Source organism: Psittacula echo (assembly GCF_963264785.1).
Source record: "Psittacula echo genome assembly, chromosome: 7".
Classification (NCBI taxonomy): Eukaryota; Metazoa; Chordata; class Aves; order Psittaciformes; family Psittacidae; genus Psittacula; species Psittacula echo.
This window is the reverse complement of record NC_137740.1, coordinates 22,761,212-22,903,453: the sequence shown is the minus strand read 5'-3', so window position 1 is coordinate 22,903,453 and position 142,242 is coordinate 22,761,212. Positions and strand designations below refer to the sequence as shown.

Sequence of the window (142,242 nt, the reverse complement as noted above, 5' to 3'; positions counted from 1 at the left end):
CTTTTCCGTAAAATTTTTGCAAGAAAAGGTCTGGTTTCAGAACCCCGTTGGCATTTCTTCTGTCCCATCCCTTACCTGGAGGGAGGCAGGGCTGGGAGGAGGTGGCGGGAAGCCCCGGGGAGGTGGTGAAGGGAAAGCAAGGGCAGGCGTGTGGCAGGGCATGGGGTGTTTGGTTTTGGTGACTGAGCGCAAATCATGGCAGCATCGGTGGCAGGACAGTGTTATCTTTGCGAGCTGGCTGTCCCTGTGACACCCAGGACAGGGTGTTTGCTGTGGTTTCCCTTGCAAAACTGATGGGCTTGAGGCACCAAAGGGGCCACAGCACAAAAATGACTCAGGTAGGAAACAGGTCACATAAAATACCCCTTCTGCCGGGAAAACCCTTTCTTGGTGTTCTCTGCAGCAGGTGGATATCCGTTTTCCCAAGTGCTGCTGTGATTTCTGTCTGCAGACTGGTCCAACTTCAATTATAACTTGGGCAGAAACCTCCCTGAAGCTCAGTGCTGGCCCAGGAGGTGTTATTGCTGCAGGAGGGAACAGGGCTGCTCCAATCACCCAGTGTCACTGTTGATTTTCATGCCTCAAAGATGCTTTTTCTTCATTATATTTATTAACAGCACATCAAAAGTCAGAACGAGCTGGCCCCATCTCCCCCTTTCCCCCTGAAAACAATGGGGCTTAAGCAAGCTTATGTGCAAGGGTAAATCAAAGCAGCAGATTGTAATGCTTCCCAACATCAGTGTTCTCAGGGCCTGGGGTGGACAGCAGTTCCTTGGTGGTTCGTAATTTAAAGTTTAAAGGCTTCAAAGTGACCCAGTGGTTTGGGACCTGGGCAAGAAGCCCCAGCTGTGACTGCTGGGGCTGGAGGGGAGATGCTGGGGGGCTGTTGTCTGAGTGCAGCCCCCCACATCCTCTTGCCATTGCTCTTTGGGTGAAATTTCACTTGGGCTTGGCTCAGTTTGGGAGGGGGATCTCATTAATTCTGCTTCCCAGGGCTCATCTTGTCCCCTTATACCTTGCAGCACAAAGCACCTGACATGGAATGAGTTTGCCGGGACTCAACCCACCCTGTGCACCCATCATCCCCATGTTGTCCCACCTCACCAAGGTTTGCAGCCGTGGGTTAATCCACCCAAATCCCACCGCACTGAGCCCGTGCCCTGTTGTTTGCTGCCATAATCTGTTTTGAAAAGGCAGCCCCTGATGCTGTTTTTTCCAATTAGGCCCTGGGAGATGATTCTGGTAAGGCAGCGGCTGAGCTAATTCACCAGGCAGACATTTCATTGAATTAGCCCATGAGCTGCAGAGCAAAACCAGGAGAGCAGAGCCCAAGCTGGGGCCAGACTCACCAGCAAGGTTCAGCATGGTGCTCATGGCAGATAGCTGTGCTCTGCCCCAGCCCAGGACCTGCTCCCCAGCTCTTGTGGTAGCGCTTGACCCTTGTTGGATGGCAGGGGCGAGCTAGGACACACAGAGTGAGGAAGGACGGGAGATTCTCAGCTGGGCTGAGAGTGCTGGTGGCTGGCAAAAACCTCACCATTGACTTGCAAACTCTGCAAATCTCCTGTGGACGTCATTGAAGGGGAATAAATATAGAAGCCTGAGATGCTACTCGTTCCCAGAGTCACTTTTCAGGCAGTAACTTTGCGGTGTGAGGCAACATCAATTAAAGAAAATGTATCTCTGCAGCAAGCGGTTCTGCACGCCGGCCCAGGGTTGTACAATATGGCCAGGCTCCCTCCCTGTGCCTGCTCCTGTCCCTATCGGGACACCACTGCATAGCATCTCAAATCGCTTCCCAAAAGCCAGTGAGGGGAAGGGAAAGTAGCACAGCCGGGCTTATATAAATCCTGATTTTATTCAGCAGTGGTTTGTGCACCATAGGTTCTTCATGCTTGCCCTTTGGTCATAGCCCCCTCTCCTGAGCTGCCCAGGAAGCTCAAGTGAGCAGAGAGCGCCAACGCATCTGCTCAGCGTGGGGTATTTAAATATATAAACAACTTCCAATTCCCTTTTTAAACCACAGGAGAAATGGGACCGTGCCCCAGGGAGTTGGGCTTCTGTGTCCTCTTGCAATTTTATAGACACAGAATAGAAATTAACTGCTGGGCTGCTGGTGAGCAGGATTTTGGGGGTGGGGGGAGAGTAGAAACTTCCTCCTCTCTGAAAGCATCACCTCCAAAGAGATGAGGAAAGGCAATGCTTCTCTTCTTGTTCGTTTCAATTTCTGCTTATGTTTCTTTATAACAGTCCCTATTTCAATAAGGAAGAGCCTTGCTCCTGAGCAGGGCCAGTGAAACCCTGACCTTGGCAGCCCCAGAAATGGAAATACCAGATATGGGGCACATGGAAGCCTGGCCCTCCTTGAGTGCTGATCAGACATGTGGCTCTCAGAGGTGACCAAAGAGTCCCCAGGGCCAGTCTCTCCCTGCCCAGGGTTGTTCTCCAAGGCTGCCTGCTTGCTCCAAACCTTGGCCTAATTGGATGCTGCTCTCTGAGCTCTAAATCAAATCACAGCTCCCATGAAATGAAGTTTTCTGGATGTGAATGGCTGCTTGCATCATCCATCACTGCCCAGCTCACAGCGGGTCCCTCTTGGGGGTCACTGAAGGTCAATGTCTGCCTTTTCCAGCTGCCCACCATCAGCTTTTCCCTGTTAAGGATGGCACCTGGGGAGGTGATAACTCCACTGAAGGCTCCCTGGTGTGTCCCCCTGCGTCTCCATTGCCCCTTGCTCTTGGCAGTGTTTCAGGGTGCTTTTTGGTAACAGGGTGTAGGAGCTGAGTGTGTTGGTCTCTATTATTAGCTCTGCTGGGTATGGACCTATTGATTTCTCAGGGCTTTTTTTTTCCCCCTTTGTTTTGTGTGTGAGAGCAGCTTGAGGAAGAAATCCAATGCATGCCCGCCTTCTGGCTTCTCACAGGAACTTTCCAAGAGCTGAAAATCAATTTGTGGCACACAGGATCCTGCAAATCACCACAGCAGAGTGAGGAGGGGGGTGATTTGGGGAGGACGGCGTGTCCCCATGGTGCCCAACAGCACATGCAAGTGCAAGGGGCCGGGACACAGTTGGGCAGGTCGTATTTGGAAGCTGCCACCTCTCTCCCAATTAAGGCTGTGTGGTGAGCGGGTAATTAGATCTCTTCTGCTGCAACCGGCTGGAACTTGGGCCCTATCAATTAGCCTTGCTCTGGATGAGGCACAGAGGGACGCAGGGCCAGTAATGAAATGTGGTTGTGCCAGGCATCGCCTGAGGGTGGGGGTGGCAGGGGCAATGGGTGCATCCACTTCTGGGGTGCAGGTCTCTCACTGAAATTGCAGGGTTTTGGTGTGGGATTGTCCTTTCATGGTGGTTTGGGTTTATCCAGCTTTGCAGCACCACCACCTTTCCTGCTGGTCTCCCTAAAACAAGCAATTTATTCAGCTCCGCTGCAGGAACAGAGGTGGCACCAGTGGAGATGGGGACATTGGGCAGCCCCCTCGAGCTGACAGTGGGTTTTTCTCCTTGTCCTCTCTCCCAGGTCTGCCAGCATCTCCCTGTGGCCATGCACCGCTGCCTGTCCCAGCTGGCTGTTCCGGGGCCAGTGTGTCCGTGACGCCCTGCCTGTCATTTTCCCAGGTAGGTGCCTGCGGGGTGGCAGGGGTGTGCTGGGGAGAGCCCCTTTCCCAGCGGCACCTAAAACATCGGCTGCTTGCACGGTGATGCATCTGCCTCCCCCATAATTAATTTTAAAGAGAAAAAGGCAAAATGCTGACTAAGCCAGGCCTTTGGCCTGTGAAGCTGCGTGATTCATGAGCTGCTGATGGCACAGCCTTGTCCTGTGGAGTATTTCTCTGAGGTCAGGAAATGCCTCCTTTCCTTGCTCCAAATTAAAGAAAACAATCACAATAATTACCATCATTATCATCTGCAGGACTCAAAAATATTTTTGCACCATGCAGGGTCCCAGGGGCACATGCTGAGCCCCATCCCCATGGGACACAGGGTGAAGCAGTGCTTCCTTCCCGCAGGTCCCAAATCAAGACAAATTCTCAGGAAGCAGGGAAACATGGGCAGGTGAAGGGGAACTGTCAGGCCACCACTAACCTCTCCCTCCACTTCTTACAGGTCTAACACCTCTGTTCCTGAACGTAAGTAGCCTCCAGGTGCCATGGCACAGGGATGGTGGTGGCCCATGTTAGACTCATTGGTGCCTGGCAGGCAACCAGGGTGTGTTTTTTCAGCTCAGACTGCCACGGTTGTAGAGTTCAAAGCCTCCCCTCTGGCTTTTCCTGGTGGAAACCCAGGTTTGTTTCTGCATTTTAAAGCAGAAGCTGTATTTTCTGCTGACAGGGTGGAAATCAGTCCTTTCAGCTCAGCAAGGGAGGAGGCTCTGTGGGTGGACCACGGGTGTTTCCCAAAGACCCCAGGCCAGAGGCAGTGATAACAGTGAGGGGCCGTGATGCTGCATCTCAGGTGTCCTCTTGCTAAGAGGAGGAGAATGATGTTAGGTGATTGATAGTTTTTTGGTTGGGGTGGGAGGAACAAGAATGTGATATTTTGGGATGTCTCATGAGTGTCATGTCTGTTATATGATGATGAAGCCATGGTAGATGACTTTCATCTTCTGGGGTGACGCATGTCCCTGTGGCCCTGCCTTGCAGAGTTTGATGGAGAATCGGTCGGATGACAGCAGGAACTGTTGTTATCACTGGGGGAATCCTAGCGACAGTGATCCTACTGTGCATCATTGCCGTGCTCTGCTACTGTAGGCTACAGGTGAGTGCCGCGGCTGTCCCCATCTCGCCACAAACCCCAGCAGTGGCACTGCTCCTGAGGCTGAACTGATGCTGCAGAAGGGGTCTCAAAGGGCATTTACTGCCTGTGATGGACAGGAAGTTGAAATACCATTTCCCCCAGGTACTGCAGAGTTATGTCCATTCCTGATCCCAATGTCGGGAGACTCCCCTAAGGCTTTTGAGGCTCTGCAGTGCTTGCTAATTTAGGTGTAGGCTTGGCTGGAGTTGCAATACCAGACTGAGATTTTTTGCGTTGGGTTTTTTTTTTCCCACTGTAAATGAAATGAGGAGGCTTTCAACAACAGCTAGCTACAACCTCCTGCTCTTTGAAAGTTAATGTAAAGTCTGTGCCATGCAGCAGTGTGATGAAAAGCACAGCAGTTACTTGGAGGAGTTTTCAACTGGCATGGTAAAATACCTTCCTCTTGCAAACCTCACTGGGAGGGGAGAGGACGAGTTCTCAGCAGATGCCTGCTGCAGAATGCTCAGGTCTGGGTTTGTCCACCTTCTGCTTTGCAGGACCAGGTACCGATGGAGCAGATCAGCAAGAGGCCAGCAGAGGGTTTCTCTGCTAGGGGGATGAGGGGAGCGGGGATGTGGCAGGGCAGGCTGTTAAGACAAATCCAGCTGCTCTGCTTCCCCTAATGCAACCCCTTCCCTTTCATGCAGTACTATTGCTGCAAGAAAGATGACTCTGATGAGGAAGAGGAGGAGGAGGAGGATGAAGAGGAAGAGCCAGACCTTCCCACACACTCGCACCTCGGCATGTGCAATGCCTGCAGCTCCCACATGGATGGCCAGGGAAGCCCTGCGCCTCCCGTCAGCGAGCTCAACCAGCACGTGGCTCACAACTACTGCCCGATCTGCTCCCCCTACAGCTCCCCCTTTTACATCCGGACTGCCGACATGGTGCACAATGGGGGCGAAAGGGTCACCTACACCCCTGCATGCTACAAGGAGATGGGGCCGCCCATCAACATGGGCACCCTGCAGAGCTACCTGGTGAGCCGCCACAGCCTCCTCCACGAGAGCTTCCCGAACCCACGGGCTATCAGCACGGAGGTGTAGTCACCATTGCCACTAGCACAGGGTGTTCCCAGCCAGCACCTGCTCGAGGGAATGGGCTTTTCACTTGTCTTTGGAGGGGGGTCCTACAGAGAAGACCCCGTAAGTCCAGCCCGAGACCAGCATGGTCCTCCTGCTGAACTGCCCAGAGCAGCTGAGTTTTTTAGGCAAGAAGACAAGAGAGACCTCAAATGACGACATTGAATCTGTCACCTCTGAACCCATCACAAGTGTCATTATTATTCTACTCTATCTCCTGAGGGGACTTGTCTAATGAGGGCTATGTACAGTACAACCTAATTTAATTACCCCAGGCTCCCCAACTCCCCAAGCCTAGAGCGAGGCATTGGGTGTCCCCACGCAGCCGCCTGAAGTGATGCCCACCACCTCTAGCACACAGCGATATGTGACCACCCACCGGCTGCTGCTCCTGGCAAATCTCACTGCTGAGCTGGGAATGGCAGCACTCCTGACCGACAGGAAAGCAAAGAAGGGAAGATCCAGATCATCCTGCTCCCCTCGTACTGCGTTAGTTGCCACTAGCAGTTAGCTTTCATGTTAGAGTGTAAGATAGGACACCTTCTACCACCCACTTCGGTCTTTGCAGATTCAGAAGAAGTTCAAGACATCAGTTTATATCACTGCTGAGGGAGGCAAAGTTGCTCACAAAACCATTCACTCACACAAGTGGTCACAGGATGATCTTTCTGCAGCCAAAGTCCCCCCCTCTTTCACTCTTCACAAGCTTTTTTAGGAGTGATTTTAACTTGGACCCATAAAAATAGTAAGATTTTACTTATGGGAAGAATTGCATCCCTAAATAACTGCAGTTTTGGTCATCTTCAGCTTTCAAAGACCTAGCCAGGCCACCCTGACAGCTCCGGACAGCCACAGGAAGGTTGGCTTTAGGATGGCTTTTGCTTTCGACATCAACAGCAGAGACCACCAGGTCACATCTCCTCCTCTGCAATGGGAAAGATGCGATGTTCTATTGGTCAGGATCCCCTCTTCTGCTTTTGGAAGAAGAGGGTGCAAGACCCAAACTCGGGTTCACCGGCTCTGTGGCTGGTAATGACAGCCAGTGACTCTGCCTTTCTGCAAAAAATGAATGTGGGAAAGTTCCTTCTTCCTCCATAAATCAGATTAGGTGAAAAATTACTAAAAGGACATCTCCATCATTCACAGGCACTTCCGTAGCAACTGGTGCAGTACTGCTCAGCTGAGCACTTCACAGTCAATGTGGGAGGAAGGACCAGGACAGCAACAATTCCTGCAGCCCTGCGGATACTGTTGGAGGCAGTGGCAGGAAATGCTTGCCATGCCTTTGCAATATAGGGTACTACTGCTCAGAAATTTGAGTAGTGGGTTGGTGTTTTTCACCACTGCAATTTAGAAATCATCCTGCTGCTCACAGAAGGATTTGGACTTAACCTCCCTGTTCATGCACAGAAAAAGTAAGTCTTGGCATAGAGGCATGCACTACATGAGTCTTGAATGTCTACGTTACCAGGCAAAAGGCTAATTTACACTTCGGGCCTGCCCACACCTTGGCACCTCTGCACCAACTACCCAAAGAAAGGAGACAGACGAATGCCAAATGTGGTGACAGTTGTAGTAACCAAACACCTTGCCCCAGCGTGCATTTTACGCAGCCTTTTGTGCAAACTTTATGCACCATCTTCCCCACCTCCAGCCCAGAAAGTCATTGTATTTTCATTATTCTGAGACTCAGCCTAACTGCATTGCTTTTAGAGTCTCCTTCTGTTCTCCAAATAGTGATACCAGGTTTTAAATGTCCTCTCACATTAAGGGCAGGCAGGCAGGAAGACCAAAGTTATCAGCAGCAAAGCTATCTGGATCTCACTGGGCAACAGTCCATGCTTCCCATCCAGCCAATACTCCTCCCTGAAAACAAAGTCTGTAACTGGAAAAAATATCTTGACTAAGTCGGTAAATCCCATCCTTTTCCACTAGAGCATCTGCTCAACTAGGTCTCATCCTGCTGGAAGCCACGAAAAGTTAGTATGTCCCAGTGTGATCTGCGGGCTGCCACCTGCACAGCTCCACCAGACGGCCCTGTGATGCCGTCGCCTCGAAGGGCACAGAGCCAGCTCACAGGCACAGCGGCTCCCAGCATCCAACTCTACCTCTTGGCATACAGCAAGGCTTCCCACCACAACGACAGCACGTGCCGGGCCGTGACCTCCGGAGGGTGGGAATAACACAGGGGCTTTTGCTTCTGTGGGTCACCCTTCTGGTGAAGACAACCGCATCATCCTCACATGCACATTAAGCATGACCCGTCACTGGCTAACGAGGTGCCAAGGCTGGCAGGGCAGTTCCAGAATAGCTGGATAGCCAAGAAGAGGGTTAGCCTCACAGGCAACACAACACCCTGGGTCTGGCACAGCTACAGGGAAACGGGTGAGTCTGAAAGGGCTGGAAACACAGGAAATGCAGCTGTGGGTTCGAAGGTTTTGGGGATGGTGGAGGAACGGGATGGGGTAGAGGTAGGGATCCCAGATTTTTTCAACTTCAGATTCTTCCTGGTATTATTCTGTGTCTTTGCTGCTCAGCTATGGGTCCAAATTCAATGTCAGAAATAAATGAGGACTTTGAAATACAAACAGGAGCAGCTTCTGTTCTTCGGCAAGCAACACAAAATGGGGTTACCTGGTGTTGCCTGGAAGCTACACTGATGCAAGAATATTTCCTCCCCACCCTTCCTCCTCCTGCTTTTGCTCCTTGTGGCCCCTCTCCTCCCTTGCCTCTGGCCTAGGTGCATGCATCCCAAAACCACAGTTCTATAGTTTAGCTCTTTATTGTGACACAGAATTTTTCGTTGTGTTTTGGAAATTGTCCTTCTAGTATAAAAATCTCCAGGACAGACCAGAGAGATGGCTGCTGTTGTCTGTGCCCTGCTTCAGGCTGGCCTCTGCCCCCCACTGCCTCCAGCTAGAGCTCTTCAGAGATGATGACAGCAGGGACAGGCTTTGACAACTCACTTCTCAGTAGCTTTTGAGGAACTGATGGTTTGTCTTGCATAAAATCCTCTTGGTGGAGAGGGAACAGTGATGACTAACTCCTAGGAATTCTTCCTCGGTGAGCAGGCTGGTCTACAGGGACTGGCTTCACAGCCAAGCCAAGTGGTGTGGCTTCAAGTGGTAAAGTCTGACTCGAGAGAGCTCTTGCCCCTTAACATGGAAGGGAAGTATGACCTGGCAGCAGTCAGGGTGACCTGAGCCGACATGACCAGCAGCAAGCCTTCCTGTAGTACCAGTGAGAGCACAGCTTCACTTTCAGCACCAGCACACAGTTGGCTGTCGCTTTATCTTCACAGTCCTCTTCTGGGGAACAGAAGCATCCACAGAAGGCATTAAAAAGGAGATGTGCGTCCCCAGCAAACAGCTGGACAGAGAAAAGGGCTCCCAAGGGCTCCACTCCCTCTCTACCCTCCCACACTTACCTGGTGCCCCTGTGGGGCACGGCTGGAGCTCGCATGTCTGCCTGGCTTCTGGTTTGGAAGTAGGGTCACAGCCCTGAGCCAGTGCTTCCCCCTGGTAACACTTTACCTCACGCAGTCGCACACCAGCGCCACATGTCTTGCTGCACTGTCAGAATCAAGAGGATAAAGGAATCATGAGAGGCATTCTTGTATTTTTCTGTAGTTTCCAAGTTTGTTCTTCCAGTGAGGCCTCCCAGCCCCTGCTTTGGATACTGTTCTTGAGGAGGTCTGGGTAAATTTCACACTGATCACAAACTTATGCTCCCTTTTTGTTGCTGGAGCAGAGCCTCCCTGAGCTGGGGTCAGGGCAGAGCAAGGAAGGTGTTTGCTTTCACCTCCTTAGTGCAACTTGGAATGTTTTTTCTTGGACTGTCATGCAGTAGAAGAAAAACGGCTGCTGTGAGCCAAGCCCAGCTTCCCCTGTCCTCCATTCCATAAAGGCTCATCAGTTAAATCAAGGGAAAGCCAAAACACTGGATTGTGGCTGTATCCTGTATGCCTGCAGTACAGCGCATGCTCTTGCTTGAGGCAATAATCCACATGCTAGGTTCTCCCCAGCTTGCATGTGCCAGTCCCTTTACCTGCTGCCTGGTCTGCAGAAGAGCAGAACTTATGGTCCCATCCAGACCTGACAGAGCCATTAGCAGAACAGGCTGCTAGAAAACCTCAGTGCAGGTTGTGCTCCACCAACCAGGATTATGAGGCCTCCTCTCCCCCTTCCCCACCACCCTGAGCCCTACCTGAGACCATGAGGTAGTGAACCACGTTGCACATGGCCTCCTGAAACAGGTAGCTTGTTCCTCAGGTTTCTGAGAAGATTCACAGCGCTTCTCAGGGTACTCCCTGTACACTCCATTCTCCAGGCCCGCACACAAGACAACCCGGGTCTTCACCCCTCGCCCACAGCTGGCATCACACTGGGAAAGAGAACATAAAAGCCAAGTAACAAATGATGCTTGTCAACTGTAGAGCTTCAAGTAGTATGGCATCCTGCTCAGAAGCAAGGTGCATAATGTCTGTGCTAATACCAGTCTAATGGAGCTAGTGCTGCCCAGGTCACAGCAGCAATGGGTGTCTGCAAAACAGCTGAGTTTCTTAGGGAGTGGGGACTCCCTAATTAGTGGTAATTAGTGTTTAGCCAGTGCTGGGGATGCTGAATTCACCCCTGCTAGCCTTGAGAGCAGCTACAAGGGATCTGGAGTAGCCAAGGTAAGACTACAAGATGCTGTTTCTGTCTTATTTTATGTGTGTCTATGTTCTCAAAAAACATGTAGCGTATTCATGTAGCAACCTATATTTTGGAGTACTGACAAGCTTTGTGTGGGCCCCAGGGGACTAAACTGGTACAGTGCAGGTAACTTGCATGGACAAGTACTACTGAGACAAAAGCTACATGTGCCTAGCTGGGAGGACTCACCCTCTTGGGACACCACCAAGAGAAGCAGCTCATTCTAGCTTAGCTCTGCTTCCTGATGTCCATGGAGGCAACTGCCAGGTTCAGATTTCACTGCTTTGTCCCTTCTTCACCACAGCAGGGCCAGCATAACTAGCTTGTGTCTGCCCTTAGTCATCCTGTGAACTCAGAGCTTATCAGCTGAGAGAGAGAACACAGCAAAGGCAAAGAAGCTGGCACATACAAAGGTGGGGAATTCAGATGCAAGCAAGTTTAATAACCTGGATACAGCTGAAAAACTGCACTGCAGTATTGTCTGTGACACACACTATAGGCCAGAGCTGAAGAGGGTTACAGAACTGCCACGGGTCCCCAGGTTTAACTAGTCTGTGATCGTTACCAGTGCTGGAGGGAGACTCAGCTGAATGTAGTCAACAGCTATAAAGGACAGCAAAATGAGAACACAGACAAGACTTGATTGCTTCTCTGGTTCCCTAGAAACCTTTTTTCTTACTACTCTGTGAATCTGTGTTTTGCTCAGGACTTTAAAGACAAATCCCAAAATGGACTCAATGTGCTAGGTATGCTGGGACTTGGATCAGCTTGTATCAGGAAGCCTAAAGCCTCAAGGCCTTAAGCAACAGAAGGGAAGTATGAAGATCGACAGAGACCAATTGATTGATTGTTAGAACAGGGCCCCTGGACCATTTTTAGTAGACTCTTAAATTCTGAGGCAAGTACACAATCAATGGCCTGGACATGACTTCCAGGACAGAGATGTGGGCTATAGTTCAGGTTTATCTTCATATATTATTTATCAGAGAGGAAGCTGTGTTTGTTGAGGCTTTCTCTTTAGCATGTAGGACCATACTCTTGAGACGAGTGAGTGTAGGTTCTGGACAAAGAGCTCTGCTGAGGTGTCTGCAATAACCCAGCTATGAGCCAGAAGTGGAAGAGTGTAGTTTCTGTAGGTCATTGCTGCCCTCCAATGGAGGTCCCTGGGAAGACAGCAAATGCCACAGACTCTGTGTCAAGACTATAAGGTATTGGAGGTGGGGGGCAAGCTGGGGTATTCATTACTCCTTCCTCCTTTCTAAAAGGAACTAGGAGAAGGGTACAGCCCCAAGGCTAGAGGTCACACCATACAACCTTATTCCAAGGCAGCCAGGCTCCTACCGTCTCCTATGGGATATAGGGTGGAAAGGAGGGCTGAGGACACAGGGCTGTGCTTGGCTTTACCTGGTCCCACTCCTGCTCCACCCAATGTGCAGGGCAGTTCTTGTCTCCACACGGATGGACAGCCAGGGGCTTCGTGACTGGGTCACACTGCGAGTTGGAGATCACCTTGCCCTCCAGGTTGCGACATGCAATGAAGCGGCTCATGCGTCCCTCACCACATGAACCTGAGCACTTGGAGGAATAAAAGGCATTTAGACACATCAGAAAGAAGGTGGAGGGGTCAGGGTTGGTGGGGCCAGGAGACCCGAGTCCAGAGCCTGGCCCTGCCACTGGGACTGTGGCACTGGATCCCAAGGGTCTTTAGAGGTACCTCTGGTCAGGGGCTTCCAGTAGCATGATGGCCTGCCTGCTGCCTCCTGCCAGCCCTGCATCCCCAGCAGAAGCAGACCCTCGGCACTCACCGGGCCCCAATCCGATGCAGTCCAGTGGCGGTCGCAGGGTGGGCCTGTGCAAGCCTTCTCGCTGCTGGGCTTCTGGGACTCATCACAGAGGGGTGCTTCCACCGAGCAGCGCACCTCCCGCTTCATCATCCCCTGAGTGCCACACCGGGCTGAACACTGCAATGGCCATACACAGTCAGCCCCGGGGCTGAGACCAAGAAGGATGAGCAAAGGTGAGGGATGCAGCTATGCCTCCTCCCATTTCCTTCTGCTGCACTAGGTGAGAGGTGAAGAGCACCAGCAGGGACAGGAAAAGGTGGGTCCCTCTCTATCTCTGCTGCTTATTTAATTTGGGTCCTAGAGTTCCAACGCTCCAAGATGCTGATACCTGGAGTGCTGTTCAAAGTCACTAGTTCACTGGCCCAGTACCCAGCAGACTGTGGAGAGTTAATCAAAAGAATTTTGATTGAATTTTAGCTTCTCTGTGTCTCCATGCTACTGTTTCCCTATTTGCTCTTAGAATCATAGAATTGTTTAGATCCTCTGGAAGAGGGAGGTAAAGCCTCTTGCTTGCAGGGCTTTAATTTGGTCCACATTCTGCTTGAGAAGTGACCTTAGAAAAAACGTTTTGCAATGGATTTTGCCTGCTGAGCAGTGCCAGAACAGGGTAGCCATGCATAAAGGCAGTCCTTGCTTCCCTAGGATGCAGTTAGCCAAGGGCTTCTTTAGCACCCAACATCTACCAGCCACCTTCCTCCAGGCCCCAGCCCAGCCCTGGCTTCTTACCTCTGGAACCAAAGCTCTCCTGCTGCTTACCTACCTCAGACCACTCGGAGAGCTCCCACTGGGGCCCACATGCCTTGTTCTTGCAGGCTTTCCTCTCCATGGGCCTGGCCAGCCCAGCTGACTCACAGAGGTCATCATAAACAGTGCTGTCGAAGCCTGGAGCCAACATCTTCCAGCAGCGCACAGTGCGGTACTGATAGCCCTCACCGCAGGTTCTGGAGCACTCACTCCACCAGCTGGTCTCCCACCTCCACAGGCAGTCCCAAGGAGAGAAGGCACAAAGGAAAACCCAGGTAAGGGAGACAAGGGGTATGGGGTGGCTGGGGAATGCCTGCACACCTGAAACTCCCTCACCCAGTAGCTGCTGCTATGAATCTGCTCATCCCATATATGTCTGTGTTAAGGCAATGCTGGTCTAACTGCAGGCAATTTAGACAGCAAATTTCTTCCCTCTTTTTGCTTAAAGAGGATACTTCCAAGTTTAAGCATATCTTCCAGCCCAGAAATGGCTGCATACATCGAGCAAAAAATGATCCTTAGGAAGACATCTTGTCCCTGTGGACAGATGATGTCATTTCCACTCACCTAGGCTGGCAATCTCTCCCTGTGCAAAATTCGTGAGTAGGTTCTGGTCGGGTTAGGGCATCACAGTATGTTTCATCCACTTCCACTCCATCATACCGGACACATATCGCGTAAGAGGCACTAATCCCTGCTGGGCAATCAAGACACTCCCTTGGTCACACTTCATTGGATTAAAAGCCTCCACTTACCATGATTAAATTACTGGAGTGCTCACTGCATCTGAAATGCTACCTGCCATTTTAAAAAATACCAGTATTCACTCCATCAACAGCCAAAAAGGACTTCACATGATCAGTCACTTGAAGCCAAACCTACCTGAAGTGCATGTGGAGCTGCAGGGGGCATAAGCTGAGACTTTCCACCGATACATGTCAGCCAAACTTATGTCATCATGGCTCACATCAAACTCATTGCTGTGGAAAAAGGAGGCAATATGAGCTAAAAATGAAGAATTGCCACAAACATAATATATTGAAATTCCTCCTCCGTCTCTGAAGATGGGAAAAAACCTCGTGTTTCTGTTCTCCACCTCCACCACCTTGGGCAAGATGGATCACTGATGAATAGAATGTAAAGCCTTGATCCACCTCCTGAATTCAACTAGCAAGGCAGTGTGTCAACATCACTGTTGAGAGGAGGCAACACTCATTATGAGTCTTGTGTATATTATGGTCTTTAGATCTCGTGGGTGCCCTCAGCCTCAGTTCACACTATCACCTTGAGAGGTATACTAGGTTGGAAAGGGGAGCTCAAGCACAGTCCTTCTTAGTATATAATTTGGTGGGGAGAATTCACATGTGGCTTGCCAGAAATGTTTAAAAGTTGGCCCTGATTCTCCTGCCAAATATTTACTGATGTTACAGAAGCTTGAAGAAGCTTATGTGCTCAGAGGAATGGAACAGAAGGGGCATGATGTAGTGGGGTAAACATGTGACATGCTATAGACTCCTTCTTTACAACCACGTCAGTGTTGGCTTCACAGGTCCTTCAGCATGTGTTTAAATGGATCCCCTAGATCCAGGGGACCTGAAATACGTTCTGGGAGCTCTGTGTCAGGCCAATTATGACAATCAGTCTTTGGAGGACATACCATTGGTCAAGCATCTACATTAGCTGCCATGGGCAGACACTGGTGAATGGGGACATCAAGGACAGCAGTGGGACTACCAGAGGATTAGCTTGGCCTTCCCTCCCTAGCTAACCACACATTTGTTTTGTCCAGGAAATCAAGTGCCACCTTTCAGTGCCAGGAGCTTGCAAAGGCTCTGCTTGGCTGATGTCCATGGTTGTGCTGGCACCTAGCAGAGGGCTCTCCACAGGTGCCATCATGCTGTAGTTGGCTGCTTCCCCCTGACTCCCAGCAAATGTATCCACCTTCAAGTCTTCCAGTGAGTTCTTACGAGCCGGCACTTTGTGGAGACCCTGTGGCCACTGAGCAGCTGTCTCGGTCCATGGTCCTGCTGTGGAGTTCCTTGAGGCCAGCCTGGCGGCCAGGTGCTGCAACTCCCTACAGAAGGCAGTGTTGTGTGGGTCTCGGTGACACAGGCGCCTGAAGAGATGAAGCCTGGAAGATGCTATGTGGCTGTTCTCTGGGAGCTCAGATCTCCTCATACTGTAGGGTATAGCTGTGCTGATGGAAATCTGATTGAACCTAAGAGCTGCAAAAAAATACAGGCATGCTTGAACTATATTGAATGGCTTATACTTCAGCAGGTGGTATTTAACAAGACAAAAAAACTTATTTGGCCTGAAAATCACTTTTTTTTTTTTTTTTTTGCCACCAGTGTGCACCAACAGGCCTTAACTGCCCTGAGCAGCTTCATACACACTCTGCCCATGGCTCAGCAGCTCCAATTAAGCGCAGGCCTGGGCCTTCATTTCTGGTGTTCTTTCTTCATAAACTGTTGTTTGGCTTCCCCAGACTGACCTCAGATTGGACGCTTCCCCTTGTTTTTACCTGATGATCTCTGGACTGTTGATAGGACCTGCTCCTGTCCCTGCCCTGCCTGCCAAGCTCGGGTGCTGTGGGACTGCTCTGCCTAAGAGGGCATTGACTGATCTCTGCTGCAGTCACTTTCTCCCAGCTCCCCTTCCCTAACAGAGTTACTAGCCCTTGCTGCTCCCTGACAGTCTCCACCCCACTACCAAGTGTCATTCCCTCCTGTCCACGCTGATGGTAAAGCCACCTTAGATTTCAAGAAGACCAGTGTGGGATGTCCACTTCCAATGAATAAACTGGGAGAGAAGGAACGACAAAGCAACCAACCCAATTCTGTTTCTCCACCAACTGCTGCTGCTTCCTCCTCCTCTCCTGCTGTGTTTGTGGGATAGATCTGTCTTATCTGGAAGTCATACTTCTTCTCTTCACCTTGTTCCCAGCCCCAGTCCTGAGCCTGACTGGTGGAGTTGGTCTGGAAGAAGTGCGGGTGACCAAAGCCTAAATCTTCATGCCCTTCTCTTAGAGGAAGCTGTTCACTGGTATCATCTGGCAACAGGGTGAGCCATGTGGTGTTGAAGTCCTGGTCAGCTCTGGAGTTAGCTGGAATGGGATAGTTCTGGCTGGTCTCTGGTAGGTGGTGGTAGAGAGGTCTGTCTATATCAGGGGCTGCAGTTTGGAGAGGTGGTATCCGTGGTACAGTGTAGTCATAAGTTATGTGTGGCATCTTCCCATTGAAGTTGTAGTACTGGAGGAAATGGAGAAAGAAAACAAAACTTTCTTTATCTTAAGGGCATGTATTTTCCAGAGAACTCCCCTAGCCACAGCCATCTCGTGATGGATGATAAAAGAAGACAGCATCCTCATAAATCCAAGAGAAGTACACACAGCCAAACCAATATATGGCTTCTTCAGCCACCTACCGGTTTGGCTTGGGAACCAGGTTAATATTCCTCTTGTCTGAGGAAGGCTGACAATTTTAGTATAGGCAAGACAAGAAAGCTTAAAACTAGTTCTTTACATACCATGGCATTCAGAGACTGGTTAGTGGGTCCGTGAGCTATGATATACTCCAGTCCATCTGAGTTCAGGCTCAAGGGCCGCCGGTACTTGAAGATTGTGCCAGCTACCCTGAAGTTCTGAGGGTTGTCAATGGCAGAGTTACCATTGAAGAAGAAATGTCCAGATTCATCTGCAAGTGCTTCAAAGAGAGAGAAAATGGCTAAATGTGATACTCTGTGCAGAACACTGAGGCTGAACTGGTACTGAGGAGAGCAAACAGCTCAAGATCAAGAAAAACCCAACAGAAAAAGAACTATAGGCCTTCCAGCATTCATCTTCCACATCAGGTCAGCAGTGTTCAGTGCCTGGTGCTTTCATTTCCCTCTCCAACAAGAGCACAAATGTCTTCACAACAGGGACAGTCCATAGTGAGCTCAGTTTCCAAATGGCCCTCTTGCCACTGGTTGCTGGAGATGTAACTTCAATTTATGGATAGACGAAGTGCCCCTATGCTACCCTGGAGGAAATGCTCACCGCTAGCTCTCTCACATGACCGATGGAAGTGCACAGAGCCCTCTTCCCACCTCCCAGGCAGCTGAACTGGGATCTCCACATCCATCTGGTTCCTCCGCTTACCTAGGATGTTTTCTGTTTTCCTGCGCTCAATGATAAGGATGTCTGTGGCACCGGCTGGAATGTTGGTGATGAACACATAACCTGATGAACAGAACAGAGTGTGAGGAAACCTCGAGGACAAAATAAAAAGGTCTGAGTAGGAAAAGCAGCTCGTCGGACAAGCGTGTATGTAGGAGGGCAATGCTGCCCTTCAGGGGCAGGACTCTTATTTGCTTTAGAAATCATTGTTACAGATCTCTAAGGCTCAACCTGAGCACTACTGGGTCTGGAGTGAGGAAGGAGCTGCACAAGTATAACAGTCTGGCTTTAATGTGTGGATGAACGTGCTGTTGCAGTCTTTCTGGCAAGAGCAGAGAAAAAGCTTACTAGTGATCAAGACTGATGCTAAACAGAGGATGGAAAAAAACATAGGGCACCTCAGCGACTGACTCAACAGAATTTGTCTCAGGAATAGCATAAAAATTGACCTTTAAAGGGAGAGGAAATAAGAAGGCTCTTAAAAGTTGTGGTTTTGGCAGCTTGTCTTTCCTGCTAGAAATGCAGGTCTTGTCCATTTTGTAAGATTTTACGAGGACTGGAATTGGAAGGCAAATCCGTACCTGTACTGCTGGAGAGCTTAGCACCATTACCCCTGCTCTGGAAAGGGGCCTGAGTGCTTTCTTAGTCTGGTGTCTGTAGGGAGTGATGCAGACTAGTGAAACATCAACAGTGTGAAACGTTTCAAAACACTCTCAAACACCAGTTAATTAATTACTACTGAGTATACCACAGTCTTTTCCTTCTGTGGGTGGAAGAATGGCCCATGAAGTTGCAAGGGATGAATCTCAGCCCAGTTTCAGAGGGACTTCTCCTCAGCTGTGCCAACCATAGGACTGGGTAAAGCAGGAGACTAATTGAAGGCTGAAACACTGTGACCCTCATCATAGGAGCTTCAAATGAATACATAGCACAAATAAAAAAAAGATTCATTGATCTCTTCACATTATCTGAGGTAGGCAAGATGCCAAAATCAATAGGAACAAATAGATCCCCAGCTGCTTCCTGTTGTAAAGAGGTGAAGGGAAACCTTACCAGCCTAATATACAGCACATCAAAACCCATCTCCTCTGGTGAATAAGCGAAAAGGACAAATTACAGGCATTTAAGCAGTCATGGTACTCTTCAGCTCTTTCTATCAAGCAGCTGGGAAACTCCTACCCGCATCCAAGCCAGCCACCCTTCAAGCCCGCTGGTGTAAGAAGTAGCAGGTGAAGTCTCCAGACTGTGGTAGTAGGGAGTACCTATCTGTGAGATTGCCTTTCGGAAGCTGCCCGAGACACGGTGGCAAGTGCTGCCGTCCCCTCCACACACCCTGCATCTGTCCATCGTCCGGGGTGAGTACAGGCTCCCATCGCACCCCACTGGCTGCAAGGAATAGAACAAGAGAGGGTTTCCTGAGGCCAGTATATCTCCACAGGTCAGGGTCTTTTCAAGAAAACGCTACCATGCTCTTTTGCTGAGGCTCTGGGAGTAGGTGATATAGGTTAGCTTGGAATAGAGTAATGAATGAATCCCACAGCAGCAGTAATTCATCCAGGCATGCACTTACACACTCCTGATTTCTATACTAATTCCTCCCAGAGCCTCACCTCACATTTCCCATTGATGCAGACCCCTTGATAGGTCCTGTCTTTGCAGGAGGTACCATCCTGTGCTTGGACCATCAGCTGCCTCTCTCCACTCTGAGTAGTGCACTGGAGGTCACATGGCTTATTGGAGATACTGGTGTAGTCATCTGAAGGGACAGAGGCAGAAAGTCACCAGGCAGATCAAGGTACTCAGAGATGGGCAGCAAGAAAGGGGACTTCCCTCTTACTCATACTGATGTCAGCTTGGATATTTTTGCTGCTTGAGATGAGACCCCAAGGCTACAGATTTTGTAGTACTAAAGTGGGCATGGTATGGGGCTGCAGCTGGGAACCATGCCTAGCAGAAATAGTTCTTGCTGGCAAGCCCTTTTCTTTGTCATACCCTCTCCCCTTTGCAATGCCCTGTGCCAAACATGGGACTCTGCATTAGCAGATCCCAGGCCACACATACATACAAAAGAGCAAGCAAGACCTGTAAGAAGGATACTGACTGGAGCTGTGGACAGGTACACCCCATTCAGCTCAGAAACCGAAGCTAGAGGTGCAGCTATGTCCCCCTGGCAGCTAACGGAAAAACAGGTGGGTCCAGAAAGAGAGTAATATCTGTGGTGAACTCAATCTGGGCCTCAAGGCACAACTGGCAACCCATGTGAAGCAATCTCTCTTGCCTGTGCAGGAAACAGATGGGCATCCTGTTCAGAACAACCCACCACCAACCCCGTATAAAGCATGCTGGGTGACAGAGGCAGCCAAAATTGTAGAAGGCACAAAGAGCGTGAACACCCACTCTGCCAAGATGACTGCTGGTTAGCCAAGACAACTCAGAGAAGCCTGTGTCCTGTCTGCCCACCAGTGCTTGCTGATGTAGGATCCAAAACAGGAGCAATGTGGTGAGAGAGGAGGCCTGGCTGGGTGGAGCAGTTCTGTGAAAAGACAGGGAACGATATCTCCAAAGCAGGGAGCATAGGGAAGCACTTCCAGACCAGCCAGGAGCATCCATCCCTTTTCCCCTGGGACCTTCCCCTTCTCCTGTGTCAGAAAATCCTGTGGGTTTTTTCTCTCCCTGATCCTTTGAATAAAGCTGTGAAAACCCACCTGGATAGAGAGGCATCCAGTGGTAGTAACGGTTCCCAAAGGCTTTGGCATTGAAACTGGAGCACTGCTGCTGTTTGAAGCTTGCTGTGTTGGCTGGGCAGGGCTATGGAGGGAATAAATGTGATCAAAAGCTCCCTATGTCACAGCCATGGTTGTGACAGCTGCTTATCCTTGCTGCATCCCTGGAGGATGAAAATGCCCTGTCCACCCTGGAAGGAAGCAGTGATGGACTCTGAGATGCCATAATACAGGCAGAAAGGCCAGGCCTCTGTTGCCAAGGGCCCTTCAGACAGCTGTATTTAACAGTCCTGCAAAAATTACTTCCAGCAAATAAAAAACATACTGGAAAAACTATATCCACCTCCCCACCCCACAACAAATACATTTTTATATCCTTTTCCCCCACCTCTCAGTCCCAGAGAGTAGAGCCCATCTCTTATATCTCTAAAAGCACACTGTCACCCACCCCAGGAGTCAATCACACCCCTTGTCTGCACTCTGAGTGCTGCTACTCTCGCAGCTCTCCGAATTTCACATTCCCCAGTGAGGACCAGTTAGTACTGGAAGTTGTTCTTACCTGCTGCTGGCACAGTTGGTAGTGCTTGGCTTGACCAACACATATGGTACTGTTTGTTGCCTGGGGTATCTGTAGCCTGCAAACCAGAAAGAAAATGAGCTGGAGGTCTGGGAAGTACTGAGGTAGTAAGGATGACAGAGAAGCTAGGCCTGACTTAAGGGGGAGAAGCAAGGCAGGTATTTTATCACAGGAAAGCTCTCAGGATCTAGACTAGCCAACATCTCTGAAGCCCATTTTCTGTGCTTTTAGGTGAACTGCGATTTTAGATTACTCTCATTTTGGGACAGGTTGAGCAGACAGGGAGCAACTCCAGTACCACCACCTCTGTGTTTCTTGACCTCTGAGCTCCAAAAGGGTTGATGTGATGAAAGGACAACAGACCCTGATGATGCTTCACTCCCACGGAAGCACACAGGATTTGCAGTGACCAGGGAAGCTGATCTCAGGATTCACTTTGCAGAAGGCAGAGATGGAACCTCTCATGGGGACTGGACTGGTTAAAAGATTAGCAGATGATGGACCAAAACCATGGGAATTTCTCAACACTGCAGCTCTGGCCAGCAAGGGTTATCCATGGGACACTGGAGTCCTGGACTGATGCAAAGGCAAAAAAATTCTTGAAAGCTGGGAAGACATATGGAGAATGGCCGAGACCACAGATTAAGGCACCAGTGTGTGTGAACAGGAGTAGCAGACAATACGTTAACAGTATTGGGAACTTAGGGTGCACTGTGTAATGAAGAACCCTGTAGGCATACTCAGGCTGGACTAGCTGGAGGCTCTGAAGCTGTTCCTCCAGAACAATGCTTTACATGATGTAGGCAAAGCCTAAATTTACACCGACCAGCTTGAAAACTGCCACCCTTTCCAGCTGAAGTAGAGGCTGCCTGCAGACTCAGAAATCATTTTGTGAGCATACCTGGCTCAGACTTAAGCCATTCTCCTTAAAGCCGAAGAAACCTTTTGACTGGCTTTTATGTTGAGGGTTTTTTTGTTTGTTTGTTTGTTTGTGTGTTTGTTTGAATCTGACTCAATCCCTGGAGTAAAATGCCATAGCAAAGTCCTCCCCTTCCCAGTTGTGGAGTCAAGAATAGAGCAGACACCAAATGGAGAGGAAAATGTCTCTTCTGTCAGCAGGCAAAGGGCAAACAGGCTGCTCTGGCTGTGGGGGGTATGGGACAGCCCCAGGCTCCTTCCCACCCTTTGTTTCCCACTCCTCTCCCATCATGGCCACAGTATGCCAGGGAAAAGCAATAGCAGAGACATTGGCAAGGTAGCAGAGAGGCTACATCCAGATGGAAGGTACTGCAGCACATCTCACCCTCACCATGCTGTCAAAGAGCCCACATAAAATAAGTTTTCTGCTGAAGGAAAGAGAGCAGGTTGGGGATCCTAGCTTGAGCTGCCTCCACTCAGAAGTGCATCCATGCAGAAGGGAAAGGGGCAGAGTATGGGGTGGGCAGCGCCTGTGAGCTTGCTGTGCTGCAGGATGCCGGCTCTCATTGACATCACAGGAGCCTAGAGTAGGAGGTTAGTGAGGTGTGCAGGAAGAGGAGAGCTTGGTGGCAAGGTGACCCACAAGGTACAGCAGGAGTTCAGGCAGCTGAAGTTCCTCAGTACTCCTCACTCCCACAAACCCAGTCCAACTGATACCAGGACTGTAGCAGCTGTAGGGGACAAATGTGGCTGTAGGGGACAAATGGAGATGCCAGATATATCACAGAGGGAAATAAACTTGCAAGCTCTGTGGAGAATAAAGAGGGGAAACTGCTGAGATGTGGCTGAGCTAACTGCTGTCAGGAGTAAATCAAGTCCCCATAAGGCGTCTGGGAATATGTACCCACACCCTTAGCACAGGAACTGCCTACAAATCAGGGTTAGGTTGGTCACAGCTGCCACAGCAAGTGAAGGAAAGGGGAAGTGGAATAGAGCTAGCTTTCTTCAGCTCACAACTCTGTCAAATCTCCCACAGACTCCAAAAGGGGACCAACCCCTTGTTCCCCATCAGATGAACCAGGCTGAGTGGGTGACATGTTCAGGGGGCCTGTGGCCTGCCTCATTGCAGCATGCTTCTCCCTTGCCAGCCCTCCCCACCACTGCCTGCTCATCACCTATCCCACAGGCCACCACCACCTTCCTTTCCAAGAGACCAGGGATGAAGACATAACAGCTGATCCTACAAACTCAGGAGGTTCAGCCCTAAAACATAGGTCAGGGGCACCCCATTTCCCCTCTGCCACTTCAGACCTGGCCAAGGGCTCAGGCTGGGACACAACTCACCTCTGTTGCAAGCAGTGCCTCTCCCGGGACATCACGCCTCCTCCGCAGGACCGGGAGCAGGTGGACCAGGAGCTCCACTCTCCCCACCACTTCGTGACTTCTTCATCCCAGAAGCCAGCTCCATCTGCTGCCTCACTACTGTCCTGACAGAAACAGAGCATGGTTAGCTGGAGAACCTGGCTCCTCACCAGCCCTGAAACAGAGAATGGCCTTCCAAAGGCAGCTCCCTCAAGGACCATGTCACCTGGATGCCTTCTAAATGGGTAGCACTGGGACAACCATGGCATGATCAAGGTCCCTGTGGGGCCACACCAGGCTCATGCATCTCAAAATTCAAATTTCCCTCAAAGACTGAGTTATGGGAAGGAGAATGCCTCTGGGATCTTATGCCATGCTGTAGAGAAGGGCTGATGGGCTGGTTATATGTGATAGTAACACCAGCTCCAGCCTGGCTCAGAGAGAACAGCAGATCACAGGTCATGCTGGCTGCCTGGGTCTGATGCAAGGTCAGGAGAGAAGATGCCTGCCTGAAGGGAAGCTGGGGGTACACATCGATCAGTCACTGGAGCTGCATTTCACCAAGTAAACTCTGTGATTAAATCAGCTCAGATCCAAGCTCCTCTCGCTCCAGCCCTCACAAGTCATTTTCAAGAGTGCTTCAGAACCTCAGTCTCCTGCAATTGCTGTTGTTCCCTTTCCCTATGCACCCCACTATTCCCAGAGGTGGATTACTCCATCTCCCAGCATGCCTTACTGGGGCTGAGCCTTTAATTTTGGCAAAACTGAGCTATCCTGGCCTCAATATGGCCATTGCAGCAGGCTGCTGTTGGCTGTGCCTTCACAATTCCCAGCAGGTAAGAGATTCTGTGCTTTAGCTTCAGGTTTGGGCTTCTTTCTTAGAATATTTTCCTGTTTAGTGCCTGTCTGATGGCTTGAAAACTCCCAAGGACTTTGGCAAACTAGCCTTTGCAGGAATTAATTTGCTGTTTATTGAAATACAGCTGTGAGTAGTGTTAAATGCAGCAATGAGTTTAACACAGGACTGTGACTAGAAGGGATTTATCCAGTTGAAAACACTGACAATGTTTGAGTACTAGTAGAAGAAAATAAATAATGTGTGTGTGTAGTCTGCTATGTTGAAGTAAAGGCTCAGGGAAGTTGTATCAGTGCTACTATCTGTGGCAGTGGCAAATAATCCTGTTGCAAAGAACTAGTCTGCAAAGCTTAACTGATGGATGTGAAAGAAAACTCAGCAGGGTTTCCTCATCACTAATGTGCTCTGTATGCTGTTTTGGTTGTCTGTCTCTTGGCTTTATGCTCTTTCATAGTGTAATACAGCCAAAGTGTTCTTCATCTTGCAGTGTAATTCCTGCCTGAAAACTTGTTTTTACAGCATCTGCCAACAGAACACCCTCTGGGCAGAGGAGGTGCAGCTGGTTCATGCAAATGTTTTTAAGTTGTAACTTTGAGTGGCTGAAATACGTATAGTGCTGCTTCTTGGAGATAGCCAGAACATGCAGGAAGTAACCTTTTCTGCTGCAGAAAAGCACCATAATACCCAATGCTTTACTCTCTAGTGATTACAATAGTTAAATTTTGAAAACAATAATATGGCAAAACTCTTTGCTGTACTTACATGTTCTGGCTGGAGTTGACTTGCCTGACAGGGACCAAATGCTGTGGTCAGCAGCTGAGCTGCTCGAGAGAAAAATTAAGCTTACAGGAAGTAGACATGTTTTCAAAAAAAAACTTGTTCTCTTCTTCCAAATGATCATCTCAACCTATTTCCTATGACAATTTTTGTCTGACTGTATACTATCAGACTGTAAATGGAAATGCTGACTATGTTGCTTTCACACTTAGAAATGAAAGAAATCAAAGGTATTTTTGGCTAGACTCTTTCCCTGACCTCTTCTATGCTTCTCTGTGATAAGCATCTCAAGGCCTGTAGCGAAAGACCTCTTCACAATTGTTGGGATGGAGAATGCCAATGATTTAACTGGTGTCTGTCCAGAGAGCTCAGCACAATACAGATTCTCCCATTGCTGGGGTAATAATCAAAGCTTGTGTCTTACGACTTCACTAAATAGTTGCATGAGATGCATGGACAGCCTGGGGAGAAGGTATGTGGACTAAAAGCTGCAATATTTACACAGCTTTTCCCCAGGTGGCAATAAAAATCTGACACTCTAACCAGCAAGATAATCCTGCTCCACAGATCTTACAATCCAAATAAGCAAGACAAGGGCAGAAAGGAAACAGGAGAAGGGAAGTTAGATGGGCTGTTCTACTGATCTATCCCTAGATATGAAAAAGACTTTGTGTATCTGGAGTGGTGGAAAGTTGCAGACTTCTTTTCTGGGTTACTGCTCTTGGGTGTTTTGCCTTGATGCAAGGAGATTTGGCATGTTTGGGGAAGATCAGCATCTCTCCCTTTGTGTGCCTCTTTCTTATGGTTAGAATAAGATACGTTTCTCTCCACACTGGGACTTTCAGGAATGACAGGAGCCCAAAGCAAGATTTATTGAAGGATGCTAGGCAAAACCTTTTTTAAAAATAAAATGTTATTCCCTATATCCATAAATCCTGCTCCTTCTTCCTCATTGCACTGGAGTAACCAATCACTTTTAAAGTAGATTGATTTGGCTCTCAGGTTTTCCATGAGCAAGCTCCCTTGCCGGTCTTTGCCTAGGAATGCTTATTTTCTTGTGTAAGGACAATGCTGAGCTGTCCCCTTGACTAGTAAGACTTAGAGCATGACTACACCAGAGTCCTAGGCCTGGTGACGTAGAGGGGGAAACTCCAGGTACTTAGAGCTGGGACAGCTGGTTTCAATCTGTGCTGTCAGAAATAAATTTGCACTAACCGTGACACACAAATGGTTCTTGTTTTTCATTAGTGATACTTGCATTTTCCAAATTTTCAGATAGTAAATTAAAGACTGTGGGAAGGACTCCAGATTAGATTAGCTCCTAGCTTTAGTTTCCCAAGCCCCTCAGCAAATCCCAAGAGTTACCTTCTGGCCATGTGAATTCCTCTCCCCCACCTCCTCCTTGTAGGATAAATCAAAGGTGTTTAAAAACAACTCTTCTGCATTCTCCTTGTTGTAGGAGATGCTGGAACTGCTCTAATTTGCACTCTGCAAATAACAGAGACAGAGCAGGCTAGAAACAAAGGAGCAGGAAATGTGCATTGGTCCAGTCTTTATAAGGCTGGCTCTGTCTGGGCTTGAGTGAGGGCTCTGCCTAAAGGAGGTAAGAGGGTCAGGTGTGATTCCTTAGGTAATGGGGAATATATGGCCTAGAATTTACATCTGTAGAAAAGAGGGACCATATTCCAGTTCACCCAGGTGCTCTCCACAAGAATTTCCCCTGGGGCATTTGTGGCTTGGCACTGGTGATTATATAGCTGCAGTTCTTCCTCTCTGAGGTTAACCAAGCTATTTCTGTGCTTCTGCACCTACATGGGAGGCCATGCAACTGAGTAAGTGAGAGTTGTCCTCCTGTCCCCTTGTTGGGGGAACCACATCTTTGAACCCCAGGCTGCAGAGAACTTTCTGATGACAAAATATCTGTCTCCAGATTCACCAATAGCAGAAATGTCAGTCTCTCAGCCAGCATCACTGAAAGCTTTTTCAGCCTAACTGAAGCCCCAGCAGCTGCTTCCCCTCTCCCCCCTGCCAAACAAAGGCTGACACAAACAAAATGCTTCAGTCCTGCAAAGAAGGGTGGGCTTGGACTGACATCCTATCAGATTTCCAGGTGGTCTTTCTGAAGAGCTGAAAGGGATAAAATAAATTCTCCACTGACTCCCTGTCATGCCCTGGATCAGCTCTAAGCTATCCTGGGTTTCCCAGAAACCTGGGAAAAACTGCAATTACTGTGTCAGTGGCCCAGTCTCCTGTGTTGCTTATTGTTGTGCCTAATCTTGAGATTCATTAGAGCCTGGGTCCTGGAAAAATGCTGTCTGGGAAGAGAGACCACAAACATGCCTGTCTAGTTCCCTTAATAGAGGAGCTTGGGGGGCAAGCTCTCCTGCTGCAGCCTGGCATGCCTTAGGCACTGGCCTACCCCTGAGGGGCATAGTAGCTGTTATAAACTGTCCTGCTCAGCCCTGTCTAAGCTTGTAAGACTACTAGAAACAGCAGCTGAAAATGAAATAAATTCTTCACAGACTTCTTCTGAGGCTATTAACTGTATGTCCTCCACCAAAAATTTCCATGATCCCTTTACTGAGAGGCTTCTCTCTACAGCAAACCACACACACTACTTACTGAAATACTAAATGGCTTCAGATGATTTAATGCCTGGAATGGATGTCAGATTATTATCTGAAAATGAATTATCATGTTCAACTCCCCTTCTTTGAGTTCCCCATGTCATTCTCTGACTAAAGCTGTGGTGAGAGATTCTACCACAGCCCTGAAAAAAACGACAATAGCATTTGCAATTATGCCTTAATGTTTTACAAAAGAACTGGTGTTTGTGTAAAGCTGCTTCTCATCCTGTCATGGTTTTATCCTATTTGAGTAGGCTAAATGGTTTGTATAAGAGATTCAGTGTTGGAAGCAGACACAAAACCCAATTTTCTTTAGAAAAGTTGAAACAAGGTATCTGAGGAGTCTTCCATGAGGGGAAGGTATCCTGAGGTAAAATCAGCAATGCAGCATAAGTTTTAGGGGATCAGGAAGAACATTAATCTGGGTGTAAATGTTAGCTTGCTAAAGATGTAATACTGCAGCAGGCATGTAACAGAAATCTAGACATACAATGAGGTGCAGATGAGTAGCAAATTAGAAAACCAGTGAACAGAAGCCAGTGGAAAACTATAAAGTACTGTTCGTAACCCTGTTGTGACAGAAATTTCACAGGCAAATGCTGCACGTCATTACAAAATACTTGATCCAAGTCAGTTAGGTTCTTCACTTCAAGTGGGTTAACTCATTCTGGGGCAAGGTGGTGGTAAAAAGGATGGAAATCTATGAAGGGGAAGAAGTGAATAACAGGCAGTGTGTATGAGAGGCATCTCATTGTCAGTTTTTTCAGAGGCACTGAATCCAATTAGCCCCACATAGGAAGGAATTTGCTTACCCTATCTATAGATGTAGGCTTTCTATGACACTTTTTGTATAATCATGTTGTATAAAGAAAACAGGACAGCAAGAGAAACTGTAGGTTAATTACCGAATGACCATTTTGTGCACTGGCTAGCACTGGAGATGCCAATCAATACTAGGAACATCTGCTAGGCCAACTTGCACTGTGTAATCCTTGATCAAAGTGCTCTGTGAGATTCTCCTGGAGTAAGGGAGTCTTCAGGGCAGACCTGGCAACAGTACTGGTGTGTGTTTGTCCTGGGGAAAGCTCAGCAGCCCTTCTCCCAGATCCAGATGCCCTCAGCTTAGGTGCTGTACAAACACAGCTGCTGGGGGCAAAGAGAACCAGCCAAGGCTTGCATGCACATGCTGATGGAGGAGTCCATCCAGGTCACTCGTAAATGAAGGACTTCACATCTGTTTAACTTGACCCAGCTTGCTCTGCCTGAAGTTTTCTCTGACTTAGCCCTATAGTTAAGGGGTAAACAGAATGGGCAGTGGATGTGTGTGAAGGTAAAACAAAGTTGAAATAAGACACTTCAACTGTAAAATTAAGATAACCCCAAACCAGGAGATGCTGCTGCTCCTTAAACCTGGATTATACACAGTAAAGCTGTTGTCTGGTCTTCTCTGCATTTAAAATAGCTCCTGTGAGAGTGCTTCACCACGATGGAGGCTGGCTTGTGGGGGTGGGAAACACAACCCCAAACCCTCTTTTCCCTTCTGCAAAGCAGAATCCCTTTAGCAGCAAAGAAATCTGGCTGGGTTCCCCTTGGGGAAACAGGAGCGCTGAGCCAGAATGCACGCAGTGACCCGTGAAGGCAGGGGCACAGCCGGTGCCCTGCAAAGCTGGGATTTCTGCCTCCCTGCCACAGTAACAGGGGCAATTCTCCCAGGCTGGGCCTCAGGGAGAAGGGGACTGGCAGAGGGGTTCTAGTGTTGCTGTGGAAAAAAAGTGCTGCTAGGAGGGCCAGGCTGAGAAAGTCCTTTATGGAGGAGAGCAGAGATGAGAGGAGCGTGGGGCTTCAGTGCCCGGACATGCACCCCACTTAGCAGAGAAAGCTGCTGACTGAACCCATGCATGGGGTGGCAGGAGGGGCAGGGAGGATCAAAGTCTGTTTTCAGCCCTAAATTGGAGTCAGCCCTCTGCTAGAGATGAGCATGGGGGGCAGCCTCTGGCAAGCCCCCCACCAGGGAAAGGCCCTGCTCCCCGTGGTCCTTCACGTGGTGCTGGGAAGCTTCCTCAGGCATCGTTATCCCTCGTCAGCCTTTTATATAGTCAGGCTCTGGGCAACGGGCAAAGCGTCTGGTCCTTGGGGTAAATTTGGGGGAAGACACAACAAAACCCCCTCCTCAAGCACTTCAAGGCTGAAGGAGGGCAGCGGGGGAACCCCCAAGTCCAGGCTATCCCCTGCAGGAACCAGAAACCTACGGCGAAGGACGACGGGCCGTCGATCCCGTAAGGCGACCACCCGCTCCCTGCCCCGCGCAGGCCCGCGGTGGCCAGGACCGGCCCCGCCAGCTAGGAGCGCCCCTCCTGGCCCCGGGCCCACCGAGGCTCCCTGAGAGGAGGGAAGAAGGAAGGAGGGGGCGAAGGGAGGCTCCGCCGCCGCGGGCCCACCCGCTGCCGCTTACCTTAGCGCCGAAGGGGGCGGCGGCGGCGCTGAGAAAGAGGAGAAGGCGGAGGCGGTGGGGAGCGGCGGCCATGCCGCGCTGCTGCTGCTGCTGCTGCTGCTGCCGCTGCCGGTGCCGCCGCCGCGGAGGAGACGGCGAGGCGGCGCGGCGGCCCACCAGCGGCGGATGGCAGGAGCAGCCGCCGCCGGAGCGCGGGCCGGCATGGCTGAGGCAGTTAATGACTTTACAACCTGCCGGGTGGCGGGCGGCGACCCGCGGCGCGGCCGCTCAGCGGGGGGGCAGGGGGCCGGGCGCTTCTCAGGACCCGCCGCCCCGGGGCTCGGTCCCGCGTCTCGCCTGCGAGCTTGCGGGGCCGGGGCGGGCAGGCTGGGCCTGCCGCCTCGTACCGCCCTGCCCGCTGCCGGTCCCGGCTCCCGGCACAGCACCGGTTTCTGTCGCCGCTTTCTGCGGCTCCTTCGTAGCTCACAGCAGCGTCTCCCGGCAGCGGCGGGATGCAGAGAGCGTCCCTGTCGAACCGCAGCCATCCACGCTGCCTCCTGCACTGCGCACACCCCGCGCTCCCAAGCGAAGTCCTCCCTCCGCTGGTTTCCTCCTGCACGAAAAAACATTTGCTCTACTCAGTTCCTCTTTCCTGCCCTTTCTGGGCAAGCTATGGTTTTTGGTGCATCGCTTTTGGTTCTGCTGGGGCTGAAGGGCAGCGTGTGCTCCGTGCCGGGAAGGAGGGAAACGACCCGGGACACGGAGAGCTGCTGTTTCTGGCGCTGCAAATGAATTGTGCCTGTGTGGGTAGTGGGCCCGATGACCTGGCCCATACTAAAAGAGGATATAGTTGCCCAGAGGCCCCCAGATCTCCGCCACGGTTTGTTAACTTGCATACTAAAGTGCAGTTAAGCCACACATGGAAGTTGTTCAGTTTGTGCATCTTGACCTTAGGCAGTAACTACAAAAGCAAGGTGCAAAATCAGACCATTTGAACCTACTCCAGCAGTCTGCTCTTTGCTTGAGGCCTTCTCAGAAGATGCAATGGCACCTCAGAAGCCTCCATAAGCTCTCTGAGACCTTTCAGGCTAAAGAAATCTGACGATGCCTGTCTCCAGGTGCTGCTTTCAGGCTGGAACACTGAGGTAGTCAAGTGTGTAACTTAAGAAGAATGAATTTACTTGCCCTCCTTTCTGGATCCCCATTTGTTGTGCTTGTGATCAGAAGACAGCTCTTGATGATATCCTGTGAGTCTCCAGCTGCTGCAAGCCATGGACAGAGGCTGTACAAAAATGGCATTAGGTGTCCCTGACCTGGGTCAGGCACCTGGGCAGCAGCAGTTCCTGCCTGCCAGATGTCTGTAATTAGTGTAGGAAGGTGATCCAAGCACTCCACACCTCTCGCTACCAAGGGTTTCAGCCTCAAGGTGGAGGAAAGGAAGGGGAGAGGAATGATGGAGGGGTGTCAGCAGGGGGTGCGACTGGGAGCTCCGATCAAAGCTGTTTGCTAGCAGGCAGGGGGCAAGGCAAGGAGAGGAGGGGAGCAATCTTCTTCTGACCCATCTAGAGAAAATGAGAGTGAGGAGCACTGACAATAGCATGATTGCATCATTAGCTGCCTTCTACAAATGGGGAGGAAGCTTCAGAGTCAAATCTTGGCCTTCCTGCCCTGCTGCAGCCCTGTGTAATGTTCCTCTGGACCCAGCTGCTGCACTGCAGATAAGCAAAGCTGTGGAGAGGCAGTGAGGTGGGGGAGTGGCTGTGCTGAAGAAGAAAAGTGTGTCTGGCTCCAGCTGAGTGAGGGAGTCAGTAGCAGTTCAGGTCTCATGTGAGTTATGGTGTGCCTTATGTTCTACAGCTCAAACCCAGTGTATGAGCAGAAGCCCCGGGAGGCAGAAACAGGCTGTTGTATGCTGTTCAGTGCAAAGACAATTTGAGGAGGGGGATCTGCATGTGAGGCACTAAGGGAGTGTGATGGGGCAAATCCAGGTGGCTTTCAGTGCTCTCCCCTCCAGGGCCCCTCTGTGCCCTCTCTCCTGACCTTTCTGGCTAGGCCAGTTTGCGTCTCTTAAGCACAAGTCTTGAGCCTCTTCTGCTCACAGGGATGATGCAAGTGCTGTATGAAAGGCAGCAAGACACTCTTAAGATGCTGCTTGCTATTTTACACCATGAGTTTAAGCAGCATGGTTGTTTTCTTGATGTTCAGAGTACATTTTGAATAATCTCAGTCAATGTGGGAGCAGTGGTATAGGAGATAAAGGTTATCTCTTAGTCTTGAGAACCCAGCCCCCACTAATCAATATATGGAAGGGTCTGGTAGTGTATTGAACCTATTAATACACTTAAAACTTTGCTAATAAAACCATCACCAGCAGCCACAACCAGCTTCCAGTCTTGTAATCATTTCCAATCCACCTCTCTCAATTTGTATTTTTTCCCCTACTGTCTTTATTTAAAGTAAATTTGCCACTTTCTAACTGGGCCAGCTGGTTCTGCTGTATTATGTACATGAGCAGGCTGAGCTCTGCATGTGCAGCAGCTCTTTGTGGTCTTGCAATCAGCCTTACTGTTGAAAAGGGCTTTTCCTGTGCTGCTTCCCAGTTTCATGTGCCCTATTAACAGAAAGTAGGTCTGTATTAACACCAGGGAATGTTTAAAGGATTTATGAGGTTGAGGATCTCCCCTTTATTGGCACCCAAGAGCAGAGCCATATAGTTTCATCCTAACAGTCTCTCCATAACCAAAATAGAGCTGGGGCCAGCCAGCGTGTTTCACTGGAGGTGCCAGCCACATTTGGACATACGGGCTGCTTGTGGGGATATGATCTGTGCTCATCTCCTGCCCTCTGGAAGTTGCCTAGGGTTATTTCAACTTCTTGTTTCATTGAATTGTGTTTCATCAGCCAACTGTTTCTCCAAAAAGCTTCCAAACACAGTCAGGAAGAGGAATCAAGGCATATTGCCTCTAGAAAGGAGAACCAGTGTTTGTGGCTGCTGTTGCAGCAGGTCCTGCAGGACTGGAGTATGCCATCCTTTAACATTACCTGAAGGGATTTATTCTCCTCACAACACACTTGCAGATGTCAAGATGGCAGCTATCTTCAAACAGGGAAAGTTTCAGCATCATGATTATAGAGGTTGTGAATTCAAAAAAATGCATGTGAGAGATGCACCTGAAGTGTAAAGGTATTTGGACCTCTTTATTTCCCTGAGTGTGTGTGTTTTCCTCCCAATGGCCAAGCTGCTGGAGGAAGCCTGTCTTTGACAGCAGTCTTGCAGAACGCTGCACTGGTTTTTAGTCCATACCTCTGGCGGAACAGTCACAGTAACTCAGTTGGCTTTACCTGGTGTTTGCCCCAGCACAGATGCCCCTTACTGGTTCTTGGAGCAGAAAAAATTGGACTTTGCTCTCCCTTTTGTGGAAAAACCCGTGTGGTCCAAGGCTTCCCACTGCAGACTCAAGCCCTGACCAGGGAAATGGCTGGTCCTTCTTTCTATCATTCTGACCAGCTCTGAGGGGTCAGCTCTGTTAACATAGAAAAAACTGTGGCTTTATTCAGCTCAAGCTGTAATTGGGGGAAGAGGCCAGGTCTACTTTCCTGTAGAGATCACCACGACCTGAAACTGCTTCCCGGAGGTGTTTGAGTGGTCCCTAGGTTGCTGGGGCAGAGGATGAAGCAGATCTGAAAGGATGTGTGGTGTGGGGAGGCTGTTTCCATCCCTTGTATTGAACCACGGGGCTGCCTCTGCTCAGGCTCTGAGAGGATCCTCAGCTCTCGAGTGCCCTCGCTCGGCCAGCGCAGAACTGCACACTCCAGCCAAAGCGGGGAGAGGCCAGCAGGAGGTCTGTTCATGGCTTTGCCTCCTCCCTGTGGGGGTAATACACTTGCAAGCTGTATTCTTCAAGCCTTTTCATTGCCGGCTCTTAGATCCACATCCCACAGGCTGATGCCAAGCTCCTTTGTGCAGTTCACTGTATGGCTGCTTCCCCTGGAAAGGTGAAGGAGGGAAATAAAAAAACTGTTAAGCTCCCGGTATATGCAAATCTCTCTTACAGTGGAGGTTTTGTAGGCCTAAAAATGACTCCCAACAAACCAGCCCTCTGGCAGCAGAGCCTGCCCATGCACGGAACTGCAGGAGAGTTAAGCTGTCAGAGAGCTCCTGGAGGTTAAAGCTCAAAAGGAGAGATGTAGTTCAGCTGAGTTCACTACCTGTCTCTTTACGTCCTGCCTTCTTCCAGTTTTAGCCTGTGCTGGTGCAGAGGGGCAAACAGAGATGTGGCATGATGTGCCAGTTGCAGGGACAGGGATGCTGCACAGAGAGCCAGGTGGCATGCCAAGCCCATGCAGCGCTGGCTGAGCCACTTGCCTTTAAATGCTGGGGATGATAAGTTTATGTCCTATCACAAGGCAGTGACACATTCACACGTTATCAGTGCTCATTTTGTGGTGGTGCAGTCCAGACTGGCTTTCCAGAACTGTTTGGCCCCTCAGTTGAGCTGCTGTGTAATTTTCAAGGTGCTTTTTAGGGTTGTTGAGCACCCTGTGACAGCACATCCTTCCCTGCAGAACTACTGCTGCAGAGAGCAGTACTAAAAAAAAAAGGATAGCTGGGTAGCGGAATGCTTTAATAGGCCAAGTAGAGTAAGATTTATTTTTTTTTTCTTTAAGATCAGGAATTGAAAAATAATTTCGTTTTTCACATTGATGTAACAGCAGGCAACTGATAAGCTCCAGCCAAACCCATGGCCTTGCTGGGCTTGGGTGATGTGTATGTGCAGGAAGAGATGTTCCCAGAGAGATTATGAACTAGGCCTGGGAAGAATAATTTTCCTGCGATATTGCAGAGCTGGACCATGTCCGGCTTCATCCTGGTCTTGTGCTGACCTGTCACAGCCTGGGAAGGGGAAGCTTTAGCTCCTCCTGAGCTGCCATGGGTGTATCTGCTCTCTGTTTGTGCTCCACGACCTCTGTGTCACCTGGCAGGCACCACTCCCATTCCCAGTTCAACCTGTTTTTTGCAGCAGGTACGAGGATGATGATTCTCTTTACTAACACAGATCTTAAGGTCCTTTCCAACCCTAACTATTCTATGATTCTATGGTGAGCACACCATCTAGGGGAAAAATACCAGTGCATCCTTCTGCCTGGAGATGCTCTCAGCTTGTTCAGCCGGTCCCTTTGCACTCACTTTTGAATTCATGTGCAAGACTAAAAAAGCAGCCTGGGTTCATCATCCACCAGTCACTTAACCTGGTGACATCAGACTTTCATCTGAATCTTTGGGCTAGGACCAAGTCTTGTTCTCTTGCATCAGACAACAGGAGACGAGTGATGTTTACTTCTGGCAATCGATCACGTGAACATCTATGTGAAAATAGATGCCAATGTTATGAGTATTTAGGTTGTCAGGGCCTGGACAGGGACTGAAGAAAATCCAGAATGAAAGGGTAAATCCTCTTTCATTCAGCCTTTTCTCTGTTTAGGCCAGAGCTGGGCAAAGTAATTCATCACAAATATAAGAATTTGTGTGTGCTGACATGGTGTGACATTGGGTGGAACCAATCTGATCAAGGGTGTTGAAATGAGAACTATTTGCTTTCTGTATTTCTTGAATATTTCAGTTCTCCATGGATTTTAGTTTAATTATTATCATTAAGCATTACGCAAACCTCAGTATGTTCCAGTCTGTGTTGAATTCAGCGGCTGTTTGGGGGTTTGGTTTTAGTTTTGCTTTAGTTGAAAAAGCTGCAAATGTTTGCCCCAAATAACTGAGAAAAAGTTTGGTTTTTTTCTGGAAAAAGCTAATATTTGATTTGTTTGCACAAATATATCCCTGACCTAAAAAAACCTTTGTCTAATATCTAATGATCCCTTTTCCTTAATAAACTGAAAATAGCTAGTGGGTGGGAAAAAAAAAAAAAAGAACAAAACCAAAACACCCCAAAAACCCCAACAAAAACCACCAGCAAAAAAGCAAGCAAATAAACCAACCAATCACAAAACCAGAATACGTATGGTAAGACTCCAGTCTCACTTTGAGGACTTCTGGTTTCTTTCACAATCTCATTATTTATTTTTAAATAAAAGTCTTGGTTCAGAAGCAAGCAGATAGTTTGTCTTTAAAAGGTCATAAAAATATCTATCTCTGTATTAGACTAGCTTGGGTGGGTGAAGCTTACAGTGATGTGCCCAAGCAGTGTGAATTTGGCCTTGCATACCCTGGCTATGCATTACAAAAACAGTGCATAAAACTGAGAGTGAGATAACATTAAAATACAGACTTCCTTCAAGATATTGACATAACATGATTAATGCTCTGCTGGTTCTTACATCAACACCCATACTGAACCGTGCAGATCAGAAACAGTATTTTCTGTTACCAAAGTAGCATTTAGGAATAAAAAGGAGGAAGGGGAGGAAGCAACCTGTATCTTGTACAAAATCATGCCCTGGGCTGCCTTGCTGATGCTGAGCTCCAGCAGGGAACTCTCACATCTAGCCTAATGTTTGTCACGGATAAAACTCTTTGGTTGTGTCTTCATGTCCCCAACCAACAAAGTTGTCCTTTGACTAGAACATGAACAAATAACCCCTTCTTCTTCCTTTGTTTTGTCCCCTCCTCCAAGTTAGTGGCCACAAATCTCCTAAAAGAGGTCAAGGCACGCAGCAGGACGAAAGAAGAGACAGGCTGTGGTTTTAGGGTGCAGGATTGTACCTCAGCTGACCCATCAGTGGGGCACATCAGCAAGGCACCATTGCAGGAGACCTGGACAGCACCAGGGTCCAGTTGCTCTAAGGAGCACTCACATGTACTGCTTGTAAAAACACCATAGTGTTCTCAATCTGTGTCCTGTTCGGATACAGAGCCTGGCTCTGTAAGGCCCCAGTCTGTGCTGCTTATATAGAAATAAGATATGCTCTGCTACAGCTGCTCCTTCCCTGGCAGACAGCTCTGTAGGCACGAGGGTCTGACACCTGGGGTAGGTCGTTGTGTTGTTATAAATGCTGCAACCTGCACCTACCCCTGAGGTGTTCCCTGAGTTGGCTGCTCTGTCCCAGAGTCCCAGAGCACCTGCAGAAGTGTAGTGTGCAGGGGCAACACAGTGTTTCCAGGGCTCGGATCTCTCCTCCTGGTATGCAGAAGAGGAGGCACAGTAAGAAACCAACTTGCTTTGTTGGGGAATTTTAGTGTCAATGTGAGAGATTTTGTCTTTACCAGCTAATACCAGCTCTGCTCCTAGTTGCTTTAGCATATGCCAGAACATCAGCTGCCTGTCAGGGAGGCAAATGTACCTTTGGAGGGCAAAGACCTGGAGTGCTACCCTATGTGATCTGAAAAAAATATCAATGCTAACATCTACATTCATCAGTAAGTTAGCTGGGGAGAGACAGGCTTCCTGTCCTCACACGGATCAGAGACCCAGAGACCATCATGTAGGACCAAAACTGATGCATCAGCCCAAAGATAGAGTCATAGTCTTGTGACAGCAAAGGGATCAAGAGTGGATGTTTTTTAAAAGAGGTAGAATAAGTTAAACTGTGTTACTCATTCTTTTACCTGTGCAATCAGAGGTAGTTTCTCTTTCACTGCTCTCTGAAATTTCTTCTAATTGATGTTTAGGGGATTTCTGAATTGCAGACTTGTTTGAACATTCTATATTTAGGATCTGGTCTTTGCAAGGTGTCAGTCTGTCTGTGCAAGTGTGACCCTATCAGGACTGACTGGTCAAACCCCTGACTAGCAAATGAGTTTTCTTTTTGAAGTCTGCCTTCAAAATGTTGGGCTTTGAGGAATTTGACCTTCCTGTGTTTCAGCAGCACTCTGCAAATGGAGAGAAACCTTCTAGATAAAGTACATTCTGAGACCAATGTACATGACATTAGCAAACTAAGAGGCAGGGAGAAATGAAAGAGATACTGAAGTATCTTTCTGGCATGATAGTTGTGTATGTTATTTGTGTATCTTCTGATAGAAATGCTACCTGTAAAGTCCTGTTTTCCCTCCTGCCTCCCCACACAGCAATGTACTGTGCAATTAGCAGTCTAGAATACCCACTCTTCCCATCTGCCAGAAGGAAGTGTGCAATCTATTACCTTCAGGCTGGCAAATGGCCTGAATCAACTTATACCTGTCAAACACTTTCCAGGAAGATGCGAGAAACAAATTGAGGAGAAATAGCACTGTTTGTGTATGCCTGCACCAGAGTTGACAGGACTGTTGTCCAACCCTCCTCTGGGGCTCTGGCAGCCTCTGCCCCTAGGGTTTGGTGTGGACATGGCAGCCCCCCTTCTCGATGGCCTGCACTGGGTAGATCGGTAGGACCAGGTGGGAGATGCGGCTCCACAGCCCACTGAGCTTGTCGGAGTCCATGTGGTCGTGGGAGCTGGGGGTCCTGGTGTCAATGAACTTGGCCCAGAGGAAGTCACGGACACTCTCCTCCACCTGCTGGAGGCTGATGTGGGTCTCCAGTGTCTCCTCCTCCAGCAGCACAGTCAGCACCAGGGCCACGTCCTTGAAAGCAGCACTTTCGTGGTCACAATACTTGTAGAAGATGAGGGTGGCCCCTGCCGGCAGCAACTCAAAGCGGTGGATCACTGCAGCACGGCTCCTAGCCTGGAAAGCTGAGCTCAGCTCCATGTCCACCTCCAGCTTGGCCTTGTCACTCTGGAGCCTGGATTTCCCCATGCCATCAATCTGGACCGTGCTGCCATGCAGGGCAGCCGAGTAGGTGTCAGCCACATGGGTGCTAAGGCATCGCAAGGTCTGCTCGCCCTTGCGGGCAGCTGTGAAAATAACGATGGCTGGCTGCGTGTGGTGAGATGCATTGAGGTGCTTCTGCAGGAACTTGCGCCCACGAAGCCAGAGTTGAGGACTCTGCCCCGGAAACCTTTCCTGCAGCTGGTTGAACTGGGATAGGAATGCCTCCACCGTGGGGTTCTTGGGGGCTTGCTGGGAACTGGAGGTTGGGTTGCTAAAGCAGAGGATGCAGAGACCAAGCAATAGAAGGCTCAAGGTGATAAGCCCTGTTCAACAGGGGAGAGACCCAAGATGGGGAACAGAAGTCAGTCCCAAGTGACCTGCAATGATATGCTAGAAAGTAGCTATGAAGGTTCTTTTTTCTCATTTCAGACCTTTTCCCCTACACTAGGAAAGTGGTTCAGATTGACATGTTCTCTGGGGACCCAGGAATGAAGCAGCTGCTCTGTCCATATTGAGACCCATGCTCCTACCCACCAGATGGGGGGGCTACAGCTCCAGAGATGGAGGCAAGGCCACAGCTTTGTTGCACAAAATTTCCTGAGGAAATTGCAGCTGTCTACAAGCTTTTTTCTCTTTCACCCTCTCTGTTTGCTTTAAGGTTTGTGGCTGTTCAGAGCAGCTATCTCCACATAATGACATGGTTTAATGGGGGACTTGGCAGTCCTTCAGTAAAGGTTGGACGTGATGATCTTAAAGGACTTCTCCAACCTAGCTGATTCTATGATTCTATAGAGGTGTCTGACTCAGCTAGTGTTGTGTTCTCTGCCTTCCTCCTAGCTGTGCTAGGTGAACAAAGGCTACCATGCTTCTGTCCCGAAAAGGACAGCTAGGTCCAGACACAACTGCTTCTGTCCCTCTCCAGATCAGCATCACAGTTCCTTCTTGGGGCCCCATGACAAAGAGGGAGACTGGGAAGGGAAACCATCAATGTAGTAGCATCAGATATCCCAGGGCATGCCAGGGTAATCCCAGCAGGCTGAATATGCTTTTCATGAGCATGTATGCCTGCTTTTGTGTATGCAGAAGTGGATGAAAGCCATTACTATAGGCTCAAACAAAGCCTATTTTTAAGGGAATGTTTTTTCCCTCAAGCCCTCAGAAAAGGCTGTGAAAAGTCCCAAGAGAGAAGAATTATTAAATGTGCTTCATTACTTGTTCCTGGAGGATCAGGGCCTTCCAGTCGATGAGTAACATGCAAGGGAAGCTTCTTTTCCTCACCTTTCAGGAAGAGGGACTTTTTTGCCTTCTCCTGGTCTGTGTTTTGGGTGGTGACATTCTGCAAGCAGGACTGAGCCTCTGGCTTTGGGGATGTGTGCCCTACAGTAAGAAAAAGAAATGTGCCACTCACAGTTGAGGGAACAGGTAAATTGAGTTGTAATAAGAAAAGCAACAGAGTTGCCAGGAGTTCCCAGCTGAGGGAAAGACTTAGAAGTCAATACTGCTTTGCATTAATACTGCTTTGAGTCTTGACAGTCTGCTATTTGGGCAGGGGAAGGAGAAAGATAATGCAGAGTGCAGTGTGATTTCATGCAGGACAGTACCCAAAGGAGAGAGAAAGAGAGAAGCCAGATAATTTCTTATACCTTCTTTCATGCTTGACTCCGGAAAATTGACAATAGGCACTAGAGATTTCACCTTACCATTTTTCTAACACCTATGCAAAGTGTAGGCATGTGAATAGTGGAAGAGCAGCAACATGCAGCCATCAGCTCACCTTTCATCCCACGTCTGTTCCTTAACATGCCTTGGGATCTGTCTTCCTGTGTTTCTTGCTCCATGTTCTCTTCTGGCTCCCGATCTAGGAGAGGAGCACTGGTGTTCTTCTCTGGCAAGAGGTCCTTTGTGACATCTTCTGTGGCAGTCACAGCCAAATGTGTCACTTTACTGTCAGAGCTTAGTGACTTGCTTCTTGACGAAGCATCTTCCTCTGCTGTGTAGGAGCTTTCACACTGCCTGCTTATCTCCTGGTCCTCCCATGTTTCCTGCTGTACAGGGCTGTCTCCTTTGCTGTTCGTTTTATCATGGCACAGCTTGGCTATGGGGAATAAAATTTGCAGACCTACACTTAAAGTCTCTTTGCTCTTATTCAGCACAAGAACCAACAACCCCCTCCTGCATTTTTGGAAATGCATTTTATGATTCTGTATACAGATGAACACAAAGAAGGCAGTGAACACAGAACTTTAGCTGGGTCAGATATCTCTATATAGAATCATATATGCATTTATGCATTTTTGGAAATGCTGGATGGGGAGAGACTCACCTTCATCCAAGTCATCTTCTTCCTGGCATCTTTTGGAGACACCATCACTTGTCTTCCCGGATTCTTCCAGTGCTATTCCAGTTTCCTGGTGAACCTTCTCCTCTGCTGTGGGGCCAACTACATCAGACAGTATTGTGTCTCTATCAGGAGTTGGTGATTTACATACTGAAGAGTCCTCCTCTAGTTTGCAGGAGGTCTCAGGCCACCTGCTTGCCATTTGGTGCTCAAGTGTTTCTTGGGTGGGCTCTTGGTGGACAGGATGCTCTGCTGTGCTCTGCACCTCATCCTGGGCTGGCCCTGCTGTTGAGATCAGAGTTCAGAAGCTCAGCTAGCCATACAGGAATCAAGAATATCCTGTGCTGTACCATCACCCTGTAAAATTCCCAGTTCTTGCATTTCAGAAACGTCTACCCCCGGTGAGATGGGGAAGAGAATAGGTGACCAAAAGTGAGAAAACTCATGGCTAGAGATCAAGACAGTTGCATAAGTGAAGGAGAGGAAACCACAAGCAATGCAAAGCTCACCATCTCCTACAAGTGCACTGATGCCAGGCCGCTCTTTGAGCAATGTCCAGCCTGTACCAAACCCCCTCTCCCTTTCTTCCTGTACCCTGTTTTTCGTTGCTGAGCTTGATGTTATACTTTATGCAATAACCCATTGCCCATCTTGGGTCTTCACCCAATCTTCTGCCCACCCCAAATTATTTGCTTGGAGCAGGGAGAGGAGGGGGGAAGAGAAAGCCTTGATGCCGTGCCAGCACTGTTCAGCAATCGCCAAAACACTGCTGTTATCAACACTGGTTTTTTTTAACCACAAATCCAAAACACAGCACTGTACAGGCTGCTGTGAGCAAAGTTAACTCAACCCCAGTCTGTGTGCCATGCTGGGGCAAGCAATTCTTTTATTACATGGTAGGATATGTTACCACATCTTCCACAGATAGTGGGGTTTCCTAGGCTGGCAAATTAAGGTGATGGATTTGAAGAATTTCTAAGGTTGTTGTCGGGAACTGGCCGGAACAGTTATGCCAAAGCACTTCAAGCATCTGTCTGAATTGTAAATGTCAGCTCTGCTCATGCTCCTTCTCTGCTCCTGTTCTGGAGCTGCTCTCCCAAACAGCTATGGTAACATATAATTAAAAGCAAACAGTGGAGCATAATTCAATAGGGAAATTCTCAGGCTGAAAGTAAGTGTTTGTAACATATTCTGAATCTTACAAAACCAAACAGTGCAGCTCAAATTTCAGGCACTATTTGTGGAAAACTGCTTATGAGTGATCAAGCACTATAATGACAGAAATGATTATGCTAAAACTAGAATAAAGACTGATAAAAATGGCAAGGAACCCCCCACTAATTTGAAAACGGAGAAAAACCTGCACTTGTCACATGTCAGAACATGCTGTCCTTTGGAGCATGACTTTTACATTCCCTGTTGCTGATTATGATGGGAAAACTTCTGATCACTTAGGACAGATCTGAACTAGTTATAGCACTACAGTATCACTGAAATACTTATATATAGTAGTCATAATGAGGCACATGGAAGATGTAGGAACATGGTAGAAACTGAACCAGGAGGAACCTCAAGGTATCCTGCTGTTCAAGCTGGGTACAAACAGTACTTCTTGCTGTGCCTCCTCCAGAGGTTTTCCATCCATAGGTGGTGGAAAACTGGCCTATTATTTAAGCATCTGTAGATGGGAAGCACTGGGATGCAGGGAAGAAAGCTCTCCCAGCAGTAGCTGCATCTTTAGCCTTTCTTGTGCTGCCATCCTGGACACAGAGTCTAAACCTGTTGTAGACTGGAATCCAAAACTGAACTAACTTGTTATTCTTTCACCCTTCAAAAAAAGGTAGCAACTTGCTTTTCTAGGTCTGAAAAAGAGGGTCTTTTTATTATTTTTATTTTGTTTAGGTTTTCTGTATCACTGTTGAAGTCTTCTTGCAAAGGGATTTTCCTAGTAGATGGAGTTAAGCGTATGATTCACTTACCTCCAGACAGATCCACACTTGGATTCTCTTCCATTTTCTTTCTTCCCTGGAGCTCTGGCTTCTGCACCGTTCTGTTTCACTTTCTTCTTTGGTCATAAGGAGATGTATCTCCCTGCTGTTTGAGTAGCTGATCAAATCCTACCCTCCTCACAGACACCATCCTGTCTAGGTCTTGGGAGTTGCTATTAAATGCCCATAAACCTGATAACCAGAAACATAGGAGCAGTGATTCATGGTGTCTTCATGAATGAGGAGGCTACTCCCTCCTCTATTACCAAGGTGGTGTGAAAATGGATGGATACTGCTGATAAACAGAAACCTTTAGCCCAAGAGCTATTAGATATTTTGCTTCCCAGCAGGCTGCTGTCTTGGGGCAAGCCAGTGGAGGGAGGCACCGGTTTGTCACCCAGCTGGACTTGGATGGACTCATGCGCTCTTGAGATGGCAGGCCTGGAGCCTGGGGCTTGGCAGGCTGCCTCATGGGCTTCTAGGCACCTGGTATCCCACAGCCAGGCTGACATAGAGCAGTGAGCCTGTTCCACCTTACCTTCCTGCCTCTGGCACATCAGAACGGGAGACAGTGGTGCTGGGAGGTGAACCCACTCGCAGAAACAGACCGGCCTGTGTGAAGCAGTGTTACCCCCACCCGACCCTCAGCAGTGCCCTAGCTGGGTGCTGTGAACATGGAACAACACCCTGACTCTCCTACACCCCCAGAAATACTTCCTCCTCTGCTAAAGTGCTTTGGGACTGGATGGCCATGCTGGCCTGCTAGTGCAACTTCAGAAAGTGGATGGCTTTTACAAGAGCAACACCTGCCTGTGGAAATCTACGCAGCATGGAAAACTCCTGAGAAGCTTTCCCCACTGGGAGTGGTTTGTGGGGATTTCCATACAGAAATCTCAAGCCCAGCCTTTTCAGCAGCCCGTCTAGCTGACGTGGGGGACCTTCCCCCAGCCGCACTGTCTCTACAGTTGACCTTTCTTGCTAAACACCAGATTTGGGAGGCAGGGTGGGAGGGTGTAAAACCGCTGCTCCCTGCCGCCGGCTCTCGTCCCTCCCCTCCCTGTGCTGCTGCCTCTGGCAGAAGAAGGAAGTCAGAGGAACAAAGTGGTTTGCAGAATCAGATGCTTACCCGGGCAGATTCGGAGCTGCTCAGGGCGCCGAAGTGAAGCAGAGGGGCGCCAGGAGGCGGCCAGCGCGCCCACTTGCCCTTCCAGAGGCCCTTCGGCTCCGCTGGGGGCCGGACAGCCCCGGCACCCGACACACACCCTTAGTCCTCCACTGTCAACGTGACAGTGAACTCTGCCCTTCCCCGGCTGCCGGCAGGCTGCTGGGAGCTGTAGTTTTCCTTCCCTCCTTCTCACCAAAGGCGGGCGGATTTTCCCCACTCGTTCTCGGGAGCGTTCAGGAAACTGTAACTTCTTTTCTTTAGCTATATTGCTGAATGCGATCGTGCACAGTTTCTTTCTGGCAAACTGGATGACCGTCAGCTTCCTGCATTAAGTAATAGCGCTGCAGATTTAAACTAAATGACAGTGAGGAGGGAACTGTTTTGAGAGTTGATTTATGTAGATTAAAAGTACCACAGGAAAAAGAAAAAAAGCCAAACATGTAGCCAGCAAACCCCGGGCTCTGGAAATGTCACACTGTGCAAGTACAGCGAAGATGGGGAGCCATGGGCTGTGAAATGGAGTGTCTTTAGCATCAGCCTGGAGGGTAAGGGGTGGGGAGCCCCCCAGTGCTCCCTGTTCGGTGTGGTCCAGAGACTGCAACGGGGAAAGGTCAAGAGAGTGTGTGCAGCTGCTTCTGGCCTCATTTGGGCAATCGTTTTCCAAAAAGTGCTGATCTGACTTGCTGTGCCCACACAGGGGACAAGTATGTTCCAACTTCTTCCCTGTTCACCCCTGCCCAGGCCACGTTTCATACGAAGCAGCGGCATGGAGCAGGGCATGCCAGGAGAAAGGCACAAGGAGCAGCAGCACAGAGGTGGCAACTTCCACTGGGGATGCCAAGCCGAAAAGGGGCTGCTTGTGCCCCTGGGACAGAACCAGCCAGAGCGTGCCCTGCTCCATCTGTCTCTTCCCAGGCCTTCACAAGCTGCCTCCTGCCCTATGGCCAACTTTGTGTCCATCATTTGACTGTATTGTAACTGAGCAATTATGAAACACATGTGTCACACTACACAAGGGGTGAGCACGTGCATAGGTATCAATACCGATGCTGGTCATATCAGGAAGGTGAGGCATGTATGGGCACAGTGCATGTAGCAACCGCAGGATTGCACCTTCTCTCCAGGAGCACAGAAAGGCATTGGCTTCCTCTGAGACTCACACAGCTACTCTGATGCTGGTGGCCATCCTCTCCCTCCCTGGTAGATTCAGCACATTCCTTTATCATGGCCATCCTCCTGCTGGGTTCAGTAGAGGCTGTAAAACCAACAGAATGACAAAGCAGGGAGGAAAAAGCCTGAGAGGTTCATGTATGGAGACCAAGATCTCATAAGCACCCTGCTCTTGGTTGCTGTCCATCTTGTATCCTGGCCAATGGCACATTTGACTTGGTCTGCTTCTAGCCATAAGAGATATCCAACAAGGCCAAAGCAGATGGGAGCTGCAGGTGTCAAAGGTGTCTTGAAAATCAAAGTATTTTACATCCCTCTGTCCTTACAACCAGCCAGTCCCTTCACTACAGGAGACAATTGGGAGAAGGCAGAGGGAGGGCCCTCATCATGGAAACATAAAGGTCATGAAACCAGTGGTGGCATGCCAGCATAGCAAGCGGTGAGGAAAGAGGTAAGTGTTTGACAAAGTCAAGGGGTAGCTTCATCCTGTGCAGGATGAGAACCCAAACAACAGTTTGGCAGGAGAATTAACTGGTAGGTCCATAACACGAAGTCATCCACCATCACAAAACTCTTACAAAAAGGCACGTTGACATTATCTTATGATGCTTGTCTTCCTTTAGCATCCACAAAGTCATGGGATAAGAGCTGGGATATAGCATTGTAACTTAACAAATCCAGTCTTTTTTTAACTTAAAGTTTGAGAGAGGATTTTATTTAAATAGGAAAAACATTTTCTCTCAATCTGTAGGAGAATCAGCAGTGACCGGGTGAATTATGAAGGTCATGCTATGTAAGTATTTACACAAGGTAGTCGTTTGGAAACTTGTGAATAAATTGATAGTAGAAGCTGCAGTTCCACACTCGGTCAGGAATCATGAGCCAGTCACCAGCAGGTCATCTTCTACTTGATTTGAACTGCATGATGGTTCAGCTGTACTTTGAAACCTCCTGATGTGGTATTTATTACATCCTCTTTCATTTCTCCGTTAGAAAACATTACTCAATATCCGTGTTCTGCTTTTACATCTTAAAAAAAATTACATGTACTCTGTTGCTGGTACAGAAGGAGGTATGCGTAATGTCTCTCACAAATATTCACCTGCTTCTAAATGAACCTGGAATATTTACGGTGCAATAGTATAGCATTAAAATCGTGGGGTTTTAAATACATGTAGAGTCAAGATAGTAGCAGAAGACAAGACTGAATGGCACTTCCCTCACCCAGCCTTCTCATTTGAGCAGACAGAACACCTAACCCATTTACAATCCTGCAGAACAACTAACATCAAATATTAATACATATTTTAGAGCATGGGAAATGAAGATACTGCCACTACAGATAACAGTATCATCTTCCTTGATGTTGGGTTTTGGTTTGTTTGGGTTTTTTTAGCATGTAAAACCTTTTGGGATTTGTAAAAAGATCTCTATTTGCTTAGCAGCCTGGTTCCGAACTGGTCCTGAACTGTTCGCTGCCCCGGTAACCATCTGTGCAAGTTACAGAAAAAACCAGTCCCCTGCTGAAAGACGGGAAAACCGCCTGGTTTAACCAGACACGCGGGTATGTAACAGTTTCAAGTACAGCCCCCGTGCGTGCCCCGTTACAGTGAGCACCGACCGTACTGCGCGGGAACTTTCCACTTGGGAGTACCCAGCGCTCCTTCCGACCGCCGCCGTCCCTCCGGCGGCCCCCGCTGCCGGCCCCGCTGCAAGGCCCGGCCCACCCTCTCGCGCTGCCACACGGGAGGCCGCTCCCGGGACCTCACGGACGGTCACCCCAGCCGGGGGGACCTCGCCGGCTGCTCGCGCCCCTGCACGCCCCGGCCCTCAGGTGGGGACAGCGAAACTGCCCGCCGCGGCCGCCGCGGCTCGCACTGCCCTGGGCGGCTGGCAGCTGGCCTTTGCCGCCTGGAACGCGCCGGTCGTGCCCGGCCTGCCCTCACGGGCCGCCCTCCGCGGGGCCCCGCCGGCCTAGGGGAGGCCACGGCCGAGGGGCCGGCTCGGCGCTCCAGGCGCTCCCTCATTTTTTTTCACTGGAGGGCAGCCTCGGCGCAGCCGGGCCACAGGACGGCCGCTCCCGCCTCACGGCCTCCCTCGGGTTCCTCCCGTGGCGGCGGCCGCAGGCACCGGCGGCGGTCCCGCTGCGTAGGCACGCGGGTTACGGTTGCGGGGGGAAGAGGGGTGTGCACACCGCGTTCCAGAGGTGGCGCAAGGCAGCGGCGCAAGCCATGGCAGGCCTGCCGCTCTACCACGTGACGCCGCGGCGCCCCCTCCGCGCGCACGCGGCACCCGGCAGCGTGGCGGCGGAAGCTCCGGTGGTTGGGACCGCCCCGCGGCGGGCCCGGCGGGAAGTGAGGTTCGCGGAGCCGCCCCCACCGCGGGAAGGCGGCAGCTTCGGTCCCGCGAGGCGCGGAGAAGCAGCAGCTGGCGGTCGGGGCGCGCGGCGGCGGGGACGGCGGCGCCGTGGGGCTGCAGCGGGCAGGATGGTGGGGGACAGCGATGGGCAGGCTCCGCCGGACGCCACCGAACTGAAGCACAGGCGGAAGAGCCCCCGTTTGGCGGCGGCGCGGGCGGAGGTGGCCGAGGCCGAGGCGGAAGCCGTGGCCCAGCCCGGCCCCGGAGGGGCGCTGGAGGGTGAGCGCAGCATGCTGCGGTGGATCCTGCGGTTGAGGCGTGGTGGGGCGGCAAGAAGTGGGGCGGGAGGGCTCGCCCTCTGCTTCCCTGCGGCCGCCTTGCTGGAGGGCGCAGCGGCGCCCGGGGGTATGTTGAGGCGGGGGTGCCCTCCCGGGTAGCCCCGCTGGAAGCACTGGGGCGTCTCAGTGAGTCTGAAATGGGTGTTTGGTGCTGCTGGAAGGCTGTCAGGCTGGAGTCCGGTGGGCTTGAGCTGAGCTGCCCGGGCTTGCCGCTCCCCTCATCCGCTTCTCGTTTCAGGAGACGAGCATCACTTTGGGATTCCGGACTCCTTGACTCGGCCCCCTATTAAAGCATGTAGATCGCCAGGTAGGCTTTAACTTGGAGAGGTTACTATGTATGCTGTTTGCAAAGTGCTGAAATGCCTAAGACTGGAGGAGGTTGAGTTTATTGAGTTTTAGCTCCTTTGTGGGTTTTACCGTGATTCTGGCATACAAGTGAATAAATCCCGCTGTGGTTTGTATTACAAACATAAGAGATGAGGAGTGCTTATCCTTCCAGAAGGATCGGTGCATGTAGAGCATGCTGAAGCCCTTTAGGTGGCTGTTTTACCTAGTGCGTCACCTGGAGTAGTATTTTGCCACAGCATTAAAATAGGGACTAACTTATTTTACTAATACTGCTTGGTTTGTAAGGGCTGAATTTAAATTAAGTATCTTGAGCTGCAAAAACAGATCAGTGTGAGATTCTGCTTGATACACTGAGCAGTGTTGCTTATGAGGAAGTGAGTAATTTGGGCTTTCCTGGCCTTTCTCTGAAGTACCAAGCACATATCAGTACTTGCTCTTGGACATTGAACTAGATAAGCTGTTGGGTTAGCTCTGTTTGGTACCTTGTTTCTTTAGCTGGTGAAAACCGTATCCTAACTCAGAGAGATGTTAACTTTATGTAATACAGTCACATGTCTTTAGCCTGTCATTCCATCAGAAAACTGCAAGTAAATTGTATTTCCTTCCCTTTTAGTCTGTTGGTCTGTTTTGGGTTGGACTATGTACATTATTAGTATGTAGCAATTTTCAGATGGATAGGGGCTCTCACCAAGCTCTTGTTACAGCTGTAGGGTATGGCCTTAGTTATGTGGCACTGTCCTTAAAAAATGTTGCCAATATTATGCTTTAGAAGCAGAATTTGAAGGAGGTGTGGAAACATCTTGAGGGAGGAATAGGGGGGTTATGAGTATTTCTTTGGGAAAGTACAGAGGTTTATCTGGAAAAAAGCTGTGGGAAGCTGTTACTCCCAAATGATATCTAACAGTACTAACATGCATGGTATTTTAAACGTGGCTGGGCTGCTTTGGGAGTTACAGAGGTGTGGGGTTTTTTTAAGTAGGCATCTCTAAAAATGAAACTGGGGGAGAAATGTCCTCCCCTCACCTCACCAAACTCTTAACAGTGGTATTTCATTATAGTCACAGCAGGCATAAAAGTATGACCCTAATGCTTTATATAGGAACGAAGATGTAATTTTCCCCCTTGCAGTCCTGTAGCTGTATGGTACTGTTTTTTTCTGCAGAGTTTAGGGGAATGCAGGGTCTGTGAGGCAGCAGGACAGGCCGAATAGATTTTTATAAGGACATAATTGTCATGCTTCCCTGAGCAGAATGGAAGCAAAACCACAACTAGAGAAACTGGTTTCTGGCATCTGCTTAGAGGTTTTAAATATAGATTAGGAAACTTGCTTCTAGAGCTAAAAGGTTAGAAGAGCCTACAAACCCTGAACCAGGCTAAAGATATATATTCTTGCAGTCTCCATTTAAGTTGTCTTAAAATATGCAAGTAGGGCATACAACTGTATGAGTTAAAGGTGGGTGCTGGGTGGTTTTGGCACTCAAGTTTGTAGTGTCTGTCGCTACTGTGGATGCATTCCAGCAAGTGTGTTGTGGGCTTATCTCTGTTGAAAAAGATTGAACCCATAGGGGTAGATATATACTAGACTTAAAAGAACAAGTTCCATTATGTTGAAATAGTGGCTTTGTATTTTGGTTTATAAACCTGTAGTTTATGAACTCACAGATTTCTAATACCTTTGATGAAAAATGGGTATAGTAAGATCACTCTTTCTTGGCAGGTGACTGTGCAGTAAGTGCCTGGCTAACAGATTTAAGGTGGATTGGGAAATCTTCAACAGCTGGGAGGCAGGAATGATCCTTTGGGTAGGAGGCTTAATGCCATGTAAGGAAAGAACAGGCGTGTCTGGACTGGAATTTATATCTATTTCTAGGAAAGTTAAGCTTCATAAAGGGAGAGTTTACTTTTCTCTGTAGGGGATGCCATATGTGCTGTCTGGTTGCACTAATAATCTTCCTGTTGGTGATAGCCATTGTTACAGAAGGTGCTGATTCACAAGCTGTCTTCATTTGAGAAATGAAGTTGTATGTATTTAAATCTTACTCTTTTACAGCAACTTTTAAGAACACTTCAAGAGACATAGAGTACTGATTGATGCAAAGCAAGGTAGAGGAATTAGAATGTAGGGACTGTGTGAGTAGCCTTTTTTAGATTCATAGATCTTCCTGGTCTTGTGATTACTAATTACTGCTACTAGTGAGATTTTCCTTGCAAAACCTCAGTACAAAGTGAAATATGGGTATGTTGTTTGGCATTCCTGAAGATCAAGTAATTTGAGTATCTTCATTCTTAGCTTGATGGGAAATCAGTCACTTAACAACTTTTTAAGATGGTTGTGGAAATACAGTATCCCACTCACTATGTGTAAATACTTTACTATTTGTACCTGTGACTTAATATCTTTGCTTAAAACTTACAATTTTCTCACTTGTTCATATTTGTGGTTTGGTTTGGGTTTTTTCCTCCTTTTTATGCTTCGTATACACTGGCATGCTAAAGCTGCCAGAACATATTAGAAAAAGGCTATGGTTTCGTTTCTTGAAGTAAAATTAATAAACACTAGGTGGCAAGCTATGTGTTGCCCTCACACATATAGTAAAAGAGCTACAGAAATACATTAAACCCTGGGAGAACCCAGTACTGTTAAAAGAAAAAAAAAAAAAGGCCCAGTGTGAATATCACAGAGAAAGTTTTACTAATTATTTTATTCCCTTTGCTGTTTCCTCTGCTTATGCCCTTCAGTATAATCACTGTGTCATGGTCTCTGTTCCACAGCTGTATTACGGCTTTCATTCCATATCCTGAACTATTTTCTCCCACCTGGAATCTGGGCAACTATGTGGTTGCACTTTATCCTTTCAAACATCTTCTCCTGGTGTTTGGCTTTTGACTGACTTTCCAGCCCTGACCTTTGCTCTGTGACTCTTGCCATCTTCCATGCCTTTATTCTTTGTAGTTAATTAACTACATTAACTTAGTTAACATTAACTAAGTTAGTTTTAGCATCTGAATGGCTGTGTAGTTTGGCAAACAATCTAGAGGTGTTGGTTTAGATTCTTCCCAGCTACATGAGGGGATTAAATTATAGGTCCCCTAGACTGCTGTTATGGTTAGTGAGAAAGAAAGAGAGAGAAGAAGACCTAACTAAAGGATGGCTTGGACTATGTAAAACGGGGACTTATGTTCTCTGTTTGCTTCTCTCTCTTTGCCCCTCTGCCTGAAGCTGTGGAAGACAGCACAATTAGTTGTTTGCCCAAAGCTATGGGCAAAATTTTCTTTACACTAATACTTGTATATTTAGCAGTTTGCACTGATGCCCTTTAGAGTAAGGCATTTGTTGGTTCTCAGCAGTTGGTATCTTCATGTCTGGCTTGCTTTGAAATATTTCTAAGCCAAGGGCTCCTAAAAAAAAAAAATTTCAAAAAATAAATAAAAAGAGGATACAAAAAAAAAAGCCAAACCCTGTGGTGAATGTAGTGAATTCAATTAATTGTATTCATTCAATTCAATATAGTGAATAAGCTTTTCAAGTAAGTAACTCTTGGGAGATCACAACTTGAAAATCACTTGGTTTAGATCATGTATATTCTGAAGCTGTGTCTTGGTCTTTGAGTTTTGTGATGTTATGAGCACAAATGATAGGGCACCTATACCAATCTTCTTTTTATATTTTCTTTTTTTGCCTCCTGATAGGCAGTCCTTCAATTTACTTTCCTCCAGAGAATCTAACAAAGGAAAAAGCAAAGGCTTATAACAGTAATGAACCCGAGATACCAGCAGAGCATCAACCAAACCTTTATACAGCGTTAAAAGGTAATAACTTCATCAAAATTCGTAGTTTTATCAGTATCTTTTCCATGATGTAACAAGTGATTGCTTAAATGCACTAAAATGACATACCTTCAGTTCTGTTACTGAAAGGGAGAGTTGTTGAGTTTAAATCTGAATGGATGAAGGCATTTAAAAACAAAACCAAGCAAAACAAACAAATGAAAAAACCAGCCAAAAATACTAAAGTCAGGGTGTACTCTTGCCCATGAGACAAATTAAAACTGATGGTATTATGACAGTCATCTGCTTGGGTGTAAAATCTTAAAGTTCAAGAAAGCACAGTTTTAAACTTAGATAAATATATAGCTAGCTGTTTTTTCAAAACCAAAATAAAAAGATGGGTAATATCATACCTCCTTCAAAAAACTGTTACGAGAGTGGATCTTTAATTGCCTTGGGCAAAGGAAAGTAAATCTGTTCTTTTTTAAAAAAGATTAGTTACTTCTGACTTTAGCAGGGAGAAACAGGGTATACCAAGTGATTTCAAAGTGAGAGAGTACTTTTTCTATTCACTGCTCAAGAGACTTTACTCTGTGTTTCACAGAATCAATAGGGGAAATACAGTGAAGAAGAAAAAAGAGATACTTTTTAGCCCAGCAGAAAGTGGTTATGTTACTACAGGTGGTTTGAATACCACCTGTATATGTATGCTATGTAAAGGTTATGTAGGAGAGCTGGTAACTGGTCTTAGAGTGATGGCTTGCATTCATTTGGTCAGTAACAGTCCTAATCACACAGTGTTTATGGGAGAGCACTGAAAGCAATTGTGAGTGCAGACTGACAAAACACAGACATGAACCCACGTAGCTGAGCACAAGAATACATCTGTGTCAGCCTGCTGTTTTCCAGTAGAACACACAGGCATTTTGTTCAGGCAGCTAAGAACATGCCCATGTTTGTTGGAATTACCCCAGGTCTGAAAGCAGTGTTGTTAAGGTGGTAGCTTTATACTGTTTATTTTTGGTTTTCTGTCCTGCTGAATAGTTTTGGTTTCAGGAGTGACAAATCCAATGCCTTCCATTAACAACCATTAAAGCTGCTAATTTCCCAACCTTTGCATTTTATTATTATAGCATCATTACTTTTTTGAAGAAGAAACAAGGATAATTTTGTGTCATCATATAGGGAAAAGCAGGATGAAGGGCCAAATTAAGCCTTTTCTCTTAGACAATAGTAGTTTTCTCCATCTACAGAGAGTTGCAAGAGTTGTCATCGTGCAGGCTTGGTTTGGCAGCATAGTGTATACTTCTTGCCTAAAAACCTTTGAAGATTTCATAGAAAGAGCTAAAAGCATGTATGGCTTGTCTGTCTTACTCTGATCTGCGATGTGACAACCAAGTTCTTTCATTTGTACTTTGTTTTCAGAAAGAAAGGCTGACTTCCTTGAGAAGAAACAAGAGCACTGCTCAACAGTATCAGCGAGTAAGTTGAAAAGTCTTTCTCTGTAATTAAGTGAAAAGTACAGAATTCTTTTCCTTTCCTCTGCTTATGGTTTTTCCCATGCTCTGGGGACACTGTCTGGGAAGGTAAAGAGGGACCCATGAGGCAGATCCAAATGGAAGCTGGAGAAGGCAGCACATTCCAGAGCCAGAGCCCTCCTATGAGATTTTTCAACTTGCTGACCACAGAAAATGACCCACTTTTTTTTCTTTTCTTTTTTTTTCTTTTTTTTTTTTTGTTTTGTTTTTGTTTCAGTGCTTGTTTCTATCCTGAACAAATACAGATAAACAAGGTCTTGTAAATTAGAATTCAATGTGGAGAACCAGGGGGGGCTGTTAGGGCTTTGTTTTTTGAAAACCACAGTGCCTTCCAGAAGAGCAGCTCATCCTATGGTAGCTGCATATGTGTGAAGTATCTTTGAAATATGGATTGTTGCAGGGAGTTCTTGCTCATCTGGTACTTTTTCTTTCCTGTGCCAAAGGTAATAGGTGCTGCAGGAGTGACCAGTTGTGTGTTGGGTGAAGAACTTTGGGAAATCACTTGAAACTCGGAAAGCTCTAACGTATCTGCAGATGTTAGGCAAGACAAATAATTTGCTTGGCCCTCATGCAAATTGGGTTGTAAATAAGGCAAGATCCTTTGGTAGGCTAGGATCCAGTTTTAGACTGTTTATTGAAATATTTTTTCTTTTTTTTTTTTCTTTTGAATCACAGCTGTCTCCTAAATATGAAACATAGTCCCTGCAAACATTGCATTGTGAAATATTACAGAATTGAGGTGATTTTGATCTGTTAACTATTAGAAGACTTACATGTTTAGCCAGTTACAAGTTGCATGTCTGTGCACTGTCAGGGTATGGGGTTTAAATTACAGAGTAGCGTAGCTCATTAAGCCAGTTAAGCTCAAGCTTAAACCAGAGCTGCTTTTACCGCTTTCTGCAATTACATTTATACAGGAACAAGGTTATAGAATTTACTTTAGTATTCTTGAAGCAACTACTGCAGGAGGGGTGTGGGGGGGAGTATGTGTTCAATTTATTCTCAATAGTAATGACAGTATCCTTATTTGGTTATATATTATTCAGGAGCCTTCAGCTTTGAACCAGTTGCTGTAGTTCATAAGAGGACAGAAATTCTTGTGACTTTTTAATTAACTGAGTAAAGGAAGGCAACATGCTGACCAGTAACTGCATATATTCATACTGGTCTCTTGGGAAAGTTGTTCATAACACTCTTTTATGGATAATATCTCACGTACTTTGCTGTCTGAGCCCATTTAAATGAATAGCCAAGAGTATATTTTGAAGTTGAAAGCTTGCATTTTGCTTTAAAACCACAATTCATCCTAAGACACTGACTGCTGATAAAGCAGGCCTCTGACCCGAGCTGGAGGGGAGGGTATATGAGACTATGCATATAACATATTGCTTTGCTTTTGCTACTTATGTCTTGCGTTATGTTGTTTTTCCAAATATGTATTAATTGAGCTTCCATTTTTCCGTTCCTCTAGTTCTTCAGCGAAATCAGGAAACCTGGGACATGAGCTCCTTATGTAGAAAATGGCAGGTTACTAAACTCTGCCATTTTGTCTCTTGTACTTGAAATGACCATGTCTTTATTTGCATAACTTTTCAAGAGTTAAAAATCTTTGGGGGTGACTTGTGATGGGTTGGGTACTTGTGCTTTTTATGTAAGTTTGTCAGGATGGCTTAAGAACTAACATTTGGCAAATTGCGTAGATGGAGAGTTGAATGGGTCTTCTCAGGCTAATAATAGTGAACATGTCATTTTCCTTGTACAAGACTAGCCTTGCTTAAGTACAGGAAGGTGAATGATGCAGAAAAGAACAAAAAAAAAAGAAAAAAAAAAAGCCCTACTTGGGATGAGGTCACAGCCTCACCTTTGCTCCTGCTTACCAGGACTGTGTTTGCTTCAACAAAGTACTATGTAAGGGTGCTTTGTTAACCCTCCTGTAAGCCTCATGGAATTTTGTATGTAAAGCGTAAATAAGAACAGCTTTTTGTTGAAAATAATGCAGTTTAACGATTTCAACTCCATTCTGAATTTTGCACTGGAATATTGGTTATGATTGTTGTCTTAGTATTTTTCTCATGTTCCTTTCTTAATCTCTTAACAGGCAAAAGCAGATTCCGAGATCAGTCCAGTATAGGGAAGCATTCACTGCCTTCAACCAAAAGTAAGACTTATGTTTCACTTCTCTTTCATGCTTATGTTACATTTAACCATTTTCATGCCTGTCCAAGTGCTTTAATTCCTGGTAGCTGATGTTAAACTGAGGGTCTTTGCCAGAGCAGATGACTTGCTTGCTAGAGCGTGTGTTTTCAGCATGAAGGAAAGGTGTTCTATAATAGGTAACACTTCCATCTGAATTTAAGGTCTTCCATCTGTAGTGTTTACAAGATTTGTTGCAAGATTACAACTGAGGTAGGCCTAGTGGTGTTCTTATTTAACAGTTGTGTTGCTATCCTGATAGAAGTTAGGATATAAAAAGGTAGCATAAAGTATACACTTCTTTTTTGTTTCCAAAGAGATTGGTATACTTCATCACCAAGTGAAGGAGAGGAGAAATAACAACACAGAAACAATTCTGGTGTTGCCAGGTTTTGTATAGGGTTTTTTCTGCAGAGCCTAAATGTAGGAAAAATACTGTCCTTTTTCAGAACTGTTTTAAGCTCTTAGTTTGGATTTGATTAAATAGAACAAAGTATTGATAAACTTTCAGAAGAGCTCCTTTTTCAGAAGAATGTCTGATTTCTCAGTCAGTCTGGAAATGTGCTAATAAAAATGTCCCTTTTTAATGCTGTCACTTCACTAAGTTGCTGAAAAAGTTCTTTTCCTTTTTTTTTTTTTTTTTTTTTAAGTAGAACATCTTTATGCCCTTCAACTTCTGTAGCGGTGGCTTGAGAGTGGAATGATGAGTTCATCAAGTTCTACTATTCCCTCTTACTTTGATCTCATTTGTTGACTTTTGTTTTGCTTTGAAAACATTTTCTTCCTGTTTGCTCCTCCTTTCTGTAGGTGATCGTGCATCTCAGAGTGGATTTCACAAGAGCTGGACTTTGTTACTGATTCTGTTAATTTGTGTCCCATTGCTTTATGTCCTGTGGAGTGGAATGCCAAGTCTTCTACATACAACTTTGTCAAGTAGAGATACTGAAATCCTTCAAGCATTTCGAGCCCAGATGAATAAACTAAAAAATACTTACCAAAGTCAGGACCCCAGCCTGTGGAAAAGGACCCACGTGTTCCTTGAGAAACATCTTAATGCTTCCCATCTGCATTTGGAGCCAGCCATCTTACTGTTCACAGCTGGCCAAGAAGCTGAGAAAGCACTGAGATGCCTAAGTAATGAGATTGCCAATGCTTTTGCCTTCTCCCAGAATGCTACTACAATCAAAATTAATGGGGCAGACAAAGCTGTATTGGATAGTGACATTGTCAAACTGGAGGTAGATAAAGAGCTCAGCTCTGGGTTCAGTGAAGGCAAGAAAGTAGCAGTGGTGCATCGTTTTGAGTTACTGCCTGCAGGTTCCACCTTAATCTTTTACAAGTACTGTGACCATGAAAATGCAGCATTTAAGGATGTGGCTCTTCTGCTGACAGTTCTCCTGGATGAACAGTCACTGGGAAAGAGCCTCACCTTGCAAGAGGTTGAGGAGAAAGTCCGGGATTTCCTCTGGGCAAAGTTTACCAGTTCGGATGTTCCCAGTTCTTACAATAACATGGACACAGATAAGCTGAGTGGACTGTGGAGCCGTATATCTCATCTTGTGTTGCCTGTTTGGCCTGAAAAAGGCCTTCCTGTGGAGGGGTGCACATAGAAGTTGTTGGAGAGGACTCAGAAAAGGATGAAAACACAAAATGTATGTTGCAATGGTTGAACAGGGAAGAACATACTGTGGCTGTTGAGCTTGGATCGCATACGGTCTTTTCTGCGCAGAGAAATTCTACCAACTGGCAGGCTATTTCTTCTAAAGTAACTGGGACTTCTCTAAATCAGCTGCAGAATGTAAGCAACGAACTTGCTGGTTTTTTGGTAAGTTGCGTTCAGTGACTTACTCAGGCTTGGTGTCCTTGAACAGGAAGTAAGTAGTGCAGAACTGCCCATCTCCTGAAGCTGTCTTGGTGCACTACTGGCTTTGCTATGAGGTTTCTTTTCTGGCAGTGCATAAAGCTGGTATGGCATTTGACAAGGTAAGAGGATGCAAAAACATTACCTTCAACTGCCAGAATTGCTTACTTTTCTTCTAACACAAGAAAAAAAACAGAAACTGAAAATTATGGTAGTGTTGTGAGCCTAAGCACCAGCTTTTTCTTTATCCATCTGATCGCAACGTAATGTCAGCTGTTTCCGGCAACTTCCTGAAATGGTAAAATTTCTTGAAACATTTGTGACTTACAGAGAACCTTTCAGCAAGCATTTCTTCCTTAAATAAGCCTCCCCCAAACAGTTCTGGAGAATGAGAAAAGTGAAGTATGAGGATTGCTTAACCTTAGTAGTACTGATGTCAATTAAATAATCCCTCAGCACCTCTCTGCCTCGCTGCTTCCAGGAATTCTCTGCTCTTTGTCAAAGTTCTGCAAGTCTTAAAATTTGGGGGGAAATGATAAAATGTCATCCATGTGTGTTTAATATCTCCTTTCAAATAAAAGTTTAGGAAGACATAGATTATTTCTCATTTTAATAAGATAATTATTTTTGCATCAAGAGAACTTATTTATTTGTGATACCTGGTACCCTAAAAAAATAACCTTTCTTTATGTGTCTGTGTATAACCTGCTGCTTGCTCTATAAGCTTCTAGTGAAGAACAGATTTGCAATGCATGTTTTTAAAATACATTATTTTTAGCGTGCCATGTGCCAAGGATTTCTCTCACAAGACTAAAAATGTGTACTTGTTTCTATTGTAAGTATTTGGGAGGGCGGGGGGGAAAGAGAGAATTGCAGCACTTCCATTTCATTGCTGTTACTGTATGCTCTTAAACTATTGGTCTGTGTGCATTTGGTTTTATTGCATATGAAGGAAATGTGTGAAGACTGCTCTCAAATTAATAGGATATTTTCCTGTAACAGCTGGGAGATTAGTGGCTCCGGGACCCATCCTTTATTCACAAGCCCCTTGAGTTGTCCTGTTGCAAAAAGTCCTTCTTAAACAGGAAAACCTCTTGAGGTGCTGGAGCTTCTGGGTTCTTCGTGCAAGGAAAGGTTTGAGGTGTGAAGTGGAATGAACCAAAATCACCGTAAACATTAAAGAACGCAGTTTGAGAGAAACAGAGATAGTCTCTTAAACCAGAAGTGGATTTATTGTAGCCACTGAGAGCCAGCAATGGGTAGTGCTTCTTATTTTAATGGGAAGAAATAGAAACGGTAAAAAGACATGGAAGTGCTGCTGTTCTGGATGTTTAAGAATAGCTCAGGAAGGAAAAGATGGCATTTACATTTTGGACATTTCACTGGACAAATGTTTTGTTGGGTTTTGTTTTTAAATAAAACAACTGTGACTTATTTTCAAGTGTGTCCTGATAGCATATTTGTATATTATGTAAACTAGTTTAGCAGTCATTGAAAATAAATCTACTTGTTTGTTTCATAAGCTATTTTAAGATTTGTCCATTCAATTGTAAGTGGTCAGACTGTGTTTTACGTGTGTTTTTTTTATATCTTTTGCATGTTTAAGATTGTTCCTTTTACCTTGCATCAAACACAGATACCTAAAATATCTTTGCAATGTTTTGCAAAATTAAGAACTTCCAAGAAACTTGAGTGCAGTGGTAGGATGCAGATGCATGTACTTAATCGGTATCAGGGCTTTTCTCTAACAAGGATCATTTAAGGAAATTGTAATAGCTCTGAATTGTCTTTTACTTGGTGTTCTTGTACTAATTCCTCAGTTCTGATTTCAGCTGAAACTAATGATAAGATAGGGTTCACTTGTTTCATTAGTTTGATACAAGAGTCAGCTGCTGACAAAAGGGATGACATCATTCTTGTTCCACTCCTAGTTGCATGTTCTGTACCTCCGCTGTTGCAAGCTGGTGCACTGTGAACTGACTGGAGAGACAGCCTTGCTAAAAACTGGCTTAGAAAAAATATATATAATGAGCAGAATTGGCAACCACAAAAAAAGACTAAGTTGTGACACAAAGGCAGGAGATTCCATGTTCTCATACAAATAAAACATGTAATCTGGGTTATTTTCTGTTTCTAAAACTGCTCCTACCCCCTAATTATGAGGTATCAAAGAACTATGTTCCTCAGTTTCAAGACAAAATAGGAAGGTGCCTGGAAACTTAAGACTTAATGTTCTACTTAATATTGTGCCAGACAAAGGAGAATCCATTTTTCTGAGGTGTATATCCAAATATATGGCGTGCTGCTAAGTCTGGAAGAATAAAAGCAAGACGGTATATCCAGTGCTCCCTTCTGAAGGAGGGGAAAGGCTCAGGATTAGATTGTCACTGCTCTTGTAGTGGTAGGTTGGTTTTGTAGCTGTGAAGGTGGAGTGTGGCCCCTCTTCTGCTCCTGCTCTTGCCTTGGAACACCTGGAGGATGGCAATACCCGCATTGCCTTCAACAGTGGATGTTGCTAAAGGGACTTAAAACAATGCACTGCCCCATCTGTTCTTACCTTCCCTCTCACACCCTGCTCTGAGTCATGTTGTGCTAAGCAGTGGAGTTTTGAGCTTGCTAAGCAGGTTTGTTAAAAGGACTAATTTTCCCCCCATTTTTTTCACACCAACAAAAGCATTTTTTAATTTTTCGCAAATTAAAAATCAGTGTTTTCATATCTTTTTTTCCTGAAAAATGCATTTGTTTTGAATTAATAATTGACTCAGCTCAAACTGAATGAGTGCAAAAGGCAAGATGAGCTCCATGCTAAGGTAAGCATAAATGTATTTGCTGTACAGAATGCAGTATTCATGTGTATGCATGCACCATCTGCAGTGCAGTCGCCAGTATGCTGTATTTGGGAAAAAGAATCTGGGTTTGGAGGTGTGTAATGACAGATTCTATGTGAGGACCCTGTAGCACAGCTGGAAAACTGATAATAAATCTGAAATGATCCCTTTATTTTTAAGTCCAGTTCACACAGAGAACAATTTTTCATGCATTGTTTCTGCTGTAGGACAAACTGCAAAATTGAAGGAGTATGGAGAAGTGGGTTGGGAGAGTTGTCCAACAGTCCTCACAGCTGTCCTGTGTCCTGTTTTACTGTCAGCTCCTGACAGCTGGATTTATAATTGAATTCCTGGACAAACTCATTCCATATCCAACAGGTGGAAGCACCCTTCCCCAGATTCCAACGTGTCTCTTGGGAGCCACATCAGTCAAGGAAAGAGAGGAGGGAGTCTGGGGGGCTCCAGCCAATCTTTTCAGCTGCAATAGCCAGCTGCCCTTCTAATTTTAGATGGGGTGTGCAAGAGTAGTATGGAGTGGAAAACTTTCCAAGCCTCTCTCTTAAAGCTGCAATATCCAAATTAGCATAAGATGAGATTGAGTCTCTGCTTTTAACCTACTGTATGTCTCCATCCACTGCTTTCAGTGCTTGGCAGCACTTGCTGCGTTTATCTCTGCTGAGCAGTTTAGTGAGCAGTTCATCAAACTGGAGTGTGTTCAATTCTTCCTCTTCTCTCAGCTCTGGCTGTTTCCAGGTAAACAGTTTCTTTATTTCTCATCTTGGAGAATTTCACAAGATTATTACATTTTTCCTGAAGAATGTATTTCTCTTCTCTTTCTGTGGGATGTTTGCCTCTCAGAGCTTTCTGTTCATTGGTGGGGAATCTCTGAAAAAGTAAAGTTTTACAATTAAGTTCCACTGGCAGATACAGATAATAAATGGAAGCAAAACAGGCAGGCAAACAATGCCTTTTAATTTTATTTGACTGACCAAAACCAATTTTCATGTTTGAGGAAAATCCTAATGTGATGCCTTATTTGCCTGAAGATGAAAAGGAGGAGCATGAAACTAGATTAGTGCTTCCTAGCAGACAAGAGAAGCTATGTTTAAAAGCATAATTAAAGAGGTAGCGCATTACAAAAGTGCTGAGTAAACAGGCTGCCAATCCAGCAATATTAAGCAGTAAATTTAAGTAAACACCAGGTGATGATGGGGAATGTAGTAATTTAATTTGCCCTAGTCTATGATCAGGGCTTCCAGTCACTGGTAATATTTTCACTGACTGAAATTGTCATTGTTATTATTTATTATAGTCTTCCATTTGAGAGAGCAGGTTTGTTCTTTGAGGACTGGGTAGGAATTAGGCACTACTTACCACTTTTTCCCATTGGAGCTGTGCTTATCTTTTGGTGTTCACATTTGCTGGGTTTTTTTTCCCTCACCTGGCAAAACAAAATCGTTTTCAAAGGTTTAACCACTGACATCTCAAGTTTAACTCTTGTTCCGAAGGAGGTTTGCTTACTCTGTAAAATATACTCTGTAATTAGTGTATGTAAAAGAGCCAAATTAAGGTTAAATGTGTATCCTGTAATTGTGATGTGATTTAAGTTCTACATTGCCTAAGCTTCATAGCTATAATGGTCTCCCAGTGTTCGGGGTGTTTTTTTCATGGTATTCCCATATTTGAATAACTGATATGCAAAATGTTGACCATTCACAAGATGATAGGCTATGTAAAACCAGCTTGATTCTCTTTGGTTAAGAAAAGGGGGGTGGGGGAAAGCTCCAGCAGTTTTAGTGGTCCTTCAGTGGTTGGGGTAGATAACTCTCCAGCCCCGTGCTCCCCCAAGAAATTTGGCATATGTAGTCAAACAATCATCCTAATGACTGAAAAGCAGACTCTGGTGAAGTTGTAGACAAGTCCCAGAGGAGACATTCCCAAAATAGCTGCAGGAAGAATTTCTTTTTTACTATTCTAATAACTTTCCTTCTTCAGTGGAAACAATTTTGTTATAGCTGGATAACATCTTGGACCTATTTTTGAAATGTGGGTGGTTTTAATGCATCTTTGGGGTGGTAGCTATGGAATAGAAGATAGTATACTACCAAACACTTCCGGGTTTATAATGACTTGTTGAAAGTGAAATTAAGCCAGTGGCACTCAGTCATCTCTGTGAAGTTTTGCAAATGTTGTTTTTTTAAACTTGGCAACTGGAAGACTGTAATCAGAGCTGCTTTCATTTTGCAACCAAAGAAAATGAATTATTTTTATGAAGATGACTTAGCTATGAATACAAATGACTGAAAAGCGGTGCCCTAGTTTTGGCTGGAGCTGCTTCAGGAATGCCAGCATCAGCGCTGGCACCGTGCTGCAGTGGTGGTTTAATAAAAATCGCGAAGTCCTGTGCTTTCATCAGAAACCGAGAGCTTTGCCACCTTTTATTTTTACACGATTTGCATGTGGTTTGAACGGGCAAGTCAAGCCTGCACAACCGCGGGGGGGAAACAAAACAGCTTTGAGGAAAAGACTGGTAAACGACGCCTTTCTAAGGCTGAGGGATGGCCTGGCGCCCGCAGAAGCCCAGGCCTCTGGGGCGACAGGAGGCCGGCGGGACACCCGGCCGCCCCTACGTCGGGAGCCGCCGGCACCGCCTAGCCCGGGGCCAAGCGTTCCGCTGCGTGGGCTTCCCGGCCTCCATGAAAGGTGCGCTCTGCCGGCGCCGCCCTTAGCCCTTCCCGCCGCCTTGGGTGCACTCGCGGCGCCGCGCTCCGCTCCTCGACGGAGCTCAGCTTCAGCAAGGTAGGCGGGCTGTGAGGCAGCCCCGCTGCTTGGCCGCAGCCCGCTGAGGCGGTGGGGCAGGGTAGAGAAGCTGCACCGCACCCAACATGGCCACTGGCGGCGATGAGGAGGTGAGAGAGACGCGTACGGCGGGAGACTGCCATGTTGGGAAGGTCCGTGGCGGGTTAGTTCTCGCGAGACTTGACCGGTCGCTCCCGCCCTGCCCCGCGCCGCCGCTCTCCCCGCCGCTGCCGCTCCGTGTCAGTCGTTGGCTGGTAATGGCGGCGGGCTGGTGCCGCTGACGGGGGTGCGCGCCTGCGGGCAGCGGAGCCGAGCTCGGGGTACCGCCAGTCTCCCGCTGCCCTTCTCTCTTCTTCTTTTGCGGGATGTGCAGGAACCTGCTCCAGGGACAGCGAGCGTCGATAGCCGCCGCCGTCGTGACCAGGTAAGGAGGCGACGGGAGCGGCCCGTGCCTCCGCCCCAGGCCGCGCTCGGCCCTGTGCCGCTGGCGGCTGCCGTCCCGCCAGGGGCCGGGACACCGAGCGAGGTGGAGCCGGGGCCAGGCTGGCGGCGGGGTCCGGCAGCTCGCGGGGCTCGGCGGGCCCGGGGTGCCGGCTGTCATTTGGGTCTGTCTTCGCTTGTGCTGCCGCTGGGTACCGACGGCCTCTGCAGTACTCATCCTACTCATTAAGTCTCTCTCTTCCTTCGCTTAGTTTTAATTTGTTTCCTGCTGCTTATTATATCGGGGTAGCGGAGGAAGGGAAAGGGTAGGGGAGCTCTAGTTTCGCTGTTGTTATGTTCGCCTTGTATGGGGAAGCCGTCGAAACGGGGTGTTTCTGCGAAGCTGTGCTGGCTCCGGGTTGCTCTCTGCCTGCCGAGTGGCTCCCGAGCCCGGCCTGCGTCGCTGCCCTCGGAAACCGGCCCGCCGAGCTGGGTCAGGCTTGTGACGGTGCTTTTAAAGTTTAAATGCACGCTCTGCTAGAGCCTGTGCTGTGTGTGGGCTTCCGGCCCTGGCTCTGGAGCTTGCCGGGCTGGAGAAGAGGACCGGCAATGACCGACTTCATTGGTGCCATTCATTTTGGCTGTTGTTGGCATAGAGGTTTTTATACTAGTGTGACTGCAGCTTTTCTTCTGTTTTCCATGATACAGTGCCTACTGTTGATGTGGTTTTTCTAGAATCCTTTTTTGTCTTTGGATATAAGCTGTATCTCAGCAACCAAGCATTTCTTGGCTCATGGTGTCATACCTGTATGTAGAGGTTTATATCAAGTAGCTTCACAGTGTAAGTGAACGATCTAGTGTCTTGTAATTGAAAATTTATTACTTCACTGGTCAGTTCTGTATTTTTGTCGTTTTAAGCTGCTTCACGGGGCTACAGAGTTTACAGCCTTTAAAACTCATTCAGGAGTCTGCAGTGACCGAAAGTGTAGTACTTGTGGGACAAACGCATGTGGAGCTGTAGTCGGGCGCTTGTTTGTTGTTTTGCACATGAGCTCAAAATGTTCTGTCCGGCTGTCTGCATGGACAGGTGAAGTCATGTGAACTGCATTCTCTTTCGTACAGTTCTGATTGCTTCAACAGTCTCATTAGGTAATGCTTTAGATAATTAAATGCAACTGAGGGTGTGGCCACGCATACACTTGTAAACTTTGGAAGGCTTCAGTTTCTATGAGTGATGCTACCTGAAACAAAGGTATGCTGCATCCACTGAATAGAGCAACTTAATTTATGTAGTAATGACACATTTCTACAAGGGGCCAGGGTATTGTGGAAAATTATATTGCTGACCGGTGTAGATATTCTGGTAGATTACGTAGGCTAGGTGTGGTTGTAACTGAAAGACCGCAATTGTAAAGCTATAAAATGTTTTGTTTGCATGGACTTATTTTACTAAGCTCACCAAGCCTCGATGCATAGGTTAAGTTTGCCACAGTAACACTGGAAAGGCTTTGCAGATGTAACAGTCCCAGTGTGGATGGTGTCCTTCATGTCTTGAAATAACTTTATCAACAATTATGCCACCATAGTAAAAGCATCACTTGAATGTAAAAGAATCTAAATCTTAGAATGGCTACATCTACCCTAAAGGTTTTGTTGACTTGGATACAATGAACTTTCTGCATCTCCTTGCACCCCTTTACCAGCCATACTGCTGATTTCTGCTAAGAAAGTTATGTTGTTTCAGACATACCCATGGATAAAGTCACTAATGTGATCAGTCTCATTTACTTCAGTGTGCCCAGATGAGGCTGTAGTCCTATTAATGTCTTTAAAGTGAAGTGTGTATTTGAAGTTTGAGTGTTAGTGCACATAGCACTAGATATATTTTATATTATTGTATCTGTGGCACTTAGGTGAAGCTACGCAGCATAAGGTGAGCAAGCATGATGTTCTACTGTTGCTTCTCTTCCCCCACTTTGGCAGTGCATGGCCATTACCCATGCAGCAACTTGATTCAGTTTAATAAACTGATAGAAAACTGAGCCAACAAAGAAGGAAAAGGTAAATACTTTCCTTCTGGGATAGTGAGTTGAACTGGCTTGTAGTACAGTCAGATGAGCACTGCATCTGTCACAAGAGTGGCAAGATTGCTAGGGAAGGCAGGGAGGAATATATCCATTCCTTCATCAGTGTTGGCTTGCTTTATCTGCTGAACTGTGCCTTAGAAATGAACATCAGGAGTGTGACTTTTTATCAATACAGCAGCACTGTTTAACTGTGCTGCTGATGTACTTAAACTAATATAATTGATCCTATTCAAACCAATGTAAGTTGTGTTAATATGAGACAGGTATAGTGGCATAATAATAATAATAATAATAATACAAGAGGTTTGAAAGCTGAGTGCAGAGAGGAAATTTTCCCACTACAGTTAATATATTAGGCATTTGTCTGCATCAGAATGTCCGAGTGTAAAATTTATCCATAGGTGTAAGTGCTTGGAAGATACATGTGTATCATTGTGCTAATGATATAATAGCCTTTAATGGACTACTCGATTTGGAATAAAATTACTTGTACACGTAAGTCTGAAACCTTTGCCAATATACTGGAGAAAGGAGAGCAAATAAATTAACTAATCAATTATACTGGGTCAGTTGAAACTTCCTGAAAGCTAACAGAAATTCTGTCTTATGTTTTAGCTTCATAAGAACACTCCTTACTGATTGCAGAATTTCGCGCTAAGTCTGATCCATGGCAAAACAGCGTAAAAGTTTAAAGAACAGTTACATTTTTCTCCAGTATTTTCCAGTCATGTTAACATGATGTGTCATGGTTGCTAATAGCAAAATACATCATGTGGAATTGTCTGAAACAGAAACGTTTGGATTCAGGGTTTAGGTACTTTCTTGTGGGATGCTTTTAATGGGATGGAATTATTTAGACCTGGGAAAATATGTTACTGCTATTTTTAGCTAGTTCAAGAAAAAGTCTTCTCAGCAGAGTCCTGATATCAGTCTTTATAATGCCAGGTCAGAGACAGAGCTGGTGGTCACTGTTCAGCTTGTCATGGGGTTTGGTTTGGTTTTCTTTTTGATGTCTCATGTTGTTACTGAGACATTTTTCAGACACTGCTTCTGAATGTGGTTTCAAAGTAAAGGCATCAAACTTGAGAAAGTGGCATTTGAAACACATTCAGTGAAGTTTTCATGCACTTTATTCTGTTTTGAAAGAAAACATTGACCAGTCTGCAGTTGACAGCTGCAAATGAAGTTGCTGCTGTGGTCATAGGTCCTTGGCATTGTTGAGCATTTGAAAGCTGTTGTCTTAGACTCTCAAAATTGGCAGGTCTCGTTCTTCTACTTAAACTGGGAGGTTTGCCTGTAACTTCTAAGAATCATAGAATCATAAAATAAGACTTGCTCCCAGTTGAGTGTTCCTTGCAAGATGAGAATTTGAGCATATTCTGCTGAATGGATTCATTATGGGCTGCACAAATTGAAATCTGACGTGGTTTTTTGTAACTGGAGATGGAACGAGTGAATTTTTGTTTTGAAGGCCAAGGAAACGAATGCAGGAGTATTTTGTTTGTTACTGAAGCTAAGGTAGTTGCCTATTTTCTGTCATAAATACCAAGATCTTTGAAGTCAAAGAAAATACAGAACTTCTGAATGGATAGACAAATCCTTGTGTGCATCTGCTTAATAAATGGGTGCATTCTCTGTGCCTTTGTACTCTCTTCACGATCAATGAATCAAGTTACACTAGCTGTCACAACATTCATTTCAATACATTTCCTCAAAAGTACCTTCTAGCATGTGATGCAGCAGAGCAAGACTGCCTTTTACTTTCAGTAAAACCACTAATCAACTTTTTAGTGTCATTTTTTGCATCATTTTTATATCGCTTGTTATGAAGCAGAGACACTTTTGCAAGTTGCCACGACTTGTCATAGCAGAAAGGTGTTGTAAATGTGTCCATTCTGAGCATATAGTTGGAGAGAATCAGATTCAGAAATGTTTCATTTATAGAACAAACTTCACTATCGTGTGGATCCAAATTTAGTAGCTGACTGATGCCAGGGGTTTCAACTTAGAGCTCATGAAACGTGTTCATATTTTTCGACTGTATTTTCTGACATTTGATGAATATATGACTGTGGATGTCATTTCTCTTTCTGGTTGACAGTTAGATGTAGTGACATGTGCTTTGAAATACTTCCCTGCTTTTCTCTCTGCAAGTGTGTGTTGTATCATGATTGCTCTCTTTATTTTTTTAATTTTTTTCTTTTTTTTTCCTACCTTAATATGCTTAAAAACTTTTTTACTTTTTTCTAGCTTAAGACATATCAAAGTTTATCAGTACATTTATTTTACTTTTGAGGCTTTTTTGGTGTAATTGTTGTTTTCCAAAGTCATAATGATTAAAATGTGAGGAGTTCTGGTATATTTACTATATTAATTACAAGACAAATACTGAATATTGTCTAAAACTACTCATTCAGAGCAGCTAACATTCACAAGCTCCTTGGGCATTGTTGGTATTTGTTACTTCTAGCTTTTTCTTGCATCAGCTTTACATAATTGTGTCCATTGTAATTACATGTGGCCTTGCTCTTGGGATGCAGTGCGGTCTGAACCAGTAGAGTATTTCTAAGGCAATATTCTAGCAGCCAGTCAGATTAAATACCAGCAAAACTACCCATAAAGGCACTCTGAATAGTTTGATCCCACTCTTTAGCTCTGCACCCCTTAAAAATCATAAGAAGAAAAATCCCCAACTTTGTAGCAGAAATAATGTTGGAGGAACAAAGTGGAGATTACGTACTCGAAATAATGTGGTGGAGAAGTGTTAAGATGAAGTTTAGGTCCATGAAGTGTTGTGCAGTTGGAGTTGTACTTGGACTGTGAACATTAACTTCCTTTCAGAACTTTTGCCCCTGAAAGACATTTAGTTTGAAGGCTTATATAAATGAGTATTGAAAGAAGGTGGAGAAGGACCTGCCTGATTCTGCAGTCGGCTATAGATGCTGGAGATGTGGCACTTGTTTTGATAAATGTGTCATGATTTGTTTGTTGCACTGGAACTTGTCTTCAGTATTGAGGAAGGTCAGTAAATCACCTGCATCTTGCTTTGAGAGACAAAGCTTTCTCAAAATACCTTGAGGCCAAAAAAAAAAAAAAGATAAATTACTCTTGCATCAAAAAAACCCATTTTGAAAGCCCATAAACATGTATATATGTATATATATATATGCACACGCATATATGTCTTAGAACAATGTATTATGGATATTTTTAGCTCTCATTTAAATGGGATAATGCAATCTGTTAAAAACTTGGGTTCCAGAAAAATGAGTAGGTAAAGGTATTTGTATTCCACAGTCAAGCATATCATCGTAAACTGTATTCTGTGGTATTTGAGGAGACATGGAAAGTGGTTCTGCCATCTTTAAATAGAAATTCCATCACTTTCAGTGGGCTGGCTCAGAAAAATAGTTTGCTTGACCCTGTCTGATTTTGTCTGTTCACCTGTGTATGTCTGTTACTGCCAGTAACACAGAACTGTAGCAGAACAGATGGGTGCTCCAGAGGGATTTTAAGGATTCAGAAGTCAACTTTCAGTTATTTGTACATGGAAACTTAAAATATTTTTATAAACAGGGAGAAAACATCCCTAAAACCTGTCATACGTCCCTGTGTCTGTTTCCCCATGGACAAGTTGTGCAGTGAGACACGCTAGAGCAAGGTGTACAGACTGTGGCTCCCGTGGTGTCCTTGAGCTCTGGTGGCGTCTCCAGTGGTAAGAAGAAGGTGATGGGAATGGTTCTTGTTTTCCTCAGTCCCTCTCACTCTCCTCAAGGTGAAGGCAGTAGCAGCCTCAAGCGTTTGCTTTTGGGGAACACTGTAGCTTATGATACGCCACAGTAGCTATTATAGAACTGGGACTGATCTGGCTATTCCCCAGTGTTTCCATCCTTCTCATTCTGCTTGCAGGGAGATTGTAGCTTATGGTATGACATAGATAAAACTAATAAAGCAAAAAAAACCCCAAAAAGCTACTTGTCGTCTTTACCAGATTACCAGTCCACTTTGCTTTACCACATAATCCCATTGATTTTCTGTCTGAATAATGCAAGAGAGACCAAGGCATAAAGAAAGGAAAAGATGGCTTATTTTATTGGCACTGCTGCCTTAGTGTAGCTCAAACTGTGTGAATTTCTGGTCCCTGCACTGTGTACCCAGTTTGTAGCAAAACAACTTCTTGGGGATTAAACATTTAAGAATATCACATAAATCAATAATTTGTTGCTTTCCCTACTTTTCACAAAGCTTCATGTTTTCTTTTGTGGTATCCCTTTCATTTCATATCCCTTCTGTTTTTATAAGAAATTAATTCTTGAGGAATACTGTTCCCTATGCATACTGGGTTTTTTTTGCATAACCACTAAATGTCAATGAAAACAGTGGGTGATCTCTTGCTCGCATTCGCTGCCTTTTTTGCATCTGTATGATTCATCTTCCTCTCCTGTTTCCTTGCTTCAGTGCCATGCCATGACTTCTGAGTTTCCTCTTTCCTTTTCTTACAGAGGCTGTACTTATAAGAAAAAAAAATCATATTGAGTATATTTGGGAAAACGTTACAATTGGACCAATATACCAGTTTCTTTTCTTCCTTTTTGCTGCTCTCTATGCCAGTTCTTCAAAAGTTCATTCCATTTCTTTCCTTCCTGTCTTTCTCCATTCTCTTTTTACATCCTGCTTCTCTCACCACTTTTTTCTCTTCTTAGCAGCCCTGTTTTTCATGTCTTCACATTTTTGTGTACCCCTGCTAAGCATATTCTACTTTCATATCTCCTGTTACTTTTAAAATGCTGTCCTCTTAACTAAGTTGACTAGTTATTTTATCTGTTGTACCTTCAATACCATCCTTGGTATGCTTATTAGTAAACGTAGTACTAGTTTCTCATCTTACTTTTTTATTTGACAGTGGTTTTCTCTTTGTTTCCATTTCCTCCTCTCTAGTGTCTTCCTGATCTGTCAGTTCTCTTCCATGTCTTCCCATACGAATAGTGTTTGTAGAAGAGAGTGGTGTTATGTCCTGTGTCTAGTACCTAGGTTTTCCTGTCTATACCAGTAATTCTGATGATAAAAATAAATTTCAAGCAATGAAGAGTAATACTTAATCCCTTCAGAAATGGTTGCTTTCCCAGAAGTTCTCTTACGCCAAATTTACATTTTGAGTAGTTTGTCTTATGTTTGTGTTTGGGCAAGACACATCATGGTATGTTATGACATTTTCAGTGGCTCTCAAAGTTGGTTCTGTATAAAAAAATTCCCCATTTTTATTAGTATTTGTTTTTCTACATTTCTAACATAACTGCTCTTTGCTTCAGTGATGGAGAAAATCAATTAGATGATTTCCAGGGCAGGGCAGTGTTATGATTTACAGCATGAATTATGTGAGGCACAAAGCTCTGATTGTGCATGAATGAGCTCTGCAGCACCTGTCCTAGAAGCAGAATCTTCTTACTTCACTTGGCTTGCTGCTTGTAACTAGATACTTAAAAAACAAAACACCACCTACTTCTTTCTACTTCTGTTCTTGTGGATGTCACTCTGTGTATATGTGTGTTTTCTGTACCTACATATATAAGCTCACTTTTCCACAGTCTTTTGAGCATGTACTTGTATTCTGTAAAGAAAGTCACAAGTAAAGGTCTTTTGAAGACCTGTGCTATTGTTACTGATAGTCTTGGGGTATAAGAACAGTTTTGGTGGAGTAAGTTACTGTCTTAGAGATAAGCTGTATAACTGAATGTGAGGACCAAGCTTCACTGCTGGTCACTGTGAGTATCCTTGAACCCATATATGATAAAAATCCTTGTCACAAAATACACAGTAATGATTTATTTCAGTAAGTAGTACACAGTGTTAATTTTGTGGAATGTTTGGTCACTTTTAATCAGAAGGATGACCTGTATATTTGAATGCCTTTTTTATGTGGCACACTCTGTAGGGAAGTGAAAGCAAAAGAAAACTTTAGAAATTAAGAGATAGGACAGTGTGCTTTAGGACTCTTTCAGAAGTCTAGAACTTCCTGTATGAAATTGTGGCTACTTAATTTTTTCTTTTCCGTAGCAGAAACCTCCTCGGTCTGTTGTTGAAGACAGATCAGTAAGCACGTGCAGTGGCCTCCACATGCAAGCACATGACCTCCAAGACAGAAGGTCCTTGGTGACAGGGTAGTGGCAGTACTTGCTAATCAGAGTTCTTGTTGGCTCCATGAACTCCTCTTAGATTTCTTATACTTACTATTTGTCTTATGTAGCACTTCTTTCAAGTCTGTTACAACTTTGTGTACGACACCTCATCCTTTCCAGTGAAACTAATGAGAAATAAAGAGTTGCATAAATTACCTGCTTTTTCTTAAAATTATCTTTCCTGATTGCATAGCTTTTATTTTTTCTCCCTTATAAAAAAATTCCTTTGGTAACACTCTTTGAGATTGCTGCTGAAGTACACAGGAAAACCATGGCAGCTCCAGTCTTTTTTCCTGGCTGTAGTGTCCTGCTGCACAATTCTGTTCTGCCTGATCCTTTAACAGATAGAGGTGACACATTCATCTGTTATTGGCAGAATTGGGTATTTTGTAGGTTCAATCCATATCGTGCTGTCTCTGTTACTTTATTCCATATATCTCTGTTACTCTAATCCATATATCTCATATAGTCTCTGTTACTATAATACATATAGTGCTGTCTCTGTTACTCCTTCATGTGCAGTATTTCAGTATGGTTATCTTCAGATTTGCTGGAATACTTATGACTGTGATCTAAATTGCATGACCTTTGGATTTCCTTTTTTCAAGTTCACTCTTCTTTGTAATATACAAAAACAAAAGCAAACTCCTCTTTATGCACAGAATTACATGGTTTCTGAAAAAGTGCAAGCTGTAAAAACATTTGTGATTTCGTGCTGATGTTCATGATCTGAGTTTGAATCATATGAGGTGAAAATTCATCACAGTGATCAAGGTTAGCATAAGATACATTTGTTCTTTACACCTCTTTTATTCTTACATAACTTTTTTTAAATTTTTTTTTTTTTAATAGATAAATTGACATGATGTGGAGCAACAAGTCAAAAGAGGTGCCTGTACAAAATCTGAGGCATAACCAAACCAAGGACTCTGCCAGAGGTAGGAATTTTCTCTGGTTTATTGCCTTGTTTTGGAAGATGTTTTATCATGAAAAACATGTTGTTTGAAACTTTGAGGAGTTATAGAATGTATTCTCTTGCCTTAATTTGGAAGCAAAGACCATGTGTTATATGGCTTCATTTTTGCAGAGATAGCAGTTTCATATTCTGATCTGCAGAGTTATTTGCTGATCTGCATTAGGAATTGCCAGGCTATCGTATGGTTGCCAAGATGGCGCAGAGATGGATTTTTTTTTTTTTTCAGTACTGTGGAGGGTGAGCAGTGCGGGAACAGAAACTGAACCGTAGGCTCTAGAAAGAAGTGAAGAAGAGCCTGTGAGGCAGTAGCTTCTGATTCTTGCTCAGTTCCAAAGCTGTGAAGAGCTAAGGACACTTGAGTAGCAGCAGTACATCTCAACTAGGATGACTTGCAGCACTTCTGTCTCCCTGAACTGCAGAAATCCTGTTTGCTTTCTACTGTCATGTTATTACAGTACATCCCTGGGTGGAAGAAAGCTGTAGTCTGTAGAGCTGAGCTGCATGTTAAGTCTGTGGTTCAAGATTAGTCTTATGATGTCCTCTATGACAAAACTGGACTCCAGAAGCTATTTTGAAAGTAGAGGCAGATTATTATTTTTTCTGTAAGAGGACATTATTGCTTATTGTTTTCTGTGATATGTTCAGTTTCTTTTAAAATTATGTACTTTGTGAAACTGAGGTGTTCTGTAAACATGAAGCTCCGTCTCTTGAAGTCAAAGTGAAGTTGTTGCTATGCTACTTCCTTACAGCAACACAAAGGAAGAGGTTTATCTTACCCGAAATTAAATTGGCAGCTTTTCAACTGTAAGGAAAATATTTATTTATTTAAAAAAACACTCTGACCTTGCTACTCTCCATGGTTCTGACACACATTAAAGTTTTGGATGTTGGGTTGTGTAAACCATTACATTAGAAGAAAACCATTAGAATCCAAAAGAAGAGGGGAACTGAAAAAGTAAATACTTTTAGAGGAAAATACTAAGCATCTTACTGAACTAGTTTGCACAAAGAGCAAGGGCTGTTTAGATTAAAAGTCTGAAGTTGATTAGTGTCTCATTCTTGTTCTTTGCAAACATTGCTTCTATTTTGTTTGTAGGGTGTACAGTTCAGAATTCACATGCTCAAAGCTTGTTGTTGAGTAGAGTCTTTCAGTGATCATGTATTCATGCTTAATTTACTGAAGAAGAAAATGGAAGGGAAAAAAAGTAGTTACAGTGTAATGGAAAAATGCAAGATGTTTGCATTGGGGTAGATAACCAGCTTTTATTTTGTCTTCTAAACAACTTCTATAATGTGTCAGATTCGATTTCATGTGTAATAATATACTTGAGCTAACGTAGTGAACTTGTTAACATTACATACTCATTTTGCATTACGTACTTTATTGCTCTGATAAAATGAGTCTTGGCTGATAGCAGCCTCTCCTAGAGGAGATTGACAGGCTGGAATTGAGTCATTAAAAGAATTTGATTAGTGAGCCCATGAAAATTGTTTTGAAGCAGCATTTTATTTCATTGTTTTACATATACTAATGAGAAATGTATTTCTGTTTTTTTCTGCTCCTTAAGATCCAACTGTAGCATGGGCTACTTTTTCTCAGACTAAGGCTGCTGTAAGTACTGATTTTATTTTTTTTTCTTTTGTGCTGTTTTTTTTTTTTTTTTTTGATCTTCCTCCTTTTCAAATCAGTTAATGGCTACAAAACTTTTAACAAAGATATTGTTCAGTGATTGTTAAACAGTTTGAAATAAGGCAAGCAGTTGGAGTACATACATGTTGGCCATTGTTGTATCTTGGAAGCAGTTTTCCACGTGCAGTAGAAGAAATGTTTGCTACAGCAAGCTCAGTCTTGAGTGTAGTAACACATGCTGAGTCTTGAGTTTAGTATTAGCTTTCTATTTAAGAAAGTGGTGACTTATGAAAACTTGAAGAAATAACTCTCCCCTGCTTACTGGTCAGAAACCGGGGCAACACCAGTGTATTTCATCTTTGAGCATTGGAATTGCTGTTTTTCTGTGAGAATTTAACTAGTTTCTAAAACCTGGCTTCAGAGAAGCCAAACAGCTTGGTTTTTCATGGAATTCAGCTCTTTCACGGAGCCTTGTCCCTCTCTTTTTTAATAGCTTAGCATCAGTGTGGGGTTTTACATGTGGAATCTTGTATCATGCTCGATTTTGAAAAGAGTATTACGGAATTTATTCCAAATGAGATTAGTATTTCATTCAGGCCAAGCATTAAGACTCTGCATGGCGTGTTATTATTAATTTTTTAATTTTATTTTTTTCACAATAGCCTACTTATGGAAACAAAACTATGCAACAAAACTATGTAACAAAACCTAATTTAGATAATCCTCTTAAACAAAACTTAATAATCTGATGTAGTTTTGGGCCATAAGGCTGTGCAGTTTTACAGTATCAGCCTTGTGAAGTTGCTTTGGCCTGTGGCTTTATTCTTTATGAAATGAGGAAAAATTGGTCACATTAGAGGAATAAAACCCTGTAGCCTAAAAACTGAAAACACTATTCTAATTTGCATTATCTTCAAATTCTAGTTACGTCACATAGAGAACAAATTGGAAATAGCTCCCACCAGCACAGCTGTATTTGATCCTGTCATGGATGCCAAGAAGCCCTCTGCTAGTGCTAGCAGGAAAATAAGCAGAAAAGGTATGTGTTATTGAGGGTATAGTGTGTAAGGCAGGGTAAAGCCACTGTGATGTGAGAAAACTTGATATCTCCTCCCTGCCCTCAAGTTGTCTCCTGCTAATGATCTTTATTCATGAAACTAATTGCCCATGAGAAACTGAAGTTTTCTTACCTTAGCTTAGGGAGGAAAGTGTACTATCACGGTCACTGGGTTACAGGGAGGGACAAGACTTTCCCACGTTGTAAGTAAGCAGTGTTTATCCCATTCTGATACCATGAGTTCTCCGGGGGGGGGGGTGGGGGGTGACAATTGTTTATGCTGGACTAGCTGTTTCTATTTTTTATTGTTTGTCAACTGTTACACCCTGATGCTCCCTTTATTTCATGTAAGGAAAGCATTTGCTTATAAGAAATAAGCCCTCATTTTAAATACTGTTTAGAGCATTCTAGTAGTGTGCCACTGGAGAAGAGCAGACAGGTCGACCTCTAGTGGCAACACAGCTTTCACAAATTTAATTACTTACAATTGATGTTTAAACATTATTAGCTATCTTTAAATACGATCATTGTTTCAAGTACTTGCCACCTTGCCTCCTAGCTGTTGAAATCAGCTTGTTGGAAAAGAGAAGAAGTACTTTAGATGCTAATTTGAAGTGCTGCGTAAACCTAAGAAAAACTGTGTTCTTAATTGTTTCCCCAAGAGTTTTCTCATTCTGGAGAGATAGGTACATAGAGAATTCTTTGGTTTCTGCTTCAGCTTCCCAGTCCTCCAGCCAAAATAAATCAAGCAAGGAGAAGTCCTCACGCAGCCCTCTTCAAGCGACCACTCTTGAAAACAATGTGAAAAAAAGCAATCATGTAGAATTTCGTGAACCACTGGCTTCATACAGGTTAGTGCTGAGACAGTTGACTGTTAAAGAAAAGTATACTAAGATCAAAATTAAGCTAATAGTGATGTTTTTGAAAGCTCCTCAAAAAATCATTTGCCTTCTCCCCTCACCCACCCACATGACTAGTATGTGGTGTTCAACAAAAGTGTCTTCCTTTAAAAAAAAAAAAATTAAATAAAATACAAATTTATTTATCCTTCAGTGAATATGAGAGTTTAAAGCCAGATGTCTTGAAATAGAGCCATATCATCAATTTGATGTGGCTGTGGCCTCAGTGGCCTGATAAGTTTGATAGGTATTTTGGCTTTACTTATAAGGACCAAAAAGAGTATTTCCTCCTGTTTATCCAACTTTGTTTTATTAGTTCTTCATCACATATTCCCAAATGTGTTATCATAAGACGGTGTAGAGCAAGAACATCTAGTACTAAATTTGCATTCAGTTCTTGTGTGTGAGAAACCCAAATAAGAATAGCTGTATCAAGGAGAAAAAGTGACGTGGAATATTTGAGAACATAGGGCATGGTGGGGTATGAGGAATGATGGAAAATATGGAAAGCCTGTTTTTCTTAGTGTATGTTAAGTGCTGTAATGAACATAAGATGCCTTAAAAACTTGGAGAACATGCAGTCAAAATAAACTCCCTATAACTTGCTGTAATATCAGAGCCTAAAAGTCTTATACCATAACTTCTTTAATCTTCATGATTTTTAAAGCAGTGTGTGTTCTTTGCACTGGCATCCCTGATGATTAGCTTTGTTAGGTTTGTAATAGACTTTTTATTGGATTCTAACACATAGTTTGAATATTTTTCTAAATGATTTGGGGGTTGCTGATGGCTGATTAGAGTGGAGTTGTGACAGTGGTGTTTCTTAAAATTCTACTAGATCTCTATTAATAATCATTATCCTAAGACCTGAGGTTTGGTCCCCTTTTCCAATTCTTGTTAGCTGTGAGGCTTTTCTCCTTGTTTGTTGCGTGGGAGGCTGATGTGAATCAGTTGTGTAATCTTTGGTCAGTTTTATTGTCTTCCCTATCTGCAATAACTTACATCAGTTGTTTCAAAACTATGTAGTAAATTTAACAGAATTCAGGGAAAACAGGAAAATGAGAGCAGCTAGACTCATGCTGTTACATCCAGGTGGAAAGAATGGCTTTTTTACAGTAAAAAGAACTGTGTGGAGCTGGGGGCATTAATTTGGGAAGTAACATCAGAGCTGCTAGGTTAAAATATTACTCCTGCTCTGAGAGCAGCTTGTAGTCAATGCTTAAAGTGTACATAAGTAAACAAAAGCCAGAAAGCCAGAATAATAACCTGCTTCTCTGTATATTTATATACACTTGTGGTGAAATTTTGTGCGTTTAAACCATGCAACCGTTATGTTGATTGGTAATGATTAGTGCACTATGTAACAGCAGTGTGCTATTAGAGAAAGAACAGTAGACAATTTCGCAAGTACAGTGTTATGACTTGGCTTCAGGTCAGTTCTTTAAACATACTTGCTGAAGAAGCAAACCAGGTAGCTTAAGTGCCAGATTTTAATATCTTCAGCCCTTCATTGGTGAAAACGTTAAATACATTATATACAAAATGCTAAGAGATCTTTAGTTTGTTGAATTTCTAAGCTTTCAGTAGGCTTTATTTTTGTTGCAGTACATCCAGTTCAGTTTGAAGTTCTTGTCAGGGGCTTGCCTTTTTATGCTCAAATACAGGACAGGGTTTTCTTGTGCATTTTATTTGTTTTCTCAGCTAACGACTGTGCTATCAAGAAGCTGGGAATTGCTTTGTTTTAGAAAATGGATATTAATTGCACATCTCAAGTTTTACACTTGTTTTTTAACGTTTTTTTAAACTGAGGGGTGACATTACTGTTTGCTGATTTTCTACATACCCTAAATTCAGCTTTTCAACTTTATATATAGTCATGTTCAGACAGAGAGTGCAGAAAATGAAATCTTCAACGGGAAACCTCTTTCAGTTTCATGACACTTGCACTTTTAAATGTGTGGTGATCAAACTTTAAAAGACCTTACCTTTAAAGTGGAGATGAGGTATAGGAAGTCATTCTTACAGTTAATGAATATGCTGATTGCTGGGTTGGAAGGTCATACAGTTGTATTTCTGATGGTGACTTCTTTTTTTCCTTCTATTACATCAGGGATACGTACCATTCTCTGTCTTATCATGGTTCCAGCCAACTTGAGGCCAATCAATTGCTCTCTAGTTTGGACTTCGGCGAAGCACAAGGGAAGATGGAAATAATAGGCCGTATGATACATGACTGGGATGAGCGGGATCTACACAGCAGAGATTTTGAAAGCCCATGTTCTTCTGCTGCAGGCGAGACGGTTGTTAGGTATTTGAATGACCGACCAGCAATTGATGCCTTGCAGAATAATGAGGCATTTCTTAAGGTTGCAACACCTCCAAGATTGGATGAGGAAAAAACTAGTGGCTCTGGAGGAGATGAGAGTAGCACTAAAACTCCTCAGAGTAACACATCCCAGGACAGCGAACTGAAAGCGTCTTCCTCTTCTGCCACCAGTACTTCTAATGCTCATAGGCTGGAGATTTTGAAGCGGCGACAGCATGATGCTAAGTTGGAGAAGCTGAAAGAGAGAATTCGGAAGCAGTGGGAGCATTCTGAAGCGTTGGGTGGCAGAGGGCAGCACTCAGGCTATGTTGAGCAGCCTGTCGTGATCACGAACATGGAGAATACAGTAACTCCTAAAGTCAGGAAAGTGGCAACTGCACCTACTGCTCCATCATACAGAGGTACGGAGGTGCAGAATCCCTCCCTGTTGGTTATACATGGTGAAAGAGCGGAATTCAATTCATTGAGCAACATGTCAAAGCATGGATGTGACTCATAACTGTGTTTGGAAGTACAGAAGTGGAGTAGCATGGTTTGATCAAAGATATGGACAAGAAAAAAAGGAAATTATTGCCTTTTTAGAGAAGTGTGGATTCTTTTGAAATTTTTCCTGTCTTGTTCCGAATTACTATATGAAAAAAGCACACTGTATTAGCATTTCATTTTATTTTAGTATGGTTTTTTTATGGTCCCAGAGCTTATTGATTGAGAAAGGCCTTTCACATTTTTAATAATCTTTTCTTGACGCAGTCTACTGTTTTTCAGCTGTGTGCAACTGCCAAACTTTCTGGCAGTTTCCCACCCCTTCAACCCTGAGAAAGCTTTATTTACATTTTGTTGCAGTTATTTTAAACTCCTAAATTGTTTACTTTCAGGTTTCAATCCTGCTGAAACAAGAATTCGCACTCCAGATGGGAAGATCTGGCATGAGGAAAAATTTCACATTAGTCGGGAGCTGTATAGAGATATAGCACTACAGTTAACAGGTGAGACACAAACTGAATTGATTAAACCACACAGCCTGTTCTTAAGAGGCAGAGAAGTATATCTTGAACAAGTCTGCAAAGTCCTGGAAACAAAAAATCAAAGGAATGAGTGTTATGTATGTTGTATTCTTTACACGGGAGGAGTAGCTCATTGAACACTAAAATGAATAAAAAAATCCATCTCCCCATTCTCTCATTAAAATACTTTTAATGGGAAACCAATACTGAAAAGAATCAGATGATGGCTTTTCTTTGAAATAGACAGAAAAACCAAGCCAAAAACAACTCTTTGTTAGAACAATTGTCATTTAAGTTTGTGACTTCTTTATATGTGTCTTCATGAATGAATGCCATTTCCTGTTAAAAGCACAAAGCCAATCCGCTTCTGGTTTTGATGAAACCTGTATTATCTGATGGGAACAATTGGGGGTTATTTTTGGCATTTTTAATACCGTTAATGTGATACAGTGTTATGTTGGAGCCTGCATTCTGCATACTTCAGTATGTTGTTAACAAATTGTTGGACCTGAAGCTGCTGTGGAAATTGTTAGTGGTTTAGTTGGACTGTATAGGTAGCTAAAGGGGAGATGGGAGTTGTCTGCTGTAGAAAGTCTCTGGGAATCCTTATTTAAAATGAAGTAGGTAGCCTGCAGTAAGGGTGGTGGTGAGATTATATGGCATTACGTTGATTTAATATCTCTGAACTTGTAGAACTGTATTATAACAAGTCTTGAAGTTGTTGGAGAAATTTGTATCCTAGAGATTTGCAAACATGCACTTTTTTTAGAGATCTCTTACCTGGATTCCTTGAGGAGGGGAGAACAGGTAGATCAGAGAAGATTTAAGAAATCTTGTAAATATTCTATATTTTATTTTCTCTACAACTTTTACCTTCAGTATTATAAGATATGGATAGGATGTGGGGTGGGAGACTGAATAACTTTGCATTGAAAAAATAACAGAATGTGTTAACTTTGGGATTTATTCCACATGAAGGTGTAGGAAGGAATCTTGAATGCTAAACGCTTAGAAAACTGTTACTCAGTCCTCTTTGCCTAATGGTCTTTTGAAAAACATTAAATACCATTGTTGCAAAATGGCAACACAGGAGAAAAGATCTCTTTCTAGATGATGAGTTCATTTAGCAACAAAATATTCTGATACTTAAAGCTGTGAGCAAAAATAATAAAAACCCTGTATTTGCTTAACAGTTACACTGCTAAAAGACCAAAGCAGTGATACATGCTTTATGTCCTCAAATGTGCTGCTCCAAGACACAGTCTTTATTAATTTTTCAGTTTGGAAAACTGTAGTATGGTTGGCAGCTCATTTCTCTGGGTGATCAAGGGTAGGATGCTCAAGTGTGCGTTTTGATTTGCTAGGCTGGTTACAGAGGAGTGCTGTAAGGTTGAATTGCTTTTGACTGACTTGGAAGAGGAAGAGGAGATCAGATGAATGAGAAGGAAGAGAATGGAAAATAAAATCCCTTAAGAGCCTGTAATTCTGCGGTTTAAGAATTCGTGTATTAAAAATAACCTTTCTTATTGGTCAATACGTTCAAGACCAGAGGAGTATGTGATGAGATTGTAAACTTGTCGGTGTCTTTGTATGCTGATAGTATAGTGGCCGGTATAGAAATTATTAGATTTCAATACAGCTTGACAAGATGCTGAGGAATTTTTCTGGAATCACTCATAAAAAACTCTTCTTCAGAAAGAAGAGCCACTTTTCAGTGAAGTTGTTTTTCAAATACTCTCTTCAGCATCAGCCTATGAAAGTAGTGAAGCCTATGAAAATTTCCAAAGACTTTTAATCATGGAATCATAGAATCATAAAATAGGGTTGGAAAGGACCTTAAGATCATCTAGTTCCAACCCCCCTGCCATGGGCAGGGACACCCCACACTAAACCATGTCACCCAAGGCCTCATCCAACCTGGCCTTGAACACCACCAAGGATGGAGCATTTACAACCTCCCTGGGCAACCCATTCCAGTGCCTCACCACCCTCTCAGTAAAGAATTTCTTCCTTGTACCCAATTTAAACTTCCCCTGTTTAAGTTTGAACCCGTTACCCCTTGTCCTGTCACTACAGTCCCTGATGAATAGTCCATCCCCAGCACCCTTGTAGGCCCCCCTCAGATACTGGAAGGCTGCTGTGAGGTCTCCCTGCAGCCTTCTCTTCTGCAGGCTGAGCAGCCCCAACTTTCTCAGCCTATCTTCATACGGGAGGTGCTCCAGTCCCCTGATCATCCTCGTGGCCCTCCTCTGGACTTGTTCCAACAGTTCCATGTCCTTTTTATGTTGAGGACACCAGAACTGCACACAATACTCCAAGTGAGGTCTCAGGAGAGCAGAGTAGAGGGGCAGGATCACCTCCTTTGACCTGCTGGTCACGCTCCTCTTGATGCAGCCCAGGATACGGTTGGCTTTCTGGGCTGCGAGCACACACTAGCATTTAATTTTTTGGGTTTTCATAGTTTTGACAAGCAAAATATAAATAATTAATGAGCTCTTTGTAGAAATGAAAATTTTTTAGGTTTTTTTGGGTAATGTGTTCAGTGGACTTCTGCCTACAAAAGGAAGGAGCTGTGTGTGTGTTCACGCATACTCCTGTCTTGGTACCATGCAAAGAACAGCTGTTGTGGAACATGTCTTCTTTCTGACCTGAAAAGATAATATTGAATAGCTGATTCCAAGTAATCAGATGCTGGCGCTGTACATAATATATTCTCTAAATGTATTTTTAGGTTTTTGTATTATCTATCTGTGTGTTAATTCTGTATTAAAGATACAGCCTTTAAACTACAGCCTAGAGTTTTGGGTGCATACAGTCAGTTGTATCAAAAGTGTTCCATGTTTTGTGGTGCTAAAATAAGCTATAATATCTCTTATATCTCCAGAAGTATTGTTCTTTACTGTAACAAGATTTTTTGTAAGTGTGGACCATACAGAACGTCTTTTTCTTTGTTTAGCAGTTAGGCTGAAGGATGTTGTATGGACCCCAACCTTCCAGTAATTCTGTCTGAAAGATGTTCAGGACTTGCAGTACTAGAACAAAATTGCTATAATATGAATAGAGTGAGTGGGAGGCAGCCTGCAGTTTCCTGGTATCAGGAAGGAACTGTTTTTCACTGGAAGAGGTGAGGTGACAAGCTAGACTTCTGTAAATGCAGTCACTGAGGCCACTGGTACTTGATGCATTTATTCTGTCTTCCCTGCACTTGTAAGCCTCAAAGATGACTGGAAAATTTGTAAGGGAAGGATGTTAAAAGGGAGAAAGACTCTTAAAGTTCGTTTCCTGCATCCTTTAATAAGACCTGTTGTTCTGTCTCTTGTAGTTCCTATGGACATCCATTAGAGGGCAGATTCAGCTGAAATTAGGGACTGTAAAAGTTAATACTGGCATCTAAATAGAGCTTCAGGTCTATCCATGGAGAGGTTATTTTTAGGCTGTCGATCACACTCTTTCTAAAGGGGAACAGGAAAACAGTGATTGTAATGGCCATGGAGTGTCTTATCTAGAGATCATTTCAGGATTAAGAGCATCTTCAAGGCATGCAAACTGAAGTGCTTTAAGAAATCTTTGAACATGTGCAGTGTAGACTGCTGAGACCGAATATATAGCTTGCCTCTCCTTCTTGAGCAAGGCTTGTCTCTGCTTTGTACCTTTGGGAGCTGGGAAACCCACTCAGTGGGGTGGTGGTTGAGCCACATTTCTGGTTTCCTTTTTTTCTTTGCCCTAACATAAGATCATGGTAAACTATGCCTTTATCTTTGGTAAGCGTTCCTGGCATCTCTAAAGCCTAAAACCTAACTGTGTTGTAGATGACAGCTTAAGTGATACAGAATAGTTCTGCACTGCTGGGTGAATTCTGTGACAAGTTTTGCAGAAAGTAGAGCACACGGGTATCCTGTGTTTCATGCTGCAGCGTGGCAGCAGTGTGTGGATGTGCTGTCATGTGTTAAAGTGGAAGCAGCTGGCTGTGCGTTTCAGAAGTTGAAGGAACTACGTGTTCTTGTGGAACATTAATACTGAAAAATGTAATATCTGTAGTAGAAGAGAACCAACAATTGTTCCTGCCAAACTGTTAGCATTTCTTTTAAAATTTAACGTGAACTTTGTAAAGATCTATTACGGCATTGCTGTACGTTTGCTGCATTCCAGTGGGCAGGTAAACAACACTTGATTTAAAGTTATCATGCTACCAGGATTTTAAAATGCTGGACTGGGAGTAGTTGGTTTCAACATATAAAGTGGGAGAGTCAGTGAATTTTACTGTGTTTTTTCTGAGTTCCCTTTTTTTAAGGTAAATGTTGAAGCAAGCTTGTTATTCTATGTCCTTTTCTGTGGGATATCACTTAACAGCTTTTGTTTGGTTTTAGAGCATTCAACAGTGAAAGGAAAACCTAGTGAGAAAAACAAAGAGAAAAAAGCAACCAGACCAGTGCGGAAAGTACAAAAACTGACACGGTTGTCAAGTCCAGAGTCCAAACAAGGTGACTAGCTCTACTGCAGAGGGAAGGCTGTCACTTATCCTTCAGAGTTGAGTTGTCTCAAGAAATAAAGAGAAATTAAAGCATGTTACTTTACAAGTCTTCTCAAATATGTGACAGTGCTGTTGTGGTGTGTTTTGTAGACTATATGCTGTATTGGGGATGTGTGTGTTTTTGTTACTGGTTGGTTAGCTGTATGTGCTATTTTTTGTTTGTTTTAATTTTCTGCCTTTCCACTTGCTGTGTGCACTTTATGGAAACTGCTAAAGAGTGTGTGTTTCTTGAAGTGTGGGGGTGGATATCCTTAGACATCAGTCAGGCTAACACAGACAAAAAGTAGCAATGGCTCTGTTCGGATCCTTCTTCTGTGTTGCTTGTGTCAAAACTGATTAGTGCCTTCTCAACTAATGTTGAGAAGAGGAATGGCGATTATATTGAAATCAGTGCCAGTGGGATTTACTAAGTTGACCTCCTCTGCAGAGGAGTAAAAGCTGTTCATTTGCATGTTTGCTGAGTGGAGAAGCAGAGAACAGATGTCCTTCTGGCTTTTCTCTGGCTGTTGCTCTTCTGTGTCCTTTGTCAAGTTGTTGCTGTCCTGCACCCTCAGTTCTGGCTTGACCCATTCCTGGCTTTTTAAGTTAGTGAAACTTATAAAAACCTGTTCCTTGACAAGGCTTACAGATTTTGATATTTATAAAGGAATGCTTATTTCTTTAACCAATTAAGATTTTTTTCCACTGTTATCTGATATTTCCACTGTCTATCAAGTAAAATTAAAATATTAGGAGAAGATGATGTGAGATTACTATAAGGCACTTCTCTACAGTAGAAAATTGAGTTAACTATATGTGGAATTCTGTCAGCACTTCTTCGTTTTCCAGTAATGTTAATCTTTGATTGTGTGTAGCAAAAGAATTATGAAGACTTCCACATCTGCTTTGCATTTGGTTTTATTTTTCATGCAAAGTAAGTGGTTATGACTGCAATCCCATTACAGAGCAATTTTTTTTCTTTGAATACATGTGGTATTAGGTGTCTCTTGCACCTCTAAAGATTTTATTTCTCCTTACATACAGTGACTCATAATTGGTAAATACTTTGTTGAAAAACAAAAAAAGAAATACTTTAAAAAATCATTACAAAGATTTTTTTGAGTGAATGTGCTTCTGCAAGGTGTAAATCATGAAGCTGCATGTGACTATTTTGTGATAATGAATCATAGAATCGTAGAACCATAGAATAGTTAGGGTTGGAAAGGACCTTAAGATCATCTAGTTCCAACCCCCCTGCCATGGGCGGGGACACCTCACACTAAACCGTGTCACCCAAGGCTCTGTCTAACCTGGCCTTGAACACCGCCAGGGATGGAGCAATCACAGCTTCCCTGGGCAGCCCATTCCAGTGCCTCACCACCCCCACAATAAAGCACTTCTTCCTTATATCCAATCTAAACTTCCCCTGTTTAAGTTTGAACCCGTTGCCCCTTGTCCTATCTGTACAGTTGCTAATGAATAGTCCCTCCCCATCATCCTTGTAGGCCCCCTTCAGATACTGGAAGGCTGCTATGAGGTCTCCACACAGCCTTCTCTTTTCCAGGCTGAACAGCCCCAACTTTCTCAGCCTATCACTTTAAGTGATAATATGGATTTGCTCCTTCCTGTGCTGATCAGTTCGTACTTAAGGAACGAAACTATCTTAACTTAACATATTTGTGACAGTTCCAAGTGATGGAGGAGCACAAAGATTGCTGCAAGTTTCAGTGGCAATGATTATTCTCCGTAATGGATTAAATGTGAGGAGAATGATGTTCTGAAATCCCTAGAAGATAACAAGCATAACTAAGTGGTATATCTATGATGGTCTGTCTTCCTCCAGTCACAGCAATAAGAAAATGCTTTACATAGCCAAGGCTATAAATAGCCAGAGCTCATGTTCTGCTCTGTTAGTGTGTTTTAGTTCAAACAGCTGACTTGAAATGGAAGATGAGACTACCTTTTTAAAAGCACACAGCAGTAATGGAGAACAGTGAGTTCCGCAAGAGAACCCCTCTGACTGATACATCTGTTTCAAAGAGGCTTGTAGTGACACGTTTCAAGTGCCAGATTTATAGAATACTTGGGTAATGTACAATGCAAGCAAAGAATACTGTTAGTAAATGGAAGAATGGCGGGCTATAGGCTTCTGACTGAGCAAGTTTCCTCCTGGTTTAAAATAACAAAAGGAAAAGAAGGGGGGGGGGTGTAAATTAAGAACTGGCATTACTGAAACACTGGATTTCACTTGAAGTTGCTTTGGATTTTATCTTCAAATCCTCTTGGGCCCAGACAACAATCTCTTTTACTTTGGATGTGTTGTTTTCATGCTGCAGTGTCTGGGTTTGTTTAGTCAGTGCTGTCAGAGATAGAACCTGAAACTGAATGGTTAGAAAGCAACTGCAGGTTGTGTATTGAACTTAGGTACTTTTCTAGCAATAAGATACTGCTAAATTGTCTGAAGTAGGTTATTAATGGTTTTATTTTTTTATATGATGCTTTTCTCCAGAGCTCTTTAAGGTCATTATTAAAAAAATAAAAAAAAAATCAACAATATTGGAAGTTAGTGGGATGAAAGTGAGCTGAATAACAGCATTTGATCAAACCAATATTAGGTAAATAAGCCATCATACCCAGGTTTTTGTCATCTAATTATATGTGGGATGATAATACTAATAACATTTTGATTTGGCTTCTGTCACTTGCAAAGTAGTCTGCTTTTAAATTAAGTAGCAACTAATAGCATTTATTTTAAATATTCTCAGTCATGGTACGGAAATCCCAGCTAGAGAACAGTGTTAGCATTGGCTTAGAACAACTGCTCTCTATTTTTTCTAACCTCTCCCAAGACACATATTGCAACATTTATCTAAAAATTTCTGAAGGTTGTTTTTTTCCCTTAGAATAACAACTAACATTCTTTTTGTATGAAAGTGAATTGTTCTTTATCTCCCACCTTTATTGTTGTTCTTTTTCTGTTCCTTTTATTTATTGTTCTTATTTTCAGTATTTCAGTGAAGGTGAACAGCTTCTTCTCAGACATCTACAGATATTTCCCCTCACCCCAGTAACATTTGCTTATATGGTTTAGACCTGTGTAACCCCTTTTTTTTTTTTTTCTTTTCCTTTTTTTCTTTTTTAAATAAATTTTTGTAGGGCATTAATGTGCTACAGCGGGGTTTGGATTTTTTACATTGTGTTATGCATAGGCATGAGGCACTGGTAGTTGTGAGCTTTTGAGTGTCTTTGTGGTACATTAATGTTATGACATAACTGCAGTCCTACCACTTACACAGAACTAAATGGTATAGAAATAATCTGTGGTTGCAGTAAATATTGTTTGATATGTTGGAAAATCCATCTGATGCTTGACTTTTATTTATTACTTACTGTGCAGGTGGAAACTATGTAATAAATGCATCCTCCTGGCGGGAGGGACAAAAGCTAGTAAAAAAGATACTGGGTCCAGCTCCCAGAATAGAACAGGACAGAAGAGCTATATCTAGTGACAGAACAGGACGAGAGAGAGCTGCCAAGACTGGTAAGTTGTACTTTTATCGCTGGACACTTTTAAAAAAAAAATAATAATTTTTTTTTTACTACTTTATTTCATAAGACTGTGTGGTTGCAGAATAAATCAGACTTCTGAGATAGAATGAAATCAGGTTCTTATTTTAATAACTCCTATTTTTAACCTGGGATTTGCGGGAGGGATTTTGCTTATGTCCACAGTTGTGGTGCATAACCTCTCTTTCTGGGTGGATTACAAACTTGGTGTCATGGGAAGCGTAGCCTGTGAATATGACTTGAGGTATGGTACCTGCTGCAAAGGCACTCAGGAAAAGATGGGAGATAAGTTTGCAACCAAAAAAACAGTTCACTTGCAGTCTGTCTTTACCTCTTGAAGCTAGTGGAGAAAGGAATGGCTAGCAATGGTCCACAGGCCCAATGAATTTTCCATATAATATGAATTTTCCATGTACATAATATGTAAGCTAGAGTTGAACATCCCTGTTCTACAGGAATTGGGGTTCTTCCAAATACTATCCTATCATCTTTGTGCATCATAAATCTTCACTGACTCCTCCACCAACCCTTTTTAGAATTTATCCAGACTCTCAGCGCAAGTAAGGAATGGTGGTAGCTGCTGTGCTTCTTACTGCCTGTGAGGTGGTGAGGCTGGTTAAGACTGTAAAGGGTGTGAGCTCAGTCAAAGCAAAGGCTGCTATATTCAGATTATGACACTGAAAGAAGCAAAAGCACATTTACAGTGAGATTTGCACTCCTCCCTCATCCCCACTTTTGCAGCTGTTGCAATGTTCTCATGTATTTTCCTAAATTTTATGTTTACCTGAAATATGTGACTAGTCTTATTCTTTAGCAGGCTGTATTGGAAGGACAGGTTCAGATTCTAGACTGGATGTTACCTGTAAAACCTCTTCAAGAAGTTTTGAAAGGTCAAGAAGTAAAGTACGTTCTGAGAATAATCTGAAGAAACTGGAAGCTGCTCTTCCAGATGATAAGCAAGAAGATCATGCCTCTGTAAATAAGGACTTCCTGCCCATAGAGATACGTGGAATTCTCGATGATTTGCAGCTGGATTCCATGAGTACAAAGCAGGAGAAAGATGGGGAAAAGCAGAATCAGAAATCTCTTTTGCCCACTCAAAATTCCAGGAGTCACAGTCCAACCAAAAGGAAACCGGACAAGATAGCTGCTAGTGAGGAGCCTCAAGTGATCTCTAAGAAACGTCACTATGATACAGATGAGGTTCGTCAGTACATCATCAGACAACAAGAGGAGAGGAAAAAAAAGCAGAATGAAGAGAAGAAGGCACAGAAAGAGGCAACAGAACAGAAGAACAAAAGGCTCCAAGAGCTTTACAGAAAGCAGAAGGAGGCTTTTACTAAAGTGAAGAATGTGCCTCCTCCTGAGCCTTCAGCAGCCAAACGGTTACAGGAAACCTATTCTAAATTATTGCTGGAACGTACAATTTTAGAAGAGCCACCTCAGCTGCCTACAGTGCAGGAAACACAGGTAATAGCTGATTCACTAACTTGTATTGCAGTTGTTTGCAGGAATAGGAGGTCATATGTTTAGAAAGGTCATGACTTGGTCTGGTTGTGAGTTAAGAAAAAGGATACAAAGAAAAGTATAGATTTTGTTTAAATATAGTGGTTTTGATCTGGAGCCTCCTTGCTAGTGGCTGCTTTTTGTCACAGCGAGGCCTATAAGGCCTGTTACAAATAGAAGCAGAATTATGGATAATAACTAAAAGCAGCTATAAAGGTTGTCTATTAAGAAAACTTAAGTCCAACCCTGAATTAGAGAGCTTTGAGGTTGCTTTCAGTCAGTGGACAAAGTTCAGCAGTGAGTTAAATTTGCTAATCAAAAACTGAACATGAAAAAAGATTAATATATGGTAAAAGACTAATATCAGTTTGTGTTTGGCTGAACTAGTTAAGTATGTAAGCAAAGCTTTTTGCTTTTTTTCCCAGTACATTCTGCTGAGACAAAAACATAAACATCCTGTGTTTGTAAGTCTTTGTGTGGTAGGAAAGATGGGATACTACACTGAGAAATGTAAGCCTTTTCAATTTTAATGAGACGAGCTTCTAAACTCTTACAGATTTTGGAAATTCATTTTTCTGGTTGTCTTCATTTCTAGCCCAGACCTGGTTATCAGCCATCTGGGGAATCTGACAAAGAAAACAAAGCTCAAGAGCGTCCTCCTAGTGCATCTTCAAGTAGTGACATGTCGCTTTCGGAACCGCAGCAGCCACTGCTGAGGTGAGCCACTGTGGGCCTTTTCTCTTTCTCTCTTTTTAACTACTACAGTACTTAAATGTGGGCTTTTCATTTCAGAACCGATTTGATGGAGCCTCCATGGATACAGCCAGACAGGTTGAGCCCAAGAGTCCAGCTCTCTCACCCATCAGTGCTCATGGGTTCAAGTGGAGGCCCTTGTTCCCAACACCGGAGTCTGGAGCAGATGGATATTTTGTCAAAGGAGTGTGATGCAATGTTGGCAGGCAGGGGGAGTCATGCTGCACCCGTGGGATCGCTGACCTTGATGCCTCAGCCGCACCTGAATTCACCTGTAGCGCAGCAAAACCTCTTAGTGAAAACTACTGCTAACCAATATAAGAGCAAATTAGATCGGATTGAAGCTTTGAAAGCTACAGCTGCTTCGCTTTCTAGCAGGATTGAAAGTGAAGCCAAAAAATTGGCTGGGGCTGGCATCAATTATAGTACCATGTGGAACTCAGACCATGAATTCATGCAAGAAAAGAAGGATGATGGGTGGTGGGTAAAGGCTGTGAGTCCTCCTGTGAGAGAGGAAAATGAAGATGCTATTTCAGCCAGAATTCAAAAAATGTTGGGTACCTGTATGTCCCATACAGCCTTTGATGACAGCCTTCCTGGTGCAGGCAACCTTAGTGAATTTAAAAAGCTCCCTGACTCTATTAGGCCTCATGCTGATGTAGTCAGCCTTGGAATGAGGTCCCCTGCTGCTAACAGACATGAAGGGATACCAGGACATTTATGTAAGAGACAGACAGACTCCCTGGGGCATGAAAACCAGGCTTACACTCTGAACAAAGCTGTAATTCCTCATGAGTCCAGCATCGAGTCCATCAGCGAAGGGCCTCTCCCAAGTGACGGAAGCCTCTCTGAAGAGGAAGTAGGGCAGCACAAACAGTTGCCACTGAAAATGCTGGAGACATTAAAGGAGAAGGATTTCTGCATTCGGGAGAGAAATGCATTTGAGCCCATAAAGGAGTTTCAGAAAGCAGCCGAGAAGTATTTGCCACTTTTCACTCAGACAAGTGATACACACAGCAAGGGGCCATGGGAGGAACTGGCAAAGGGAAGTCCTCACAGTGTCATCAACATCTTTGCAAAAAGTTATCAACTTCATGGAAAAGGTAAAAATGGAAAAACTTCTCAAAGCTCTTGTGAATTTCTGTTTTCCTAGTTTTACTATTTCATACACTTTATACTTCACAGGTAAGGAATGTGCTTCTTAGATGTCTCAAACATGAATCTGTGCCAGGCTTTCTCACTTTACTTTTGAATGATCAGTTACTTCCCCTTCCCTTCTTTTGCTGCCTTGTCTATGGAAAAAAAGAAAAAAAACCCCGTGCTTTTGGGCTGGAATAATATTAGTTTTATATTAGATTGCTGTGTGTTTCTAGGTCAGTAGCTAATTCATATATACTGGGTTACATTTATTAAGTATGCCCATAGTTACAGAATTGTGAATGTAAAGTTAATTGTATCCAGAATTGCATGCTGAATCTAAATTGCCCAGAATGCATTTGGAAATGGTCTCTCCACTATTACGAACAGACCCTCTGGTTTGGAGTGTACATCCTCCTATTATGTATGCAGTGCAGATCATCTGTAATAAGATGCCATTCCTGTTACAGTTGAAGCAGAAAGATGAAATGCATGCTTTATGCAGCACTTACTTTATGGTGTAAACATAAGTGCCGTAAACTTGCTATGCAAGAACATAGCTTTACTATGCTGTTGGAAACACACAGCTTCAGCGGGTGAATGATGTGGTCTTTCCTTTTGCATCTTTCCTCATATGAGTTATTTGATAATGCCTCAAAGTAGTGCAACAATTAAAACTTCGGTAACAATACTGGATCTTGAGAAAATAAGGGACAGTCTCTTGTTTAAATGAGCCCTTTCAAGTGTTAATGTCTTAGGGCATGCTTTGCAAGTGTCCCATGCAGAACACTTAATTTGAATTTAATTTTTTGCACAAATTCGTTCTTCATTTTACGAGTAGTTTCTCTTGCCTTGAGTTCCTAAGTTTGAGGAGTGTTTTCTAAGAACTTGCTTTTTATCTTCGGTTGGGTTTTTTTTTCCTTGATTCTTTTTTGCTTCATTTTATTTCCCTTAAATATGATTGCATTTAAATTTTCAGCATGTGGCTCTACTCAAGCACTGTGTTCTTCAAAAATGTTTTAGCTGGAGTGTGTTAATGGAGTATTCAATTCATAATTTACAAAAAGAGGACAAATGCTTGTTATGTTGCATTTAAACTGCCACGGGACAGCTGCACCATTTTTCTCCTGATGTTTTTGTGTTTGAAAAGAAGTCTTTGTAACTCATGGTTGGGAGCATTATAATTCCTGTAGCTTTCATACCTGCTTGATGCACATTTTCATTTTGTGTCATTTTTGTTTTTTCCTTTCTTTGTCCACACTTTAGTGTTTGATGAAAGGTTGAATGGAGGGTCTGCCCTTCTGCACCCTTTACTCCCTGCCATGAGCCCTCCAGACAGCATGGTTTCTTATGAAGATGACTTTGTCTCATCACAGGGAAGTGGCACTTTAACAGACAAAAAGATTGCACGTGACTTCAGGTAGCTGCATGTTAAACTTCTTGTTAAAATCAAAATGCAGAATTCAACAGGGAATAGTTACTGCAATATTTGTTTCACAATATGCTGTATATCTTTTCTGTTATGCTGTATTGTAATACTAGTCAAAGTGATGAGGTACAACTTTAGGACTTTTGCAGTTAATATAACAACCAGCATGGTTAAGACAAAAAAATTAGTCGAATATTCCTGTTCTCTGTCTATTTTTTGTTGTTCTTTAGTCTGGCCAGGTAGCTTTAGGCAAGGTTTTTACCCTTTGTAGTCAGATGAAAATTAGTTCTCCATATTGTGTGGCAGCTCAATTGGTTAGTCCTTGTAATTTGGGGAAAAAAAAAAAAAGGAAAAAACATTTTAAAATTATAAAATACCTTCAGTACTTCAAAAAATTTTTAAAAGCCTATAATTACTTTCAGTAAGGGTTTGGTAATGCTTAGTAATGGATAGGTAAATCATCTGTAAGAACTTTCAAAACCTTTCATTCAGGCTAAAATTTGAAGACTGCAAATCCTAGGCTCTCCATGTTACTACTGACTTCATGTCATGGTCCTGAATTTCCTAAGACACGCTTTTTTTTTTTTTTTTTTTGATTGAGATATATTTACATCTTCTGGGCACCTCAGAGAAGGCCACATGTACTGTTATACTAGTAATACTTTACTGCAGAAGAAAGAAAGGTAAAAGGCATTTTGCACCCTGAAAACAGCTGCAAAAAAGGTTTCTTTCTGATTGAACTTCTTAATAGGTCTTCTCTTGGTATTATTTGTTATTTAATTCATTGCAATCTTTTTTGCAAATTCTTTCTAATCCTTTATTGAAAATCACTCCTATTTCTGTCAGTTGATGATACTTGTGTCGTGGTTTAAGCCCAGGCCGTAAATCAGAACTACGCAGTCTACTTCCCCCCCCACCTTTCTTCCCTCCGCTCCTGGAGGGATGGGGAGGAGAATCAAAAGAATACAACTCCCACGGGTTGAGATAAGAACAGTTTAATAACTAAGGTATAACACAAATCACTACTGCTACCACCAATAATAATAATGATAAAGGAAATAACAAGGAAGAGAATACAACCGCTCACCAACAGGTACCTCACCCCCACCCCGCAGTGATCCAGCCCTTCCAGGCACTCTCAATTCTACATCCTGGGCATGACGTGCTATGGTATGGAATACCTCTTTGGCTAGTTTGGGTCAGGTGTCCTGTCTCTGCTTCCTCCCGGCTTCTCCTCCTCCCTGGCAGAGCATGAGACTCTCAAAGTCCTTGGTCAGTCTAAACATCTGTGTTATCAGCTCTGTTCCCAGGCCGAAAGTCAAAAACACAGTGCTGCAACAGCTACTAAGAAGAAGAAAAAATGACTGCTACTGCTGAACCCAGGACAACTTGTATGCCCAGAGATTATTTAAAATGCAGTCTTAGTTGGAGTCATTCTTAAGTTCAGATCTGTAGTCAAATAGTTCTGAAGAGTTTTTAACATTGGAGAGGATGGTTGTTACCCATCTTTTACTGTTTTGTATTATTGGAAGCATGTTTCAATATGTTCAGTATCATGTCAAACTCTACTAGTGCTTCAGCTGTCATAGTTTTTAGTCTTAAAATCAATGCTTTTCAAGTTGGACTAATTAGTCTAGTTTTAACCATCTGTCTCTAATGAAAGTGTAGTGGATTTCTTGTGCACAGTGCAGTGTGGGAGCTGGAAATCTGTAGTTAATCACTGTCAATGTGCTCCTTTTTAGTGTTGCTGGCAGCAGTAATTCAAGCATTCAGGAAGAAGTTGTGAGTAGGAAGTCTCCCCATGAACCTCAATCTGCAGAGCTTGCTTCTCAGCATTCATCTGGACCACGGTCTGCAGCATCTTCTCGCTCATCTGCTTCCTCTAAAAAGAGAGGGAAAAAGGAACGTAAGTGCAATACTTGACTGTAGCTTACCCAAAGAAAGCTAGGCTTTATTCAGATTATCAGCATCAAAGAGTCAAATGTGTATTTTCTTTATTTAAACCAATAGTGTGCCTAACTGAAAGCTGAGTGACAGTTTTCTTGGTAGTGGACACAATACACAGAAGAGTACTTAATCTCTTGTAGGAAGCAGCCGAATTTACATTTCTTGGTTGTTGGAATTATAAACTTCTAACTCAGAGGTTTCTTTAATTGTGGAAAGAAGTTCTTAATTACCTGTTTTGGGGCTCTTGATGGTGAGAGATTCATACTTAGAATTTCAAACATAAACTTTTGGCCATGATGTTTCTTCTTAGGGTTGGACTCTTTCAATGGAAGTTCTCACCACTTAAATGTGGAAGAAGATAAAGTGCTATCTGAATTAGAGAGGGCATCCCAACTGAAAAAGAAATCCTTATCAAGTAGCAGAATTTCTAGTAAAGATCATGAACAGAACCCAGATACAGACAGTACGCTGGAAAACTTGTCTGGACACTCCCTGATGAGGTAACATGAACTTTATAAGACTATATGCAAATATAACTAAACTCATGGTGTTATGACAAGTTATCAGAAATGGCAGTGTCTTTGGATGTGCAAAGGGAAAGTAACAGAAATGATCAAATGTTAGTAAAATGGGACTGCAGAAAATATTTTGTAGTTTGTTTTCCCGCCCCGCTCCATGCCCTCTGTATTTTAAATATCAAAGCTTAAAGTAGATGGCTGTAGTAAGAGAAAATACAAAACAGTGATTCCTCCCCAGATGGTTCCTCTATTTTTGTGTAGATAACTGGCCAATATAATTGTCCTGTCAGGTTCAGTACCTTAAGCATTGAAATACAATATTTTATTTTTTTTTCACTTCTATAAATGTTCTGTAGGAAGTGTGGGGTGGGAGGAAATAGCGTGTGCAGTCATCTTGCTCTTTTCAGTAGAATCCACAGACATTTTCGGCTAGACTTGTATTCAGCTAATACTCATAAGCCTATCCAGCTACGTGAGTTGATGCTTTCTGAGAGGTGAACTGATCCTTGAAAAAGAGTATAGAAAAAAAGGAAAAAAAACCCTAATTTTCTGTTGCATCCTCTGTATGTCTAGCTATTAATGCAGTTTTTCTGCTAATTGTGCCATGAAGATGGTTATGGAATATTCGATTTAGTGTCCATTGCAGTTTTTTCTAAAAAGCAACAAATAATACCAATGGTCTCTCACTCTATATGAGTACAGTGCGGTTCAGAGATATTGACTTATACTGGTGACTTTCACTGATATCCAGTATTGGGTATGAAAGGAAATTGGAATAGTAAATTTAAGAAGTGTCTGGATGGTTTTCTGTATGTTTAAAAAACTTGATGTCTTTGTGTTTAAGCGTAGTAGTTTACTAATTGTTTGTCAAGTTTTGGCCTTCAAGTGTTTCGTTGCATTTTGTTGAGAGAGTTGGATCCAGGGCAGTGATTTACCACATTCAGTTGCATCCATGTGCCAATAGTAATCTGTTCACTTTCTAAAAATTCTGTTCATTCCGTTATCAAAATATGGCCCTAATTTTCCGTAAGTAAACCAAAATTCTTCACTCAAACTCTCAAAACAGATACATAAATGCACATGCAGGTGAGTGCATCCAGACTTTGTCATGGCAGGTTCCTGACAAGGAGGCATTGAAACTGCTTGCCTGGCCATGTAGAACATGGTAGATACCACGCTTTGGTTTTTGGTTTTGGTTGGGTTTTTTTTTCCCTTTGGTGTGTGCTATCTAGGTTTAATACTTGGAGGAAAAGTAGAGTGCTCTAGAAACCTAACCTTAATCTGGGATATAGGTGCAAAACCTATCTCATGAGGCCATTTCCTAAAGGCACGCTGGGCCTTTATAGTGCAAACTATAAAAGACTGCCTTTTATGTGGATCTTTTCGGTGTGTGTAAGTGGAAGAACTAGGTTATTTCCTTATTGTCCTATCAAATGGCTGGATTTAGGAGAATATTGACTTCTTTCTTTTTTCGTTTCACTGTCAGTTTCTCAGACAAGGGAAGATCCCAGAAGACACCAACTTCTTCCCCATCTCCAGGTTCCCAAAAAGTGTTGCAGTTTGATTCTATAAGCAATACAGCAGAAAGAGTCAAGTCACCTGCTGGCTTTACTGGAAGTACAGTGTCAGGGCTGAAGCATAATTCAGCCTCCCCTGATTTGAGTCTGGGAGCTAGTAGGTCTGTAGCAGGAGCAGCCTCAGCAAGCGGTGAGTTGTTTTGTTAAAACCACAGTAATCCCAAAGCGGTTATATTTTTTCTGTATTTTTGGTGTGGGGCACTAAAGTCTAAGGAAGTTGACCAGTAAGTCTTATCCTGCAGGATGTATGCGCTTCTCCCCTGCTGGTCTTCAGCATCGTTTATCAGTAGAATTGAACTACCTTAGTGCTATTGAGGAGTCTGTACGACAGCTGTCAGATGTGGAACGAGTACGAGGCATATCACTTGCCCAGCAGGAGAGTGTTTCCTTGGCTCAGATTCTAAAGGTAATGGAAAAATACTTCCTTGTCTTAACCTTCTTTTCTTTTTTATTTTGCAAGAAAATTAATTAAATCAGGATGAGTTATGCTTTTGTTGGCGATGCAGAGAAATCGTAATAGTCATGATAGAGTGTCTGTGCCAGTGTCCATTTTTTAGGATTAATGTCTGTTCTTTTTCTTATTATAAGTTGACACCAAGGAACTGATGACTCGAACATGTGTTATTGATATACCATTAGCTGGAATCACTGCTTTAGTTGTGTCCTTCAGTAAAATAAAAACTTGATTGTTTATAGAGTTTGATTATCGGGTCCCAATGCCATGCAGTGTAGTTGTTCAGGCTGGATCTTAGCCTGTCTGTCTTAGTCTAGTCTTAGCCCATGAAAAGGATACTTTTGGTTGAAATTTCCTTATGTTGATAGGATTGCTTGTTCTTGTTTGTTGACTTAATTGGTCTCCTAAATCCTCTTTCTTTCTACACTGTGGTGGAAAAGTACAGGGAATGTGCATTGTCTACTGCTCGCTTGAAAAGGGAGAAGGACAATTGGTAGCCTAGAAATTTTACTTTAGCAGAAGAGACACCACCAGTAGAGAAGATCTAGATCTTTCAGAGGTCATTGCAGCCAGAGGCTGAGGCAAAAAAGTGTTTACATTTAACTTGCATGATTAAAAACTTGTTTTCCTGATTTGTAGGCACAGCAGCAGCGCCATGAACGGGACCTAGCTCTTTTAAAAATCAAGGCTGAACAAGAAGCTTTAGAAAGTCAGAGACAACTGGATGAGGCAAGGCAGAAGGCAGCTCAGGTAATGCTGCCCTTCAAAAAATGTGAAGTGTGTAAGAGGCAAAATGCTGTAAGTAAATCTGTGCCTACGAGTATTTTTAACTTGAAGCTGTGAACATATGAAGGTGCTGAAGGGGTTTAATATAGCTGAAAAACTCTTAGGAGCCGATTTCAAACCTTTTTCCACCAGATTGTAAGAAATGAAAGTATAGTTGTTATAGCCAGAAAACTTTGAAGAGCTGAACTGGTTGTATTTTCTGCATAGGTCCATGCAGAGTCGCTACAGCATCTTGTCCAGGCACGTCAGGAGGCTGTACTGGAGACCCCATGCAAGGCTTCAACCAAGCAGGCAGAAACTGCGCTTCTCACTACAGATGCAGCTCACCAGATCCGTGAGGTGAGGTCCTGAGTGAAAGGAAAAAACTGTTCTAATCTCAGTATTATTTTGAATGCTTTTTTGCCTCCAGGATATTTTCTGTTCAGTGTTATTCTTCACCTTCATAATGTAACAAATGATAGGACTTCAAAGGATCTTTTCTGGCATGATTACTAAAGAGTTAGTCAGCAGCCTTAAATCCCTGTTCGCTATTCTTAAGATCTTCCGGTCAGCAAACTCTTAAGAAGATTGTTCTTCCAGGATAGATTGAGGATAGTGAACACATCTTTAATTTGTAAGAGTTGTGCTCCATCAGGGATTGATCATGTATCTGTTTCATATGCAAATTAAATCAGAAAAGTAGGGAAAATACAGTTTGCTTACTTTTGAAGGTAGAAGTGAGAGGGGAATCAAAAAAGATAGGATCTTCACTCTTGGTAGTTTGAAGTTTTCTTTTTTTGGGTCTCTGTTCTTGTGTGGCATCTGGACTATTTATTAGCTTTCAGGTTTTTTATATCATTTTATCAGTTTTTATACTACTTGCTCCAAAATTGTAGCAGCTGCTTCACACGTAGGTACAAAACACAGTAACAAAAAAATGCTTTTGCTGCTTCATAGTTCAGCAGTAGCAGTGCCTGCAAGTTAGGGTCATGGGATGGAATGCAGAAGGCTGATGAATGTGAACATAATGTGTTTCTTTACAGCTTATGCACATGTTAGTGTTCAGGAAGGCTGTTTTTATGATGCATAATGGGACTCTAGAATAACAGTGATGTACTTGTTCTGGTGTTTGCCAAATATGTGACATTTAAATAATTTTTTAATAAGAATGGGTTAGGTTAAAGGAACAGAAAAGATCAGGCATCTTGGATACACGTAGTGGTTGTTAATAGAAGGCAGTGAAGTCTTGGATAAAGACAAAGAAACATTTGTAGCTTACAGAGCTGAAGTGGGTAGAAACCAGTTAAGAAACAAGGCAGAAGGAACAGAGCTTTTATTTGGTGTAGGGTTTTAATCTCTTGGTTTGCTTTAAATTCAGGCTCTGAGAGTAAAAGGTGCTAGTGCAGAGGTTGATGAGGATGACCTGGTCAGTGATGATGGGCTAGCAGAGTAGCTTTTCCATCCATGTTTACAAGTGACTCCAGAGGCTCAGTTGAACAACCATTTATTTTAACTGGAATGCAGCAGTGGAAATGGCTGTTACCAATATGCTGGGAATATTTTGGGACGTATGCTGTAATTTCTTATGTAAAAGGGAATAGAGTTAATTTTCTGCATTGCTTTCAATTAGAAGTTTACGTTATGCATAAGAATATAGCATGCTGCTATACAGTTCTGTTTGCTTAGAGTTGATTGTCATATTAATGAAGACTAAGACAGTGGATGATGTATACAGACAATCCAATTAAAAACATTCACTGTTTCTATAAAATTTATATACATTAATTGAAGAATTAAGGAAGAAACTCAGTATCTTTATTAAAAATCATTGGAATACAGCTTATACCTACCTTCAAAATGAACCAGACATGGCTGCTCTGCAAGAGGCAGACCTTTGAACAGTAAGAAAAATATTTAATTCTAAAGCTTCTGAAAATTAGTGTTATCTACTGTGATTTCTGAAGAAGCTCTTATTTCTAGTCCAGTACACAGTGACTGTCATACATTAAAAACAGATTTATGGCAATCTGTTTATTTAATGCTGCTAATTTTAAACCTGGCAGTGTGCATGGTATGGGAATTTAAACCTGTTGCTTCCTTTGGAGTGAAAAGAATATTTTTTTGCTTATTGAGCAAACTACACTTTCAAATGAAAACATTGTTTCTGGTGTTTGTGGGGGTGGTGGTTAGAGGTTGTTTAGGGGGGGTGTTTGTGGTAGGTGTTATTTGCTTTGGTTTTTGTTGCAATTATAGGAAATCTGGAATGTTTTATTATGTGGGGATCATTTGACTGATCAGAGTTTGGTTAAGAAGATTAGAATGATATGATAAGTAGTCTCTTGCTCATCTGTAGCTTCATATTAATAATGCCACTCTGCATAAATTAAAGAATATGTATTTACAGAACAGTATGTACCTTCCATATCCAAAATTGACACGTGTATAATTACAAACCATCTTAAACCCACATATTATGTATTTGTTCAATAAATGAATAAGATTGTCGGTGAGGAAGACTTTCCTTGCTCAGAAAGATTTTGGTGTTGATAAGCTTATTGTATTCCTTGGATTATTTTTTTTTTTGATTGTACTCAGATGACTGAGTTAGCACGAACGGATACTGTCAGCACTCCAGCTGCTCCAGTCACCACCTTGTTTGACCACCAGCGGCAGCATCATTCAGAGTTCATGAAACAACTGAGAGCCCGAGCTGATACAAACAGGTTTTGCCTAATGTTTCACATCTTGGGAAGGGGGAAGTAAAATTTGTTAGGTTCTACTTCACCTATTCTTGAAGAGAGTTTTAAGATGTCATAATGAGTGAGCATTGAATAAGAATTCAGATTCCATCTTTATGCCCTTTAATAGTGTATGACAAAGGTGACATTAACTAGTTCTGTGAACCTTGATATAAAAAGTGTAGAAAAAGAAGTCCTAAATGTTTTGTGGGATGATTTAACTAGTCTAAGCTTTAAATGATCTCTTCAGAAATTTTAGCTGTTACTACTTCCAGTAAACTGTATTTCTCTTTGGTTTAAGATAACATAGATTTATGCCAAACACTTTGCTTTCTTAGGAAATGTGAGTCTGGTGCCATATCACAAGGTAAAGAGGGGACAGGTGACTCGAAACAGACATACTCGCCAATGTTTGATAGTTATTCAGAGTCCTCAAGATCAAAGGTTCATGATCAGAGGTAAGAAGGGCTTAGATTACACAGGGGTGGTTTTGTTATAAATAAGAACTAAAGCACAAAGGAATATAAAGGTATTTCCTTCAATATCTTTTTATAAAAAGAGACGTGGTTGCATTAAACCTTCAACAGGTAAACCTGTCTCATATTCTGGAGCTTGAAGGTTTATATGCCTACCAGAGTTTGTTTTGTCTTTAATTAAAACAATCCTACTACACTGTAGCCCACAGTGTGTTAATGTCTTCAGTTTTGAATTTGCTGTATTTGTTCTAATTGGATGCTTTTCTCTTTTGTAACTTAAGAATAATTGAGTTTCACTTTCTCATTCAGCTAATTTAGCAGAAGTCTAGCAAGCAGGTGAAGGGAAATGGTTATTCCACTCTGTTCGACTCTTGTGAGACTGTATCTGGAATATAGTGTCCAGTTTTGGGCTTCTTGGTAAAGAGAAGATATTTGCATACACACACAAGTCAAGTGGTGAACCACCAAGGGGAGGCTGAAGTGCATGATGTAAAAGACAGGACAAAGGAACTGAGCTAACTTAACCTAGAAAAGAGAAGGTTAAGGGGGCAGGAATCTAGTTGCAGTGTCTTAAAACACGGATTGTTAAGTAACATAAGGTTAGACTCTTTTTAGAGATGCAAAATGAGATGACAAAAGGCAATGGTGACATTACAGAAAGGGGAAAGTCACTGAGGAAAAAAACACTGTGAAAGTGGTCAAACAGTAGACTTGGGGGTGTAGGGAGATTGTGGGATCCTCTGTTCTTGCAGGTGTTCAGAACTTGCACATGGCCTTGACTTTGGCTAGATGAAATACGTTCAGAAATTTCTGAGCTGAGATGATTCCAATTTCTGTGCTGTGGCCTACTTCCATACTTCTTTGTGTCACACTTATAACCTAAAAGTCCCTTCAAGTCTCTGTTTATATGAGTCTTTTTCCCTCTTCTAAATACTTGTCTTTTGTGCCTGTCTCGTTTTGCTCTGTGTGTTTTTTGGAATGGAATAAAACACAGATTGTAGCATATGTTCTGAAAACACAGTGCAGGGACCTGTAGAACTGTCTGCTGTAATGTGCATTACTTTCTTTTCTGTTCTCTGTGTATCTGGACATTTTGTTAGGTTCTAGTTTTTGAGGGTTTTGTCACTGCTGCTCTGCACTGGCTTGAGAGTTTACATGAAGTGCATGGAGTATTATTTGCCTGAGGTTTAGGTTTGACTCATTTCTGGTATTACTTTTCAGTATCTCACCTGTGTTTAACAATGGATTTTTAGCTTTTTGTTTCGTGTTCACTTACGTGATCTAGTTAGGTCCCATAAAGTTTCTCACAGCCCTTCTGTGATCTTGTCCAAATGAATGATTATGTCCTCTGTAGTTCTTCTAACTTAAAATAGTATTGCCATCTTGCTGGTCCTTTTAAAAACTGTAAGGAGAGATGTTTGCAGTGGTTTATCATCCACTCTCATTGCCAGGTAGAGAGTGTGCATACCTAAAAAGCACTTGGATTCGAAGGTAGAATAAAAATGCAAGTCCTGCTGCCAATCTGCAGCTTGTTGCAGCTTGGAATTCTGAAGTAGCCAAGCTGTATTTAAAAAAAGTCCCAAACCCTCTGCATGTGGATTGTTGCTGGCATGTTAATCATGGTACATGCAGTAGTAATGCCATATAAATACTTTGAAATGTGCAAAGTCATTTAAAAAAAACCCCTTATCTCTTTGATAACACAGTAGTACCAGCAGCCGCCAAGAGAGTCCTTCAGTTCCATCTTCTAAGGAGAACGAGAAAAAGCTTTCCCATCATGAAAAGATAACTGGCAGTATTGAAGACCAGGCGCATACTGGTGTGGACGATTCCTTGCGAAGTGATAGTATTTTATCACTGCCAGATGAAAAAGGTAAGCTGTGTTGTTTGTGTGTGATGAATTTGAGGATGGTAAGGGGGAAGGGAGGGGAGGTGCTGTTTCAGAATTAGTTTCTGAAATAAATGAGGGAATATATGTGAAGAAAGCTGAGCCCCAGGTAAGCTGGTAGTATCTTAAGAAGTAAGAGAGGGTGGCATAGTGAGATTGGGACCTTTGAAATTCTGCACATCGGAGTGGTGAGTGTGTGAGCCATTCTGCTTTCTGCTGTGCTAGCTATGGCTGGAAGTTCACTTGCTGAATGTGCAAGCTGAACACCAAATATTTCAGTAGCCCAGACATGAGTTTATACCTGTTTACGGAAGTCTGTTAGGTTTGTCAAGCTGGATAATGGTATTTCATGATGTCCTATAACTCAAGGTCAGGTCACTCACATTTTTCACATTGAGAACAATCAGCCATTGGAATAATCTCCCAAGAGAAGTGGTGGACTCCCCAGCACTGGACACTTAAGATTTGGCTGGACAGGGTGCTGGGCCATCTAGTCTAGGTTGTGCTTTGCCAAGAAAGATTGGACCAGATGATCCCTGAGGTCCTTTCCAACCTGGTATTCCACGATTTTCTGAACACCCATTTTACTCTGCATTAGTTCTCTCCCTGTCTTTCCTGTCCCTCTGACTTTATTGAGATCAGACAGAGTAAAACCGCATTCATGTTACATACCTGAGCATACAACCACTTTCCTGATTTCTCCCTCAGATTCTGCTTCTGTTGCAACAGAATATTCCCTGAAATTTGATGAGTCCATGACAGAGGACGAGATTGAGGAAAAGTCTTTTCGGTCTTTGCTGCCCTCTGAGAGTCATCGCAGAAATAACTTGGAGAAGAAACGGGGTAATCGTGATGATTCTGATGAGGAAGTTTCCCCAGAAAAAACAGCTCTGTCATCTATCAAGGTAGGTCAAGCAACTGTAGTGAAGATAAATTAACTGAACTGAAACGGTTAAGCTAATGAGCTTCACGTGAGCTGTTCTTAGCTGCGTTTGCAAACTTTGGGGTTTTTTTCCTCCCTGTGGTTTTTCGAGCATCTCAAAACTTAGGGTTGCATGAATCATGCAATATGTCACTGTTGTACAAGCATGATGACTTACAAAACAGACCTCTATCTATTCTCTTGTGGCTTTGGATAAGAGGAGTGACATTTTGAGGCAGGTTATAAAAGCTCAGTGGATTAAATCTTTCTACTATGCCTACACACAGGTAGGAAGTATAAGAGGATGCTTCAACTCTGGCCCAAGAACGGACACCCCAAAACTTTCACACAGCCAAGGGCAGAAAAAGCTGATCTGCACAAAGCTCAGAATAAAAGCAGCATCCCTTCTTAAACCTGGTTTTTTGTGCATGTCTGCATAGACACACACACTTTGTAATTGAAAAAAGCCTTGGAATTTCTCTAAATAATGCCAAATTTTTCTTGCCTTCCAGGAGCTAAGCATGCCATTCTCAGGGGGACAAGATAGTTTCTCTAAATTTACAATGGAGATGGTGAGACAGTACATGAAAGAAGAGGAAATGCGAGCAGCTCATCAGTCCTCACTGCTTCGGCTCCGAGAGAAGGCTCTGAAGGAGAAGACGAAGGCTGAATTAGCTTGGCTGGAACACCAGAAGAAGTAAGGGTTGAAAAGGCATTTTCTTCCAATTTCTTGTTAATGTGGGTTTGACAAAGGATTGTGAGGTAGTGACCCAAGTGTCCTTCCTATTGTCTTTCTCAAATGGTGAGAATACTACCTCTTGAGAGTTTCTGCCCATTCATGTGAGATCTCATACTACCTGCACTGGCCTTTCAACTGTGTGTGTCTGACTAAACAGTACAACATATTTCACTATAGAGCATGCAAGTGATTAGTTACAGGCATATACTCTTCTGCAGATTAGGAAAAGTAAATCTCGGGGTTTTACTTTAAAGTGTAAAAGGCTTGTGGTTCGTTGTTATATACTTTTTTTCTATTTAATCTTTTCTTCCAATCTGTTTGCAGGCATTTGCGAGACAAGGGAGAGGATGATAAGATGCCTCCTATTCGAAAGAGGCAGCGTGGTCTACTGCTGAGATTACAGCAGGAAAAGGTAACTAATGCTCTGTAGGAAAACCCTGTTGCAGCCTCTCTGTAGCCGTTAAATGTTTCAGACACTGTAAAAACTAAGAATTGAGAAACTTCCATACCAGGCTTTTGGATAGGAAGCCAGCAGTATTTCTTACTAGCAAGTCTTACTTGCATTTTGGTGGTGTTTAACACGTTGATTTAAAGGATCTTTCTGTATCAGTAATCTCACTTGTTGAGACTTGGAAGTATTAATTGATTTTCTGTTCTTTGCTGCTGAAGTTCAGGCTAGTTGCTTCATCAGTAATTGCAGTAATTTTAAACCCTTAGCAAGGACACTGTGTCAGCTTTGAAGTGTGTTCTTGAGAGTTGTCTGTCACAGTTCTTATGCTTAATCTTTTATACATAAAAGGCAGAAATTAAGCGTCTTCAAGAGGCTAACAAAGCTGCTCGGAAGGAAAGACAGCTGATCCTTAAACAGCAGGCAGAAATAGAACGAATCCGTCAGACTACAATGAAACTGCAGGAGAAGCTAAAGTCTGCAGGAGAAAACAAACTGGTAAGCGTTCATAGGGAAGCTGGAGTGTTCCCTCTTTGTCCATGCATCTAGTGTTTGATTTTAGTGTTTATGGGAATGGAAAGCTACTGGATTGGACCTATCACTTGAAAGTTTTGTCTGCCTCAAGTGGTTTCATCCTCTTTATCTCAGAAATGTTTAATTTCTTAAAAGCATTTTTAAGGAAATTATTAAATGTTTTGTTTTAACTGTGCAGTAAATGGTGTTTTAAATCTCAAGCTTAACTAATAACTTTGGGAATATCAGCTTTTTGTTGCTTAGATCTCTTGGGCTCTGATTTTGTTTGATTATTTTTCAGACTCCAAAGTACTAAATGTAAGTGTTAAACCCAAAACTTGCTGCTTTGTGAGTGTTAGTGTCATTACACTAAATTTCTTGCATCTGATTTATAAGACAGCAAGACAGGATTTTGATGACTGTCTGCTTCCTTACAAATTTTGAGGAGACACAAGTTGAATAATAGTAATACAGAAAAGATTGGTTTCCTGATTGGGTAACTCAGTTCTGATGTTGAGATGTTGTTGGGGTTTTTTCTAGATACAGCTAGGGAAAACTTGAATTATGGTGGAAAAGCAAGTACTAAAAGACTGTGTCAAATAAAAATGAAGTTGTATAGTCAAGTTAAATCTGCAGGTGGACAGACTTACCTGAAGTAGTATTTGATGTAGTTTGGATAGAAGTAAGCTAAATTAACATAATGTCTAAAAAGGATTGTAGAATAACTTTTTTCCTACTTTTAATGTTGCCTTTTTGGGGTTTTTACGCTTAATTGCAGGAACTTCACAGTGAGGACGACATCAAACAGAGCAATGGTTCTAGCCCACTTCCAACTGATGCAGAAACACGCAGCCCTTCCCCAATCTCAATCTCCAGCAGTGAGACTAGTAGCATTATGCAGAAACTTAAAAAAATGAGAAGCAGAATGGATGAGAAGTAATTTATTTTTTTTTCTCTTCTTATGCAAGACTTTACTATTTTAATAGAACAAGTTGGTTTGGCCAGTATCTGCACTAGTAATATCACATCAGCTTTGATCTGAGTTGCCTGAAAAATAGCTGATTGGAAGCATTAATAGAAACTGTATTAATTTTTTAATATAATATACAAAGGCTACAATTGTTGCATGAATACTGAGATTTGGACATTGTTAGCTGGCAGACAGTGTGTCAAGTTTTTATTATACAAGATTGGTTTTAATATTCTTTGTACTTCTTTTTTGAGTCAGTAAAAGCACATCAATTTTGGAGATTTTGATACTCGTATGCTCAAGGAACTTGGACAGGCTCCAGCTTGATGATGTAAGAGTTCCTCTAGCAATGAGACCTCTGAAGTCAAATGGTCAAAATAGTGCCTGTATTTTGTATCTCCCCTGTTATTTTAAAAGGCAGAAATATAGGAAGTGAGACTCTGGAATTACAATTTTATCTTGAATTGAAGCGTAAGTTAAAAAAAGGAATAGTCTTATGCAAAAACTATTACCTGAGTTTGAGATCTGGCTCACAGAAGGTCATTGAGCTTGTCAGGCATGTGATTTCTACCTTATTATCCAGCTGCAGAATTTCCATTCTAATTGCATTAAAGCGAGCTAGGATGCATTTTATAGTATTTTCTTAATTAATGGAGGTTGTATGTGTGAGACTGAGAAGATGGGCAATTAATAAGACCTTTCTTTTCATCATTTTTGGTCCATGGGTTGGAAAAAAATTGAAGTTGGTTGTTAGTCTTCAGAGGAAACAATGAAGTGTATGTGCAGTTCCTGCATCTGAAAACTAGGGCTGAAGGTTTCACTTGTTAAATTGTTTTGAATCAAATTATTTTTCTGCATCTTTTCAGTGTAGGGATTACTTTGTCTGCACTAAACATCCCAAATGCTTTTCCAGCATGTGCTCATTAGTTTGAAGTCTTAAATTTATTTTTGAGACTACTCCATTAAAAATTTGATCTCTGCCAATTTCTGCAAGAAATAGTCTTTGCTTAGACATTTTTGGGTTTTTTTTAACTTATAACCAAGGTCTGTCACTGTATTTTAGTCCATAAGGGACTAAATGGTTCTGTAATGGTTCTTTTTTTTTTTAATCTTGTGACTCCTAACACAGATAGTTAAAACATCAAAAAACAAGCACTACAATTTGCAAGCTGTTTGTGACTTTGCTTGTAATCTTTTTAGAAGCACTTTTCCCAGACTTGCATGTATTTGTATATGATGAAGATAAAAGCCAGTGGTATTGAGGATTTGATGTAAGTAGGAAAAATCAAAAACGTGTTCTAGGTATACATAGTCTTCGTGTTCTAGCCTGAATTCATTGCTATTTTATTCAAACTCTTCTAGTAAACTTAACAGCCAAAATGACAAATGATTTCAAGATACTGAATCGTCGTATTTCCAAAACTAAACTCTTGGCATTCCAAGTCATGTGAAAACCAACCCCATCGCTATAGCAGCAAACTCTTTTTCTCAAAATAGGTTTTGAAGTTGGTAAATGGCTGAAGATGAGGACTTGAGAAGGATGTGCTCTGTAGACCATGTTGATTTACAAGGTTTCAAGAAAACAAGGGATTTCTTCTGATCCTGTGGGTCTGGGGTTTTTTTAAGAGGGTCTTTACTTTTTTTACCACCTGAGATTCAACATACAAAATTTCAGATGGTGTAACAAAACCAAGTTGCATCTTACCATTTTTGAGATATAGTGTTAATAAACATTATAGGAGATGACACTTTTATATTTAAAACTTCCTTTGCTACTTTTTATTAGGTAGTGGTTTTGTCAGTATTGGTTTTGAAATTTTACTGTTTCAAAGTACTTTCATTTCTAAGCAACAAGTATGATTGCAGAAAGCATTACATATTAATAAATAATTGTTCTTGCTATTGCAAGGGATAGTAATAGATACAAATTATGTTCTGCCCTTAGAGATATTTGAATCATCAGTCCAAAATATTGCTTACCTGAAGAATAATTTTCTAAAGGTGGATAGCAGGATTTGAACTGAAATAACTGCTCTTAGGCAGAACAAGTGGAAGTTGTGCGATATATGTGGTCATGTATTTTTGGTTTTACAGTTTTGTCTTGGATTGATACAGACATATTCTAAGGAAGTAGTATTTTGTGTAAACATAAATGATTCTCTAGTACTTGATCTTCCCAATTATATAGGTTTTGTACACCTTTTGCAGGTATTTTGATTGCAATAGCAGTGCTTATTGATTGAAAACCAGTGCTGACCTGGAGTCTTTTAAATGTCCTTATTTGGCGTAAGAATAATATTAACATAATGGAGTAAGACATTTGGTTTGGGGTGTAATGATAGGAAGCTGCTGTCTGAAGGGCAGCTTAATCAGGGTGTGAGTGAGATACGACAAAAGGAAAGAGGCTGAATGTTGAGTGAAGTACTAGAGGAACTAGAATAAGGAATTAGGAGAGCCTACTATGCTGGATTTGGTGTAGTCCATAGCAAGGTGGAAATCCTGTGGCTTCCTTACTTAAGAGGCAGCTTTAATATTTCTCTTCTGCTAAAAGGGGAGTGAAAGAATGGTTATTTTTTTAACAGCCTGCATGTGAACAGGAGCATGCTCTGTCAAAGAGAATTAACCACTTCCCCTTGCTTTCCTTGCAGATGCAATTTTAATGATAATCTGTGCTATAGAAGAACTGGTTAAATGCTCATTTTCTTTTGCCTTTCCTTAATATGCTGCTTAGCTTGCATTGTAGTTGATAGAGCTATGTGGAGCATGGCATTTTTCTGTAAATATGATAATTCATTAGGAATTAACTTAAAATGGTAATTGTTTAGGAAATACCATTTTAAGCACAGCTGTAAGTTTAGGTAGGTAGATTTTTTTTTTTTTTTTTTTTTTTTAAACAAATAGACATTATCTTTCTGCAGTCAGTACTTCAAATGAAAGAGGCAATGTACAAGTATTCTGAGACCAAGTCTGCACTGCATTGCCAAAAACCAAAATAGCAGCTAGAGGTCAAATTACAGGTATTTCTCAGACTTTTCCTGGATGTGCTCATGTTTTAAAATATGTAATTTAATTTTTTTTCCCTTTTCACTGGTGCTTACCTTTGGAGAATTAATTTTACTGAGGTTTCACCAGGTGAATGAAAATGTGTTTAAAGTTTCAGACAAGCAAAGTTGTTCATGTAGCAAAACTAGCATGCTCATTGTATACTGTATTGACAATTACAATAACAGGACTTGCAAAAAGATCAGGTTGAAATATGTTAACTAGTGCATGTGGAAGTCTGCATCAAAATAAAACTCCTTCCAAAATTTAAAGAAAAATCTACCAGTGTGAAAGTAGCTTGCCATTAGTTAACAGAAAATGAAATGGGGTGTGTGTGTGTTTTCTGTTACCTTCTGCATAACAGTGTATAGTTTTTCTACTTCAGATGTTGGGTAATAACTATACAATGTTAAATGCAATTAATTTTAAAGTTCTTTGCTAGATGCTATCCTTTTCTCATTCTTTCTGCCTTTTTTGCTATCTTAGTTTTAAACTCTTCCTCCTTATTTTGTAGACACTGCTCTCCTGTTCACTACTTCTTCTCTGTCTTTACGTCTCACCACTGGGCCTCTCTCAGTGTCTGTTTTCCCAACCTTCACCCCAAATTCCAGCTGTATATCTACAACCAATTGGTCAGGTAACTGCATCTTTTTCAAGTGATAGACTCTTTGATAGAGCATGCTCTGTTCAGTCCTAGGAAGTCAAGAGGTTCTTCCATCACTAAACTTCTTGACGCTTTCCTCATTGTTTCCAGATTTTTCTTAATGGCACAGACAGTGAGTGGGATTGGGTACATCTTTAAAAAGTCTGCAGATGACACCAAGCTAAGTGGTGTGGTTGATTCACTGGAGGGAAAGGGTGCCATCCAGAGAGACCTTGACAGGCTTGAGGACTGGGCCACTGGGGACCTCATGGAGATAACAGTGTCCTGCATCTGGATCAGGACAATCCCCAGAATCAATGTAGATTTGAGGGATGAATGAATTGAGAGCTACTCTGCAGAGGACTTGGGGATGCTGGTGGATGAAAAAAACCACTGAATATAAGCTGATGCTTCCCCTCTACTCTGCTCTCATGAGACCCCTGTCTGGAGTACTTCATCCAGTTCCGAAGTCCCCAAGATGAAAAAGACATGGATCTGTTGGAGGAGGTCCAGCGGAGGGCCACAGAAATGATCAGTGGGCTGGACCACCTTTCCTGTGAAGAAAGGCTGAGAGAAATGTAGTTTTTCAGCCTGGAGAAGAGAAGGCTCTGGGGAGACCTTATTTGTGCCTTTCAATTTATAAAGTGGGCTTATAAGAAAAAAGCAGAAAGACTTTCTGCTAGGGCCCGTAGTGATAGGACAAGGGGTAATGGGTTTAGACCAACGGTAGGTCTAGATTAAATATAAGGAAGATTTTGGGGTTTTTTTATGATGAAGGTGGTGAGACACTGGCACAGGTTGCCCAGAGAAGTTGTAGATGCCCCGTTCTGGCAGTGTTCAAGGCCAGAATGGATGGGGCTTTGAACAGCCTGATCTAGTAAAAGGTGTCCCAGGCCATGGTAGGGAAGTTAAACTGGATGATCTTCAAGGTCACTTCAAATCTAAACCATCCTATGATTCTCATCTCTTATTCCTACTGTGTTCTGAATGGCACATAGTTCACTTTGTTCTCACTGTCTGGTTAGCACTTCAGAATAGCTGCTGAAACTGTCTAATTTGGATTTGAAGTCAATATACCTTGGATATAAATGTACAAGCACAGGTCAGAGCAGCAGGTTATGCTTCCGGGTTAATATTTGGGATGCATGGATAAAATGTGTGATGTTAACACTAGAGAAATAGTTAGATTTTTGAGATCATGCTGATGCAACCAGAGTGCTGCTGCTCTTTTTTCTCCCTCAGATTTCCAGCTTCGTAGATGCCAGGTGTGGTTTTGCCCTTTTTTTGGTTTCCCATGAAGGTGCTGCTGCTTTTGAGGATAAATGTATACCTTTGGTATTACAACTGGAACCCTCTAGACTGTAGTAAATGTCAAGGCAGTGTGTGTACTGCCTTGTGGCTCTGACCTTTTAAACCCCAGGGTTATAAAAGGGTCTGCGTCTTTAGGCGTGCTGCTTTAATCCTCTTTCTATAGGTGGAATGTTGGAAACTTCTTTCTCTCCCATCACTTCTTTTGACTTACCTTTCTTACTGGCAAATAATCTTTGTGTGGTGGTTAGTTTCATCGTCATTTAGTTAATTCTTCTCCTTTCTGTCTCCCCTAGTCTTCTGGGTTAATGCTTTTAGGGAGTCCTATTCTTTTGAATCAGTTTCTTTCAGCCTATCTCTTGCATTTTATTTCAACTGGACTTGCCTTCTTAAAGATCCAGTAAGCTGTGATGATCCAGACGTTCTGATGAAATCAAACCATTTACAAGGAAGAAGAAAAAGTTGCCTTTTGCAGTGAGATCATTGTAATAATGACTCTATAATAAGTTCCAAATACATGATCTGCTAGATTAACTGGAACTGTTTTGTATCCGAAAGTAAGAGTTGATAAATCTGATAGTGCTGTTGAAAGGCACAACATGACTGTCCATGTCATGTTTGTAATGCAATCACTGTTAGTAGTCTAGTTTCTTAATGGTATTAATCTGTTGGGTTTGTCTAAAAGTAGACAATGTTTGATGTTTGTCTATAGAAAGTAATAAAGTAATGCACAAAATCATTGAATCTGTCAGCTTGAAGGTGTTCCCAGAGACTCGTGAGATGCTTCTGGTTTTCACCTGCTCTTGTTCTGATCATAGGAAAGAAGTTCGTGAGCATGTCTTACTGGCTTCTGAAACTTTTATCTTCAGATCATAACTTGTCCACCTTACGTGAATCGATCTTAGAGAAGGACTGACCTGAATCTTAACCTTTCTGGTCAGCTTCCAGCTTACTTTTCCAGGGAGCAGAATGAACGTGAAGTGAACAAACAAGAAATGTCCCTTAGCGGGCAAGACATGCAGATTAGCTAGTTGGTCATTTCAGTCTATGCAAATAAAAGGGCTTTTTTGAAACATGAGAGATTAAAAAGCACAAATTAAATTACCATCTGCTTTGCAGCCTAAAAATTTAGATGCCAAGTGGTTGGTATGGCTTGAAACTTACAAATTATAAAGGCATTTGCAAAGCAAATAGCACAAATCTTTGAAGACTGCCTTTTTAGGCACCCCAGCTTCTGCAGAGGGTGAACTCTAGCTGGAAAACCATATGTTTTCTGCAGAATGATTTTATGATGTCATAATTTAAGTGTAGGAGATTAATGAATTGATACTCTTCTCTAGACTTGGCATGTCAGAGGAAGTGCATGCAGTTGATGTTGAACTTGATTTCATTTACTATGTTAAAGCATAAATGCTATGGTCTTGATTACTTCAATGTTTAGAAATAAGACCAGAGATACTATTGTTCAAGAGCTGTCAAAGAAAACTAGAGAAGAACAAAGAGAGCTGTCAAATTCACACAAACTTATTCATACCTTGAAAGTCCTATAAGAATTTCCTCATTTTTGAGGTTTTGTGGATCACCTAAGAAGTCTTTGTCAGAAAGAAAATATCTCATAATTTTCATCATGAGCTTTGCTTTTTATCTGTTGTTAAACCAGGAACCAGATATGTTAGTAGCTGGGAAAAAAAGTCCTGCATCCATACTCTCTTGATGCTGTCGGCTGACAATTAACATTTCAGATGTGGTTATCCACAGAGATGATGCTTAAGGGAAGAAGGATAGAAACTCCAGTAATTCAGGAGATCTATTAATATGGCATCACCTTCTCTTAGAAGTATGTATTTGGAAAATACGTGGGGCAACTTGGAGTTACAATTTTTTTGTCATTGGGATTAGTGAAAAGAGAAGTTTGTTTTTCAAACAGTCACTGCTTTCTTGAGGGTTCCAGTTTAATACCACTGGTACTTTTCATATACTGAAAATTCGGAACTTAGCCTATTCATTTTAGTGAATAGTTAGTAGCACTTTTAATAGTTTTGAAGATCTTTAAAATGTAAGCAGCATACGTTGTAGTCTGCTGTAGTCTACCACTACAGGATGTTGTAGACTTATTGCAAAGAAAAAATCTCTTTTTTAGTTGTAGGGGTTTTTTCAGCAGCATGTGGGAGGTCTAAAACCTAGTTGTTAGTGTGGGTATTATCCTTGAAAAAAATCTGAACAGCTATAATTCTAGAAATCGTGACAATAGAGCATCTGGGTATTGGGACCTTTGAGTGTGGTTGGCTGTTTTCTCATTGTCTTCTGCTCTGTCTGTTAGGTTTCTAACTAAGCGAGAACAGAAGCTGATGCAGCGTCGACAACATGCTGAAGAGTTATTGGAGTGGAAACGCCGCCTGGATGCAGAAGAAGCAGAAATACGGCGGATAGAAAAGCAGGCTCTAGCTGCCTGGGACAAAGAGCTGCTCAAAACCAAAATAGCCAAGAAAGAGCTGGGGGATCAGAGAAATGAGCCCAAAGGTAAAAGGAAGTGGGGGAAAGGGATACAAATAACAAGTAAAGCATAATTTGACACGATTGCTTAAGTTTGCACTCTCATCCTTTTTTGATGTTTTGGTGGTGGTGGTTCTTCTCTGGACCCCCTTAGAATATCAATTTCTACAGTCTTTAGTGCCTTCTGTTGCCTTGTTCTTTTAGCCCCATTTTACACTTCAGTTAAAAGTGTATTCCTCCTTTGCTGTGTATCTTCTCAAGTGAACAGCGCACCAGAGGCCCATCAGACATTTCTACATACAATTCAGAACAAAAATACTTCATGATCTTCTGTTGATTGTCTTCTGTCGATCATCTTCTGAACTTACTCTATTAAAACATCTGTAGTGCTCAAAGTGTCTGTCGTGTTAGCCTCCTCACTGTTGGTGAGGATGGCTCTTACCAGAGGCTGTTTTTCAGCATTTTTTCCTATCCTCTGTTGTTGATGCAGGGTAACCATTTGAAATGTGCAACTGTGCTTAAGTGTGTAAGGATGTAATAAGTGTGTAAGGATGTAATTAGTGTGAATGATGCTATTGTTAGGGGAAAAAAAAACGTTCCCAGATGTTGGGAGCCACAGCTTTACTGTTCTGTCTTAAGTGAACCATACTTCCAGCATGAAGCACAGAGAAGTAGAGAAAATAATGGAACTTCGGGATTGTTCTAGAAACAATCAGTTTCCTTTTTTTCTCTCCCACTTTGCTGAAGGCAGGCAGCATGTCCTTTGAATGTGCAAAGGAAAATCAGAATTATGCCCTATGAGGGTTGTTACTGAAGAGTCGTGAATTTTGGGCATTCTAAGACATTTTGAAGATATGTGTATAAGTCAGTAATTTCAGATTAACAAAAATACAGAATGAGAAAATATACTTGCTTCCTATTAATTGTATCTGCCAGTAAGCACTGGAGCACAGCCCGTGTTCAGAAGTTCTGCTCCCCAGCCTTTGCTCAAATACCGAGTAATTCTCCATGACTGCCTCAGTAATGCTGTGACTCCTGCGGAATTTAATAAACAGGAATTTTGAAATCCCAACTTATTATTTTAGTTGCTGCCAGTTGAGACACTCATGATGAAATCATAACATTAAAATGTTTTCTGCAACTACTGTAAAGGAAGCAGTCCATTCTAAATTCAGTATCTGGCTTGCAGATTATATGCTCCTCCATGACTTCTTCAAACTAATAGTGACTCTTGCTATGGTGTATGGTCAACCAGAAGGACAGGTTTCGCTAATGATCTTTTTTGAGTGTGTTGTCTGGAAAATGTTAGAATATCCTGAAATCCTCTTTATTTTATGTGCTCAGCAATCACTTAGAAGGTTTGACAGTCTCAAATCATAGCTTTCTAGTAAACATGCTTGTTCTTGCCAAGTGCTCCACCCTCTGTGTCTAGGTGGGGGAAATAGCACCAATTTGACATGTATTGGTAGCAGTTACTACTTTGTATACAGGCAGCAGCATCTTTGAAGGCCTGTAAATCAGGGCAGGTTCTTAAGGGCTTTGTTTTTTCTTTTGTTGAATCTCAGAAGTGGCTAGTGAAGAAGAATCTCCAGCGCCTTCTTGCTCTCATCTGAACAGTGAAAGCTCTGTCCCAGAAGATCTGGGCAGTCTAGCTGCTGAGTCTGTCCCATCAGAGACTCTGTGCCATGGACAGCCAGAAAGCCCAGATCAGAGTACAGCTAATGAAGAAATGGTTTATTCTGAAGAGTTCAAGTCCTCTGCCTCACCTGGCAAACTCGTGAGTTTTTATGCTATATGTACTTTAACGCTTGAAAAAGGCTGTAAGAGAAGGAGTAAGCATAGCCATGCCAGTTGCCAAAGCAGAGATTAAACTATTTTCTGTTGGCAGTACCATTTTACATTATTGTGCATACACATTGTGATCAGGTATGTGCTGAAGTCTTGAGGAGAAATTGCTTCATCACAGAGTTTAGATATTTTTAAACTTGTGGGTAGTCTTGCAAAATGTTTTGCATATGTCACGTAGGTATGCAGTATTAAGTGGTGGAACACTGACTCAGTTTACCAGTGTAAAATAGCTGTAGGCTAGCTTGTTACCATTGTATAAATTCTTTGAGGCCATGGAAACTATGCTCTGGTTTTCCTCTTTGCTTTATTTGCAAGTAATGTACCCCAAAGTATAACTGTAGGATGAAGAAGCAGAGCTGTAATGTCGTGCACAACCCTTTGGGTTTCAGATTATGTCTGCTCAGTAGCTAATTCTACCTTACTGTTCTGTTCCAGCTGTTCCATAACTGTTATTTCTACTTGGTTGATAATTTTTGTCAGTTTCATCCTGATAACTTTGGTCTGTGTTTACTGAGACAGAAAATGTGGTGTCTGTGGGGTAAAAGAACTGCTCATCTAGAGTTTCTATAGTTACGTTATATGAGTATCTATATAGCTCTATATTCTAGAAATACTATCTAGAGTTATTACAAATATTTTCTTGGAAAGTTTGCTGAGAAGATAGTGAGGTAAAATGTCTAATATGTGCCAGAGGTTACATCCAAGGTGTGTGAAAGGTTTGTGGTATAATGTCAAAGCAGTAAGCAGCGTTGTGGGAGAATGTTTGCTTTTAGAATTGTTTGCCTGGCCTCACAGAAATGCTCTGTTGTTTTACTAATTTAGAATGTCATGTTGCACCCCTTACATGAAATGGTCCTTTTGATTTCCCTGATGTATTTACTAGGAGTTTCTATTGCTGTGGTTGTTACCAAATGAGATTACATAAACTGTATCGAATGCCTGTGAGTCAGAACCATGTCAGTTCATTCAGGTGGAAATAGAGTAGTCTAAGCAGGTTTACTGAAATCTAGGCTCCAAGTAAGCAGTCAGCTATTTTTGCTCTTGGTATTCTTGTTTTATTGTCTATCAAACTGATATTCTTCTTAAAATAGTTGGATAGGTACCACTGCTTATGAGATACTCTCTAGTCATGCTGTTCATTCCTCATAACTAGCTCCTGATGACAGTGATCTCCTACTTTTCAAACTAGTCTTTGCAAGCAATGACTTATTTGTCATTCTCTTTTGCCATAGTCTCCTCCCAAAAGCAGCGTATCTGTATCAAGGCAAGATTCCAGCAAAGGCAGCCACAGAACTGGAGGACAGCTACGTTCACCTGTAAAGTCTCATCAGATATCTCACAACTGGTCTGATGAATCTTTATCTATGACACAGTCAGGTAAGTGTAATATCTGCTTGGGTTTAAATTGCTTTTTCGTAGCTTTTGCTTTTAGCAAATAAACTTGAAAGGCAGACACAGATGTGGGGAGGCCTGGAAATTGCTAGGCTTTGTGGTTTTGTGGGAATATTTTCCTGTGATGTAATTTGATCACTTCTGCTTAAGAAGGTCTATGTATTACCTCTTTTAGAAGACAACACAGGTTCCTGCAAACAGGTATGAAGGAAATAAGATTCAATAGTAGGGGTGATCCTAGAATTTAAAATACCAAGCTTATCTGTGCTTTAACAGGTGACACATCTCCAACTGTCATGTTGTAAGAAAGCAGAATATGGTTCAGCAGCGTGCAAACATGATTGTTCTCCTTCTGAACACAGCCTGGCTTCAGAAGCAGTATAGCTTTGTTATCATGGCAGTATGAGTGAGCTCGTTGTACCTGCACTGGCATGCACAGAATGAATGGGTGCTTCAGGAAACATGCTTTTATTTTTAGAGGAGGGTTTGAACTGTGTGCGGTAAAATAGGGCCTAAGGTTGCATTTTGAGCTGTAAATTACAAGATCTACTATATGGACTCATTATACTCTTTTATCCAGTATCAAAGCTAGCTACCAGTAAATACTAAGGGAGAAAATATTAGAAGTGAACTGATATGGAGCAGTCCTTTCCCTGGTGTGTTCTTGCAGTCTGTTAGTCACCTGGATTGCAGGACTTCATGAGCCATGGTTCAGTAGGTCACTATTGTGAGCTCTGTTAAACTAAAGTCTGTTTTGAACCTTTGAACCTTTATATACGTGAGTGCAATAGAAACACAGAAATGTGGAGGCAGCTGTTCTCCTGATGGGTAGAGAAATGAATACATGACACCTAGGTATGTGTACTGAGTGATTTGTATTGGGATTCTGTCTGGAGAGCAGTTTGCAACACTGGAGCATTCAACAACTTGATTATTTTCAAGTTCTGTCTGAGCAACCACGTAAGAAAGCTATTTGAAAATTAAAGCATGTAAACAGGGGTCATGAAAACAAACTTTTGTAAAATAAAGTGTTTGCAATCTTTGATTTCAAATGCTGAAGAAGGGTGTAAGAGGTGAGAAGCTGATCAGGATGATGCTGGTTTCACAGTAAATCATTCCATTATAGAGAGACAAATCTCCCAAGCTGTTGAGTAGTAATGAAGTCATTGCTGTGTCAATCCAATCCATTCGTAGACAAGATCATTAAAGATGAAAGCATGTGCAGATCTTTCCGTTATGAGTTGATCAAGAAAAGATATAATTACATTGTGGTCACTTACTATTTGGGAGGAGCTTGTTAATTACAGGGACATTATGAAGTACTCCTGATTAGCTAGTGAGATTCCATTCTTTTTGTGCTGTTTCCTTTGTTGTTGTTGGTTTTTTAATTCTCTATTAACAGCAGTTGTTAAGGGAAAAAGAATGCAGTAGTTTGATTGTATTTACTGGCTGTTGTTGATGATGAAATCCTTCATTATGGTGGTTTGTTGTCGTGGGAAATTTGATTAGCACACTGTCGAGCTGTTCTTGCTAGCTGACCAGGTAATACTGGTGACTTTATTTCTAGGATGTTCAATAAAGCAATTGATGATTATGAACTTCCAAGCTTTTTGGTCCAGAAAACATTGTAGGTAATATTGAGCATTATAAAAGCAAACCAGACAAGTTCCTTCTTAGGAGCTGTAGCTGCTGCTGTACAAGTGGAAGTGGGACATCAGCTGCTGGGAGGAGCTTCAGTAAGGCTATGTCAGATCAATATTTTGAAGAGGTTTCGATACTTAACTGTGGTAGCACCAATCTGGAACAAAAATCTCATTTTGCACTGTGTTGGTATATATTTTAAACAAGAAATAAGTGGACATAATCAGGTGTGCAGAAAAGAATAAGTAACGACACGCTAAGTCCCTCTGTAAAGTCTGAGAGACTTTACAAAAAATCAAAAGTAGCAGAGTTACTGGTAGAATGGAGTTACCATGCAGAGAATGGATCTAAGTATCTGGAGACAGTGTCCTAAGGGAAAAGAGGTAGAACATTATCATAATCCAGACTAGAAAACCAGGTTGCAGGGAGTTCTGGGGTTGGACAGGAATGGAGATCGTATTAAAATTACTAAGAATAATCATTAAAGAAAAATATTTTTCAGGTGGAAAACAGCTACAGTCAGTAATGGCATCATAGGAGGATCTGCAAAATTAAACTTGGAGCAAAGATAAGCCAAGTAGCTTTGTATAAGCTATTATTGAGCAGTCCACCACGTGTCTAAGCTCAGTGCTACCCCCCTTCACCCTGAATAAATCATCATCCTGAAGCCTGACAACAATGAAAAATCTCTGCATTGTTCAAACTGACTTTCCTTCCAGCAGTTGATCAGTCAGCTCTCACTTTCATAGATGGATTTAGTCTACATGGCAAAAAATCTAAATGGGCCAGAAACCTATTTTGCAGTCCACTGTTCCAAGTGAAATTCTCATCATTGAAGTGTACCCTGCATCTTGAAACTGTGTACTGTGATTGTAAACAAATATCTTTATATATATTTTTGATGTGCATCTTTGAGTTGTCGTATTTTTTTAATATGCCAGAAAAAATTAATTTCAGCAACAGCTGACATGATAAGCAGTTAATGAGATAGCAGCATAAACATGGGTGGTTGATGTGAACAGGTTTGGCCAACAAGTACTGTATCAGAGCCTTTCTCTTTTAAATAAGATGCAACTCTCATATGTTGTATACTAGTGTTATGAATCTGAGATCCTACTTTAAGAGACTTACAATGTTACCATGTTGACATTAAATTCTTCGAGATTTTGCTTGGACCATATTTTCTACTTACTAAACTGTTTATTGCTTTGTGTAAAACTGTTCTTGCGGTGGAAGTTTGCAAAGACTAAAACTAAACTTTTTCAGAAACCACATCTGATCAAAGTGACATTGAAGGACGGATCAGGGCTCTGAAGGATGAACTGCGGAAAAGGAAGTCTGTGGTTTACCAGCTGAAAAAGGAACAGAAAAAAAGACAAAAGGAGAGACTGAAGGCCCAGGAAGCCAGTTTGATCAAACAACTGGAGGTTAGCAACAGTAGGAAAAAGGGTGACATGAAAGATCATTAGCCTTGGATAAACCATTACAGTATGGATGTTGTTGGCAGACTATCCTATCAACAGCTATGAAAGACATATTATTGTGATAGAAGTGTGACTGTGTTCTGGCTATTCAGACATTTTCAGTAATGAACCACAGCCTTGAGGCAAAAATGCCATTCCCTTCTAAAATTTATATCTTGAATGGGTTGCTTAGCAGTGCTCAGGGGGCTTATGTCTGTTTATACACATTGGTATCTGAGCCTAGATTAAAGAGTGATTCACATGTAAATAATTTTTTATTTATTTTTTTTAAGTATAGTATTCAGAGAAACCAAGTATCTTTTTTATTAACTTAATAGTTTTTGATTACTGAATTATAGTTGTGGTTTTGTAGACTGACAGCCATAACTTTTCCGTGTGCAGTCATATGATGAGTTTATCAAGAAGACCGAAGCAGAGCTGAGCCAAGATCTGGAGACATCGCCAACAGCCAAACCTCAGATTAAAACTCCATCCTTAGCTGCTGCTGAAAAACCTAAGATCAAGGCACCACCACTCCATAGGTAACTGGGATTTCTTCTTCTTTTTGAGAAACTGTGGTGAATACTGTTTTAAGAGAAACCATGAGTTTAGCAGAAACTTTAAACCCAAACAGATAACTGAAACTTCGAACCATGAGGTTTAGCTTTTAGTTTAGAAACTGGACAGTATCCTGCTGACCTATTTGCTGGTCTCATTGGACCCAAAACAGATAAGATGGACTGTCTTTGGAATTGTATGTATTTCCCTTTTGTCCTGCCCAGCCTTTCAGGTCCTATTTTCAAGTTCTTTCTGAACATTTTTCAGTTGTACAAGAATTGAGCCAAATGGTTTACTGGATTACAAACCGGAAGACATTTTTTTCTCATTTTGGTCGCTTCTTGTGACCAGTATTATTGCCTGCAGCAGTGTGTGAGGCAAACCATTCATCTTTGCAATTTAAATCAGGTTTGGTTCTTGGGTTTTAAAAGGCAGAGAATTCAACTGACTTCTGCACTTCCTACTGTATTTTTAAGTGTTTCATTTTGTCCAGCAGATGGTGCAATTTTAGTGCATTCCAGTAAAAACCAAAATATTAAAAAAAATATTACTTTTCAGGACTTGCCGAACTCTCCTCTGTGTCCCTATTCCTATTTTCTAGGGTCACAGTATGGTGACAAAACAGACTGCTTGTTATCATTGGTTTGACCTTATAAATGCTTTCATTTCTACTTTTATCTATTCAAAAAAAGAAAAAAAGACAAAGGAACACACTCTGGTTGTAGCCATGATTCATGCAATTTTATTTTTCAAATTTAGGCCTGAGACAGCTAGGAACTGGAAATCACTGGCTGAATCAGAGCGATGCAAAGCATCTTTGGAATCCATTTCAGAACATGCAGGTATGTAACTGGAAGAATCTGTACTACAGATGAAGATCTTGGAAGACTGTCTTTTAAAATTCTTTAAGTTTTTCCTTGTTGATTCAAGAAGAGGTTTTAGGAGAGAATGCAGACTTCATAAAACCGTAATGATAAAGCTATATATTTATTTAGTAGTCTTCTGGGTTTGCTGTTTCCTGTATATTCAGCATTTAGTTTTACTCCACTGAGGTTTATGTGAAACCATAATTAAGTGACAACCTTTTCCCTTTACTTTTATTTCTTGTTTATTTGTCACTTCCGGAAAGTAAGGAAACCAAAAATAATGAAGAATTTAGGAATAAGGTTGGGTTTTTATAGATATTCTTCAATGTTTTGCTGTTGGTCATTATCTAATAATAATCTACCATTCTAATATTGGTTGTATTTGCAGCTTGCAAACAAATAACTGAGCCCTTACCTCAGGGTCAGTGTTGTATGGCATTGCAGAATAGTGGTACAGGAACAGTATTGTAGAAAAAGCGTTTAGAAACCTGGAAGTAAAAGAATGTTGCTTGTGTTTATGGAACAGCTAGAAATACATGTTTCCAAGGCACCAGTTTGTAACTTCTTTAGCACAGAAACCTTGCTGTTAATTTTGTTGCCTGTTGCAGTTTTCCATTAAACAATGCAACTATAAATCACTTTTTATTTTCCTTCAAGATACTGTGTCATCAAAAACAGAGAGATCTGTGTCTGTACACACCAAGAAGGTGCCTGTGATAGATGCTCATGGAGAAGAACCTTCTGGAATACCTTCCTCAGTTTTAATGTCACCAGGGCATTCCAGAACAGGATCTGGTGATTCCTTAGAAAATGTACCCTTATCATCTTTTCTTAAAGATGTGAAAGACGTTAGCAGAATATCCCATGAGTCAGTGAACAACGTGGTAAATGCATCCAGTGATAAGTCTGCCTTCAGTTATAAATCTGAGATACAGGAATACTTGGAATACTTGAAGTCAGAGGAATATGAGATTGAAGGTTCTCATGTTAAACCTTTGGAGAGTTCTGATGTCTTGTTGACGTTAGGTAATGAACAGGAGAGCTCAAAGGACATCCTTGCAAAGCAAGTCCTCTGTTCTGAAAATGAACACTCTCAGAAGGAGCTGTTTAGTTCGGCTGTGGAAAGTCTTCACGGTACGGAAAAAATCTTGGAGCAGAGACTGACAAATAAACATGCTGTAACTCACCAAAATACAGAAGAGTCTTCTTGCAAGCTCAGCAGATCTGCAGAGGAAAAAGGTTATCTGCTTTCAGAACAGCTCATTAGTGAAAAAGAGCCATCGTACCTTGAAGACTTTGAAGGATCCACCTCCAGAAAACAAGCATCAGTTGAAGAAATGCTTCCTGGGGAGCATTACAAAGATGACTTTGAAGCATCTCTTCTCTCCTCTAATGGGGAGTCACTGAGAGAGCGGTCACAGCACACACAGACCAGCAGAAGCAGATCCACCAGCCTTGGCAGTGATGGTGAAATCAGTGAATACCTCAGTGACAGGTCTCTCTCTCTCTCTGGCAGCGTGCATTCAGAGAGGTTATTAGAACTGAAGTCCCCAACAGAACTTATAAAAAATACTGAACGTAGAGATGTGGAGCAAGAACAGGCCTCTATTGAATCACCGCTGTGGGCCTCTGTTTCGATCATAGAAGAAACAGATAGTTTGCCAGATTTCAACATTGGTGATAGAGTACTTGTGAGTAAGGTCCAACCTGGAACATTGCGATTCAAAGGTCTGACTAAATTTGCCAAAGGTTTTTGGGCTGGTGTGGAGTTGGATAAGCCCGAAGGAAACAACAATGGAACTTATGATGGTATTAAATATTTCGATTGCAAAGAAAAGCATGGTATTTTTGCTCCTCCTCAAAAAATCTCTCACATTACAGAAAGTACCAATAGCCATTTAGACACAAGCAATGATGAAGACTCATTCTTCGATGATAGACTGGAGAGGCAACACAAAGCCTACCAGAAAAACAGAGGAAGTTCCAAACCTGGCAAAGACGATGAAAGCCAGAGCAGAGATGCAACAGAGAGCTATTCCCAGGATAAAGGTCCTGCAGACACAGCTGTTTCAGAAGCCTCAGCTGAGGAAAGGCTTGATGAGAAGTTGTCTTCTAAAGCAAACAGCAAAAACATTTCTGTAGCTATTGAATCATTTACCCAAGAACAGTCAGTGGTGGATTATCTGAAGCATGTTGTGAAAGAGGAGGCCAGCCTTGCTCCTCTTATTTCTAGTGTTGCAGATGAGATTTCCACTGTTCAGTTGGATGACATCTCAGATTTCCTTTCTGAAAAACTGGAGAGGCAGAAGACACTGGGAGAAGAATGCGCTGAAAAGGTAGATGACCTCCTTCCTGGACTTGTGGAGAAGCCTGCAACTCCACTTCTGGATTTGCTGACAAAAGAAAAGAACCAGTTGGAAGCACAGCTTAGACTGCCACTTAGAGAAGAAGAAAAGTCAAAAGACCAACTGGAAAAAGTCAGTTTGCTGACAGACAGTCTGCTTAGAGATTTTGTAAAAGACACGGTCGATCAGTTACAGCAAATAAAGAAGGTCAGGAATGAGAAAATCCAGCTCAGCAACCAGGAGCTCAGTGATGTAAAAGAGCAATACAGTACCCCATCCCAGCAGGTAGAAAAGCAAGTTCCTGATGGACTGAATAACTTCTTTCTGAGTTCCGAATTTGAAGATGAAAGAGAGGAACTTTCCTCTCCAGACATGTGTCCCAGACCAGTGAGTAGCAGATGTCTTGCACTGTTTTTAAGTTAATCATTCCATTGACTGATAATGATTGAATCTGAGGAATGCTATGTGGCACTGGTTTGTTTTCTCCTGAGTTCTGTTGGATGATGTGGAGATTGTATGTATGTATGTGTCTTGTCTTACATGTTTGTTCTTACATACCCCAGTTCATGGCTTGTTTTGGTAGCCCTACAGGCCAAAAGACACATTTTGGCACGTGAAAGTAAAAAATACTTTTTCTAGGTTGCATTCTGCTTACACGTTCAATTTATATTTAATCCTTACCTTCGGTTTTTACTCTAAAAATGGCAAAATGCAATAGACTGTTAACTTACCTCTGGTTATTCTTGATATGAAATAATGATAGAATCATAGAATAGTTAAGGTTGGAAAGGACCTTAAGATCATCTAGTTCCATCCCCCGTGCCATGGGCAGGGACACCCCACACTAAACCATGTCACCCAAGGCCTCATCCAACCTGGTCTTGAACACCGCCAAGGATGGAGCATTCACAACCTCCCTGGGCAACCCATTCCAGTGCCTCACCACCCTCTCAGTAAAGAATTTCTTCCTTAGATCCAATCTAAACTTCCCCTATTTAAGTTTGAACCCATTACCTCTTGTCCTGTCACTACAGTCCCTGATGAATAGTCCCTCCCCAGCATCCTTGTAGGCCCCCTTCAGATACTGGAAGGCTGCTATGAGGTCTCCACGCAGCCTTCTCTTCTGCAGGCTGAGCAGCCCCAACTTTCTCAGCCTGTCTTCATACGGGAGGTGCTCCAGTCCCCTGATCATCCTCGTGGCCCTCCTCTGGACTTGTTCCAACAGTTCCATGTCCTTTTTATGTTGAGGACACCAGAACTGCACACAATACTGCAAGTGAGGTCTCACAAGAGCAGAGTAGAGGGGCAGGATCACCTCCTTTGACCTGCTGGTCACACTCCTTTTGATGCAGCCCAGGATACGGTTGGCTTTCTGGGCTGCGAGCGCACACTGCAGCCGGCTCATGTTCATTTTTTCATCGACCAACACCCCCAAGTCCTTCTCTGCAGGGCTACTCTGAATCTCTTCTCTGCCCAACCTGTAGCTGTGCCTGGGATTGCTCCGACCTAGGTGTAGGACCTTGCACTTGGCATGGTTAATCTTCATAAGGTTGGCATCAGCCCACCTCACAAGTGTGTCGAGGTCCCTCTGGATGGCATCCCTTCCCTCTGGCATATCAACCGAACCACACAGCTTGGTGTCATCGGCAAACTTGCTGAGGGCGCACTCAATCCCACTGTCCCTGTCACCAACAAAGATGTTGAACAAGACCGGTCCCAACACCGATCCCTGAGATCCCTGATCTCTAAACGTAATTAGTTGCTCTAGAGGTCATTAAGGTATCAGACTGCTCTATTCTCTGAACTAATATACCATGGGTAGTGAAAGTTCAGGCTTCCTCAGAACAATCATTAATGATACAGATACAGGGCTTGGCCTTTCTGCTGAAGATCCCAGTAAATCTGTCTGCATTGCCATTGATCTCAATATATTATCATCACGGGAAGCTTTGACCTATTTCACCAGTGTCCTGAGCACTGCTCAGTCACTGAAACAGCCATCGCCTGCTAAAAGCTTTTAGGCTGTTGATTTAGATCTGAGACTGCTGGTAAGAGAAGTGAGAAGTTGTATGTCACATTACCAGTTTTTAAACCACTCATCAGAGTTAAACATTAGGACAGACAGTGGGCAGGATGCAAAGTCTTTTAAGCTCTGTAGGAACACTCTGAAAACATTTCTCAGAAGTGGTAGAAACCCCAAGTATTTGAATCAAAACATTTTTAATTTTACAGTGGGATATTTATTATTTTCCTGAGTATTTGTGCATATGTTACCAGTTACACAAGTAGGGCATTTAAAAATGGAAGCTGAGTTACACAGTAGTGTGACACTGCTTTTATATTTAATCTGTGTCTCTTAATTCACAGGAGAGTCCAGTGTTTGGTGCCAGTGGTCAGGAAGAGCTTGCCAAGAGACTGGCAGAGCTGGAGCTCAGTCAGGAGTTCCTGAGTGTGCTGGGAGATGATCAAGACTGGTTTGATGAGGACTATGGCCTGAGTTCCCATAAAGTCCAGCAGAAGCAAGCTGAGGAACCAGCAGTGCTGCCCAAGGTAGAACCTCAGAAAGTGCCAACAAAGCCATGTGAGGAGCCTTTGGCGGTCCCTCATACTGCAGTGGAGGTGGAAGGTATGGTGCATGCAGCAGCTGAGGAACTCTGGAAACTAAAGGAGCTGGGTCATGATCTTCAAAGTTTCAGCCTTCAAACAGATCTTGATAGTACTCTCAAAGAGCAGGACACAGAGACTATAAACAAACAGGTTTATAAGAAGGTACAGTCTTCAGACAGTTTGTTCTTGCCCTTTTAATGTTTATCATGAACAACAGAAGCCTTAACTTTTACTTCTTTTTTTGTTAAGGTGGTATTTGATTTAACAAGAGAGATCTTTGGGGAAATGTTTGCTGAGGATCCTAATCTAAATCAGCCTATTTGGATGAAACCATGTAGGATTGCATCTGCTTACTTTCGCCGAGTGAAAGATCCAAATGATCTGGATGAAATCAAGGTAGGAAGAAATCTTTGCATTTCAGGGAAAGTGAGATGAAAAATCACTGTACTGGCACTTGCCTGAGTGTTAAAAGATCATACCAGGTGTATCCAGCAAGATATGAGCTGAGAAAACAAATGAGATTACAAACCTGAAAGGGTGTTTGTCAAAATGGTCTAGGTTTTTATTCAATATACTTGCTTCCCTGTCCTTTTGGCTGGTACTGGTTGCTTTTAAACCTTAGTCCTCTGTGCTGAACTGCCAGGATGACCTTGATTTTATAAAATTGGTATGCTGACAGTCTGCTGCTTTAGCAGATTTCAGTGGAACTCTGTATGGGCATATTGGCATGGGTCCAAGGGTAGGGTTGGGCCAAATGGGATGAGCTGGATTTTTTTGTTCAGACACACCTGTGCCAGCCTCACTGAGGACAGTGGGAGTTTGTAGGAGGGACCCAAAAATTGACTGGTGAGGGCATTGTTGTATTTGGTATGCCAGAGGAGGTCTCCTGTTATCTATGGTAGTGCGCAAGAAAGGACAAAACTCCAGAAGGCTAAAGCATGACTGGACCTAGGTTAAACTTGCAGGGCTAGACATTTGGAAAAAACCTGTCTCCGAAAGTGCACAACAAAGAACCTTCCATACAGCTCATGAAGACACAAATGAAAATTTCAAACTATGAAGACTTCCTTCTCCCCGCGCTCTCCTTGCCCCCCTCCCCCACTTTGGAAGGCGGTAACTGTATTTTGATGAAGATGCTGCCTCAAAAAGACAGAAATAGTGTCTAGATCATTCAGTTCAGAAAACTTTCAATAGCATGGAGCAGAGGGGCTGGGGCACAGGACAAGGACACCAAACTCCCACCCTGCTTTTCTTTAATATTCTCCCATAAAATGAATTGTCATAATCTGTTTGCTGTTGTGTTTAATTGAAAGCTTCTGTTCTCAAGATTGTCACAGAAGTGGGTGTCATTCTCCACACATGCACACTTCTGGATTTAATAATTGTTCCACCTATTCTGCCGCAAAAACTTTCACTCTTACTTCATGTATACACCCTGTGTCTCTTAGCTAAACAGAAAGGCACTTTGTGAATACATTTAATTTCTTAGGTCAAATGTGATAAATCTTACCTTTACTGTTCTGTAGAGCTTCATTGCAGCTGAAGTACTGAAGTTGTTCAGCCTCAGGAAGGAGCCTAATCACAAAACAGACTGGCAGAAGATGATGAAATTTGGGCGGAAGAAGCGAGACCGAGTGGATCATATACTGGTCAGTGGTTGAAAATAAGCAATTATGTCAGATATTGTCCACCAGACTAAAGTGTGACATATAGTTGCATTTTTCAGTATTCAATTATGCTGTTTAAAGAATCCGAAGTGTCCGTGAGGTTGTGATAAGGTGGTATTTAATTTTAGAGAGCACCCTAATGACAAAAACAGAAGTCTAGTGCCAGTAAGTGAAGTAAGGTAACTTGAGTGAATTAGCTGTTCATGCCTGCTAATTTGGCTGGGTTATAAATTTGCCTACTGCCAAAAGGTTAAATCATGAATTTACAGAAGGAAACACTGAAATAACTTGACTGAAAGGAGAATAAACTTTTTGTTTGGGAAGGGAATATGTTTTTCTTCTTACTTTATTTTAAAATATTTTAATATTGAAGTAATATCACTCATTGGAGACAGTAATACAGAGAATTTAATAGGCCAGACTGCTAACCAGATTCAGCTGAAATGTTGCAAAATCATTGAGCTAGAACTGCAAAGACTTCAAAGAGATGGTATGGGACATGATAGTCCCTAGTAGAAGGTAACCAGTCTTGACAGATGGTACCCACAGCTGAGCGTTTCCTCTAGTACTTGGCATGAACTAGTGAATGCAGTTGCCACTGCAACAGAGACGATTCAGTGTTAAAACTGTGTAAGAAAGCGTGTCTGGCTGTGTACTAGTTTTTGAAAGTTACTTGTTGGCTTGTATTGCAGAATGATTAACATTTTTATTGGCTATAATGATAGTGAAGGTTCTGCTTGAGAATATGAGTCATCATTAACACTGTGCTTCACTTAATTATACCTGAAAATGATTCCACACACGTGCACATATAAGTAACTTTGCGTCATGGGTCGTGTGGTCTTTTAATTGCCCATCAGTGGAAGGTTTCCAACACAGACTTTTTCCCAGGGTTTTAATTGTGTGTAAATAGAATATCTATGCATAGAACCTGCATATCGTAGTACATTTGATGTGGGGATATAAAGGCTATTAAAGCATGCACAAAAAAAAGTCCTATGTTTAGATCCTTGAGAAAAATAATGGTACAACTTATTTACCAATTCCTAATACCTTTGAACCATACCTAGAAAGAAAGATTCCTGACTGGAAAAAATTGTTCTAATTAAAGGCATCCAAAGTGCTTTAGGTGGAACAAGTTCAGATGATCTGATCTGCATCTTAGATGCAGACTCAGACATCAAAGATTAATGGAGCTCTGACAAGTTTGGCTTAATAAGTAATGTGTTTAATTTTATTTTGTTCTGACAAGAATATGGTAATAAAATTTTAGCTGAAGTCTGGGAATAACTCTGTGAAGGTTGCAGCAGTGGTTTAGGAATAAGGCTGTCCTGGTGGCATTGCTAGCAAATTCATACTGTAATGTGAGACACTATAAGAGAAACTTCTGACTGAAAACATAAGAAGAGAGTGTTCAATTTATCTTACTTTGTTTCATTAAAATTTCTATGAAACATGAAGTATCTGGATAGCTTTCTGTGTCTTCTAGTGAGCCTCCAACTTGTGCTTAAGGTCATGAGTTCTGTGATAAAACATATCCTAGGTCGTAAGTGGATATACAGGCCTGTGCGAGATCTACTACCTACGCCCTAGTAGTGGGTACGCTCACGGTGTAGCCCTAAACCAAGAGGTCACTTTTGGAGTTTTACAAATCTTGTTCAAAGTATATTCAAGTAGTGCAACACAGCAGTTTCCTGAAAAATAAATCAAGGCTTTTTTGTTAAGTTTAGGTGTTGTGGAAGCTTCTTTAGAAATCACAGTAAAAAATGTTCAAGTTTTTGTGAAGATTTAGCCCATATACACCTCTTGCAACGTGCAGGAGATGTCACATGAGTACATATGAGCTGATTGAGTCTTCACATTCTTTTGCCACTTATAAAGACAAAGACTATTAAAATAAAACATGATTTCTTTAAAGCAAAGGTAAACATTCTTAAGCTTCTGTTATTTGCACATAAACTTTGAGCACAGGTCCTTCCCAGTTTCTTCATTTCCCCAAGCAAAACTAACTTCTAAATGAAAACATCCTTTGATAATTCTCTGAGGCAACTTTGTGTTATTAGTTACTTCAGTGAGAGGGTTGAACACATCTGACTGTCCAGTGCTGTCTGATCCAGGAACAAGGCATGACTTAATTTCTTCTGAAGGCACAGAAGCAAGTGCGAGGCTGTTCTGCCCAGCTTACTCTCTCAGTGATTATCCCTGGATGTGTCTTTCTGGGTTTATTATACTACACCCAATTCCCAGTGGTTCTCATCTCCACCAAAGGTTCAACCTTGTGGGGAAGGGGCAGGGCAGTAGAAACAGCCTGTGCTGCGCTGGTGCTTTTCTGTGATCTGGATCCTGTGGGTGACTGCAGTCAGCCCTCACACATGCTGGGAATGCATCTTGACTGCATTTGCACTTTTGTCTGTGCTTCCCTAGCATTGACACCAATATAGTTAGCCATTTTTTTTTCTGCCAGTGACAAAAAAAATGTCTTCCTCTTACCCTTTTTTGCAGCACTGTTAAGTTTGATCAGGCATTTTGGTCCTCAGAAGGCATTTATATTGGGATTTCTTAAGAGATCTTTCTCATCTGCTGGATAGTTGCTCCAGTTATTAACATTTACAGCAAATCTTCAGTAAATAAGTATGGGGAAGAAACAACTGCTTTGTTTAAAATAAGGTTAAAGGAATGTTTAGGTATTTGCTTTTTTCTTCTCCTGTCCCTTCATGTTTCCACCTTTATCGTGTGTATGCTGTCTGTGCTTTGTGGGAAAATCCCAAATGTACATGTAGGCTGAGGTGCTGCATTTCAGTTCATCAGGGCTGCTTTCATCTTTCAAAACCTCTGTTTAAGCTACAACAAGAACTCTCATATCTCCTCATTTAAGTTCAGGTGCTAACAATAGACTGTTTCTACTCCTTTTTTTTTCCACTTGGCTCTTCAGCCAAAAACTCCTGGTGCTGATCAATTTGCATGGGGTTAGAACAAACTCTGCTATTGCTTTCCCTGCCACCTTCTGTTCCCTTTTATCCTGAGCTTGAGAAAGCAAAGCTCACATGATACTGCCAAGCCTATGTGTTTAGCTTTTGCACCAGAGAAGCCTGCCAACAGAGTGCTGAAAAGTACTTGATCTCCTGACCTTTTGACTTAACATTTAAGATGTTTCTCTCCATGTAGAAACTCTGTAACAAAGCAAAGCTGTTCGCATAAAGCTGGCTTAATCAGAAGGCCCACTTCTGTGGCACCTAAGTCTAAACTCAAGAAGAATGTAACAGTTAATGAGAATCAAAGCCTGCTTGCATGCACACTCGAGTGTCTTTTAAGATTGCCAGACACTCAGAGAGCAACAAGCTGTGAGAATGCATCTGCCTGCCTTCCTGCTACTGGTGTTCTTCCAAGGCAGTAGTTTACATCTGCAGTTTTACTCTCCTAAATGATCTAGTCATCAAATGTAGTTTAGTTTGCAGATATTCATGTTTTGAATGGGAACCTCCAGAAATCTAAACTTATTAAGTTACTCTTTAAAGTTTCCTCCAGATTATATTAAGTGATGTCTTTGGGTACTGTAGCATTTATTAAATGGCCAGCAGGGTCACACTATTTTGTTATCTCATGATTTTTCTTTTGTGTGCATGCCCCCTGCTTTCCTTCTGTGTTTTAAAAAAAAATGAGTAAAAAAAAAAAGTGCACATTAAAAAAAAAAACCACCATACAACAGGCTTCTGCACTGTGTCACTATTTATCTTTTCCTGTAGGATGGAATTCAGTTTCATTAAAACTTGTTCTCCTGACTTTGCCCAAATGCAGTTTCTCTTTGGTATAGAGAACTTCCCCATATCAAATATGTGGAGTTTTATTTTTGTCACAACAATGTGCAAGAACTTACCTGCTCTGCATGTACTGAAGACAGTGCGAAGTCCACTTCCATCAAAGCCATAATAGTCACCAAATACAAGCAAACTTTCTCCATTTCTTAGAAGTTGTTTGTGGTAATACAGCAAGTGGGTCAAACCTTTCCCTGGCCAAGGAGTTCCAACTGCCTTGGCTTAGATGTCTGCAGCTAAGGCTGCAAAGCAGCACAACAGTTTCCGTACATGCTCTGAATACACTGTATTCAGAACAGATACATATATATGCGTGCGCACACACACACACACAAATTGCATATTCTCTTCAGTTTTTCAGAACTACGATCGAGGAAGTCCTAATGTCAAAGGAAATTGAGCATCTGAGAGAGGAATGGCAGAGGCAAGAGAAAATTAATCACCGATACTGTTTTCCTTTCTTCATCTTTCTACTGCTATTTAACATCCAGCCCTTCTCTGCCTGGATCATGTTACCTTCTCCTCTCCTGTTTATATTATCCCATGTATCTCTTTTTCCTCCTGGAGCACAGTGAAGGAATTGTCCCATCATGTTGTTGCAGGTGAGACAGCATAAACAGCACCATAGTGTGGATCTTGGTATTGAGGTTTGCTTAAGGGCCAGCGTGATCAAAGCTTTTAGCCTGCTTGATTATTTTACTCACTCGTTTCCACTCACCCCCAGTGTTATATTCACAAGGTCTTGACTTTGCTTCCCAGCAGTGAGGTCACTGCTGGCCTGGGAGGGCCCAGCAGAAAATCTCACCACTGGTGTGGTGCCAGTGCTTGCAGTTACCAGTGTTGGGTGTCATCGGTCAATGTCCCTGGGTGTGCCCCAGCATTTGTTTCCACCCACCTCCATCATCTCCAGGATCTTCCCCCATTTCCAGGATCTTCCCTACAGCCAGGATCTTCACCTTCACACTTTGGGACCCCTGTTTTCTTTCCCAGACCACTTCTGCTTTTTGGGAACCTTTCTTTTTAGCACCACGTCTTCTTTTTGTGACCCCTGTATCTTGCTTGTCCTCATCTAAATAGTGTGTGATGCAGACGCATAACACAAGTCTCCAAATCGGTGCTTCTATCTCATGCCTCTTTATTGATGGAAGGACCTGGGACATGCTGCTATTCTTTAGCCCAGTGTTTATCAAAATGTACAGCCAGTACATAGTGTTTGCAGGGAGCACAGTTCTGCTGGAGAGTTCAGAAGTCTGTTTCAGACATCCATGTCTACAAAAACTTAGACCCAATTACCTGCTGCTTATTAGTATTCACTTTAAATTATTTTTCACCTACAACAGTCATTCAAAGTTTGATTGCCAATATTGTTGCTTCTTCCTTGTTAGTAAGAAGTGTAATGAAACCATTAACACCTCACCTTTGACAGCTATATGGGAAATGAGGGCTGTGCCAAAGAGGAGTGCTCGCTGTGGTAACGCAGAGATTTGTGAGCACATAGCATGACTCTTACAAAGCTCTTTGTAGGATGAAATCCCAGCTCCTCTCCTCAAGCTCTTAAGAGTTGGAGAAAGAAGCTGTCAGACTGAAACCACATGTATAACTAAGACCTTATGAATGGCTACAAACCCTGAAGCAGTGCCAGTTCCCTGGGGTTCCCATAGCAGCCTGATCTTGGGCTTCATGCTGCATTTGGGTTATTGAATCATCATTAGGCTATCACCTTTCAAATGGCCAAATTTGTGGGTGGTTTAGCTTCAGGCAAAAGGAAGGGTGTTGGGGGTATAGCACTAGTACTCTCTTTAGATGATAACATTAGATATTGGTACTGACGTACTGGATTTTCAGTATGTTTTAACCTCGTTTTGGCAGTCTCTAAGTGTCTGGCTCACTTGTTTATGTGGACATGCAAATGTATTTTCAGTTCAGAGTGCAGGAATTACAGTCAGAGGAGCTTTCTGCTGAAGCTGAGCAGGGAAAGAGCTTTCAGCAGGTTTTCTTTGTCATTTTAAATGAGTGATGTTTGCAACCACCCTTTTCTCAAGTGTTTGAGCTTTGTTAGGAGGATGTGTCTGTAATACTGAAATGGTCACTAAGACAAATTTTTAGGAAGTTTAGTTGGAAATGTCCAGTTTGGAGAGAGTCTTGATAAGACTGATTTGCTGAATGAAATTGCATATTTCTGTGTGTTACTAAAACACCTATTTGCCAATGGCCAGTAAAACAGGATTTTGTTTGTCAACAGTTTAGGAAGAGAAATAAATATTTTTCGAGTTACTGTTTTAAATGTAATGACACAAAATTCCACTTGTAATAATGCTGTCAAATCCAACGAAGTATAGGGTATTCTGTGCAAAGGCAGTTGTAATACTGTCATACAACACATGCCAGTATTTTGTCTTCCTATACAGAAGAACTGGAAAAATTATTTCCTTTAGTTTTTCTAATTATTATTCACATAAACTGAACTGCAATAAAGTCTTTTCTTTTTCTCCTTACCCTGTTCAAGGCCCTTGCACAATTTCTTACCAGTTTAAGCTGCATGGTATCAGCTTCTTGCAAATAACAATTAGGTATTTTTTAAATGGAGCTTCTGCTGTTGGCCAAGAGTATCTCATTAGCTAGTTCTTTCAAATGAAAAGCTTGTGCACCAACTCCTTTAAAATGGGTACTACAGTGAAAGGTGGAAAGCATTCATACAGTGAAATAGCCTGGTTCAAATAGATCTGTGTTCATTTTACTATTCAAAGCATTTCCTGTAATCTCTTACAAAGACAGATATGTTGTTGGCAGATGTGTGCTGTTTTGGACTGTTTCTGGAACTTTGCAGGGGTTACTATCCTAAAGCAACAGAATTGTAATATTTGTATTGTCTTTCTACCCTCCAAGGTACAGGAACTTCATGAGGAAGAAGCGCAATGGGTGAACTATGACGAGGATGAACTGTGTGTAAAGATGCAGTTGGCAGACGGGATCTTTGAGGCCTTAATCAGAGACACTGTTGATGTGCTGAACCAGATAAATGAGAAACAGCGGAGACTGCTTCTTGTCTAACAGTGCTGAAAATAAACTTAACAGCTGCTTAACCACTGAATCAGAAGCCAGCCTTTCTGACTCCTGACATACTCTCCACACTGCAAGCGCTGCTGCTGGACTTCCTTCCATGTGTGGGGTTTAAAGGCAGTTCAGATGTGATTGAAAGAACCTGAATTTGCATCCGCTGCCACTAGAGACCTCACACTGGATTTGGAACAAGCTGATTCTTCACTCAAGGCTGCACCGGGGAGTGCTCAAGACTGTTTGTGTGCCAGTACAGTTATGTCACATAACTGTCAGCAGCTGTTTGGAGCCCTGGCCTGAGGCTTTGACATGTTCAGCTTGTTCTCTGAAAGGGTTGGGGTAAGTTGGAATATTAGCTATTTTGCTGGAATGGCTGTCAACCATCAGTATTCACCTTGTCTTTAGAAATGTGAGTAATTGGGAGAAGAAATGGTTTGATCAGGTTTTAGTCTTAAATGGAAGCTTATCATACTGAACAGTGTTACAATCCTAACACCTCCTGCAGCCAACCTTACCAATGTGCATCAGTTTCTTTTGCTCCAGAGCCAGTTTAATTCCCTTCTCTGTGAAGTTGGTCTTCACCTTTCTTCTGTGACATGGTGCCAAGTGTGATGCCAGCCAGTCTAGGGCAATGATGTTGCTTTCTGCATTCAAGTAAAAAATTCTTGCTGCTTTTCCTACATAACTTAGGCTTCAGTCCCAAGGTGGAGCAAGATAAAGGCCGCCTAATGTCAAGCGTTAAAGATGAGCCCGTGGATAGCTTTCCTCCTACCGTGTAGCACTTCTCTTCCTGAAGCATCAGCTGCTCCCAGATAATGGATACTCAGGATTTTCTCAGGCACGAGACATGCAGGAATGGGAAACTTTTCCTCACAAAAATTTGGCCTTCAATCGCTCAGCTTCCTCCCTTACTGTCACCCTAATAACTCGGAGAAGCTGTTACTTGAACAATTTAGAGAACAGAGTGTATTCACCAAAGAAAGTGGTGTCTGGTGCTTTGACTGTCTGCATGTTTTGTGCTTGTGGGTTTTTTATTTATTTTCAGATAATTTATTAAGTGGATTATAGGAGAGTGTCCTGTGCAGTTGGCTGCACTCTCTTAGTTTTGAGACAGCCGAACTTGAGAAAGCATCTGTTCTGGAAAATTCCAGAGCCCTGTACTCTTCACACAAAACCTCCAGCTTCTTCAGGCAAATACGGGGGGAAGGTGAGAAGAACCAAACCCCAGTGACCAGGGGTGGGATGCAAAGGCAAGCACTAGGAATGAAGATTCACCACACCTGGTTCTGAGACAGTGGAGAGTTGAGTGGGCTGAGCTTGAAAAAGCTCTGTTTCCTTCCTATCCCACACCTTCTAGGCCATAGGCAGCTGTTACATGGTTGAGTTGGTACTGGGTTCAACTGCAGCATCCTTCTGTTGAGTGCTGTTCCTAACCTTTTCTCCCATTCTTGTGTTTTTCTTGGAGGAGCACAGACAATCTGAGGTTGAATGTTGATGCCTTAATAGTGGACGTCCGCATTTGCTAATGCGGGACAAGACCCAGAGGAGTGTCACAATCTCCACACACACAGAAGTGCAGAAAGACATTTTGAAGCCCACAGAGGTCCCTCAAAGATGCTGCAGCCCACAATAGGTGTGGCGGGGACATCTCTACCACTTGGTTCATCTGTTTGGTTCTTGGGCTTCCTGTTACGCATACCTCTGCTAGTGCTTGATTTTGTTTTCTTTTCCACTTTTTTTTGGGGGGGGGAGGGGAGCTGTCATTGGAATATTTGCATTTTGCACAATGACACATAGCTGGTAATTCTTCAGGGACAGCACTGGGAAATGTTGGATTTGTCAGAGGTCCATGCAGATTCTCAGATGTAGTATTGCCAGCACCTCACTTGAGAGTTAATGGACAGCCATATTCATGGGAGCTTAATGAGTGGAAGAACAATGAGGAGGAGGTAATGGTGTATAGGAACACCTCCGACAAGCATATGTATGTCTCTTCCACTGTAGTGGCTCTTCTGGCTAGCTGGAAATAAGTGGTCTTGGTGGAGCAGTGTTCAGGTTAACCCCCTTCCCCCCCGCCCCCCAAGTAATTCATTTGTCCACATAAAATGCCATTGTGCTGAACCAAGAAACTCTTGACTGCTTAAGACAGAAGCAAACTAAAGCTGCTATATTTAACCAGCATGGTGTCACTGATTGGGTCACCGCCTCAGATTCCCTTTCCTGGGTATATCTCTTTCAGTAGTGGGGATTGCTATTTTTATAGGTAGCAATTACAGAAAGAAGGCAGAAACCTGCAGCATAGATTTATAGATTTATAGCTGGAGTATCAGAGAAGCAAAGTTGGTTTCCGTTCTGTAGATACCATGACAGGTGTCAAGAAGGTTGCCCTGCACCCCTGAAACTTTTTGGCTGTTCTGCAGGGCTGGCATAGCTTTTTCTGGACTGCCCACCAGCAGGGAGAAGGTTGTACAGTTGGTCTGTGGTACCAGAGACCATTGGAGATCATGTGCCTGTTGTCTTGCTGGCTTGGGTAGCACTAGTTTAGTACCCTCAACACCTAGTAGTAACTATTTTTGCAGCTGTTTGGGCAGAAGGAAGCTGTATCTAATTAATGGCGTTATTCCTTTGCAAACATCTCTTGTTTATTTTTGGTAGCAATCCTTGCTAGGAGCAACCCTAAAAAGACTTGAACATACATGAATTACCTTCTCAATACCTCAAGTGTGTTGAGTTGCTTTGAGTTGAGTATATACTCAAGTGTGTTGAGTACCTGTAGACTGATGATTACCATGATGAAGAAATGGTCTGTCTCTGTCACAGCTGGTAACAAGGAGGTATGGGAAAGCCTGGAGTCTCACAGACAGACTGAATTCTCTGTTTCTTTCTAATCCCTAACTTTCCCATTATAAAGAACAAGATGGTATTTCTGGGTCCCGGTTATCTTGGTGCAACTACATTAGAAGATTCAAGGCTGAGACATTTTTCTGAGACCCTTAAGCTGTCTGGGGCAGTGGCCATTGTCACTGAGTAGATGCAGTTCCCTCTTCAGAACGATCTTGGTGCCAGGTAGGAAAGCCCAGGCTTGTGAGGACAAGGAGTGTGAGTATCTCTGTCACAGCAGGATGCTCCCTGAGCCAAGCTGTGGAGTATCAGTACTTCTGCCTTTCAGGAGAGGCTTGTTGCTCACAGGGTGGAATGAGGGATTGAAAAATCCTGTCTTGTTCACTTTCCTTTCTTGAAAAAGTGGCCTTAGCTTTTTGCAATACTTGAATAAGTGTGTACCTGCAGAAGATCTTCAGTAGCACAGTGATAGAGACCTTTTAAATGACTATTCTGGAAGGAGCTGCATGCAGTTCCAACTTTCATATCCCTTTGCTACGTTAAGAATATTAGGAAAATAAAGTACTTTTCAGCAGAAAAACAGTTGACTCTTATAAGGTATTTAGTGCATCTGAAGTGTTTACAAATCAACTAAAATGGAGAAAAGCAAGCTGTTGAACTTTCTTGTAATTTAAATGTTAAATGCAAAATTATATACAGATGAAAGAAGAATACTGTAATTAACCTGCATTTACTATTTTTTTTCCCCTGACTTTGCAGAGCCTTTTGATACACATTTGCAAAGCTGCCTTTTGGGAGGCTCCATCTCCCTGTGTACTGTGTTGTGGAGATGCTGAAAAGAAGCCCATTTACTGTGTATGTGTAAATAACCTGGTAACTTGGGTTTTGGGCTAGTTTCAGCTAATGTTCACATCCAGAGCAGCTTTGCACAGTAGACAGACCCAAGGATGTGGAGGGGTTTTGTTTGTTGGGGTTTTTTTGTAATTAAGAACTGTAAAATAACCAGGGTGCTCCCTGTGTACACCAGTGTAAATATCTTTGGTAACTGAAATGTACTTTAAGAGAACAAAATCTGTAAATAAACTGATTTATAAATTAATCTTGTTTCCTGGTTCTTTATAAAATGGAGCTTTATAATTACCCAAATGGTTTCTAATTCTTATAGTGTCCTGGAAATTCATCTGTTGTCATTCCCTTTTCTGTCTGATGCCATACTTGGAATGCCAATCACAGTCCACAAAATCCCATTAGAGTTGCCTTAATTATAACTCATAAAATTATTAGATATTTCCTTATTTTTAAACCTGAGTGTTGATAGAAGTAAAACCAGAAAATAGTATTGCGTAATCATTGCAGGAGTGTACTGCATAATCTCTGTAAGTAAAATTACTCCTTGGACATATTTATTTAAAACAGGTTTTTAAAACTCAAGGCTTGAAACACTGGAGGGGGAGCTATTTTTATGCAAAACAACCATCTTGGACTTAAATTCTTCAGAGTCTTGGTCTTACTTTGGATTCCTCAGGCTCCTAAATTGTTACAGCTCTGTAGAGCTGCTGTTACCAGCACTGATCACTTCTTCACTGAGACGGCAAATGTTGCTCCTTGGAAACTTCATGTATGGGTGGAACTTTGCTAAATCTTTGCTGTTTACTTTCCAAAAAAGCAAACTAAAAAAAAAAAAAACAACAAAAAGAAACAACAACAACAAAAAAAAACCAAAAAAAAAAACAAACCCACAACCATGCTTTAACATGTGAAAGGTCACAGAGCTCTCTAACAAGACTGCCTAACACTTCCAGTGCCAAATCAGAGGTGTGTTCGCAGGTAGTGAGCAAGGGGTGGTGTGAAATGTGTAAAGCCAGGACTAAGTGTGTTTATAAATCTCCTGTACTTCAGGTGCATTTTGGTACCATTTATTAATGTACAGCCCAGCAGAAAAGGCTTTGCTTTCCGTTTACTACAGACATATACAAAACCCAATGTTGATCTTTCCCACTTTGCTAGAAAAAGTAGACTGCTTTCCAGCTGTGTGGCAGTCTTCTCCTCACCACTCTTCTCTACCTGGGCATAACAAATGCATTTAAATTTCACAAAAACAAAGCCATTGCAAAGGCATTACTCTGCTGAGCAGTTATTTGCTCTTTCCTTTTCCTTAAGAGAGGTACCTCATCCTGGAGGAGGGCTTGCTGCACTCAGACTTCCATTACGGAAGGAGCTTTGCTTCAGTCCTGCAGTGCCAGTAGCAGTAATCCTCAGCTGAGTGTGCTGGGAACACTATCCACAACTTTTGTACAGAGAAACACGTCACAACTTTCTGAGCTCTGGGGTTGAACCAGCCAAAGTGCAGCAGGTGGGTTGTTTGATGTCCAAAGCGCTGCGATGAAGTGGTGCTACAGCTTCTGTGCTCATTACTGTGCCCCTACTTTTCCCACCTTGTAATGATTTTTCTCCATGAGTTTTCATTTTCAGACACTGATCTACTTGCAACCATCAGCATCCATCCCTGGAAGTGGCTTAGAGTGCATTTCACATTGAGAATTGAAAAAAAATTATCTGTGTTCTCTAGCTAAAGAACTGGCTTCCCTTTAAAGTGGCTCAAGTGGTGGGAATGCTGCCAAGGCACCACTACTGCTGTCCTTGCTCAGGATGCCCAGTAATCAGCTTGATGAAGGCTCTGACTTTCTCATTTGCAAGTCTACATTGCTTTCCTTGGGCACTGACTTTCTACAGTGGTGTTTGTGCAACTCTTCCCAGAACCCTTGGAGTGCAGCTGCCTTTGACAGCCATTTCACCTCTGGAGTGGTGAAACTCCTGGGTTGGGCAATAGCAGGCAGCTGCATCCTGATGGCACGCTGGATTGACTGGGACTGTTCTGGTGCCTCCCTTCCCAGATGCCACCCCTCCCAGGTGCCTCCCCCGGGAGGTAGTGGCAGCTGCAGCCATCCCATCTCCTAGAACACCTGGCAGAGCGCTGGAGTACTTAAAATGTTGACTCTGCTCTGGATGTCGCTGTGCCTTGCCTAGCACAAGGGGTTCTGCAGTGTCTGGGCTCTCATTAACACAGCCTTTAGAAGAAAAGGAGCTGGTGGGGAGCTGCTGAATGCTGGCAGCCCTCTTCATCCTGCAGGAAGGGACCAGGAAGGGGGGGATGCTGTGCCACTGGCACCCAGCCCAGAGCACGGGCCATTGGCAGGCAGGAATGCAGATGAGATATAATGGAGTTTGAAAGCTTAGGACACTCTCTGGGATGTGGGTCCTATGGGGGAGGGAAGGACACCCTGTGAGGTCTGGAAACTGGAGCAAACAAAACCCATATGCCCAACCCTGTGCTTTTCTACCTCCTCCTGAATAAGATCCTAAGGAAATTCAGGGAAAAAAAGAGAACAGAGCTATCAGGGGGCAGCACCTCAAATCAGGAGGGTGAGGTTTGGGCAGGAGCATAGCAGGGCATAGCAGGCACACTTAGGGTAAAAATGCCTTCTTTTGCCTGCTGAGTATACTGTGTGAGGATGGCCTGGAGCAGGTCTGGTTTGTTTCTGCTCTGGACGTTTCTCTTGGCGCCGGTTTTCCAGCCCTTTACTGCAGCTGTGCAAGATCTGCCATGTTCCTTGGGCTGTGTTCCCTCCACAATGTTGGTTTCCGGTGGCTTCCTTTTGCAGGCTGGCTTGTCTGTCACTGCCCTGGGAAATCTATGCTGACTCAAAGCAGGGTTTTATCTGTGAGTTTGTTGGAGGTGGAATTAACCCCAGTTCTGGGGGTGTCCCTCAAATTTTCTTCCAGCAAAATAAAGGAGGCTGCAAGAGATCCTGCCCTTCGTGTTTGACTTGAGGAACTCAGCAAGGACACAAGGGGTCCAGTGTCTGTCCTGCTGCATTGCTCTGCAGAGGTGATGGAGGAGCCAGTGCTGCTTAGTGAAACTGTGATTGGGTACACCAGTCCTTGATAGGTGAGACCTTGCTTATGTTGCAGGACTACTGCCACATCAGGAGAGGAGTGCTCCATTGTCATCTGTGTGGTATTCTCAGTTTCATGAGCTGCAATTAAACCAGCTGCCAAATAATGATGTGGCAAATCTGGACGGTGTGGCCTCCTCCAATCTGCTCCTGGAAGCTGGGGAGATGAGCTACAGAGGAAGACATCTGCTCTGTGCATCCTGGATCATGGTGATGATTTATAACTTTAAATAGATCTTAAATTTGCAGGTAAAACATTTCCTACCCAGACATACCAAAGACA

The 142,242-nt window shown here is 43.0% G+C and overlaps 5 protein-coding genes across 13 annotated transcripts; 3 read left to right on the top strand and 2 right to left on the bottom strand.

The window, feature by feature from the left end:
• Positions 1-4,666: 4,666 nt before the first annotated feature.
• FAM163A (family with sequence similarity 163 member A) lies at positions 4,667-5,847 on the top strand (the record flags this gene model as incomplete). Its single annotated transcript, XM_080623294.1, has 2 exons — positions 4,667-4,759; positions 5,449-5,847. 2 exons carry the CDS (start codon positions 4,667-4,669, stop codon positions 5,845-5,847), a joined length of 492 nt encoding a protein of 163 aa, XP_080479420.1.
• Positions 5,848-9,061: 3,214 nt separating this feature from the next.
• On the bottom strand, positions 9,062-29,819 carry LOC308223750 (ADAMTS-like protein 2; the record flags this gene model as incomplete). Its single annotated transcript, XM_080623186.1, has 18 exons — positions 9,062-9,191; positions 9,311-9,455; positions 10,090-10,266; positions 11,982-12,152; positions 12,383-12,538; positions 13,182-13,395; positions 13,733-13,862; positions 14,048-14,145; positions 14,970-15,390; positions 15,999-16,416; positions 16,694-16,869; positions 17,307-17,387; positions 18,587-18,710; positions 18,935-19,080; positions 20,030-20,132; positions 20,607-20,682; positions 22,887-23,024; positions 29,617-29,819. 18 exons carry the CDS (start codon positions 29,817-29,819, stop codon positions 9,073-9,075), a joined length of 3,096 nt encoding a protein of 1,031 aa, XP_080479312.1. The 3' UTR covers positions 9,062-9,072.
• Positions 29,820-37,852: 8,033 nt separating this feature from the next.
• Positions 37,853-42,647, bottom strand: TOR1AIP2 (torsin 1A interacting protein 2; the record flags this gene model as incomplete). Its single annotated transcript, XM_080622958.1, has 5 exons — positions 37,853-38,619; positions 39,509-39,673; positions 40,071-40,391; positions 40,620-40,919; positions 42,614-42,647. 5 exons carry the CDS (start codon positions 42,645-42,647, stop codon positions 37,853-37,855), a joined length of 1,587 nt encoding a protein of 528 aa, XP_080479084.1.
• A 4,541-nt stretch (positions 42,648-47,188) lies between these two features.
• On the top strand, positions 47,189-58,176 carry LOC308223507 (torsin-1A-interacting protein 1-like; the record flags this gene model as incomplete). The annotated part of the gene is made up of 6 exons (XM_080622624.1): positions 47,189-47,594; positions 47,892-47,960; positions 51,692-51,811; positions 53,195-53,251; positions 55,406-55,465; positions 56,308-58,176. The coding sequence occupies 6 exons, from the start codon at positions 47,189-47,191 to the stop codon at positions 57,108-57,110; spliced, it is 1,515 nt and encodes a 504-aa protein (XP_080478750.1). The 3' UTR covers positions 57,111-58,176.
• A 5,050-nt stretch (positions 58,177-63,226) lies between these two features.
• On the top strand, positions 63,227-139,096 carry CEP350 (centrosomal protein 350). 9 transcript variants are annotated; one of them, XR_013957375.1, is made up of 40 exons: positions 63,227-63,412; positions 72,524-72,609; positions 74,216-74,259; positions 75,202-75,316; positions 76,053-76,185; positions 78,344-78,960; positions 79,435-79,545; positions 83,931-84,044; positions 87,471-87,614; positions 88,455-89,110; positions 89,742-89,863; positions 89,939-91,002; positions 92,303-92,456; positions 94,208-94,371; positions 94,723-94,912; positions 96,417-96,637; positions 96,750-96,913; positions 97,601-97,759; positions 97,955-98,086; positions 100,322-100,449; positions 100,803-100,922; positions 102,647-102,813; positions 103,537-103,733; positions 104,263-104,447; positions 104,814-104,901; positions 105,289-105,435; positions 106,229-106,386; positions 109,977-110,099; positions 113,734-113,933; positions 115,472-115,683; positions 116,987-117,131; positions 120,054-120,214; positions 120,653-120,792; positions 121,568-121,650; positions 122,332-124,406; positions 126,387-126,788; positions 126,876-127,022; positions 128,153-128,275; positions 134,992-135,501; positions 136,628-139,096. XR_013957375.1 is itself a non-coding variant. In XM_080622867.1 (39 exons), exons 2-39 carry the CDS (start codon positions 72,534-72,536, stop codon positions 135,154-135,156), a joined length of 9,495 nt encoding a protein of 3,164 aa, XP_080478993.1. In that variant the 5' UTR covers positions 63,227-63,412; positions 72,524-72,533; the 3' UTR covers positions 135,157-139,096. The 9 variants fall into 9 exon arrangements, 8 of the variants coding, with proteins under 8 accessions (XP_080478993.1, XP_080478991.1, XP_080478992.1 ...); XM_080622867.1 differs by having other exon boundaries at positions 88,458-89,110; positions 97,601-97,711; positions 134,992-139,096; XM_080622865.1 differs by having other exon boundaries at positions 88,458-89,110; positions 134,992-139,096.
• The last annotated feature ends 3,146 nt before the right edge of the window (positions 139,097-142,242 follow it).

Bases quoted from the DNA above. Each gene is read 5' to 3' on its own strand.
- CEP350 (XM_080622864.1), top strand. From the start codon at position 72,534: ATGATGTGGAGCAACAAGTCAAAAGAGGTGCCTGTACAAAATCTGAGG. The intron at 78,961-79,434 runs GTACGGAGGTGC...GTTTACTTTCAG, and splicing joins TACTGCTCCATCATACAGAG to GTTTCAATCCTGCTGAAACA. The intron at 126,789-126,875 runs GTACAGTCTTCA...TTTTTTGTTAAG, and splicing joins ACAAACAGGTTTATAAGAAG to GTGGTATTTGATTTAACAAG.